The sequence below is a fragment of the Pipistrellus kuhlii genome, unplaced genomic scaffold, assembly GCF_014108245.1.
Source record: "Pipistrellus kuhlii isolate mPipKuh1 unplaced genomic scaffold, mPipKuh1.p scaffold_m20_p_38, whole genome shotgun sequence".
NCBI classification, from domain to species: domain Eukaryota; kingdom Metazoa; phylum Chordata; class Mammalia; order Chiroptera; family Vespertilionidae; genus Pipistrellus; species Pipistrellus kuhlii.
In genome coordinates, this window is record NW_023425538.1 from 2620852 (window position 1) to 2762964 (window position 142113).

At 49.1% G+C, this 142113-nt stretch overlaps 4 protein-coding genes and 1 pseudogene across 12 annotated transcripts; 1 reads left to right on the top strand and 4 right to left on the bottom strand.

Moving 5' to 3' along the window:
- The first annotated feature begins 8985 nt into the window (after positions 1-8985).
- LOC118702374 (syncollin) lies at positions 8986-9735 on the top strand. The gene is made up of 2 exons (XM_036408229.2): positions 8986-9380; positions 9567-9735. Exons 1-2 carry the CDS (start codon positions 8986-8988, stop codon positions 9574-9576), a joined length of 405 nt encoding a protein of 134 aa, XP_036264122.1. The 3' UTR covers positions 9577-9735.
- A 620-nt stretch (positions 9736-10355) lies between these two features.
- On the bottom strand, positions 10356-13613 carry NCCRP1 (NCCRP1, F-box associated domain containing). Its single transcript, XM_036408228.2, has 6 exons — positions 13259-13613; positions 12472-12534; positions 12342-12393; positions 11420-11515; positions 10799-10937; positions 10356-10682 (listed from the first exon to the last, which is right to left on the bottom strand). Exons 1-6 carry the CDS (start codon positions 13584-13586, stop codon positions 10533-10535), a joined length of 828 nt encoding a protein of 275 aa, XP_036264121.1. The 5' UTR covers positions 13587-13613; the 3' UTR covers positions 10356-10532.
- A 13304-nt stretch (positions 13614-26917) lies between these two features.
- PAK4 (p21 (RAC1) activated kinase 4) lies at positions 26918-78102 on the bottom strand. Of its 8 annotated transcripts, none has more exons than XM_036408207.2 (10): positions 77919-78102; positions 38786-38859; positions 35905-36148; positions 32556-33017; positions 31916-32353; positions 31159-31292; positions 30815-30941; positions 30225-30350; positions 28345-28479; positions 26918-27915 (listed from the first exon to the last, which is right to left on the bottom strand). In XM_036408207.2, the coding sequence occupies exons 3-10, from the start codon at positions 36106-36108 to the stop codon at positions 27760-27762; spliced, it is 1782 nt and encodes a 593-aa protein (XP_036264100.1). In that variant the 5' UTR covers positions 36109-36148; positions 38786-38859; positions 77919-78102; the 3' UTR covers positions 26918-27759. The 8 variants fall into 8 exon arrangements, with proteins under 8 accessions (XP_036264100.1, XP_036264098.1, XP_036264102.1 ...); XM_036408205.2 differs by having other exon boundaries at positions 35905-36159; XM_036408209.2 differs by lacking the exon at positions 77919-78102 and adding an exon at positions 47907-48097.
- Positions 78103-89501: 11399 nt separating this feature from the next.
- Positions 89502-102389, bottom strand: ACP7 (acid phosphatase 7, tartrate resistant (putative)). Of its 2 annotated transcripts, XM_045570900.1 has the most exons (13): positions 102185-102389; positions 101167-101458; positions 95615-95815; positions 95135-95317; positions 94184-94307; positions 93902-93964; positions 93661-93775; positions 93467-93574; positions 93324-93381; positions 93162-93229; positions 92988-93059; positions 91367-91504; positions 89502-89877 (listed from the first exon to the last, which is right to left on the bottom strand). In XM_045570900.1, the coding sequence occupies exons 2-13, from the start codon at positions 101285-101287 to the stop codon at positions 89812-89814; spliced, it is 1317 nt and encodes a 438-aa protein (XP_045426856.1). In that variant the 5' UTR covers positions 101288-101458; positions 102185-102389; the 3' UTR covers positions 89502-89811. The 2 variants fall into 2 exon arrangements, with proteins under 2 accessions (XP_045426856.1, XP_036264213.2); XM_036408320.2 differs by lacking the exon at positions 102185-102389 and having other exon boundaries at positions 101167-101591.
- Positions 102390-129773: 27384 nt separating this feature from the next.
- On the bottom strand, positions 129774-130347 carry LOC118702260 (annotated as a pseudogene).
- Positions 130348-142113: the final 11766 nt, after the last annotated feature.

Genomic DNA, 142113 nt, shown 5'->3' on the forward strand with positions numbered 1-142113 from the left:
TCCCAACTGCTCGCCTGCCTGCCTTCCTGATTGCCCCTAACTGCTTCTGCCTGCCAGCCTGATAACCCCCTAACCACTCCCATGCCAGCCTGATTGTTGTCTAACTGCTCCCTCGCCAGCCTGTTTGCCCCCAACTTTCCTCCTCTGCCGGCCTGGTCACCCCTAACTGCCCTCCCCCGCAGGGTTTATCACCTCCATCTGTCCTTCCTTGTAGGCCTGGTGCCTCTCAACTTCCCTCCCTTGCAGGCCTGGTGACTCCCAACTGCCTTCCCCTGCTGACCATCTTGTGGTGGCCATCTTGTATTCACATGGAGGCAGGATCTTTGACCACATGGGGCAGCTATTGTGTGTTGGAGTGATAGTCAATCTGCATATTACTCTTTTATTAGATAGGATAGAGGCCTGGTGCACTGGTGGAAGCCAGCTGGTTTGCCCTGAAGGGTGTCCTGGATCAGGGTGGGGGTTCCCTTGGGGCATGGGGTGGCCTGAGCGAGGGGCCTGTGGTGGTTTGCAGGCCAGCCACGCCCCCTTTCGATCCAAACTGAGGCCCTTGTATCTGGAATTTATTTACTTTCTACAATTGAAACAGGAGCTGGAGCAGAGTCAACCCTCCTGCTTGCTCCATGGCTGCAGCCATTTCTGTTTGAATTTGTTTACCTTCTATAATTGAAACTTTGTAGCCTTGAGTGGAGGCTTAGGCTGGCAAGGGCAGGTGGAAAGCTTGGCATCCTCTGTTGCCTGGGTAATCCAAGCCTCCCTTCTGCTCTCTGTGGCTGTAGCCATCTTGGTTGGGTTTATTTGCATACTCGCTCTGATTGGCTGGTAGGAGTGGGTTGTGGGCATGGTTTGTGGATGTAGTGGAGAGATGGTTAATTTGCACATTACTCTTTTTTTAAACTAAAAATATATTTTATTGCTTTTTTTACAGAGAGGAAGAGAGAGGGATAGAGAGTTAGAAAAATTGATGAGAGAGAATCATCGATCAGCTGCCTTTTGCACACCCCCTACTGGGGATGTGCCCGCAACCAAGGTACATGCCCTTGACCAGAATCGAACCTGGGACCTTTCAGTCCGAAAGCAGACGCTCTATCCACTGAGCCAAACCAGCTTCAGCTGCACATTACTCTTTTATTAGGTAGGATACTAGAGGCCTAGTGCACAAAATTCATGCACTAGGCGGGAGAGTCCCTCAGCTTGGATTGAGAGGGTGCATGCCAGGCTGAGTGACTCCACCAATGCATGATCGGGGCCAGGGAGGGATGTGGGAAGTTGGCCAGCCAGGGAGGACTATGGGAGGGCTCCAGGGCATGTCCAGCCCTCTTGCTCAGTCCCAATTGGCTGTAATTCAGGAGCAAGCTAACCTACAGATCAGAGCGTCTGTCCCCTTGTGGTCAGTGCATCTCATAGTGATTTGTTGACCCCCTAGAGGTCAGTGCATATTTTAGTGAGTGGTTGAGTGGCCTTGGCATATCATTAGCATATAATATTACATTTTGGTTGAATGGCTGATGGGACAACTGGACACTTTAGCATATTAGACTTATATAGGATTTATTACATATTAAGTACTTTTTTATGTTACATTTATATAATAAATATCAATTATGCAGATTATTAATGTTTATGAATATTTTACTATATTAGTTATAAATTACTTTAATAGGAAGTGATTTTATATGATCATATTCTATTTCTATTATCTCCCATCCAAGTACTAACCAGGCCCGACCCTGCTTAGCTTCCGAGATCAGACTAGATCGGGCGCGTTCAGGGTGGTATCTATTTCTATTATCATTTTCTTTTATCCTATTGAAGGTAGGAGGAAACTGAAGCTCAGAGAGGTGAGTTCACAATGTCACTAAGAAGCAATGCTACTCAGCAAGGTGACAGAGTCAAAACTTGAACCCACTTCTGTGTTCCAGCCTTTGCCTTTAGTCACTGCACTGCCCTGGCCAAGGTGCAGACAGCATCTGAGGCGGCCAGTACGGAGGGAGTCCAGGCTGAGTGGCTGGACAATAGCTAGTCACGTAGGGTTGTGTTGTGCTGGTTTACATTTGTTGTGATCTTTTTGTGCACCAGGCTTTCATGACAATGATGATGCCACTTGCTCCTCTGGCACTTAGTGGGCCCGATGTAAATGCTGGTATGTGGACAGGTCCACTTACTGCTCACACCAGCGCTCTGAGGTGGATCCACCATTGTCTGCATGGGGCCCAAGGTGGAAGCTTGTGAAAGAGCTGGGATTTGGTGCCAGGCTGCTCCTTTCACTCTTTTATTTTAATAATAAATTTTTATTGTTCAAATTATTACAGGTGTTTCTCTTTCCTCCCTCTTCCCCCATATCTCCCCTCCACCTGATTCCCAACTCCACCCCATGCCCTTACCCCCGCCCCTGTCTTCATCCATAGTGTAAGATTTTTGTCCAGTCTCTTCCCTCACCACTCAGACTCCCTTCCCCCTGAGAATTGTTAGTCCAATCCCTCTCTATGTCCCTGATTCTATTATGTTCACCAGTCCATTTTGTTCTTCAGATTTTTTATTCACTTGATTTTTAGATTCACTTGTTGGTAGGTATGTATTTGATGTCTTTTTGTTGTTCATAATTTTTACCTTTACTTTTCTTCTTCTACCTCTCCTTAAAGAATACCCTTCAGCATTTCATGTAATCCTGGTTTGGTGTTGATGAACTCCTTTAACTTTTTCTTGTCTGTGAAGCTCTTTATCTGACCTTCAATTCTGAATGATAGCTTTGCTGGGTAGAGTAATCTTGGTTGTAGGTTCTTGTTGTTCATCATTTTGAATATTTTTTGCCACTCTCTTCTGGCCTGCATAGTTTCTGTTGAGAAATCAGCTGACAGTCGTATGGGTACTCCCTTGTAGGTAACTAGCTGTTTTCGCTTGCTGCTTGTAAGAGTCTCTCTTTGTCTTTGCCCTTGGCATTTTAATTATGATGTGTCTTGGTGTGTTCCTCTTTGGATTCCTCTTGTTTGGGGTTCTGTATGCTTCCTAAACTTGTAATTCTATTTCTTTTACCAGGTAGGGAAAGTTTTCTATCATTATTTCTTTCAATAGTCCTTCAATATCTTGCTCGCTCCCCTCTAGCACCCCAAAAATTCGGATGTTGGTATGTTTTAAGCAGTCCCAGAGGCTCCTTACACTATCCTTACACTTTTGGATTCTTCTTTCTTTCTGCCTCTCTGGTTGGGTGATTTTTTCTTCCTTATATTCCAGGTCTTTGGTTTGATTCTTGGGGTATGCTGATCTATAGTTGAGTTTCTTTATATTCTTTATTTCAGAGATTGTATGCTTAATTTATGACTGGTCCTTTTCCATTTTTTTGGTATTTTCTTTAAGGTCCTTGAAGATCTCACCAAGCTTCTTGGAGGTCTCATCAAGTTTCTCAAAGGTTTTTAGAAGATTCTTGAGTAATCTTATAAATGTGATTCTTAACTCTGTGTCATCCAGTAGTTTACTTTCCTCCATCTCTCCTATTCGTGACATGTTTCTGTGTCTCCTTCATGTGTTGATGGTTTGTGTGGTAGGTGACCTATCAGCTTCCCCAATCACCTGGGGTGGTCGCTTTTGGTATATCCCTTTGTGGGCTGTGTGCAAAGTCTTGGTGTAATTAAGCCTTGATTGCTGTTGGTACACTGGGAGGAATTGATCTCCAGGCCAATTGTCTGTGAGGTCCCGCCCTATCTATTGTATAAACGAAGAACTGCTGCACTGGAGACACGGTTTGTTTTAGCGGGACTTTGGTGCTCACTGAGTCCGTCTCCCAAATGTGTCACTTATGGGTGTGAGTGGTTGAAACTGACCACCAGGAACACTGGCTCTCCAATGGGATTCAGTTCAGTTACTGTCTGAAGCCACCCTGCAGGAGCTACAGCAAGAACTACCGGTAATTTTCCCCTGTTTGCTTGGGACTTGGCGATTTTGTTGCTGGAGCTGCAGCTTATATATGGTTAAGCTGCCACAATACAGGCCATTCATATGTAAGCAGCTCTGCGGTGCCTGGGCAGGTCTGTAGAATCTGCGGGCGAGGCCTCAGAGCAGGGTCTCAGGGTTGGGTGGGGCCTCAGGGTGCGGTGGGTCTCAAGACGTCACTAGGTTGGGGCATGGCTAACAGGGATGGCTGCCCTGTTTCCAACTCCCCACTTCCCTGCAATCCAGCACAGTAAACAATGATTGCTGCGTGCACCACCGCAAGAGTTGCCCTCACTTTGGGCTGATGGCAACAGACCAGTTTCCCTGTAAGCATCTGGGTCCCCCACGTGACCCAAGAAACTGGATTTCAAAGTGATAGGGAACTTGTTTCCTTTCAGGTTGGAAAGAAAAGCTGCGCCGGGCTCCCAGTCACCCACCACCAGCCCGATTCGCCACCAGCCAGATTCGAGTGCCTCCGTACCTAGGCTTTTCAGCTTTTCAGCACTTGCACTCCCCTTTCTTTCAGCCAGCCTTCCCGTGGTTTTGGATGATAAGTGTCCTTTGTATTAGTTTTAATTTTTTTAAATTGTTGTGCTAGTGGCAGACCAGCTGTTCACCTACACTGCCATGTTGGTTTTCCTCTCCTTTCACTCTTGAACTTCCTATTATCCCTTAAAGTCTTCACAACAGTCCTATAGCATAGGAAGAATTATTACCATTTTGCAGATGAGGAAACTGAGGCCCAGACTTGCACTCACCCACAGAACCACAGACTTGAACTATTGTTTGAGCAGCTCACCCATCCGTGAACCTGCTCTCCTCTGGCAGGAGACCAGGAATGTCAAAGAGCCTCTGAAGGGCCTGGGCTGGATCCCAGGGCCCAGGCCCATCCCATCCTGAGATCCCAGGCTCCTTCCTCTTCCTGTCTTGTTCCCTACCTTTTCCTTTGGCTTAGAAGGTGCTGGGTAGGCTAGGTTTCAGCATCACAGGCAAGAAAAAAGAAGAGGCTACACTGGGGCCAAACACAAGCCAGCCAAGAGGAGGCCATGCTGGTTTCAGAAGCATGATGGGATCATCCTTCCTGGCAAAAACTCCCTGTCTACACAAAAGGCGAATGAACTATTTTCAGCAAAATGTGCTGACTGGTAAGCACTCATTGTGTATTACAAGAATCTTCTCTTCTCTTGCATCACACTATTGTTTTTGTTTATTTGTTGTTATACAAGTTTAAGATTTTTATACAATTGGATAGATCCTATTTATTTTATAGATCAAGATCTCCAACCTCGTGGGAAATCGAACTCCCTGCCCTCCCATTCCCTCCTAGGCTTGTCCTTCTTGGGTTAAGGGGGCTGTTTGATATCTTGTCAATTTGTAAGCTCTCTTTACCTTTTTACAATAAAAAAATATTTTTTTATTGATTTCAGAGAGAAAGGGAGAGGGAGAGAGATAGAAACATCACTGGTGAGAGAGAATCATTGGTTGGCTACCCTCTGCACACCCTCTACTGGGGATTGAGCCCACAACCCAGGCATGTGCCCTTGACCAGAATGGAACCTGGGACCCTTCAGTCCGCAGGCCGACACTCTATTCATGGAGCCAAACCAGCTAGGGCTCTTTACCTTCCTAGCTATTTTCCCCAAGCCTTTGCACATTGCCTTGCAATGTGTGTGTGGTGTGTTTTTAAAATTGATTTTCTAGAGAGAGAAAAAGGGAAAGGGAGAGAGAAAGAGAAACATAGATGTGAGAGCAAACATAGACTGGCTGCCTCCTGCATGCCCCTACAGGGGATTGAACCAACAACCCCACAGTTTCCTGCCCCCTCTCCCACAGGTGTCCTGTCAGAGAATGGAACCAGCACTTTCCCTGCACTGGACCAGCCCCAACCAACTGAGCCACACCCGCCAGGCGGCCTTGCAATAGTTTCCATTTTTCTGCTTTTAAATATAGATATCTCCATTGATTTCAGACAGGAAGGGAGAGAGAAGGTAGAAACATCAATGTGAGAGTGAATCACTCATTGGTCGGTTGCCTTTTGCAGGCCCTCCAGCCTGCACCTGGGCATGCGCCCTGACCTGGAATCCAACCGTAACCTCCTGGTTCAAAGGCCCATACTCAGCCACTGAGTCACACTGGCAAGGCTGTGATGACTTTTAAGTGTTCACAATAGGCCTGTGGAGAGAGATCCAAGATGGCTGTGCCCAGGTAAACACCTAGCCGTAGCCGCACACAACAATTTCAATAAAATACAACTAAAATATAAAATGGACATTACCCAGAACTACAGAAAGTCGACTGACTGGAAATTCTACAACGAGAAGCAAGGAGAAAACCAGAAGGAAGCGCGGAGGAGCTGGAAAAGCCCAAGATACGCAACGCGTGGAGAGGATGGAGTCGGAGAGGAGGGAGGCTGAGTGCCTGGCTGGCGTTCCCTAGCGGGAAGGAGATAAACGCTCCGACTGTGCTTGACCTCAGTTCTGACTGCTCTGAACCACAGTTCTAGGCCAGACCCCGGGGACCCAGGCTCATCCATAGGGAGCTGGGCTGTAAGGCGGAACCCCGGGGAAGCGGTGAAAGGAGGTCCCGGAGGCATGCACATTGAGCGCAGAGAAGGGACGGTCGCCTGTGCTGCGGGATTGCCCTGGGGGGAAGGAAACAGGGGCTCCAGACTGCTCTGAACGCCACCTCCAACTCCACTTCCAACTGAACTGAACCCCAATACCGGGTTCATTGGGGGAGAGCATAGACTGTTTGGCAGCAGGCGAAAATCGAGGGCACCTTTCTCTCAGAGGCGCTTTGCAGCAAGTACTGAAGGACCCTGAGACACAGGAGCCACATAGGGCGGGGCTGACAGAAGTCAAGGCTATAGGCTCCACCCTGAAATCCCGTCCCATCTGTAACTGCGAAATGCGACAACGAAATAGATCACAAACGAAAGAAATGGAGGACAAAAAGCGATTGGATATAGAGTTCAAATCTATGCTTATAAGGTTTTTCAAGAATTTCCTAGAAAAGATGGATAAGACCTATGAGGATATGAAAAGAGATCAACTAGAATTAATAAGGAGTCATCAAGAAATGATAAGGGATCAACAAGAAATGATAAGAGATCAACAAGAAATAAAGAATACATTGTCTGAAATAAAAAATATTATACAGAGTCCTAAAAACAGAATGGATGATAGCAAGAATCAAGTCAAAGATTTGGAACATAAAGAGCCAGAAGACACTCCTCCACAGAAGCTAGAAGGCAAGAGAATCCAGAAAATTGAAGATAACGTAAGAAACCTCTGGGACAACTTTAAGCAAACCAACATCAGAATTATGGGGGTCCCAGAAGATGAGAGAGAGCAAGATATCGAAAACATAATGAAAGAAATAGTGACGGAAAACTTCCCCCACCTGGTGAAAGAGTTAGACTTACAAGTCCAGGAAGCGCACAGAACTCCAAACAAAAGGAATCCAAAGAGGACCACACCAAGACACATCATAATTAAAATTCTAAGAGCAAAAGACAAAGAGAGAATATTAAAAGCAGCAAGAGCAAAGAAGGTAGTTACCTATAAAGGAGCACCTATACGATTGTCAGCTGACTTCTCAACAGAAACCATGCAGGCCAGACGGGAATGGCAAGAAATATTCAAGGTGATGAATAGTAAGAACCTACAGCCAAAGATAATTTATCCAGCAAAGCTATCACTCAGAATCGAAGGTCAGATAAAGAGCTTCACTAATAAAAAAAAAGCTAAAGGAGTTCATCAACACCAAACCAGAATTACCGTATTTTTCGGACCATAAGACGCTCCGGACCATAAGACGCACCAGTTTTTAGAGAAGGGAAATGAAGAAAAAAAGATTCTGAAACAAATAGTGTCCTAAAATATTTTATGTGCATTAAAACCCAACAGCAGAGTCATAAACACATGTAATCAACCCTGTAAAGTAAACAGCAGCATTTAGAACCATTTTAGAGCCGGGCAAGCACACAGAGACCACACAGAGCCGGGCAAGTAAAAAAACTTTTTTTTTAAAGTATATGTGTAGGCTATATTTGGACCATAAGACGCAGGGACTTTTCCCCCCCACTTCTGGGGGGGAAAAAGTGCGTCTTATGGTCCGAAAAATACGGTATATGAATTGCTGAAGGGGGTTCTTTCAGAAGAGAAAGTAAATAAAGATAAAAATTATGAACAACAAATACGTAACTATCAACAAGTGAATCTAAAAACCAAGGAAATTAAAAAAATCTGATGAACAATATTAACTGTTGAATTTAATAGAATCAGAGGTATGGAAGGGGAGTGAACTGACGATTCTTGGGGAAAAGGGGAGAGGGGGATGTGGGAAGAGACAACATAAACTGTGCACCTATGGATGAGGACAATGGGGAATGGGGAAAGGGCAGAGGGTGGCGTGGGAACCTGGTGGAGGAGAGCAATGGTGGTAGTGGGGGGGGAAGGAACATTTGTAATAATATGAACAATAAAAACCTATTAAAAAAATAAAAGTAAAAAAAAAAAATAAAAAAATAAAAACGTAAAAAAAAAAATAGGCCTGTCTTATACTCCACAGGTTCTGTTTCTGAACTTGTCAGGGAGATCTCCCACTCCTGAGTGAAGGGGCTCTTCCCTGTCCCTCCTCCTTACCCCCTCCACCCCCCTCCCAATCTCCAGCTTCTACTTTCCCAAGGTCTTGGGACCTGCCCCGCCTGAAGGCCAAGCCTTTTGAAGGAGGTGGGGTGGGTGCTTCATTCCTGGTCAGTGTTTCCTAGCTCCTCCTGCCTAACCTAGTAACCCTGCCCCTCTCTGTGCTGCAAGTGATCAGCCCGCAAGTCCTGTGCATTGACTTCCTGTGTAACTGCTTCCACACAGACTCCTAAGCTGCTGCGTTTCATATGAATATGTCCATCTTTATTTGTCCTTGTGGGTTTGCGACGTGGACAAGGAAGGTCTCCCTGCTCCCCCTCCCCCTCCCTTGCAGAGCCCTAATCTCGCAGCTTGTCCCTTCCCACGGTCAGGGGCATAAAAGCGTGCAGGGGCGCAGCCCCACAGCCTCACCATGTCCCTGCTGTGCCCACTGCTGCTGGCCCTGGCCCTGGTGGCCATACCAGGTGTCCGAGGCGCCTGCCCGGCAGCCGCTGACCTCAAGAACCCCGAGGGGCCTCGGATATGCGCCAAGGTCTATGACAAGAGCGACCCATATTATGAGAACTGCTGCCAAGGCGCCGAGCTAACTATAGAGTCTGACACAGACCTGCCCTTCCTGCCCTCTGACTGGAGGAACATCATCTCCTCCGTCGTGGTGGCCCCGCGCTGTGAGCTCACCGTGTGGTCCCGCAAAGGCAAGGGCGGCAAAACTCGCAAGTTCAAGTCAGGCACCTACCCGCGCCTGGAGGAGTACCGCCGGGGCATCTTTGGCCACTGGTCCAACGCCATCGCCTCCATCTACTGCAGGTGCCCCCCTGCCCCTCCCTTCCCCTTCACCAGTGCACGTCTGCTTCCAGAGCACAGAACCCTCAGCCCCCTAAGTCTCTGACCCAAAGTGGGAATCCCTAGACCTGGAGGGTCCTGGAGGTGCCCCTTCTCACCCACATCCCCTCCCCTGGCACTTCCTGGTGATAAGTTTTTATTCTGTTGCAGGTGCAACTGATGCCTCAGAGGTCCCTCATCTCCAGCCCCTGCAGAAGGAGGAGCCCCTCACCCGGCCTTGTCCCTGGGGCCTGCTGAAGGTCCCAGTCCCAAGCGGAGAGAGCTTTCTGCCTGCTCCCTTCCCACCCTGCCTTCCCTGCAATACAGTCCTTGTGAAGTCGCCCCTGGCTGCCATCTGGTTGTGCTTGGGACCCAAGTCCACACAGGACGGGGGTGGCATGGGGAGATGGCAGGGGGTCATGCCAGGATCAGCCTACCTGGGGCAGCGCTGACTGGGGACACACCATGGATTCCGACACGAATTGAGGTGTGCACAGAAACACACTCCCACGGGAAGCGTGTGTGGCATGCAATGGTACCGCTGCTGATGCTGCCCAGACCTTTGGGGACATAGCCCTTCCCTAAGTGACCCCGGCTGCTCTGGCTGCCAGGGCCCCAGAGTCAGATTCATGCAGGAGACAGCAGAGGCCTTCCAGGGCCAGCCCAGCGAGGCCGGGTCTGATGTGAGGCCTGGCCAGAGCCTAGGACTCACGGGGTGTTCAATACTCAGCCCTCCTCTCCCTACAGGTGGGAGACACTTTAGTGCAAATTTGCATATTTCTGCAAATGTGAATTTGCAACCTATCCCCACCCCCACCCCCAGGGAAGGGGCCCTTGATGGACACCTGGGTTTGGGGGCTCTCAGGAGAAGCTGAAGAAGAGAATGGAGGGTCTTGTGGGAAGGAAAGGTATGAGGCAGCTCATCAGAAAGGATAACTTTGGTTGGGAAACATACCAGAGTCCTTGGGCACAGGTGCTGATTGGTTTAGTCAACAAGGATTTATTGAGCACCTACTATGTGCCAAGCACTGCCTTGGGAGGAGTGGCCCCTGGCCTCTGGAGCCCCGAGCGTGCAGGGGAACTCCAAGGAGGCAGGCGTTGGGGCGTGTGAGGTCCCACATTGGGGAGGAGACGAGGTCACACAGCCCCCTCCCTGAACTGCACGGACACGGAGGAGTCGGTCACCCTTGTGCGCCGCAGCCCCCCAGGCTCCGCGCGGTCCTTGGTCTTGTGCAGGAAGTGGACGAAGCGCACGCCGGGGCCGTACTGGCGGAACACGTGGGACACCTGTGGCGGCGGCGGGGCAGAAAGACGTCCTCATCAGGGCCCCTGAGCCTGCTCTCCCCTCCTCCCCTGGAGGCCTTGGGCTGGGTCTGGGCTGGCAGCGGGGCGAGGAGTCTCACCTGGACCCAGCGGCCAGGAGGGCCCCTCTCAGAGGTGCGGGGTGCCACGTGGTGCTGAGCGATGACGCTGTGGCGGTCAGCTGCCAGCAGCCAGACGTGCAGCTCATACACACACACGTCCAGCCGGCTGTCCTCAAACCTGAGGGTGGGGGCACGCCTTCAGCTGCCACCTCAGCCCCAACATCCTGACCCCAACTTCTTGCCGCAATCACCATTTAGCACCCCTCACTGCCCCCTCCCTTCCCACCGTGCACCTGGAGCACAGCAGACCCAGACAGCCCCGTGCCTGCCCTGTGGGGTACCCAGTCCAGAGGGGAGACAGTGACCAGCAGGGATAGTCGGGACCAGGACGGGGCTGGTCGGGAAGGCTTCCCGGTGGAGCCACGTGCCCCTGACCCCCTGAAGGACAACGACGATCGTCCTGAGAAAGACAAGCATCTGAGAGGCAAGGATGGCCCTGGACTTGGCACATTTCACAGCTGGAAAGTGTCAGAGAGAAGGGCCGCAGATGAGAGCAGGGCTGAGGAGGGTCCTGATGGGGGGCTCAGACAAAGGGGAGGGGGGTGGGGCTTGAGCTTTGGGGGAGCCCCTGTGTGCACCTGGCGGGGTGCAGGCACGTACCAGTCCATGACAGTGATGTCCGGCTGCTCGTCATCAAGAAGCTCCTCCCACAGGCCCTCAGCCAGCAGGTCCACACACTGATGCTTCACCGTCCAGCTGGGGGGCACAGGGGGCGGCTCTGGGATGCTGGAATTTCTGGGCATCTCCCAGGCCCGGGGGCAGGAAGCCTGACCACAATCCCGCCTCTCCAGGGTACACAGACATGGGCCTGGGCTCTCACTAGGCACCTTATAGTCTTGCTCCCCATCACCCTCTCAGCAGGTGATGCATTCTTTCTTTTTAAAAAACATATTTCTATTGATTTCAGAGAGGGAGAGCGAAATAGACACATCAATGATGAGAATCATTGATCAGCTGCCTCTTGCACCTCTTCTCCCCCCTGGGGATCAAGCCTGTAACCCCATGTGCCCTTGACTGGAACTGAACCTGGGACCCTTCAGTCAGCAGGCCTATGCTCTATCCACTGAACCAAACCAGCCAGGGCAGGTGATGCGTTCTGAACCCTGAGTTGCAGTGGGGAAACCGAGGCCCAAGAAGGGAAGTGTCTTGCTCAACCTCAAATAGCAACGAGGCTGCAGAGCTGGGTCCCAACCCAGAGCATCTGTGACTCTGAGCCCCTGACTTACACCATCTCACCCACTGCCCAGAAGGGGGCTCAGATTCTCGGGCTGGGGACTCACCTCCTCCCAGGGGAAGAGGCTCAGCAGAGGAACAATAATAGCTGCTACTTGTGAATACCTGCTATGTGTAAGCCAGACCTGGCCAAAGCCTGTGCTGTGCGTGGTAGGAGCATTCTCTGGGCAGGCAACTGGCTGTGTTTACAGAGCAGGAAACCGAGGCCGAGAGGCCAAGCCCTTTCTCCAGGCCCCACACAAGGAAGGCGGGAGGCGGAACCCATCGCAGGCGGGTCCTGGCCACTCACCTGCAGTTGTGCTGCAGCTGCTCGGTCCTAATGTACCACCCGCGGAAGTTGCCTGCCAGGAGGAGAAGCAGAGGGTTAGAAGTGCAGTGTGTGGGGCGCCCTCCCCGGGGCCCAGCCCCCAAGCACTCACCCAGCTTCTCCAGGGGCTGCCGCGTGGGGCCGGTAGGGGGCGCTGGCTCATAAATGTTGATGCCTGAAATGGCAGGTGATGCACACCCTCAGGTGTGCTGGAGCTGCCCCTGCCACCCTCTCCTGAACCTGCCCCAGAGCCCTCTGGAAGGGCCGGAAGCTGTGCCACCCACCAGGCCAGACCAGCCTGGCAGGGGCGAGTGAGCCAGGGCCCAGGGAGAGCCCTGAGCATGTCTTGGGGGGGAGGGACCAGGTGCGTTCTGGTGAGGCAGAGGCCGGGGGACAGGGAGGCACCAAGAGGGAGAGGGGAGGGGAGCGGAGGGGAGCGGAGGGGAGAGGAGGGGAGCAGAGGGGAGAGGAGGGGGGCGAAGGGGGCGGAGGGGGGGGGGATGGGAGAGGAGGGGAGCGGAGGGGAGAGGAGGGGCGGAGGGGGGGATGGGAGCGGAGGGGGAGCGGAGAGGGGGCGGAGGGGGGCGGAGGGGGGCGAAGGGGAGCGGAGGGGAGCGGAGGGGGAGAAAAGGGGGAGTGGAGGGGGGAAGGGGAAGCGGAGGGGGCGGAGGGGGAGAAGGGGAAGCGGAGGGGGGCGGAGGGGGAAGGAGCCGGGGTGACAGAGACACACGGAGAGATGGAGAGATGGAGACATGGGGCAGAAGGAGACAGGCGGGGACACGGGCGGACAGAGCCTGGAGGAGACAGACGGCGGGCGGTTAACAGAGACGCGGAGGGAGGGACAGAGGCGGCCGGCTGGGGGAGGACGGAGGGAGAAGCGGAGGGAGAGCGGAGGGCACCTTCGGGGTTGGGCGAGCGCAGCAGGTTGCGGTAGAGCGGCCGGCGCAGCAGCAGCAGCTGCCAGGAGAGGCCGGGCGGCAGGGCCAGGTCCCGGCCCGGCGGCCCCCACTCCTCCAGCAGCAGCCGCCGCGCCCGCGCCTCCGACGGCGGCTCCGCGGGGCTCCCCTCGGGGCTCCCCTCGGGGCTCCCGGGGGCCGCGGGCGGCGGCGGCGACTCCGGCGGCGGCGGGGACAACGGCGAGGGCGGCGCGCGGGGGCTCGGGGGGCTCGCGGGCTCCTCGGACTCCATCCCGCCGCAGCGCAAGCGTCCCTCCCGCGCCTCCTCCATCGGCGACTGTGGGGCTCCCCGCGGGGCGGGTAAGTGGGTCAGGAGGGGCGGTGCTCTGCGGCTGAGACTCAGAGAGGGGTGTGTAGGGCCAGGACCTGCTCCCCCAGTCCCTCCTGCCTCAGACCCGAGGCCAGGCCTCAGCCCTTCAGATCCCCAAGCCCCCACCTCTCCGGAGCGCTGGCCCTGGGACGGGGTGTGGCAAGGAAGCCAATGCTCTGTACCGAGGCTCATCCGCCTCATTGGGATCCAGAATGGCCCCGGCTGGTGTGGCTCTGTGGCTAGAGCGACGACGGCTTGCGGATTGAAAGGTTCTGGATTCGATTCCAGTCAAGGGCACATGCCTGGGCTGCGGGCTCGATCCCCAGCAGGGAGGTGTAGGAGGGGCCAATCAATGATTCTCATCATCGGTGTTTCTATCTCTCTCTCCCTCTCCCTTCCTCTCTGAAATCAATAAAAATATCTTTTATAAAAATATCCAGCTTGGCAGGAGGTAATTAAGGGAGACCCTTCTTTTTTTTCTTTTTTCTTTTTTAAAAATATATTTTATTGATTTTTCACAGAGAGGAAGAGAGAGATAGAAACATCGATGAGAGAGAATCATCGATCAGCTGCCTCTTGCACACCCCTTACTGGGGATGTGCCCACACCTCCTTCCGGGGATGTGCCCGCAACCAAGGCACATGCCCTTGCCCGGAATCGAACCCGGGACCTTTCAGTCCGCAGGCCGACGCTCTATCCACTGAGCCAAACCGGTCCCGGCGAGACCCCTTCTTTTGGCCTCCCCTCTCAACAGAGGGGTCCTGCAGAGGGGGGTCCTGCTCTGTCCCCACCTGGGAAGCGCCCTCGGGACCCTGGCATTTCCTGCTCTGGAAACCGAGGTGTGGGTGCAGGGCGGAAAGAGACCTAGAACCAGAGATAGGCAGTCACCCAGAGGGGGGTCCCTGGTGAGACACTGAGACAGCAGCGGAGAGGGAAACAGCAACACTATCTGGTTTTGGGGGTGCCTGCACCCCTTCCTGGGGCTCGGGCAGGCAACACACACTGTCAAAGCATCCTCCCTCAGAGGAGGAGTTTGGGGTGAGGGATGGAAGATGGTGGGGCGGGAGGTGGGGTGTGGAGGAAGTGGGGTGGCGGAGGTGGGGTTAGGGTTAGTGGGGTGGCGGAGAAACCTGTAGGGCCAGATGCCCACGGCCACATCCTGCCTGTCACAGCCCACACAGGTGAGCACACAGGTTACAGCACCAGCCGTGCTTGCTGCTTGCCGGGGGCCGGTCTGGAGCGTCCACGCTCACTTCACCTCTGAGGCCGTAGGAGGAGGTGCTGCTGATGTGAGGAAAGGAACAGCAGATGTGTTGTGGGCTGTGTGAGCCCCACTGCTCAGTGCCAGCCTCTGTGGGTGCTGTTGCCACCCGTTTCACAGATGAGGAAGCAGAGGCCTGGGAGCTTCCTGCCCGATTGGAGGGGACACAGGCTGCAGACACGGGAGCTGAGTTCTCACCCCAATGATGACGCTCCTGCACCTGAGGGCTGACTGTGCCGGGTTGTTCCGCGCTCCTCAAGTGGGGTGGTGAATTCAATCGCCACATCCTCCCTAGGAACAGATACTAGGGCTAACCTCCTTTCGCAGATGAGGAACTGAGACACGGTAAGGTCTGGTGACTCACCCAAGATTGCACAGCTGCTGTGTGGCGTGTTGGAAACACAGAACTTTAGATAAGATACACAGGGACACAGACTCAAATCGCACCCAAGGAGAAGCACTGGTCCACACAGAGCAGACAGGAGATAATAATGGCCATATTTAGTTCTGTCTTGAACTCACTGAACTTCTCAACAACCGCAGGAGGCAGAGACTGATAATAGCTCCTCCGTTCACAGCTCAGAGGCAGGGCGGTGAAGAACCTGTCCTGGGAAAGCTGGGAATTAGCCAATTTAGGGTCCTGGAAGGCAGCAAGGACCCGTGAGAGGGGACAAACCAGCTATGCACACAGCGCCTAGCCCCACTGCACTGGGAGGTACCAGACAAGCATGCAGAGGCCAGGACAACCCACAGCCAGAGACGCTCCCCGGGCATCAAACCACACCCTGTCTGGTGGCTTGCCCACCTGTCCTCATTGGAGGAGGAGGAGGAGGGAGAATGGTGTGGCCAGTAGAGTCAGAGCTGTTACCAGGTTAGACTCCGAGGCAGGGCAGGGAGTGGCTGGGAGCCAGACACCGAAAAATAAGGGCAAGGGAGAGCCTGCAAAGTGGAAGTCAATGCCCCTCCTTTGCCTGCCCCCTGTCTGCCACGGTTTCCACATCATCCCTTCCCTGAGAGCAGACACACACACACACACATACACACACACACACCGTGGCAGCCAAGGGGCCCTATGAAAGCCCAAAGCCAACCACTCACTCCCCCACTTACGCCTGCCATGGGTCCCCAGTGTCCTCAGCAAGCCCCAGGTTTCTGGCAGGCACCCGAGACCCGGATCCTGGGCCCCGCCTCTGTGATCTGTTCTCTCATCTCAGGGATTTTGATGGTGAAGTTCTTCCCGCCTGGAATGCCCCACCTCCTCCCACATCCCCACACTTGGAGGTTCTCCAGCATTAAGGCACCTCAGATTCACTCAGGGAGCTTTTTTAAAATGTGAATTTTCAGGCCCTCCTCCCAGGAGTCCCACTCAGTCCCTCCGACCCCAGGATCTAAAAGTTAAGAAGTTCACATCCCACATTCCTACTATGAGGAACATTTTTACCTAATTCTGGGGGATCCAGGAGCACAGCCAGAGCCCTGCAAAGCCCAGGGGCTTCCGGCATTACATCTCAGAGGTTTCCTTCCCACACAGGCCAGCTGGCCAATGGCACCCTTCCCCAAAGCCACCCTGCATGTGTCAGGAAACACTAAAAAACGTGAGTGATGGTGCCACCACTTGGGAAACAATGTTACAATTTCTTTTAAAATTGATTATCCTCCCACCCTATAACCAGGCAATCCCACTCCCAGGATTTAGCCTCAAATGAAAAGCCATGTCCCCACAAAGACCTGCACCCAACACTTTCTAAAAATACAGTTGACCCTTGAACATGGGTTTGAATTATGCGGGTCCACTGATAGGCAGTTATTTTTCAATCAATCCTGGAAATTATTTGTTCTTCCTTATAATTTTCTTAATAACATTGTTTTTTCTCTAGCTCACTTCATTGTAAGAATATAGTACACTAGAGGCCTGGTGCACTATTTCATGCACAGGTGGGGTCCCTCAGCCTGGCCAGTGATCGGGGCTGATCAGCAGCCATCTCACCCAGTCCCGATGGGGCTGATGGGGGCCGGCAGGCTGGGGAGGGACTGCGGGAGGGCTCCAGGATGTGGTCCGGCCCTCTCACCTAGTCCCTATTGGCCAGAAGCCAGTAGCAAGCTAACCTACTGGTCGGAGCATCTGCCCCTTGGTGGTCAGTGCATGTCATAGCAAATGGTTGACCAATTGGTCACTTAGCATATTATGCTTTTATTATATAGGATAATACATGTTACATACAAAATATGTGTTAATTGACTACTTATGCTATCAGTAATACCGTAGGTTATCTGGTCAACAGTAGGTTATAAGGAGTTCAGTTTTGGGGAATATGTGGAGCCCTAGCTCAGTGGTTAGAGTGTTGGCCCAAGGACTGAAGGGTGGCAAGTTTGATTCTGGTCAAGGGCACCTACCTCAGTTGCAGGCTTGATTCCCTGCTCCATTTGGGGCACATGCAGGAGGCAACCAATCAATGTGTTTCTCTCACATCAATGACTTTCTTTATGTCTCTCTCCCCCTCCCTCCCGCTGTCTTTATTTTACTTATTTTTAAAAATATATATTTTATTGATTTTTTACAGGGAGGAAGGGAGAGGGATAGAGAGATAGAAACATCGATGAGAAAGAAACATCAACCAACTGCCTCCTGCACACTCCCTACTGGGGATGTGCTCGCAACCAATGCACATGCCCTTGACTGGAATCGAACCTGGGACCCTTCAGTCTTCAGACCGACGCTCTATCCACTGAGCCAAACCGGCCTTAGTGCTTCCACTGTCTTTAAAAATCAATGGAAAAAATATCCTTGGGTGAGGATTAACAACAACAAAAGGTTATGTGTAGGTCTTTACTGTGCAGGGGGAGGGCACACCCCTCACTCCCATGTTATTCAAGAGTCAACTATAGCTTCCAATCAGAACAATGTGTGCCATCAACAGGTGAATGGATAATGTAGGTGACCTCCATCCACACCATGGACTATCTAAGTGGGGGAAAAGCCAGAGCTGTCAAAACATGCAACCACATGGGCAAAACTAAAATCATCACGAAGAGTGACCAAGGCCAGGCAAAAAAAAAAAAAAAAAAAAATGAGCATGGCCAGAGTAATTCCATTTATATCTAATTCTGGAAAAGACAACAGTAATCTACTATATAAAAGCCTAATATGCAAATTGTTCCCTCAGGAGTTCAACTATGAGACCGGGAGTTTGATGGCTCGCTATGACGTATGCTGACCACCAGGGGCTGGTGTGGAACGAAGGAAGACCATGGCCAGCAGCCGGAAGGCCCTGCCGTACCCATGCATACATGTTGTGCCCTAGACCTGTAGCTGGAATAAAAAAGAGCAGTTCGAGGGTAGCCTGAGCTGGGGATGAACTGCAAAGACATATGCGAGTGGACTTCCTGGGGTGATGAAATGCTCAGTCTTCTGTTGTTGTTAATCCTCACCCGAGCGTTTCTCTAAGGGTAATAATTTCTAGGGAACCATGGGGAAGGTGCAGTGGGAAATGAATAGATATAGTCTCTCTCTGGCTGAGTGAGGGAGGGAGACAGCAAGGAGGGAGAGGAGGGTAGGCAGGTCCATGGTGGGATCAGAGAGTGGCTGGCAGAGGACAGATTCAGGATCTTGTCTGAGGACAGAGGAAAGGCTCGATTGGCCTTGACAGTTTGAGCAATAGGCAAAAGGTGGCACCACTTGCAGAGGGGGGAAGACAGAGGCCAGAACAGATGCAGGAAATCAAGCATTCCGTTGCACATGTGTTAGGTCCGGGGCATCCAAAGGGTGGTACCAGGGGTGGCTGACGTTCGAGCTGGAGTTGAGACAGGGTCAGGGCTGAGACAAAATGTGGAGCTGAATGAGGCAATCAAAGCAATACAGGCATCCTCAGAGAGTTCCATTCCAAACCTGTGTGTCCTTGTGCAAAGGACTTCCTTCTCCAAGCCTTAGCTTCTCAGCCATAAGGCAGTGCCACTCTCCCCCTCACTCATGGCGTCCCATCATTTTGCTGGTCCTTGGCCTACAAATTCCTCCCACCTCAGGGCCTTTGCACATGCTGCCGCATCTGCCTCAACGGTGTCACGTGCCATGCTTCCATGGCTGCCTTCCTCTCCACTGAAATGTCACCTCTTCACAGCACACACATCCTCCTGGCTTTTTTCCTACCTAACAATATATCTTGGTAATTATTCCCAGTTGGTTTGTCAACAGCAATCTGGGCCTTCCCCTATTATTCCCTTTAGCCACACCCTGTTCTCTCTTTCAGGAACTTAGTATGATTTGTAAATATCTTAAGTATATGATTATGCTCACTTGGTCATGACTATCACCCCATGAGAATGTCAGACTCACCAGGGTAGGGCCGTGGGTGGGTTTGTTTATTATTTGTCCCCAGCTCAGAGAAGACGCGGACTGATTGCCCTCTTTGCTGACAGGGAGTGCACGAAGGCCCGGCTCCTGGCAGGAGTGCAAGGCTCTGTCCGGCCAAGGAACCACGTCCATTGCACCCACTTCTAGCTCTCACTACCCTGTTTCCCCAAAAATAAGACAGTGTCTTATATTAATTTTTGCTCCTAAAGATGCTCTAGATCTTATTTTCAGGGGATGTCTTATTTTTCCATGAAGAAGAATACGGTACACATTTATTGTTAAATGAAAATAAAGGAAATTTATTACCTGTATACGGTACGGTAGTACGGTAGTTGTCAACACAAACCAGACAAACTGAATCCTACAGTATCAAGAATTTACTCATTTATTCAATGACAATCATGTCATCATCTTCTGGAACATCATCATAACAATCCAATTCCTGAATTTCCTGGTGAATTTCTTGTGACTCCATTTCTTTCAGAATCAGTGGACCAAATCTCTCATATTTAGCCTAGGGGGGCCTTATTTTCGGGGAGATGCCTTATATTTCACTCAGAAGGAAACCTGTAAGTAGGTCTTATTTTCGGAGGATATCTTATTTTCAGGGAAACACGGTATTCCTGCTTCAAAGCCAGTGTCACCCCTAGCAGTGTCAGTTTGTCCCACGGCTAATCCCATAATAGAGAGAATGGGGGGAGGGTGTCCTGGAGATCAGGGGCTTAGAGAAGCCTGAAGGGTGGGGGATGGGAAAGCCCAGCCAGGTCCTGAGGGGGCTTGAGGGTTGGAGAAATGTGGGCTGGGTTGGGTGTTGCCTCCTTCAATGTAAACCACAGGGGTGGGGAGCAGGTGTGCTGGGAGCCAGCTTCACCCTGCAGGGGGCAGCAGAGAGGCAGGGATGAGTGGGGGGTAGAAGGAAGGAATAAGAAGGGACAGAGAGAAAGGGAGAGAGGAGGGTGGGAGGGAGAGAGACAAAGATAAAAAGAGAGAAGAGGTAGAGAGATCTAGAGAGGCAGAAGCATAGAGACAGAACGAGAAAGAGACTTACAGTCCTTGGGGTGAGGTTGACCAGAGCCAGGGAAGGATCCGGAGGTCAGAAATACCCAGGAAGCATCGCCAAGGACAGGCGCAGGTGGGAGTCCTGTGTGGCAGGGGAGGGGCAAGGCGTGGCCCACGGAGAAATAGCCCCTGTGTCACGTATGAAGTCCGTGCGGATCTCTGCAGAGGAATTGATGGGAACAGTGGAGACTGCCAGCTTCCTGAATGGCCATCAGTAGGAATGTCCAGTAAACGGGTTGCTTCTTATGTAACAGCCGGGACCAACCGCCAAGGTACAATGTTAGGAAGGAAAAAGCCAGGCACAGGAGGCGTCCTGCTGAGTTGTGTACAGTGGGAGGCACGCCTGTAGGTGCCTGTGGGTGTGTCCTGGTAGCGCTTGCTTTTCTGGAAGGAGATACCAGAGGCTTGTACGTGCCGCCGCCCTAGGGGAGGGGTGGAGAGGCTGCAATAGGGAAGGAGGTGGACTTTGTGACTTCCCTCTTGGAATTTTGTGCCACGTGCTAAGGTCAACTGTTCAAATACTAAATAAGAACAAGAGATAGAGGCAGAGGAAGTCAGAGATAAAGGAATTGTGAAGATTGGGAGGAGAAAGGGAGTTTAATTTTGTTTAATCCTGAAGGCCCCAAACTTCCATAGATGCCTCTTGTCTTCCAGGAAAAGGCTCTGAGCTGTCCCCACCTCCCCAAACTGGTGGCCAGGACTCTTCCCCAGCCCACACTGCTCTCAGCCTGGGCTTTCTCCTTGAGCAGCCATCTTTCTTCCAGACCTCTTTGGGATCTGGCCCTAGTTGAGTTGACTAATCACCCAGGAAGACAGGTTGACCTGTGGTCCCTCAGGCTAGAAGTGCAGGGGATCCCTGCCCCAGTCTTTGGGGGGCTGTGGCGTGATGATCTCATGGAGAGACTCCCAGGCTAGGTGCCTGGGTTCAAACTCAGCCTCTACCCCTTTCTTTTCTTTTCTTCTTTTTTTAAAATATATTTTATTGTTTTTTTACAGAGAGGAAGAGAGAGGGATAGAGAGTTAGAAACATCGATGAGAGAGAATCATCGATCAGCTGCCTCTTGCACACCCCCTACTGGGGATGTGCCCGCAAGCAAGGTACATGCCCTTGACCGGAATCGAACCCGGGACCCTTCACTCCACAGGCCAACGCTCTATCCACTGAGCCAAACCGGTCTCGGCTCTACCCCTTTGTTGCTGTGTGACCTGGTTTGTGGCTTCATGCCTCTGTGCTGAGTCTTGTAGCTGTAAAATGGGCCAGGGAGGTGCTTCTTCAGAGGGCTGCTAGGAGGGTTCTGTTAGTTTCCTGTGGCTGCATAAGAAATTACCACAAACTTGGATGCTGAAAACAGCAGAAAATGTATCCTGTCCCGGTTCTGGAGGCCAGAGCCTAAAATCAGCGTCAGCAGGCCATGCTCCCCCTGAAACCTGGTGGTGGTGTGTGTGGACCTCATCACTCCACTCTCTGCTCTTCACACGGCCCTCTCCTCTGAGTCAAATGTCACTGGATTTAGGTCCCACCCAGACAAACCAGAATGATAGAATCTTAAGGTCCTTAATCGCATCTACAAAGACCCTTTTCCCAAAATAAGGGCACATTAATAGGTTCTGTAGGGTCATGTCTTTCAGTGGTGGGATGGGGGTAGGGGTGGATGGAGGCAAGGGAGTGGCATTCAACTCATTACAGGTTAAGTAAGTAAGGCCAAACAATTAGGAGCTCAATAAGAAATTTTTTTCATTTTTAAAAATACGTTTTTATTAACTTTAGAGAGAGAAGATGGGAGAGGGAGAGTAAGAAACATCAATGAGAGAAACATCCATGGCTGTTTCCTGCACTTCCCCTACTGGGGCTGGAACCTATAACCTGGGAACGTGCCCTGACTGGGGCTGGAACCAGCAACCTTTTGGTGCATGGGTCGGCACTCAACCGAGCCACACCAGCAGGGCTTTAGTTATTGATTTTATATGAAGAGAAGCATTGATTTGTTGTTCCACTTATTTATGGATTCATTGGTTGTTTCTCGTATGTGTCCCAAGAGAAATAAAAACTTTGGGGTATGGGGACGACACTCTAACCAACTAAGCAACTTGGCCAGGGCCATACTAAGATGTTGATGAATATTCGCTATCATCTAGATTTTGCTTGGTCCATACAATATTGTGAAATGTTTTGAGTGAGTTGCCTATCTTTAAGATTCAAGAGTTTTTCCATGAACCTAAGGATTTCTGGAGAAAAATCAGAACATTTAGCATTGTGGGGCCAAATTTTCATAAGGCCACAGTGGCCTGAATAGTGACAACCCTTTCAGAAAGGCAAGTGTGGCCCTTGCCAATTTGGGTCAGTGGATAGAGTGTTGGTCCTGGAGACTGATAGTCGCAGGTTCGATTCCAGTCAAGGCCACATGCCTGGGCTGCGGACTTAGTCCCCTGTGGGGCGTGCAGGAGGCAGCCGATTAATGATTCTCTCATCGCTGATGTTTCTCTCTCCCTTCCTCTCTGAAATCAATAAAAATATAAAACAACTAAAAGGCATGTGTGCAGCTACCCTCCTGTCTGGCCCTCGGAGCATCAGAGCTCTAGCCTCCTGGACCATATCTATCCTGTTTGCGACTGCAGCCTCACCACCCAGCACAAGGCCTGGCACAGAAAGTCAATGAGGGACGCAAGAGTTCAGGCCTGGTCTGGCCAGTGTGGCTCAATGGTGAGCATTGACCTATAACCAGAAAGTCTCAGTTTGATTCCCAGTCAGGGTATATGCCTGGGTTGTGGGTTTGATCCCCAGTGCGGGGCATGCAGGAGACAGTCAATCAATCAATGATTCTATCTCATCATTAATGTTTCTATTTCTCTCTCCCTCTCCTTTCCTCTCTGAAATATATATATATATATATATATATATATATATATATATAGAGAGAGAGAGAGAGAGAGAGAGAGAGAGAGAGAGAGAGAGAGAGACAGAGAGAGAGAGAGACAGAGAGACAGAGAGAGAGAGTGTGTGTGTGTGTGTGTGTGTTCAGGTGTGGCCCTCCTAAGCACTGTAACCTGGCAGGCCCTTCCCCTCTGGGGACCTCAGTCTCCGTATCTGTGAAAGGGAGGAAGGTGTGAAATGCTCCCTGGGCCCTTCTCAATCAGTTGTGAGGTGTTGGCAAGAAGCAGGCATGAGGTTTGAGATCAATAGTAACAAACTGCCTCTTCTCATTCTGCATCCTAGCTGCATGTTAGAATCACCTGGGTAATTTCCATTTTAAATACCAGTCCCCAGGTCCCTGTCCCCAGTCATGGGGTTGCCCTTGCTTATAGAGGAGATCTTCAGATGGCCTTTGAGGCCTTATTCTTTACCTTTATCTTCCTCCTTTGCTTCCCATTGGGAGCCATTATAATATGTAAATGAGTCTCTTTTTTGGTCTTGCAAAATGACTGCTTTATGTCCATAATTTGTAATTCATACATCTGGCCTGGTAATATAGCTTTTTAAAATTTATTTAAAATCTCCTTATTGATTAAGGTATTACGTATGTGTCCTTATTTTCCCATTACTCCCCAACCCCCCCCGCCCCCCCCACCTCATGCCCTTACCCCACTGTTGTATGTGTCCATTGGTTAGGCTTATATGCATGTATACCAGTCCTTTGGTTGATCTCTCCCCATTATCCCCACTGTCACCTACCTTCCCTGATGCTTGATGTTCTGACCAATTCCAGAACCCCCAGAAAATACCAAGATCTACAGATGCTCATGTTCCCTATGTAAAAAGACTTACCTCTCCATATCCTCAGACTCTCAACGGGGATTCGAAAGCAGTACACCTTTCTTTTTTTCTTTATGAGAAAAAGTCCACAGGTGAGGGACTCCATGCAGTTCAAACCCATGTTGTTCAAGGGCCAGCTCTGTGATGGAAGTTGCCTGTTTATGTGTGAGCACCTGTGCACTCTTGTTGGCCTTTTGGGGTTTTTCTTCCGTAAGTAACCTGCTTATATATATCCTTTGACCATTTTTCTAAGGTTTTTCTTTTCCTGTTAAAAAAATCTTATCAGGTGTTACACTTTGCAAATATTTCCCCCCATTCTGAACCTATTATATTTGCTCATGTCCTTCCTTGAACAAATTTTTTGATATAACTAAATTCATTTTCTTTATAATTTGTTCCTTTTCCGTTCTATTGAAGAAGTCCTGGCTAGTGTGAATCAGTTGCTTGGATGCCATCCTGTGCACTTCCTGGTCATGGCACATGCCCAGGTTGTGGGTTCGATCCCTGGTTGGGGTACCAACAGTGGCAGACAACTGATTGATGTCTCCCTCTCACATCAATGTTTTTCTCTCTCCCTCTACCTTCTCTAAAAAATATATTAAATTAAATCCTTCTCTGCCACTAGGCCATTGAATATTTTCCTCTATCAACTTTATAGTCTACCAGCAGGAGTAAAGGAGCACAATTTTATAGTAATAGAATTTTTAGCCAGACACAATAGACTACATTTCTCAACCTCATTGCTCTGAGTGCGGGCCCCTGACTGAGCTCTGGCCACTGAGGCCCTGGTGCAACCACAAGGCCCTTCCTTCAAGGCAAGTGGTCTGGCTCCTGGTGGTGCAGTGCGCTTGGACCAGGGGCAGAGGCCGCCGTCCAGTGTGGAGGAGCGTGAGGTAGGAGGTGAGGATCCTGCTGAATGGGCAGGGCTGTCTCACACTCCCTGGCCAACCACAGGTCTCAGTGGCTCTCAAACTTGCGGCGGCCTCGGAACTCCCTGGCAGGTTTGTTACGTGGAGTACAGAGAGCCGGGTCCCACATGCTGTGACCAGCCTGGGGCGGTGGGCCCAGAAACTTGCATTCCCATTAAGTTCCCAGGGATGCTGCCGGTCCAGAACCATGCTGACTTGGTTAAGTCCAACCTTCACATGTCCTTGACTCCCTCTCCTAGACCTGTGCTGTGGCTAAGTTAACACGCCTGTGGAGTGCCATGTCTGCACAGAACATCTGGACAGACGACTGCTCCGCCACACGGGCCTCCGAGCGCCTCCTTGTCCACGGAGGCCGGAGGCCGAGCTGCCCTGCACGACCCCCTTCCAGCTGGAATCACTCAGGTCCTGCCAATAGGAGGCTTCCGTGGGAGCAGAGGGTGGGAAGCTGGACAGCCCCACAGTGGAGACTCCTCCTTCAGTGACTACGGTTCCTAGCTCCTCCAACTTCCCCAGTGCCTTGGTAACCGACCCCCGTATTAAATCCTGTTTGAAACTAGAGGAACTCCTCCAGCACGGGCATCAGCAGCTGGGGAGGGGGAAGGGGCTCCCAAAGCCATTCCTAAAACTGCAGTTATGTGACTGAAGACACAGTGGGAGCAGAGTGGCTGTGGGCTCCTCCCCCACAGCCTAAGGAGCAAATGTCACCTTAGCTTAGCCACAGCACAGGTCCAGGAGAGGGAGTCAAGGACCTGTGAAGGTTGTGACTGAAGACACAGTGGGAGCAGTCTCAGCAGGCATCTCCGCCTACAGTGGCACCTCCAGGCACTCAGTGCGGCTGCATCGCTTGTTCTTCGCCACCCTTATGTGTTGGGGATTATGGGAATTCCAGGCTCCTACAAGATGGCCTCAGACAGCTATCCTCTTTTCCTCTTTTTTGGAACAATGTGTACAAGGTAGGAATTACCTGATCCTTCAAATTCTGGCACAGCTCATTTGTTCAGGTATTCAAGCTCAAAGCATTATAAAAAAGTTTGTCAGAGGTTATTTTGGTCTTTTTGGTTATTTCTCCTTATTTGGCGTATTTTTTCCAGACACATTCACACACAGCAATTACTGCTCATACTGGGCTGTTTAAATGTGATTATTTACCTAGACCGTGCATGGACTCGGCCAGGCTGTCACAGAACCAGCACCCCCATTCTTGGGGGAGGCCAGGACCAGTGGAGAAGGGTGCTGTGGAGTTAGTCACGTGGCGGTGGAGGAGCGTGGTAGTGGACCAAGCTGGAGTCTCTCCGTCCTCACCACACACTTCCACCCACAAGTCAGGCTGGTGACACCGGAGGGCTATGGAGAGGGGCTCTCCCCGTGCTCCCCGCTGCCCAGGGAAGCTGCTCCTGCCCAGCCCCTCTCAGCATGCTGGGGAGGATACACCGAGGCCCTGGAGGGCTGCACTGTCACTCAATAACAGCTGGACTCCTCCCTCATTGGGACTTAGGCTCAGGCACAGTCAGCCTGCAGGGAAGAGCTTGACTGATGAAGTTTCTGGGAAGCTGGCAGCCCTGATCCATCCACCTTAGCCAAGCCCCTAAGCCCGTCTGACCATTGAAATGTACTAGCATCCACTCAGGATTAATCCCTACCCACTGAACATGCTCAAGACCTTTAAATAAGTTGCCAGAAACCGCAGGTTTGGTGCACTGGTCATCCCGGCATTCAGACTTGTAAACTGACGCTTCCAGGCTTGGAGGAAGGGGTGGGCGGGGTCAATTTGCCGGCTGCTCTTTGACCTGGACCTCCCGACTCGCCCCCAGACATAGCCCTTGCCCGAAGTTGGGCTGGAATCCTGGGTTAGCCAGGCCCGCCCTCTCCTGACCCTAGAGTCCCTCCGCCTGGACAGTGTGGGCAGACAGGGGCCTCTACACACTCCACAAACACACACACCAATCAAGAAAATGCTTTAATTGTAAAACTAACTTGAGGGAGGGAAGGTGGGGCTGCGCTGAGGGGACAGGAACCTGATTCTTCAAGCAGTGGTTCTGTCCCCGGTGCCCCCACAGGGCAGGGACCATCTGTCCCCGCTGGGAGCAGGGGCTAGAGTGTTATAAAATGACAATATAAATAGACTTCTAGAAAAGAAGAGGCTGTCCAGGTGCAGTAGTCATTTTCTGCAGAGGCTGGGGGTGGGGGAAGCCCTGACCTGTCTCCCCATCCAACCACGGAAAGGAGATGCAGGGCTCAGGGAGAAGGCCACTCTTCAGACATTCATGATCGACCCCCGCATGGCTCAGGGGGAGAGGGGGGTGTCTGTGAGGCCAGGTCAGAGACACCCACGCGCAGTCTGGAGGACAGAGGAGCTGAACTTTCTGCCGTGTGCACACCCATGTGCACGCGCACGCACACACGCGCGCGCACACACGCGCGCGCACACACACACACACACACACACACGTGCGCGCGCCTCCCTCGTAGTGTTTTTTCCATCGCCAGCAGCCCCTGCTGCAGAGTTCCAGTGATGGGAAGCTGCCTGTCCTTCCTGGGGACGGGGAAGTGCAGGGAGGGCCTGTCCTGGAGGATCTGGGAGCCTCACCTGCTCCCACAAATCCCATATTTTGAGTCACAAACCAAACTGGAGTTCAGTAGTAGGGTCCCACACACCGCCCGGAACGAAGGCAGTGCCACACGGAGTGTCTCCCAGGCCAGGAGGAGCAGGGGCCGGCCCCCTACCGGCTTCGGCAAGGCAGGGGTAACCCCAGGGGCTCTTTGGTTCAGGGACAGGGCACCGAGCCTCATCTGGTGCGGTTGTGGCGCATGAGGGGCACGATGCTGGCGGGCGGGCCCGCTTTGGCCAGGAACGGGTGCTTCAGCAGCTCAGCTGCCGTGGCCCGCTGGGCTGGGTCACGCACCAGCAGGCGGTCCAGGAAGCCCTTCAGGGACGGTGACACCTGTGGAGGCAGGGCAGGGTCTGAGTGCCAGCTCCACTGCTCACTCGCTGTGGGCCTCAGTCGCCTCTTCTCTGTCACTGGCTGACATCTACTGCCCAGGTCGGGAGGAAAGAGGTGCCCTGTGTCTACAGCTTGGCCCCACAGACTCCTTTCCTCCCTATTTTCAGTTTGGTGAGGAGCTGTCAGCAGCGGGGCCCTGGAGGCACCCCCTCCCCCAGACAGCTCTACCTGGAAGGCCCCTCTCGGGGGCCTGACCATGCCGTGTGCCTCCAGTCAGGGCAGTGTGAGCACTTGTGCGACGAGGAGGGCACTGAGCCCAGCTACAGTAAATGCCACCCCCGGAGATAGCAATGCCCAGTCCTGGCCACACCAGCCACCCTACAGGCTTGCATATCTTCCTCACACTACCTGCCTGCCCGCAGGGCCCACCTTGTGCAGGTTCTTCAGTCGGGGTGGCAGGTTGTCCCGAATCATCTTCATGGCTTTGAGGGGTGGCTCATTGAAGTAGGGCGGTTCCCCGTCCACCATCTCAATCACCATCACCCCCAGCGACCAGATATCCACCTGCAGTGGAGGAAGAGATGGCAGGGCTTGTGCCAGGTGGGCCAGGGCTTGGGGGAAGCCCAGGGAGGGCGGCACCAGTTCTGCCTTTGCCTCTCTGAGCCCCGGACCTGGAGCCCTGCTCTGACCGCAGCCTGCCAAGCGCACGCACCTTCACGTGGAACCCCTGAGGAATTCTGCCCACCAAGCCTGTCCCTTCCTTCTGCTAAGCACAGCTGGTGCCAGGGGCAGGTAGGGGGAAGGGGAGGCAAGCGTATGACCAGGTTGGTTGGGACATAGTAACTGTGTCAGGAATGGGCACATGACACAAGCTAAACGAATCAGAGTCGACTCTGAGACTATAAGCCAAATATCCTATGGTGTTCACAGGAGGGAGACATGCCCAGTTATTGGGGTCATCTCTGCTGTCACAAGGGGAGCACCTGACTGAGTGAACCCTGCAGAGAAAATCAGGGCCTGAAGGGAGGGAGCATGTGATGGCTAGGCCTGAATCCTGTCACAATTTTGGGGACCCTCAGCTTCCAGGTTTTGCGAAATCCATTTGGGCAGGGTTTGTCACTCACAGGCTGTCCTGATTGAGATGTCCCCTCAGAATTTCACACCAGTCTCCCCTCCCAGTGTGACCCACTCCAGCCTGAGGCCCCCAAGATGTGCTTCCCAGGATGTCTGTCCCAGGGCCAGGCACTGGGTGAGGCCTTGCTGTCTGACGGTGGAGGACCCTCAGGGGCAGCTCACAGCCTTAGGGCGGCAGGGGACGCAGGGACGCAGGTCCGTGTACTAATAGGAATGGTGGGGGCTACGACCAAGACGAAGGTGCCGCCCTTCGTACAGCAGAGCAGCCTACTGTTGCTCTGTGGGAATTTGGCCTCCATGTGACCAAACATCTCTGATGTCTTCTGATGGAGAATGGAAATTTGGACTTCTCTGAGAGACTTCTCTTTTTTTTTTTTTAAATATATATTTTATTGATTTTGTACAGAGAGGAAGGGAGAGAGATAGAGAGTTAGAAACATCGATGAGAGAGAGTCATCGATTGGCTGCCTCTTGCACACTCCCTACTGGGGATATGCCCGCAACCAAGGTACATGCCCTTGACCGGAATCGAACCCGGGACCTTTCAGTCCCCAAGCCGACGCTCTATCCATTGAGCCAAACCGGTCTCGGCGAGACTTCTCTTTTTTAAATGCTTGCAAAAGCATCTTCAGGCCAACCAGCCAGGAGCCAGCCAGCCACTTTGTGGCCTCTGCACCAACTGTCAATCAAAACCGTGACCACTTCTGCTCAGCATTCTGTTCTCACTGCCAAGCGCTAGGTCTGACTCAGAACAAATACCCAATCAAGAATGAATGAATGATGCCCTGACTGGTTTGGCTCAGCAGATAGAGCGTCGGCCCGTGGACTCAAGGGTCCCAGGTTCGATTCCGGTCAAAGGCATGTACCTTGGTTGCGGGCACATCCCCGGTAGGAGGTGTGCAGGAGGCAGCTGATCGATGTTTCTAACTGTCTATCCCTCTCCCCTCCTCTCTGTAAAAAATCAAGAAAATATATTTTTTTTAAATAATAAAAATAAATAATTTTTTTTTTAAAAAAAGAATGAATGAATGAATGCTTACCTCTTCTAAAATCATCCCTGGAGACCCATTCCCCAGACTGAGACCCACTTCACTCCCTCCCTCTGGCTGTTCTGAACCCCACCATTCATGTTCACAGCATGAACTGGTGTGACAGCCGAACAACTAGTGGCTTACCTCTGGCCCGTAGGGAAGGCGGGAGATGAGCTCTGGGGCCATCCAGTAGGGCGTGCCAACCAATGACTTCCTCCGTGGCACCTCCTTGCTCACCTGGGCGCAGAACCCGAAGTCTGACAGCTTTACCTGGGGCAGGGCGCAGGCAGCGAGGTCAGAGGTGCTGGCGGGGAGGGTGGGCGGAGGCATCCCCATTTAATTCCTTGGCCTCTGACATGCTGGATCTCCGCCTCTCGCAGGAAGCCCTTAGGTGTGCCCCTGCCTCCACATCACACCTCTGACTTCCACTCAGGGTCTGCCTTGGGGAAGTGGCCTGAGTCCTACGGGTACCCGGGCTGATGCCAGGGCTGAGACCAGAGCTGGATCCAAAGCTCACGCCCTGGGCCTCTGCTTCCCTGGAGTGTGAGGGCATCGGCCTGCCTCTGCGACAACCGGGTCCGCAGAACCAAGGATGCACACCTCTTCTGGAGCCACAGGCCCCTTCCAGACTCCTGACTGCTCCCCAAGACGCTGCCCCGGGGGCCAGAGCCGCCCCTGAAGGCAGGGGGGAGCGGGGGAGGGGCAGCGGAAGCCCAAGCCACCCGAATGCTCACCCTGCCGTCGTGGGTCAGCAGGATGGAGTCACTCTTGATGTCCCGGTGGATGACGCCTTGAGCGTGGAGCACAGACAAGGCCTGCAGCACGGCGAGGCACACTGAGGCAATCTGCTCCTCGTTCATCCTGTGTGGGAGGGGTAAGCAACTGGGGTAAACAGGGTCTGAGGGGGGTCCAGTCCAGCCAGGGTGTCTGAGGGGGATACAGCCCTGCTGGCTCCGCCACCCCAAAGGGTCTGGAGGGGACTTGGTCCTGTCAGGGGAGAGGTCTAGGGAGATCTAGCGCCCCTGAGGGAGCTGGGGAGACAGAGCCGGTGCGGCCAGGGTTGTGCTGCTGGCAGTACCTGGTGTGGGTGACGATGTCAGTGAGGGCACCGCCCTCCAGGAACTCCATCACCACCCAGAGCTCATCGCCCACCAGGTAGCTGTTGTACATCTCCACCACATTCTCGTGCTGGTAGTCGCGCATGATCACCACCTGGCGAGGGAGGCCGGGTCAGCGTGGTAGGGGGAGGGCCACCAGCCGTCCTCCTACCTCACTCCTGGGCCAGGGTTTGGGTTCCTCCACACGGCAGCCCAGTTCCACCTGCCATTCTTGCTAATCGGGATCGCCCTGGACTGCCTTCCCCACTGCCAAAGCCAACAGACCACAAAGGCAGCTTAGTCTGAAGCCTGTATTCTGAGGGTGCTCTCTTCTCCACGCAAACGCACTTTTCTGCTGGTCTGAGTGGCCCTGAAGACGAGGCTGGTGTGGGGAGAGGAGTTCCGAGAAGGGCCGAGCTCAGGGCTGAGATCAGGACAAGTAGGTAGGAGCCGAGGTGGGATGAAAGGTGGGATGGGGATGGGGGAGGTGGGAACACACTGCTTACAGGGCTCCATTCAACCGAAGCTCACAGTGACGGGGGCTGAGGGCCGGGCTACGGGCAGTGCTGAATGACCCTGCACCAGAGTCCAGAGGCTGCTTCCACAGGGCCCCTCTGCAAGGAGCGGGTGCCTGCTTTTGTAACAAGCTTGCCGGCAAGGGGCCACCTCAGAGCTCCACACCATCGGGTGGAGGAGCATGGGAGGAAGGCGAGGGCAGGCCCGGGGACCAGAGCCCACCTCATTGAAGAGCAGCTCCCGCCGCTGCTGCTTGCGCAGGTCCATCTTCTTGACGGCCACCAGGCGCCCGGAGCTGCGCACGGTGGCGATGCACACGACGCCCGTGGAGCCCTCGCCGATCTTGATGAAGTTGTCCAGGTAGGAGCGGGGGTCGCCCGGGTCCACCACCAGCTGCAGAGCAGCCCGGAACTGCTCATGGGACACACGCTGGGGTTCCCGCTGTGGAGAGCGGGGGCCAGGAGGCCCAGAGGCAGGGGTGCCAGTAGGGGCAGTGAGGGTTCGGGCTGGCGGGGCCAGCTGGGGCTCGGAGGCATGGGGGCCCAGCACTCCAGGGCTGGGGGGGCCCCGAGCTCGGGCTGGAGGCCGGGAGGAAGAGGACTGTGGGACAGCCAGGGCCCCCACTGATGGCCCATTGGGGGCCATGTTGTGAGGCTCCCCCTGAAACAGAAAGGAGAGGAGGCTGTCAGTGGAGGGGCCAGGGGCCAGCTCTGCTCTCCTGAGTAGGACGGCGGTGGCACAGACACATGGTGGTCAGGTGGAGATGCACAGTGGGCAGGGCACAGGTTGGAGTAGGTGGGTGGGGATAGGAAAAGCTTTGGGGAGGGAGACATGCGGGATCCTGGGGTGGGGGATTAGTTACCTGGGCGCCCCGGGATGGATGATCCGTGTCAGCCCGCGGGTACGTGTTAAAGGGCCGGCCAGCAGCCACCTTCGCCCCACTGGCCACACCAACAGGTTGGGGGGTGCTGACGTCAGGCCCAGAAAGGGGTCGCTTGTCCCGGGAGGGTTCCTGGGGCCCCCCTGAGCCCTCCCTGGAAGACTTGGGCTTCTTCTCCGGCCCCACCCGCCGCTTGTCACCACCACTGCCACTCCCCTCACGGTGGCCAGCAACCCGGCTTTGGCTGCCTGCCTTCTCTGGGCCCTCTCTGGGTATGGCGGCCTGCTCCGAGGGCATCCCATTTTCCTGGCGGGCACGAGTGGGTGGTGGAGGCGGGCTGTCTCTCCTCAGGGAATTGGAGCGCGTCACTGACATGTTCTCAAACTCATCCAGTAGCAGCGTGAGGGCCCCATCCTTGGCACCTTTGCTGCCCCGCACGATGGTCTGGGGTCCAGCATCCAGGTCAGTGGTGGGAGAAGGGCGGGGCAAGTAGGAGGGGGACAAAGGATGTGTAACCAACACACAAGGACAGGACAATACAACACACACAGAGACAAGACAGAGACAAATGAAGAAATGCCATGGGGCGATAATGGGGGCAGCACCCCCTCCCACACCCCCGCCCTCACACAGAGAAGTCAGTTGCAGGAGGGGGGCTGAAGGAGTAACCTCCCCTCAGGCAGGCTGCCCCGCCCCATGCCCCAGCCAGAAGCTGGCTGAAGCACCTCCTGTCTCTCCCGCTCTCCGCTCTCCGGGCTGGGGGAGGCTCCGCCCTGTGGGTGAAGGGGGAGGGCAGAGGCCATGCTGCTCCATAATCAACCTTGGCGAGCTGGAAATTACAGGATGCTGGGACCAGGGCACAGCTTGGCGCTCCCTCCCCTGCAGCCTGCCAGTGTTGTTAACCCCAAAAACCCATTCTCTGTTCCCCTGGAAGCCAAGGGTTGGGTACAGGGAGAGTCACACAGGACTAGGCCCAACATAGAGGGCAAGAGTACCCCAGGAGTGGGGAAGGCAATGAGAATGCCCTTGGGGGCTGGGTGGAGTGTGTGTTCCAAATCCACCCAGTGCCCACCCTCTCCATGCCCACCACCCTCAGCCAGGTCTTGGCTTCCTCTTTGAGAAACAGCCGCCAGGGTTCGCTGTCCCCCACTGAGCTCCAGGCACTGGGCCTCACTGCTCTTCAGGGACAAAGGAAGCTCCTACTTCAGGGCCTCTGCACTGGCTGTTCATTCTGCCTGGAACATCTTCCTCCAAGTATGCCGTGGCTCCCTCCTCTCCTCAGGTCTTTGCTGGAAACTCAGCTTCTCAGAGGGAGGCTTTTGCTAACCATCTAAAATGCCAGCCCCTAACACTCCCTGTCCCTCTTTCCTGCCTTTTCTTTAAAGCACTTAAAACCAGTGGAGCCCTAGCTGTTTGGCTCAGGGGATAGAGCATCTGCCTGCGGACTGAAGGGTCCAGGTTCGATTCCAGTTAAAGGCGCATGCCCAGGTTGCAGGGCTGGTCTCCAGCAGGGGGCATGCAGGAGGCAGCAGCTTAATGATTCTCTCATTGATGTTTCTATCTCTCTCTCCCTCTCCCTTTCTCTCTGAAATCAATAAAATATATTTATAAAATTAAATAAATAAATAAAATCAGGGATGTAAAGACACCTACAGCTCCCCAGGTGCAATGTGTGTGCGAGCAGCAATTGGGTTTCTGCTCTTGCTAAATCTGAACACCTAGAGCAGCATCGGTCTGCAGAAGGCACTCAATAAACATTTGCTGAACTGTGAGGGAGTGAGGGGAGCTGAGTGGAGGCGGTGGGAAGCAGAGAATATGGCCCCCTCTTCTGTGCTGTCAACCACTGACACACAGAGACATGGGCCCAGGGCTTCCAGACAGCCTGAAGTCAGAATTGCCTCTACTGTGTAGCAACACTGATCCCACAAAACCCACCTACTGGCCACTGTGCCCCTATGGGGCCTGCCCCTGCCTCTGCTGGGCCTTGGCTGCCAGCCCGGAAGCCTGGCAGACAGTTGGTCAGGCCTTAGGGTCAGAAGTGCCTGGGGGAGGGAGGAAGGGCCTGGGAGGACTGGGCAGCAAAAACACAGGGGCCCCAGGACAGTGCTGGCCTGTGTGGCACCTTTGTGTGAATTAAGACAAGGTGCCTCTTCTTCCTGGTGGCCCAGGTGGGGTGTGGGGCTCAGAGTCAGTGCCTGCCACTCAGCCTCAGCTGATGAGTCAGGAGAAGCCAGAAACAAAAGTTTGGACATGAAATCTCTCACTTTATAAGAGGTAACAAACAATTTGAAATACCCAGAAGCATCCTGCATGGGACACAGGGACACTGCAGTGGGCCCCAGACTAAGACCAGGTGGGAGAGTGTCTGCACTGTGTCTACACCCACCTCACTGACCCGGGGCCTCCGCCTGCCAGGCTGGGCCTGGAGAGGATGAGTCATCTGCAAGCCTGCTCCACCCACCTCCACCCCTGGAGCAATCCTGATTCGTTCCCCTGGCCCGAGGCCCTTCCTGTTCCCACTGCCCTGGGGATAAAGTCCAGCCACCAGGCGGCCTCACTGCGGGCCAGGCCAGAGCACCTGAACCTTGGAGGCAGGAAAGGGATTAAGAGCAAAGCCTTTAAACAGACCTTGGTTCAAATCCCAGCTATGCTAGTTTGCTGGCAGAAAACAAACAATCCCAAACCCAAATCCCAAGGTTCACATGGGCCTCTTCCTCCACTAAGCCCTGCTGCTCACCATCTGCCTCAGGACTCCTCCTCTTCCTCACTCCTTAGCTGAGGTGTCTCTCTCTAAAAAGTGGGTCTGAATCCTGGGCCTGGATCAGGCCTCTTCCTTGGGCTTCCTCAGCTAAGCCTTGACCACTTAAGGGGGGTCACCATCTGCGAATAGGTCTGCCCCCTCTCCCCCCCTGCCCCTGCCCCTGCCCTGCCCTGCCCTGCCACACACACACACACACACACACACACTCTGCCATGGAGATCTGTGAAGACCCAAGGACAAGTTAGGGCACTGGGGTCAGGAACACAGAGCTCTAGGCGTGAGGCCCTTGGGAGAGCACAACTTCGGAGCTGGTGTGGACGGACTGTTGGAGGGATCAAGGAAAGTGTGGGGTTCTCGGGGCTGGAGGCTAGTAAGGTGTCAGTGGGTAAAGGGGTGGATGAAAGGGAAGCACTGGTGAGGATGAGTGTGGAGGGTTGGGGCATGTATTTGGAGGTCATAAGGAATGGGGGTCAGCGAGGAGATGTTGGCCACAAGGTCAAGTATGTGGTTAAGGATTGGGGTCCCTCGTGGGGACTGGTGAGGGTCAGGAAAGGCGGGGTGCTGGCATACCTTGGGGGCCTCATGCTGGATGGAAGTGATGCAGGCGGGGTCGATGAGGGGCTTGGGCCGACGAGCTGACTCTTCGATCAGGCTCTGCCACTGTCGGGGCAGCCCCGTGAACTTCTGCTCATGCTGGTCGAAGCCCGTGTGCACGCGGTGCTCGAAGTTGGATGGTGCTGAGATCTCTACCCGCTTCTTCTTCTTCCCAAACATGGTGCCAAGCTTAGTACCAGGAGGGCGCAGACGTGGGCTCCTGTGGCAGGCCTGCAGGAGGGGGCCACTCACCAGAACCTGCCCATTTCTCCCGGCTTCTCTGGCCTGCCCTGGTCCTGTCCATTCTTGTCCCCTAACTGGTCTCTCACTCCTCCCACCGCCTCCAGTCAACTGTCCTTCATGGCCCGAGGGATCCCATGGGCACCTGAGTCAAATCCCATCTCTCTTCTGCTGAGCGCCCCCATGGCTCCATCTCATTCAGGGGAGAAGCCGAGTCGTCCCTGTGACCCACCCACATGACCTGCCCCATTACCTCTCGACTTGTATCTTGCCCTCGCTCACACTGGCTTTCTAACCCCAGGGCCTCACACTGCTGTCCCCTTCATGGAATACTTTTCCCCAGTGTCCACAATGGCTGCCTCCCTCCCCTCCTTCAGGCCTCAGAGTCCTTGTGAATCCTTTCCTGACTCCCCCAATAAAAGAGCCCACGCCCCACTTCATGGCACATTTAACTTCTGGAAATCCTGCTCTTTATTCCTGTGTTTACTAGCTTAGCGTCTACAGCCGCATCACTAGAATATCAGTGCTGCAGGCCAGGTCTCATCTGCCCAGTCCCAGCCCCATGCCTAGCACAGTGTCTAGCACACAGTATGCTCAGTGACCTGTTCCTAACGGCCTGGCCATGACCATCATGCTTTCCTAGCCCGGATTCTGGGCCAGGAATACTACACCCCTTTGGTTTCTTGTTTAACGAAAGGCCACTGAGCCTCACCGCGCCCCCTGACTGCTCCACTCCCACTGCACAGAGGGGAGACTGCGGCCCAGAGGAGGGAAGTTCCTCCCCAAGATCACACATTTGGGAAGACCACATCACAACAGACACTAACAGACAACACAGGCCGTGTTTTTAGGGTCTGGGGCAGGCGTCTTCAAACTACAGCCCGCGGGCCACATGCGGCCCGCAGAGGAGTCTGATCCGGCCCGCCAGGTTTTTTGGGCAGTGAGCACAGCCGAGGTGTTACAGTAGGAATTAGTAGTTCATATAGTCCGGCCCTCCAGCTCTCTGAGGGACCGTGATCTGGCCCCCACTTTAAAAAGTTTGAGGACCCCTGGTCTGGGGTCTCCAGTCAGGTATTTAGAATAGTACCAAGCACAGTGTAAATGAAAGCTGATTTTAAAAACCTGGTTGGTTTGGCTCATTGGCTAGAGCACATGTGTCAAACACAAGGCCTGCGGGACGGATTGAAATTCCTGGTCCACCCCTGGGCAGAAGGACCCACTCTCTGGCCTTGGTTTGCCCACCTGTAAAATGGGGGGACTCTTGCCACCCTTCTTACAGGGAAGAACCTGACACACAGTAGGGGCGTGATGATCTAATTTCTTCCTTTCCCTCTGAGCCTGGCAGTCAGGGCCTGCTCCGACTTGCCCCAGACCCTCCTTCCTGCTCATCGCCCACCTTGCCATGGCCAGAACCTGCAGCCTCGTTTTTTTTCAAGCTATCCCAGCTCATGCTCCACAACTGAGAATGTCTACCTTTCTCAGTTGGGGAGTGCTTTCCTCCACTGGCCTCATTCCCACACACACCCTCCAAAGCCCAACTCAAGCGCCACTTCCCCTAAGGAGCCTTCCAGGATGCTTCCGGCCTGCCCCGCGTTGAGCTTCCAGAGCACATGTGTCAAACACAAGGCCCGCGGGCCAAATCCGTCCCGCCAGGCCTTGCAATGTGGCCCGCACCGCGCTGTCATCACTGCACTCCGCTGTGTTTCCATCACAATGACAGTTTATGACTGTTCAGTAAACCATTCGGCCCGCGATTTAGGCTGGATTTTAGATTTTGGCCCCTTCTCTGATTGAGTTCGACACCCCTAGGCTAGAGTGTCAGCCTGCAGATTGAAGGATCCCGGGTTCGATTCCAGTCAACGGCACATGCCCAGGTTGTGGGCTCCATCCCCAGTAGGGAACATGCAGGAGCAGCCGATCAATGATTCTCTCTCATCATTGATGTTTCTATCTCCCTCCTCCTCTCCTTCCTCTCTGAAATCAATAAATATATATAGATTTAAAAACAAACAAACAAAGGGGACAGCCCTCGCCAGTTGGCTCAGCAGAGGGAAGGCCTCTGGACTGAAGGGTCCCAGGTTTGATTTCCGTCAAGGGTACAACCTCGGTTGCAGGCTCGATCCCCAGCCCTGGTTGGGGTGTGTGCAGGAGGCAACCAATCAATGTGTCTCCCTGCCTCTCTCACATGATATTTCTCTCTCTCTCTCTCTCTTTCGTCTCTTCCCCTCCTTTCTAATCTCTAATAATCAATGAAAAAAATAGTGAGGATTAACAAACAAATAAAAAACCCAAAGGGGCCAAAGGGGAGACACCTGAGATGGAGTTCCCAGGGAGACCAAAGAAATAACGGGAAGGAGCCAGATGACCAGAGAGTAAATCTCTTTGCCACTTACTCTGTGTGACCCTGAATAAGTGATTTCACTTCTCTGTGCCTGGACCAACCTCAACAGGACTGCTGTGCGAATTAAATGAGTTAATGCAAACAGAGCTGGGCACAGAAGGAGGGCCTCTCCTTATTTATTATTCTGATGGTTAGGATTACTTCTAGCAGTGTCTGAGGGAGGAGGGGACTCAGGTCTGGCTCCTCTGTCCCCCATGAGCCCTGGAGTCCACAGACCTGGTTTGGCACTGGCTGTGCTAGAAGTGTCCTTGGGCAGGTGCCATCTCCTCTTGGGGCTTCGGGTTACTCATCTGTAAAATGGGAACAAAACGTCTCATTTACTCATCCATTCATTTATTCTCCCACTCATTCAGTAATAACTCATTCCTTTGTGCCCAGCCTGTGCCGGTTGGTACTAGGGACACAGCGGTGATAAAGACAGCTTCTGATAGCCCAGAGTGGCCGGGGCTGGGGTCAGGGAGTACCAGACCCAGACTGGAGGGATGGGAGGGTGAAAATAAGGGAGGCTTCCCAGAGGAGGTGCTTGTGAGCTGCTATCTAAGGACGAGAGGAAACACCCAGGGGGGATTTTGTCTGGCTCATGGCTAGCTTCCCAGTGCCTGGCACAGGGTCAGCCACCAGCTCAGGGAGTCTTATGACCCATGAGGACGTTCAGAAGCATGTCTGGGATGTGGCCTCTTCAGCCCGACTCTCCTCCCATGAGAGAGCGACTCCTTTCCTGTGGGAGCAGCTCTGTGAGGCCAAATAGGCTGCCACCCTTTGCTCAGAGGAAGGACCTTCAATGGACAGCCTCCAGGAGAACCGGTTTGGCAGTGGAGGGCGGTGGGCAGGAACCCAGCAGCTAACCTGTCTCAACTGGTCTGGGCCTCTTGGCCAGCAGGTGGCCAGAATCAGATCTGGGCCGAGCTCTCCCAGCCATGGCACTGTCCTCCATACTCCAGGGACCCCAGCTGTCTAGATATGGGGTGGGACAGCCCTGGTCAGGGAGGGGGCCTCTTTGCTTCTGCCTCTGCCTCAACCTCTTCTATAGCCCCAACCAAACCAGGAGTCCCTGCAGTGTCTCCCCCGATTCCAGGCCTCTGAACACTGTACAGCCCTCCCTCCCAGACTTCCTTTGGTGGCCCTGACCCACCCTACACCCTTCACCAGACCCTCTCCCATCTTCCCCGCGCTGTCACCCAGATCTTTGCCCCATATCCTATCACCTTTGCACTGTCTTCCGCGCCGCGCCTCCCAGACCTAGCCTCACTTTTCCCCTTGGCCTTTCTTACTCTTTGCTCTGCCCATCCTCCACCTCCCGGCCAGGCCTCGCAGGGGAGGGTTTGCCACGTGACCCCTTACTAACCGAGGAGAGGGAGGAGCTCAGGATCCAGATGCGTGGGCAGGAAGCAGCCTGGCAGATGGGGCAGCCAACCCAGAACACCCACCCATAAACTGTGCCCCTCTGCGCAGTGCAGGCGGTGACCCCACAGGGGGAAGGGGTAGAGGGGCACACCTCCGGATATTTGCCTGGGGCCACCCCTTCCCTCTGGCACCACTCGGAGGGCAGGACAAACAGAGGAACTGACCGTGTTTATAATGATCAGGCAGGAGCCCCACCCTGGGGCAGCTCCAAGCACAGCTGGCTCCTTCACCACACTCCTCTTCCCACCCAGTCCCCAAACTCCTGACCTTATGGGGGCCTCCAAGAAAGAGGAGAGGAGCTGCTACTTAAAGGTAGGGGCCTGCACCAGGAATGGGGGATGCTGGGATTCCCAGACAAGCTTGGAACTTAGGAGTCAGACAGCCCAGGGCTCAAACCTGGGCTCTATTGCTACACACTGTGCCACCTCATTTTCTGTGCCATGAAGTAGCATGAGCCAACCCACCTTGGGAGCTCACTGTGTGGCCCTGCACTGGCAGCTCAGCCTCTCTGCCTCAGTTCCGCCTGTAAAAGTGGGTTATGACAGCTCCTGGAGTTGTATAAGGAGTCGCAGAGAGCATAGGCACTGATAGTCAGGCCCCTAGGAACTGCGCATAGGAAGGAAGTGTGTCCCCTTAGAGAGCAACCCACACACTTACTGCACACCTGCTGGGTTCTAGCCCCTCTTCTAAGCACTCAGCCCAGAGTCCTTCATTTATCTGCACACCTGACCAGGCTACAGACCTGACCCCAGTTACAGGGGAAAAAACCCAAAGAACGATAAAACACAAGGCAGAGAGAGGACGAGGACTTTCCCCTTGGCCAGGTTACACAGCTTGGCAGCAGCATGGATATTAGATCCCAGGCCTGTCCAACCCAATTCTCGGAATCAGCAGCAGCTGCCTCTTGGGAGACTTTCATGTGCTGGGCCCTGCTTGATGCTCTCTGTGCCCAAACCCACTCCCTCCTCATGATAACCTCTGAGAGAGGTACTCTCATCATCCCCAATTCACAGATGGGCACCCAAGATTCAGAGATGAGTCCCCTGTCCAGGGCACCCAGGCTCTGAACCTAGAGTTGGACACCAAAGCTCTTAGCTGCCTATTCTGCCCAAGGATCACAGCTGCCCAAGGATCATTTATTTTATAAATTAGTTTTTACCTTTTTTTATTTTTTTATTTTTAGAGAGAGCGAGCAAGAGAGAGGGATAGAGAGAGAGCAACATCAATGAGAAAGAAATATCGTCCAGCTGCCTCCTGTACACCCCCTACTGAGGATTGAGCCTGCAACCTGGGCGTGCCCTGACCGGAATCAAATCAGTGAACTCTTTTTTTTATTTATTTTTTTAAAAATATTTTATTGATTTTCCACAGACAGGAAGGGAGAGGGATAGAGATCAAAAGAGGGATAGAGAAACATCGATGAGAGATACATCGACCAGCTGCCTCCTGCACCCCCCCCCCCCCAATGGGGGATGTGCCCGCAACCAATGTACATGCCCTTGACCGGAATTGAATCTGGGACTTTTCAGTCCACAGACCGACGCTCTATCCACTGAGCCAAACTGGTTTCGACCAAATCAGTGAACTCTTGGTTCATGGGTCAACCTTCAACCACTGAGGTATACCGGCCAGGCTGTAGCCATGCTATTGTCATCATCATCATCATCATCTCCAAGGCAGGTCCTGGCCTTCTCCCCTCTCCCCACCCAGATCTTGTTCTTTCCTCTCCTGCCCTGAACCTTTCTGGGGGGAGGGTCCCTACTTCCTGTCTGACCTGTCTGGCCCTGGCCCCCAGGGATAACAAGAGGCAGCGCAAAGTGGGGCAGCTTCCTCCCCTTCCCTGTGATTCCTTATCCACCTTTCCCGCAGGCCTCTGGCATGACAGGCTACAGCGGAAAAGGCGTCGAAAGCCAGTCCCTACCACCAAATGTGGCTCGCTGAGCTCAGCCCCAGTACTGATACTGCCATCAACACCAGAGGACCTCCCAACCCTGCACAGATGCTGATGCTGAGCTCACCGACTCTACAATCTCCGTGAAGTGGTTATTCTCATGTCCACTTTGAAGATGTGGAAACTGAGGCTCACAAAGTGATATCCTGCACTAAGGGCATCCAGCAGAACTGAGCTTGGAAGACAGTCCTACTCACTCCAGGGTCAGCATCCTTAAATGCTATTTTGACTCACAAAGACTCCTCCCTGTAACTCACAAGGCCCATCACTTTTCCCCTCTCTCCTTCCTCACGCCCCTCGCTCACTCTACCCCAGCCTCATGGGCTTCCTCACTATTCTCCAAACCCTAGAAATGCCCCCACCTCAGGGCCTTTGCCCTGGTGGTTGCTACCTGCTGGAACTTACTTCTCACTGGTCTGCACATGGCTCTCTCCTCTCCACCTGCATCTTGCTCAAATGTCCCTATGGCTGTCCTGTCACTCTCTATGCCCCCTTTCTCTGCTTTATTTTCCCTCATTGCATTTCCATACATTGTGTGTGTGTGTGTGTGTGTGTGTGTGTGTGTAATTCTTCAGTGTCTGTCAGCTCCACGAGAGCCCTAGAGCCAATTGCTCCCCACTATACCCCAATGCCTGCAACATAGATGGGCCCACAGATTCATCTGTACCCACTACACCACTTTCCTGCTCTCATGCTTCAGCTTCTGGCAGAGAACCAGAGGCAGAGCGTGCACCAGTGCTCACACAGAATGGAAGAGGACATGAAGCCCGCAGCCACCAGCCAGGACACAGACACCTCCGAAGTCCAGTGTTTGATCCCAAGAAGGCAGACACATTTTTGCATCCTACTCTAAAATGTTGTTTCAATTAAAAAAAAAAAATCTTTTCAATTAAATCATTTCTCATGTGGAACAGGCAATTTTCAACCTGTCTTAGCAAAAGCTTCAGATTTTCCAGTCACACTGGCTTGTTCTACCCTCTGACCTTTCATGAGAGGAAACAGGCAGAAGAGCAAGAGCCACTGTGTGATAAAGCTGCCTGGTGTGTGTGCATGTGTAAAACTTACCTCCTACTCCCTCCCGCCGCAGGCGCTGTGTAAAGCTGCTCCCCTGGTAGGGAAGGGAGCTGACCCAGCGGGAACCCACAGGCCCAGGGGCAGAGAGGGGATGTGACCGGGATCACAACTATCCTTTCATCTTCACCAAACTGAAGGGGACTATGAAGCGCTCACTGTCCCCAGTTGCACTCAGGGCTTCCACCACTGGCGTCTGCTCACCCTTCTACGGTGATCATTACCTACCAGCTCCAGGAAACCTCTCCCTGCCTCAGTTTACTGCCTACCTCTCTGGGCTGTGCTCTGACAATGGAGGGAAAATCCAGTTTACCTTCTCAGCAGACAGCAAGCTCCTCTCTGCCCCTCTTAAAAAACCATGCCATTCCCACCTCCCACCCTTCCTCAGCTCTTGCTGTCCATCCAAATCACTCTTCAAGCTTCTCCCCATAGCCAAGTTCCTCCAAGAAATTTTCACATACCTGGGACTGACACATGCCCCCCTCCTTGTCAAACACCTACTCTACCCACAATGACCCCATGACACGCAGGAACCCACTATCCAAACATGACTGTCTACTGACAGCTGATATCTACCAGGCAAGGCAGGGCCGACAGCAGTAGCCTGAACAGCTAGAAACATCCCTGCCCTGACAGAATTCACGTTTCAGGGGTAAGGAGACTGTCAACAGATAAAATAAATCCGAAAAACAGTAAGTCAGATAAGTGATAGAAGAAAATGAATCGGGGATCAGGAGGATAAGAGGAGGTCAGAGTTTCCAATGAGGTCTGGGAGGGCCTTGCTGAGAAGGTGACATTTGAGGAGGGACCTGAATAGGGAGGGAAGGGGAGCCATGTGGGTACCTGGAGGAAGAGCACTGGGCAGCAAGAACAGCCAGGGCAAATGACCTGAGGTAGGAACATGCCTGTTACGGTCAAAGAGAAGTCAGACTAAGTGTTCAAGGCCTGGGCACCGAGGGAGTAAGTGATGAAAGAGGAGGGCAGGCAGGCGGTGGGGACAGATCCAGTAGGAACTTTTGAACCATGGGGAGGACACTGGCTTTTTTCTGAGTGAGATGGAGCCATAGAAAGATCTGGCAGGGGAGAGACAGGGCCTGACACTGTGTGAGGAGCTCAGAACATGCAGTTGGGACAGGACAGAAACAGAGGTCCAGGAAAGAGGAGGTTGTGCGAATCCAGCGGGAGACCACATGGGTGGAAGGGGAAGCAGTGGGCAGGTTCCGGGCTCACTATAAAGGCCGAGTTGGTAGGACTTGCCAAGGACAGATACTACTTTAGTAATAGCTGGAGTGTGAGCTCACTGGGGGCAGGGACATGGTCTGGTCTTGCCCATCAACACATCCCCCAAACACCTGGCACACTGCTGGCCCTTAGTATCTATCACCCAACCTGTTATACCGTGATGAGTGTGTCTATTGTTACCTCCTGTGGCTCCACACATGTGGGGGCCACATTTTGGTTGGTCATGACCGGATCTCAGCACCTAGAACAGGTCATCCATTAAAGGTGGATGGAGGGGACGCTGACTCTGGCCTGAGCCTATGCCAGGCATGCAGACCGGGCCATGCTGAACCTTCCAAATAGTTCTTGGGTGGGTGGGTATAGAGTCCTCTTCCTTCCTGTTTCCCAAACCAGGAAACAGGCCCAGAGAGGGGAAGTCACTGCCCAGGGCTGCCCAACACCAGGTCACAGACGCACCCACCCTGACCCAGAGAGGCCTTGTTGACGCCTCTTCAGCCTCCTGCTTCCCAGCGGCCCTGGTTCCAGCCAAGGCCTCCATTCCAGACAACAGACCCCAGAGGTTTATGGGACAAGAACCAGGACAGAGACAACGCCACACTAGTGATAACCAGAATCAGGATCAGAAAGGCTGCTAGGAAGGAATCTGAAAAAATATTAAACGAACAAAACTCGACAAGGGCTTCACCTTTGCTCAAACTGTGACTTAACATGGCACTGCCCAGCGGGACCTTGTCTCCTCACTTCACTCCAACCACACGGGTGGTCTCTTTCGTTTTAGACATAGGAATCTTGTTCCCACCTTAGGGCCTTTGCACCTACTATTTTCTCTGCCCAGAGCTGCATGGCTCACCCTTTCTTGACACCTCTGCTTTATATTTCTCCATGGCAGTTATTATTACCTGGCATCACCCCTCCCCGCAGTACAACGTCGGCTCTCTCTTGCTGTGTCCCTGTATCCAGAGTAGGGCCTGAGCACACAGTAGGCACTCAGTAAATATCAGTGGAACAAAGGAGTGTTGCCTTTGCCAGTGTGATGAGTCTAGACCCTGAAGAGAGGCAGGGAAGGGTGTAGAGGACTGGGGGCAGACAGGAGCCCCAAGGCCCATCCCACACTGTCTGAAAGTCTGATCTGATGCCTGAGAAGGAACTTCGAGAGTGAAGCTGGCTATTTAGTAAATAATCAGGTGTGTGTCCCAAACACAAGAAGCACCCATTGGGAGTCCATCCCAGGTCCTCCCCACCACAGGGAGGCCGCCCCAGCCATGTGGCCTAGGCTGTAAGTCTGAGGAAGGGCAGCAGATCTGGAGTACAGACAAGAGGCCAGTCACAGAGCGGAGGATGCTGCGAGAAATCCACGAGTCTCCCCCAGTGAGTGAAAGCCCACAGAAGCACGTGGATCTATCTGGCTTCACCCTGGTCTTGGGAAGGAGAGCCTGCAGTCAGCATTCTAGGAGTGAGAAGCAGCCCTGCTCTCTGAATTCTGGCCAGACACAATGCCATTCTCCCCGACCAGGCCTTCACGCAGATTGTGCCAGTACAGGGCTCAGCAGGCAGTTGGTAGCTAAGAGCAGACTGTCCAGGCTCAGATACCAGCTCCAACACTGCCAAGCTGTGTGCTCTGAGAAAATAACTCAACCTCTCTGGGACTCAATGTCCTCATCTGCAAACGCAGGGGGACAAGTCTCTTAACTCCCGGGAATGTCTAGACCACATGTGTCAAACACAAGGCCCTCGGGCCAAATCCGTCCCGCCAGGCCTTGCAATGTGGCCCGCACCGCGCTGTCATCACTGCACTCCGCTGCGTTTCCATCACAATGACAGTTTATGACTGTTCAGTAAACCATTCGGCCCGCGATTTAGGCTGGATTTTAGATTTTGGCCCCTTCTCTGATTGAGTTCGACACCACTAGTCTAGACAATAGAATGAGATGGCATTTAGAAGAATGATGGTCCTCACTACATGTTAGCTGCTGTTATTACTATTGCCATTGTTGTTGCTGCTGCTGCTGAATGAATCAAGGAACAAATAAAAGAGGATGCTGGGCAAGTTCCTCTCCTGGCCAGAGCCAATGTGCCAGTCTTACTATCTGTTAAGTCTTACTTTCTCTAGGGCTGGAGTGGGGGAGTGTAATGGGCTGCCACTGTCTGAGGACACATCTGCCTCTCCCACTGGACTGGAGCCAAGAGGACAGGGCCTGGGGCCATCAGCCACCCTGTGGGCCCAGCCCTGCCCAGCAAAAGGGGGTGGTGGTGAGGAGATAGCTCTGAGTGTGGCTGGATGAAAAGATGCCACTTCCTTTACCCAGCTGGGCCCAGGCTGGTGCTCAGAGGTTCAAGGGAGGCCAGTAGGCTCTGACAACCCCAGCCCCGAATACCCCTGCCCTCCTGGCCAGGCACAACAGGGCACAGACACAAGGGCTCTGTTGGTATCCCTCACCCCCCAGAGGTGCCCAGGCTGGGAATGAATGGCACAGCAAACCTGAGTGTGGGTGAGTCCACAGGGACGGGGGAAATCAGATTAGACTTCATTCATTCTTCCCTAAGGCAGGGCAGGAAGAAGGGAGAGGGTATAGGCAGAAAAGAGGCTCTGGAGCCCTCCCAGGCCCCCGGAACTCAAGCCCTCCCCTGCCCTGCGCACACACGCGCGCACACACACACACACACACACACACACACACACACACACACCCTAGACACAGAAGCACAGTCATCCACAGAGACTGTGACACGGACTCAGCATAAACATCCAGCTATACAATCACAGACGCACAGGAACACACAACGTGGTCGTACAAGAAACTCCCTGAGCAGCCGGAGCCAGCAGCAGCCATGCCAACACAACAGAGGCAGCGATTGTAGAGCCTGAACATGGGAAGGGACATCACCCCTGAGCCTCAGCTCCTGCCTCTCGGATATGGGTCCCATAGAGAAAGTGCAAGAGTAATGTGCGGTGTCAGTGGGAGAAGGTGAGGGAAGCAGTGTTAAAGTGGGGCTGGCTCAGAGGAAGCTCTCAGCATGGAAGGCTCAGACACTAGGACAGTCACAGCCAGGTCCCTGAAGCACCCAGGACCCCTCCAAAACCACTCACATCCCAGAGGTGCAGGCATTCCTGAAAGAGACCCACAGACACATGCCAATGGCATGCATGATACAGACCTGGTCCACCAGCCAGAAACACAGACACATGCATACACACACAATTCCACAGATGCATCATAACTGCTGGACTTCCCTAGAAAGGCAGACTCAGGACCCCATACACACACCAGGAACATTCCCCAAGACAGAGTTAGACCACAGACCCATGCAAGCCTAGATCCACACACTCTGGGCAATAAGTCCCCATGGCAGACCCAGGCACAACCATGGCCAACTCCAGGGCCAATCACCTAGAGAGGCCCAGCCCCTCAGAACCACCACCTCCAAACCAGACCCCAGGAAGGCGCTCCCACCGAGATGCTCAGGGACTGAACTGAGACATGTGGTAAGCCTCAGCAGAGACAACTGCCACCACCAACACGGAGCCCTGCTCCTGGGCCCAGGAAAGGTGTGGCCCCTTGGTCACATGCTCACACTGGCTCAGGTGACCAGGCAGCAGGACTACCCTCCTCACACCCAGTGCAGCCCTCCCCTCTCTGCCCCTCCTGCCTGAGGCCAGGGCCAGCTCACCTCCACCATCTTCTTCCCTGAGTCCTGGGCCACCTCAGTGGGGTGAGCCACACAGAGGCTTTCAGCTGGGAGAGCAGGGAGCAGGTATCAAGGGGGCTCCCCTGGCTCTCCGGCACACACACCCACAAAGAGAGCAGGTTGGGCTCTGTGCCCCAGCCTTTCTGGCAGTGGGTGGTGACGCTGCCCTGCCCTGGCAGAGAAGTTGAGCTCCCGGTGGCTCCAGCCCACGGGAGGAGGGAAGGGGGAATGGGAGGGAGAGACAGAGGGAGGCGGGGCTGAGTCTGAAGAGCGTGGGCCACATCACCATCACCACAATGCCCAGCAGAGGGAAGGGCGAGGCAGGGACACAGGCAGAGGAGACTCCAACCACAGTCCTTGCTTCAGAGGGCCAGAACCCCACTAGCACCCCTCCTCAACTCGTTCCCCCGGTAGGCTAGATGCCAGGGGTTAGGGAAGCAAGCGGTGTTGCATAGTGGCGGGCAGTGAGGTTTGAAACAATGATCCAGTTAAGGCAGGACAGAGGGATGGGGCTCTGCTATGGAGGGGTGGCTGGAGATCTGGGGCTTCATGTATTCTCTGGTCCCCCACTTCCAGGCTATGAGTCCAGCAAGAGCTTCGAGAAAACACAACAAAGGTAGCCTCTCTAGCTCTGCCCCACTCATGCATGAGGACGAGCCCGAGACTTGCAGCCTAACCAGAAGGGGAAGATCCAGTTCTTGGTGATGCCCCCACATCGCCATCTCTAGGTGTAGGGCTGGGAGACATGGATGGTGGGAACGGGGAGAGAGAAAGGGCTGTGCCATGCTGGCTCTGCCTTCCAGGATGTGACTAACCCTTCTGAAAATAAGTGGCTCTACTCTACACACACTAAGACATTTGAACTCACTGCTGCCCTCAATGACAAGTACTTTATCTGGCCCATTTACATCAGAGGAAACTGAGTCAGGGAAGCTGGTCACCTACCACCTGTCCCAGTGCCAGTGCCCAAAACCAGCTTTTCTGAGCAGCAGGCTAGCTTGTTCGAACCCCCATTCCAGAACAGGAGAAAAAAGACACTCAGAGAGGGGGATTAAAAAGGGGCCATGTTGGCCTTAGATCTCACTTCCCCTGCGAAGCCTTCGCTGGCCCAGGTCAGAGTTCCTGGTGTGAAGTTTGTTTCTTTCTGTCTGTCTCACCCATGATAGAGGACTTGGGGGACAGGGGTCAGCTGCTTGGTTCATCCCTATTCACCCTTTGGAGCCGCTACAAGCTGCTCCCACAGGATGCCTTCCCTGACACATTAGGCTGAGTCAGGTGCCCCTTCTGGGCCTTATCCCAGTGCTACCTCCCGGCTGTCACTGTCTCTGAATGTCTGTCTCCTCCACTGGTCCACACATCTGCTGAGCTCCTAGCACATGCTAGGCAGGCCTGTTGGAGGTCCTGAGAACTCCGTAATGAACAAAGTAGACAAAACTTCCTGCCTGGGGCTTCCTCACTGGAGGGTCCTGTGAGTGACAGGGACTGGGTTTGAGAAGGTGACTGGGTCCAGGACAGATGCCCAGTTGCTGGTGAGCCCAGTGAGAACAGTGAGCAGTCCAGGCAGATGGGGACAGAAACCTGAGTCATTCCCATCCCCCCACAGTGGCCACCTCCCGCAGGACTCCCATCACTCAGACCAGGAGGCCTGGAAATCCCTCAAGCCCCCTCCTGTCCATCACCTGTTCAGTAAGCCAGAGGCTCCCAGGGCCACAGCAGGGTAGTTTGGGGACCCCAGAAGTCCCAGATCCCAGGCCACTCCCTCCCCCACCAGGGTGGAGCACCTGTCAGGCAGCCACCCAGACATGAGCCAAGTGAAGCGGCTCCTCTAACCTCCCCAAACTGGATAGGCTGGTTTGGGCTCTGGTGTGGAAAGCGAGTAGTGGCCAGCAAAGGGGAAGGGGCGGGACAGAGAGGGGAAGGGGAGGGACAGAGGGGGGAAGGGGAGGGACAGAAGAGAGAAGGGGAAAGGAGGAGGGAGGGCGCACCAAGCCTCTCATTGGAAATAGGAGGTTCTCCTGGTGATAGGCCTCAGGAGCCAGGAGAGTCGTCCAAGATCCTCTCACACTGGAACAGATTTTATTACAAACTAAATAAACATACCTCAAAATAGAGACTAAAACAGTGAACCCCCATAAAGTCTACTACTCAGAGTTCCAACTATTAACATTCTGCCACATTTGGGCTTCATCTCTGCCCTTTCTTTCCATCTCGGTGTCTGTCTCTGAATAATGCAGACACGTGGTTCAAAAGCCAATGGCACCAGAGGGTAAGCAATGACAGGACGGGCCCCCTTCCCTGACCTAGCTTGGCCCCAGAAACAACCTGTACCAGTTTTTTTGTCCTTTCTGAGAGAGCCTACAAATGCACATGTGTATGCAGGTGCATACATACACTGACACACTCTTTAGATGGCAGCATACCAACAGACTATTCTGCACCTGCTTTTTTCAAGAACATCGCTTGGCTCTCCTGTGCTGCTGGCACCAGGAGTTTGGCAGCATCTAGTAAAGGTAAAGACACACACTTGGGACCTGGCCAGCATTTTCCTGGGAGCCTACCAAGCAAAATTCGGCCCTTGGGCTTCAGGGACACGTATGGGAAAGTTCAAGAAGCACAATCTGAATCTGCCAGAGACTGGAAACAATGCAAATGCTCATCCACAGGAAATGGGTAATAAAGTGTGGTCGACTGGCTCCATGGAATAGTACACAACAGTGACAATGAATGACCACAGTTGCATGTGCACGAATAGCAAAACGATGTTAACAAAAGAAGCGAAACATAAAACACATCCTAGGATTTTGTCCAGAAAAGGTCTGAAACCAGACAAAATGAAATACACTGTTTAGGGAGGTATACAGAGGGGGTAAAACCAAAGAGAAAAGCTAGGCAGTGACTGCCTCGAAAGTCAGGGAAGGGGCTGCCCTGGGCGGGAGGGCCTGGGGAGGCAGGGCTATGTAGGTCTTCGCTTTATAATAATTGGTTATTATCGCTTCTCGGCCTTTTGGCTAAGATCAAGTATAATAATTGGTTATGCTATATCTTTACGCTTTATTCACTTTCCAGCATGTATACTAACAATTTTTATTATTTTAAAATGTTATTATATTTACTTATTTATTCATAGTTTATTATTTGTTTTATTAATTTTATTTAAAAAATCTTATTATAACTTAATAGAAAAATATGTAATATATCTTAGTAGTCTTTCCATACCTTGATCTCCACAAAGCACAGTTCTGCGTGGAAGGGCCAAGGTGCCTTGAACCAATCACCATGAGGCCACACTGGTGGTTTCCAGCCTTGAGCTCTTACAAACAGTGCAGCAATGACAACCATGTACAGATGGTGTGCCTGTGGGTCAAATGTCTAGAAGTGGAACTGCAGGCAAAGCTCAGCACTGCCAAGTTGTCCAGTGTGAGGGCCTCACAGCCCAGGAGATTGTCAAACTCCTTGCCAGTCAGATAGGTGAAGTTGTCCCCTCGGCCTAGTTGTTATCTGCTTTTTTCTGCTTAGCAGGATGCACATCCTTTCACAAAAGAGTCAGAATTCCTTTTCTGCTGAGTATCTCTTCTAAGTCATTGCCCTTTTCTCTGCATGGTCAGAGAGAGCTTTGTAAACCTGATGTCCCTCACCTTCCTTACTGGGGCCAGTACAGTTAAAGCTACCTCCTTCCCAGGTTCCCAGGCTCTTGCCACCTCTCGGTCTCATTTCCCAACACACTCCTCCTCCAGTCATCAGCTCCAGCAGCATGCAGCTTCCTTCCCACATTCATGGGTTCCACTAATAGAAGTCCAATGCGTGTCCACCCTGTGCTGCCCAGGCCGGGAGGCGGGTGCAGCATGGTCCTTGCCCTGTGGGGCTTAGAGTAAAAAAATCACACAAATTAAATGTGAAATTCAGCGAGACTCACAGGCTGGAGGGACAGGGAAGTGGTGGAGCCAGGCTATCGGTGAGCCAGAGGGCCTGCATTTGGAAGACGTAACTCTGGGCTGCCTTGTCTGCGGAGGACGGAACTAAGAGGGCCTGAGCAGGCATGAGGACAAGTGACAAGAGCGCCTCACTGCTCCAAGCAATGATGAAGGTAGCCAGGACGGTTGGACATGAAGAGAGGAGGACAGACAGAGCTATGTCTGCCAAGAAAAAGCAAGGGTCGTTAATGAGGGGACTAAGGACAAGGCAGGTGCCAAGGGTGACTCTGAAGCTGGGTAAACCATGGTGCCATCTCCCACACAGGGAGCTGGAGAAGAGCTCCAAAACTGTCAGGGCCAGGCCCCAGAACAGCTCCATTCTGAAAAAGATGCACAAAATGGGAGGACTCACTGCCTAAAAGACAGCTAAGTAATCAGGAGTGTGGATAAACACGTAGATCAGTAACCTGAGAGAGTACTCAGAAACAGATCCACACAAATATACCAACATTTTAAAACACTGATATTTTTCACTTTGTTAAAATATACCTAATACTTATCACTTTAGCTGTTTGTAACACGGATAATTCCATGGCATTAAATACATTCACAATGTCGTGTAATCATCATCACTGTCTTTACCCAAAACTTTTTCATCATTCCCAATGCAAATCCTGTATACATTAAACAACAGCTCCCTATCCTCTCCTCCTTGGCCCCTGGTAAATTCTATTCCATTTTCAGTCTCTATAAATTAGCTTATTCTGGGCAAATTATATAAATAGAATCTTACAATATTTCTCCTCTGGTTGGCTCATTTCTCCCCCCCCCGCCCCTCATATGTTTTTATTGGCTACAGAGAGAGGGAGGGAGAAGGAGAGAGAGAAATGTCAACGATGAAAGATTGGCTGCCTCCTTCCTGCACATCCTCTACAGGGGACTGAGCTCGCAACCCAGGCATATGCCCTGACCTGGAATCTAACCATGACTTCCTGGTTCATGGGTTGACACTCAACCAATGAGCCACATGTTTGGCTCATTTCACTTAGTATAATGTTTTCATTTTTTAAAATATATTTTACTGATTTTTTACAGAGAGGAAGGGAGAGAGATAGAGAGCTAGAAATATCGATGATGAGAGAGAAACATTGACCAGCTGCCTCCTGCACACCCCCCACCTGGGATGTGCCCACAACCAATGTACATGCCCCTGACCAGAATTGAACCTGGGACCTTTCAGTCCGCAGACCGATGTTCTACCGCTGAGCCAAACCAGTTTCAGCTCACTTAGTATAATGTTTTCAAAGTCCATTCATATTGGTAGCATATATCAAAATTGCCTTCCCCCCAATTTTTTTTTTAAAGAATAGTTTTGTTTAGTTGTTTGTTTTTGTATTACTTTTCATCTGGGGATATTTTTCCATTGCCTTTACTTAGAGTTGAAAAGAAGGAGGTAGGGGGAGAGAAACACTGAAATGAGAGACACACATTGATTGGTTGCATCCAGCATGTGCTCCAACCCAGACAGAGAACAAACTGCAACTCAGGTTCATGCCCTTGACCAGGAATTGAACCTGCAACCCTGCAGTGCCCAGGTTGGTGTTCTAACCACTGAACATACCAGCCAAGGCTAAAGAATAATTTTTATTGGTTTCTGGAAAGAAATATCAATGTGAGGCCGAAACATTGATAGGATGCCTCCTGTACACCCCCTACTTGGGATTGAAAACCCAGCCCAACCATGTGCTCTGACCATAAATGGAACTAACCTCCTGGTGCACAGGATGTTGCCCAATTAACTGAGCAAGACTGGCCAGGGCTTCTTCCTTTTATGACTGAATAATATTCCACTATGTTTATATACGACAAATTATTTATGTATCCACTTATTTTATTTCTTTAAAATCTTTATTGTTGAGAGTATTACAGATGTCCTCTTATTTTCCCCCCTTTGCCTCCCTTCACACAATTCCTGCCCCACCCTTTTACCACCCTATCTGTGTCTATAGTTAAGATATTTGGTTAATCTCCTACCACTCTCCCCCTCCCCTTAATGCTTCCTCTGACTCTATTTTGCTTACCAGTTTATTTTGTTCATTAGATTTGTTCATTTATTTTGATTTTTAGATTCTATTGTTGATAAATATATATTTATTGCCATTTTATTATTCATATTTTGTACCTCTTCCTCTTCTCCTTTTTCCTCTTCTTAAAGAATACCTTTCAGCATTTCATATAATTCTGATTTGGTGGTGATGAACTCCTGTAGCTTTTTCTTGTCTGTAGGTCCTTGCTATTCATCACTTCAAATATTTTTTGCCACTCCCTTTTGGCCTGCAAAGTTTCTACTGAGAAATCAGCTGACAAGTCATAGGGGTGCTCCTTTGTAGGTAACTAACTACTTTTCTCTTGCTGCTTTTAAAATTGTCTTTAGCCCTTGACATTTTAATTATGTGTCTTGGTATAGGCCTCTTTGGATTCCTCTTTTTGGGGGATTCTCTGTGCTTCCTGGACTTGTAAATCTATCTCTTTCACCAGGTAGGCAAAGTTTTCTGTCATTATTTCTTCAAATTGGTTTTCAGTATCTTGCTCTCTCTCTTCTCCTTCTGGTATCTCCATAATGCAAATGTTGGTTACATTTGATGTTGTTCCAGGGGGCTCCTTAATCTATCGTCATATTTTTGGATTCTTTTTGTTGTTGTTCTGATTGGGTGTTTTTTGCTTCCTTATATTCCAAATCCTTGATTTGATTATCGGAATCCTCTACTGTGGAAACCCAGTAAGTTGTTCCTTATTTCAGTTAGTGTATGCTTAATTTCTAACTGGTCCTTTTTCATGTCTTTGACATTCTCACTAAAATCCTTGAAAATCTCATTAAGATTCTTAAGCAATCTTATAATCATCGTTTTGAATTCTACATTCAGTAGTTTGCTTTCTTTCATTTGTGACATGTTTCTTTGTTTCCACATTTTGGTTGCTTCCCTGTGTTTGTTTCTATGTATTAGGTAGAGTTGCTATGTCTCCTGGAATTGGTAGAGTGACCTTGTGTAATAGGTATCTTATTGGGCCCATTGGCTCAGGCCTCCAAGTCTTTTGTGCTGGGCACTCTAGGTGCATCCCTGTGTGAACTGTGTGCACAGTCTTGTACTTAAGCCTTGACTGCTTTTGGCATCACTGGAAGGCCAATTAGCGGCGAGGACCAGCTGTGGCTACAGTGGGAGAGCTGCTGTTCAGGAAACACCCTAATGGAGTAGGGTTTGCTTCAGTGGGCCTTTGGTGCTCACTGAGTTTGCCCCTTGAGAGTGCTGCTTGTGGATGTGTAGAGTTGTAATCAGCTATGGCCTGAAGGTGCCCACCAGGTGCACTGGCTGTAAGGCTTCCAGGGAGATACCAAGTCAGCCACTGCCTGGGGCCACCTGACAGGACCTATAGAGGGATTTTCAGATGGCTGCTATTTTCTATTTGTATTGGGATTGGATATGCACAGGCAAGGCCCAGCTGGGAAGCAAGGCAGGCTGGTCCTAGTGCTGGGGTTGGGCCGTTTATTGATAGGTTTGGGGCATGCTGTCACCTGCTGCAGCTTGTTTGAGAGATTTTAGCAAAGGCTAAAAGGCCATTCGTATGGAAAAGCTGCTGCAAACAACTTGGGTGGGGCTGCAAATTGGATGGGGCAGGGTCTCAGGGAATACCCATGATACAACAAACAGTGTGCTCCAGGCTGATAGACACTCATATATGGCTGCCAGTCAGCCCTGCAAAAGAGGAGGTTCCAGCACAGGAACAATGACCCCTGTGAGCATCTTCATCTGGGAGAAAGCCACCCCAAGTTCCTGCCCCAATGCCAGACAACCCAGTTCCTCCCCATGTGTTTGTGTTCCCCAAAGCCACCCATGCTGGGAGTCTGAGTATGTTTGTGTATCAACCCTTTAAATGGAACACTTGGGTCTCCAGCAACCGTGGGGTCACTCAGCCACAAACTACTGTTTTTATAGCCCATAGTTACAGGTACTTCCCTTCCCAGCTCTGGAACCCTGTGCTGGAGGTCTGGTGTGGGGCTGGGACTCCTTGTTCCTCATGGGTTGTCTCCACAGAGATAATCTCCCTCCTGTTAAAAAAAAGCGGCACACATGGGTGCTGGTCCTGCCTGATCTGTGCCTCCACCTCTCCTACCAGACTCAAAAAGCTTTCTTCTTCACTTCTCTAGTTGTAGGACTTCCATTCAGCCAGCTTCCAGGTGGTTCTGAACGATGGTTGTTCTGTATTTTAGTTGTAATTTTCATGTGGTTGTGAGAGGCGACGAGTACAGACATTTACCTATGCCACTATCTTGGTTCTTCTGTGTATTCATTTATCTGTTAATAGACACTTAAACCTTTTACTTTTTAGCTACTCTGAATAATGCAACTATGAACGTTGGTATACAAATACCTGTCCAAGTCTTTGCCTCCAATTTTTTTGTACATATACCTAGGTTTGGAATTGCTATGGTAGTTCTGTATTTAACCTTTTGAGAAATGATTGAACTGTCTTCCACAGTGGCTGCTCCATTTAATATTCCTACCAGCAATGCATGAGGGTTCCAATCTCCCTACATCTTCACCAATATTTGTTATTTTCCTATTTTTTAAATAATAGCCATCCTGGTGGGTATAAAGTAGTATCTTACTGTGGTAACTTATTTTCTTTACAAAGAAGTATAAGCAATTCAATGGAGAAAAGACAGCATTTTCAACAAATGGTGTTAGAATAACTGGATATCCATATGCAAAATAATAATAATAATAATAATAATAATAATAATAAAAGAAAGAATCTTGATCTAAACCTTACAATTTGCACAAATAGTATTAACTTATTATGGAGCAGAGAGCTAAATGTAAAATTTTAAAACAATAAAACTTTAGACAACAAATAGGCAAATCTTCAGAATCTAGGGCTAGGTGCAGAGTTCTTAAACATGATACCGAAAGCAAGATCCATAAAAGGAATTTACCTCATCAAAATTAAAAATGTCTGTTTTGCAAAAGCTCACATGAAGAGGATAAAAAGCTAAAGACTGGGAGAAAACATTTACAAACTCCTTGTCTGGCAAAGGAGTAGTATCTAGAAGAGACAAAGAACTCTCAAAACTTAGTTTAAAAAACCCACAAAAAACAAACAAACAATCCAATTAGCAAATGGACAGAAGACAGGAAGAGACATTTCACCAAAGATAAATGGCAGATAAACACCTGAAAGGGTGTTCAACATCATTAGCCATTAGAGAAATACCAATTAAAGCTACAGTGAGTTATCATTACACACCTATTATGCCAGCTAAAGTGAAAAATAGTGACAACAACAAATGCTGGTGAGGATGCAGAGAAACTAGATTACCCATGCATTGCTGGTGGGATGTAAGATGGTGCAGCCATGCTGGAAAACAGTGAGGCAGTTTCTTTAAACATGCAGCTACCATATTACCCAGCAGGTGCACTTCTGGGTATTTGTCTCAGAGAAATGAAAATTTACATTCACACATAATTGTGTATGTGGCTGTTTATAGCAGCTTTAAACTATAAACAACCAGATGTCCTTCAATGGGTGAATGGTTAAACAAACTGTGGTACATTCATATCATGGAAATGAATACTGAAAAAGTCAACCCCAAAAGGTTACATATAGCATGATTCCATTTATATAACACTAGGGGCCCAGTGCATAAATTTGTGCACCTTGCAAGGAACTGTGGGCTGTGAGGCTGCAGTGGGCACTGGGCAGGTCTAGGCCCATCCTCCACGCCCCAGTCCCTTATTTGCTGGTAGCCCCACTCCCACCTTTGTCACTCCCATGCACTGACGGTGGGAGTGATTGGGCTGGCACCAGTAGTGGGTGAGTGAGATGTTGATGGTGCTGAGCAATCAGGGTCGGTGCCAGGAACCAACAGCGGGTACAAATGGGGCCAGTACTAGCAAAAGGTGTGAGTGCCAGATGGGACCATGACACATGGGAGCAAAGGATTTCCAGTAACCACCAAAGGCTCGCCTGGATGACAGCAATCGGCACCCTGCCTTGTTCTGGCATCCCCGTTCACCTGCTCCACCATCCTGCCAAAGCCGACGCCTGCCATGTTCTGTGCGCGCCCCCTGGTGGTCACTATATGTCATAGCGGCTGTTTGTTCCGCTGTTCAGTCTATTTGCATATTAGGGTTTTATACACACACACACACACACACACACACTAGAGGCCTGGTGCATGAAATTCGTGCACAGGGGTGTGTGTCCCTCAGTCCAGCCTGCACCCTCTCCAATCTGGGACCCCTCGAGGGCAACTGCCCCCTAACCACTCCCCTGCAAGCCTGATTGATACCTAACTGCTCCCCTGCCAGCCTGATTGCCCCTAACTGCCCCCCTCTGCAGGCCTGGTCACCCCTAACTGCCCTTTCCTGCAAGTCTGGGTCCCCAACTGCCCTTCCCTGCAGGCCCGATTGCCCCCAACTTCCTTCCTCTGCTGGCCTGATCAACCCTAACTGCCCTCCCCTGCAGGCTTGATTGCCCACAACTGCCCTCCCTTGCAGGCCTGGTCCCTCCCAACTGCTCCCCCCTGCTGGCCATCTTGTGGTGGCCATCGTGTGTCCACATGGGGGCAGCCATCTTGTGTGGTGGAGTGACGGTCAATTTGCATATTACTCTTTTATTAGCTAGGATAGAGGCCTGGTGCATGGGTGGGGGCCAGCTGGTTTGCCCTGAAAAGTGTCCTGGATCAGGGTGGGGGTTCCCTTAGGGCGTGGTGCAGCCTGTGTGGTTTCAGGCTAGCCACGTCCCCCAGTAACCCAAGAAGAACCCCTGGTGTCTGGGATTTATTTATCTTCTATAATTGAAACTTTGTAGCCTTGAGTGGAGGCCTGGGCTGGCCAGGGTGTGTGGAAAGCTTGGTTTCCTCCATCACCAGGGGCAACCCAAGCCTCCTGTTTGCAACCATTTTGGTTGTGTTAATTTGCATACCCACTCCTGATTGGCTGGGGGCCATGGCTTGTAAGAGTAGCAGAATGATGGTTAATTTGCATTAGGTAGGATTCTTAAAATGACAGAATTTTTATTAGGTAGGATTCTTGAAATGACAGAATTATAAAAATGGGGAATAGACAGATAAGTGTTGCCAGGAGTTAGGGATGGGCCAGGGAGGGGATGTAGCTATAAAAAGGCATCAGGAGGAATCCTTGTGATAAAATGTTTTGTATTTTTACCTTATCCACATCAATATCCAGGTTGTGATCTTGTACTAACTCTAGACTTGCCACTGGGGAAACTGGGTAAAGGGTAAAAGGGCTCTCTCTGAATTATTTCTTACAATTGCATGTGAATCAAAAATTATCTCAACATTTTTTATTTAAAATAACTTTATTTAAAATGCCAGCTCCTTTCCCATCTTTTAGCCTTTGAATATGCTGTTCATGCTCCTTAAAACAGCCTTCCACACATTAACTTCTGTTCCTCTCCCAGCCAGTAGCTCAGATGTCTCCTACTCCAGGTAGCATTCCCTGATTTCCTAGGCTGGAGCTGGGACACTCTGGACTGTGCTTTCCCCAAAGTGACTCTAGAATGTCACTGCCTCAAGTTCCATGAGGGTAGGACTTTGGGCTATCAGGCCACCAGCCTGTCACAGGCATCAGACAGCCCAGGGATGAACTCAGTGAGTATCTACAATACAAAATGAATGAGTGAATGGTAATAATGACAATAATACTGAGAACTAGGATCATTAAGAGGTTTCTATGTGCTAGCTTTCTTCTGAGTGCTTTACATAGATGAAATCACCTTTATACAATCTGGTTTTATAAATGGGGAACAGGCCAAAGGGTTAAGAGTGCCACATGCCCAAGGTCACCGAGCTAGTAGATGGCAGAGCCAGGTGGCAAACTCAGGCTTCCAGATCCAGTGCCTTTGATAATAATCTCCAACCCAGAGGGTCTCTCCATGAACTGCTAGATGAGATCACTAAACAGGGCCCTCAGGGGAAGACAAAGAGAAGAGACCCTCCCACTTCAACCCCCAATCTATTCCCAGCTTTCTCTGTATAGATCCCAGGTGATAACCCATTCTTACCTTACAGGTGCTCAGGGGAAGCCCCTTACACATCAAGGACCTGTAACTGAATTCCATTTGGTGACCTGCAAAGCTAGCAGCGCTCCCCACCCTCTAAAATGCCCACTTTCACTTGGAAGCAATGCCAGGCTGGGGTGGGGGCTGCGGGCCTAGGGCAGAGGAGCCCCAAGTGCCCTCCTGAGCTCCAGCAGGGCAGGCTGCTTTTATCTGGCTGGGGTGGGGGAACTCTGATCCATACTGGATGCATCCCTATTGGCACAGAACTTCATTTATCCACCCAGAGAACCCTCTAGAGCAAAATATTGAGAGCAAGCTGCAGCCAAGTACTGGCAGCCTGGGATCATTTATACCATTTTAAAGCCTGGAGAACCATCCAGTATACTATTTAGGGAAGCCCAGGGAGGGACCACAGTGAGGCTCTGGGTACCTGGGGGAAGGCATCTGGAGAACTTTAATCATAGCCAGAGTGTTTTCTCTCCTCGCTGTGCATCAGACCCGAGGAGGTCCATCAGGTGATTCTCTATTTTCCTGGGACATCTAAAATCTTTCATAATTCACAAAAAGAGGTAATAATTAAAAGAAGAAAAGATGATTGCATTTATTCGATGATGCTAGAAAGAGCACATGAAGGAGGGGGCTTTTAGGGCACTGGCAATGCTTGTCTTCATTAGATTGTCAATAGATGGTGTTTGCTTTATAATTACTTGTTAAACTGAACAGGGAGGTTCTGTGCACTTTTATGTACACGTCATATTTTACACGCCATGCAGAAAATACCAGCGATAGCAATTCTGACAGCTGGCAACTGCATCTGCACATGCAAGTGTGCGCTGGCTCTCTTATTTTTTTATAATATACTAGAGGCCTGGTGCATGAAATTTGTGCGCTCAGGGGGAGACGGTCCCTCAGCCTGGCCTGCACCCTCTTACAGTCGGACATCCTTAGCACTGCCATGAAGGTGGGAGAGGTGTCCCCCCCACCACCACCACTGTGCTTGCCAGCTGTGAATCCAGCTCAGTGCTTCTGGCTGAGCAGCGCTCCTCCCTGTGGGAGCGCTCTGACCACCAGGAGGCAGCTCCTGCATTGAGCATCTGCCCCCTCATGGTCAGTGCACATCACAGTGACCTACTGTTCTGCCATTTGGTCGATTTGCATATTAGCCTTTTATTATATAGGACTAGAGGCCTGATGCACGAAATTCATGCATGGGTACGGATCCTGCAGCTTGCTCTCAAGGATGTTGCTAAGGATGTCCGACTGTGAGAGGGTGCAGGCCAGGCTGAGGGACTTCTCCCCTGAGGGCACAAATTTTGTGCACCGGGTCTCTAGGGTTCCTAGGTCTGGCTGGCGATCAGGGCCAATCTGTAGGGTGATTGGCAGGGTGATTAGGGGGGCCCCCCCGCTGGCACCCGCCTTGGCTGGCCTGGGGCCTGCAGGCTAGGGGCAGCTCCTGCATTGAACCTCTGCCCCCTGGTGGTTAGTGTGCATCATAGCAACCCAACATTCCAAATGGTCATTCTACCATTTGGTCACTTTGCATATTAGGCTTTTATTATATAGGATTATTATATAGGATTTTTATTTAATTCAGAGAGGAAAGGAGAGATATAGAAACAAATGATGAAAGAGAATCATTGATTGGCTGCCTCCTGCATGCCCCACACTGGGGATCAAGCCTGCAACCCAGGTATATGTCCTGAATGGAAATCATACCATGACTTCCTGGTTCATAGGTCAATACTCAACCACTGAGCTATGTTTACCAGACGAGCGCTCTCTCCCTCTCCCTCTGTCTCTCTCTCTCTCTTTCACGTGTGTGCGCATGCCCGTGCACGCGCGCGCGCGCGCACACACACACACACATTCCTGGAACTGCTACTGTAATCAGAGCAGCAGTCCTCCTTGGCCCCTTGCAGCTCTTTGCTTGCTTTCTGCAAGGAAGACATCAGCCTGGAAGTATCCCCAAAGCCCTCAGACTTGGCCACAACACATAGGTCTCTCCACATCCTGGCACTCTAATGTCCTTTGTGAGTTACATTCCCCATGGAGCCTTCCTGGCCCCGGGGACTCACCTATCCATATTCATATCCTTGGACTGTTCTGGGGCATCACAGCTGGTCACACAGACTAGAAGACCTTATTTAAGATTTGATCAAGTGCGACCATGACAGGGACAGACCTGGCTGGCTCATGTGTGTCGTGTGTTGGAGACACAGGACAGCCGTGAGACCAGCTATAAAGCATATATGTGGGTAGCGCATGCTGGTGCAAAACAAGGGAGTAAGGTGCTGCAAACATCCCCAGGTTGCAGAAGAGGAAAAAGGCTCAGGGAGGAGAGGTGCCGGCTGAAGGTCACACGGTGTATATCAGAGTCAGGTCCAACCTGTGCCGAAGTTCATTCACTTAACCATGTTCATTCTCTCATTAGTTCACACACTAAGCAATCCTTTATTATGTACTCAATTGTCAAGTACTGTTTTAGGCTCAGGGGACACAGCAGTGAATTAGACAGTCCCTCTTTTTTGGAGCAGAAATTCTAGTGTTGGATATAAGACAATACATAAGTAAATAAAAATGTATATAACAAGTGAGAGAGGGGCCAGAGAATACAGTCAGGGAGGTCTGGGGGGTGGCATGTGAGCAAAACCTGAAGTGAGGGAGCCATGTGGGGAGCTGGGAACGGCCACTGCCAAGGCCCAAGGATCAGAGCCCGCCTGACACATCTCAAGATGTGCGCGTGGAGGCCGTGTGGCAGGGAGGGAGAGTTGGAGGGGAGGGTGACGCGGTTGAGGTCGAGGAGATCTACACTAAATGCATAACAGCAGCTCCGAAGCACACGCCAGGCTCCATGCCCTTTTCTGCATGGTCACTGAGTCCTGACCACAGCCCTCCCCATCAAGTTATGCAGGAGGAAGCAGGCAAGGGATGAGAAAGGTTCCCAGTGTGGCCAAGAGCAGAGTCTAGCTCTGTCTCTGAGGCTTAACCACCAGGCCAGGCTGAAGGGGAAAGGGGTCAGGGACAGTTCTCATCTCGGGGCTTAGCAAAGCAGGAGCCAAAGCTGTGCGTTTATGACAGCAGTTCACTGCAGGCTGGAAGCGAATACTGAGCCCTCTGTTCTCAGGAATTCCCAAATCCCAGTCCTTCAGTTCCCCATCTCACTCTGCTGTCTCTGGGTACCAGCCCTACTAGGAGCAACTGAAGATTTTTTTTTTTTTCAATCCACTCACTTTTTATAAAACTTAACCAAATTTATTTTTAAAATCACCCAGGCACATACTGTTCATGAAAGAAACACAACTTAATTATGTATAACCAAGTCTCTAACCTAAGTCCCAATTTACAAAAAGCACAGGAGACAGAGGAACATGTAAGATGACACCACAAAAAGCATCAGCCAGATGTAGACAAAAGGCCAGGGTCTTTGAAAGATAAATGACCCAACATCAAGGACACAAAAGAACTGAAGGAGTAAATCTTATGGACTACAGAACACATTCCAACCAAATCCAAAAGCACTGACTTTTGTCTGCACTCCAACTCAAACACACAAACTGAAAAAAAGGTGATAGGCAATTGGGGAAATCTGAGAAGGAATTATTTTGTTTCTTTTTTTTCCCTGTGACAATGGTATTGTGGCTATTTTTTTTTTTTTTTAAGATTCCTTATATCTTATTGGAGGAAAGTCTGAAATACTTATAGCTAAAGTATATGATATTTTATGAGACTTTTAACATTATACAACAGGAAATGTGACCTAGTCATAATAGCAAAGAATTATGGAACACTCACCCTGTGAATCTTAACTATTAATCCAAACATGTACCTGCCTCTAATAACTAACAGTAATCGAGGCAACAGCAAGCATAATGACATAATGATGGCAGCCCTCTGGTGAGCGTCACACACACACTCACACTGACTCACTCAATGTGTCCAGCTAAACTGGGAGGCAGCAAGAATCCTTCTCCTGCGCCAGATGTGGGAATTAAGGAAGAGACATCTGGGGCTCAGGGCCTGACCCAAGGTCACAGAGGTAGCTGGGGCCCCAGTCCTTGGGAGCACTGGGCTCTCATTCCCCCTCATTCCCATCAAATGATAAAGGCTCCAGATACAGAGCCTTTGCATCTTAGCATAAACCTTTGCTGAAATTAAACCATCAGCCACTCCATAGGATCCTGAAATGTTAATGGTAACAGATGACACCAGATTTGGGGCCCATGGAAGGGTAAGGGTCACAGGATCTGTCAGGGTTCACCAGCCTAGATGGTCCTCCCGACAAGGTTGCAGAGCCAATCCCAGTAGCCCCAACTCCAGAAGCAGTGAGGGAGGCTGGGCAACATGACATCTGCATCCTTCCCATCCTTGCCCTGGGCCTGCAGAAACCAGCTCCCTTCTGGGGCATCAGGGGGATCCTGGCTCTAAAAGGGGAGCCCGGGAAAGCCTCTGCTGGGGGTTAAGGGTGGGGGTGAGGGTGGGGAGAGTGAAAACTGAGGGTGGGAAGCGGGGAGAGAGACAGAGAGAAAGACAGAAGGTGGGGAGATAGAGAGATGCAGTCCAGGGATGGGGGTCGGGGGAGACAGAACAGTGGCAGAGGCTGCACTGCCAGGGACAGAAGGAAGCTTCCTCTGGGCCTACATGGCCTCATCCATAACATGGGAGTAATGTCTTCTTATAGGGTGCCTGTGAGGGGGACATGACCTAATCACGCCATGTGAGACGCCTAGAGAAGTGTCCTGAGCATCACAAAAGCGAATACATATTTGCTGTAGACCAGTGGCTCTCATCCCAGCTCAGTATAACACTAGAGTCACCCGGAGCTTTAAGGAAAAAAACCAACACTTAGGACCCACAGCCAGAGACTTGGATTCAAACGTGGGCTTGGGTCCCTGTACTGAGGCCTCACATAGGTGACTCTAATGTGTAGCCAAGGTTGAGTGTGGGATGAGGGGGCTTGAGGGGGGACTGGACACACTGATGAGGCAGGCAGGAGGGGGGACAAGGAGGGGAGAGAAGGGGCGGAACAGGGTCAATTGCCCAGGAGGCCCCTCTCTGCCTGTTCACCCTCCCCCACCTTAGGACACCAAGAGTCTGGGGCCTGCTAAGGAATGCAAGGAATGAAGCCAGGCCTGGTACAGCCATCTCCAGGTCCCCGCCCCCTTCAACAAACTCCCAGGAGCCCATCCTCAGTCCAGTCCCATCCAGCCAGGAGTCTCCCTGAAGAAGACGTCAGCCAGCACACAGTCCTCCAGGCCTGAGCACCCACTCCGGCCCTCACGTAGGAGCAATAGTCCTGAACCGCTTCTCCTCTCGGGTCCCCTGCAACTCAAGTGCTAAACCACAGGGCCCAGCCCAGGCACCCCCTTTGAGAAGCACTTATCAGTGGTGTAATGAGTAACCCTGACAGCAGGTAAGGGGAGGTGGAGCTTATCACCTGTTCTGGACCTGCTCTGACTGGTGGGGCAGCCTGACATGACTTCCCAGAGGTAGTGACCTTCAGGCCAAGACCCAAAGAATAAATGAAGTGAGAGCACTAAACAAAGGCCAGCCAGTGTGAATGCATCCAGCAAGGGAAGGGAGCAGGCCTTACGGACCAGCAGAGGGACTGGGTCCTGGCCTCCTCCCTGGGCAACAGAGCTGTGGAGGGATTCTAAGAAGAAAGGGACCCATTCTAATCTCAACAGCACCTGCTGCCCTCCACATCTTCTCTCACAGGCATGGAGAAGCCCAACTGGCCCACTGAAGGGTGTTGGGGTATACCAGTCTTGCCACCCCTGCCACCCCCCTATTCCTGAGCCTGTTCCAGATAATTAAACCATAAACTGATTAGTCAAGCAAGAGCTTTCATTAGGCTTAAAGTCATTCAGGAAAATTACCACCTCTTCTGCAGGCACCCTGCCTGCCCTCTGCCGGGACCCAGGATGGTGCCAGGGAGGAAGCAGGGAATGGGGGAGGTGGGCCCTGCCGCTGTTATGAGAGCCTCACCCAACAAGGCCCAACCTAGTGAGCACGGCGCCTCATTGGAGAAGGCCCAGGCTCCCCCTGCCACAGGATGAAGCACCTGGGAGTAAATCCAACAAGAGGGGCCCTAACTGGTTTGGCTCAGTGGATAGAGTGTCAGCCTGAGGACTGACAGACCCCAGGTTCGATGCTGGTCAAGGGTGCATGCCTGGGTTGTGGGCTTGATCCCCAGTAGAGGACGTGCAGCAGGCAGCTAATCAATGATCCTCTCTCATCATTAATATTTCTATGTCTCGTCCCTCTCCCTTCCTCTCTGAAATCAATAAAAATATATATTTAAAATAATCCAACAAGAGGTGAGCAAGGACTGTGATGGAAAACTATGACACTTCTCTGAGAGATGTCAGAAAAGACAAATAAATATAGACCACATTCATGGAATGAAAGAACTGATGCCATATCTGTGTATGTGACAGATGTTTATCTAATATTTAAACAAAATTACAAAAAGCCAAGAATGGCCAACACAAGTGGAAGAGCTTGTTTTCCCATGATCTAGACGTATTATAACTGTAGAAATTAGGACAGTGTGGTATTGCTACGGGAATGGGAAAACACAGTGAGAAAGGAAGAGAGCTCCCAGAAACAGGCCCACGTACACAGACATGATTTATGATCAGGGCCGCAGTGGAGAAAAGTTGGTCTGCTTTTAATAAATGGGGATCTAGGTGGGAAATATAAAACTGGATGCCTACCACACACACACACATACACACACTAATTCCAGAACAAATTGAAAAGCAGAACCATAAAACTACAAAGGAAATGAGTGATATATTTGACATTAAAATTAAGCATTTTTGTTCATCAAAAGACAATTTAAAAAAGTGAAAACGCAAGCTGCAGACTGGGAGAAGACAGTATAATATCTTAGAAACAAAGGCTCTCCTCCAGAACCTCGGATTTAACTCAGAGATAAACAAACACGCAGACAGCCCAAGGAAAAGCAGGCACGCGACATGAAGGGTACTTCACAGGACGGGCTCTGTGTTCGACAGCAGGTGGAGAGCTCCTTCACCTGACCTGCCATCAGGGGAACGCAAGTTAGCACCACAAGGAGATCCGCCACATCTGCTCAGCACCAGGCTGCAGGGTGGGCCAAGCGCACAGCACTGGTGTCACTCTCACTCTCATTGGTGAAACAGGTCCGATGGTCGTAGCCACCTTCTGGGATTCCAGGAAAGATTAGGCAAAAGTGCTGTGCGGGTCACTGGGGCTGGCACATGCAAACCCTCAATTTGTTTTCCTTATAATCAATCAGCCTAAGGAATAAAGACTCCCAGGCCCAAGATTACTTCAGGCCTTCTCCTGCCTCCAGACAGGGGTGCCTCAGAAGGCTGAGGGTCCAAGAGACAGGCCCCAAATTGGGTAGTAACTGCGTCTGTTTATCTACCACTGTGTCCCTGGAAGCCTCTAAGGGCCAGGCACTCCAGAGAATTGTGGGAAGAAAAAGAAAACAATCATATTCATATTTCATGCCAGGCCCTGGGGAAGTATACTAGGAGCAGAACTTCAGAGATGCCCAGACACCCAGAGTAGCCTCAGGTCTGGAGAGAGAAAGAAACTGAGACACAGAGAGGCTTGAGTAGCAGTCAACATTCGAATCCAGACCACCTGGAGAACTGGCACTGCTGTTAGTCTTTCTTCAGGTCCTCAAGTGCCCCTGCATGCTCCCGCCTAGACCCTGCCCAGGCAGCTCCGTCAGCCACCAGTGCCTCTATCTTCCGCCTCTCTACGGTAACTGCAAGTGCCTTTTCCTCCTCAGGAAGCCTCCTCTGCACTCCTCACCCAGGGCGGGTCCGCCATCCTACATTCTGGCAATGACACTCACGACTTACTATAGTTCATTCATTCATTCATTCATTCACATTCATCCACCAGTGTTTACTGAGCGACTATTACACATCATGCTCTGAGAATATAGCAAAGGGACATAGTAAGCTAAGTTATGGACAGTGGGGACAATAAACCAACAAAACCACAAATTACAATGCAATATAAGTAGTGATGATGAGTGCTACAGAGAAAATCAAGCAGGGGAAGGTGGAGGGCAAGAGAGAGATAAGTTACTGAAAGAGCAGCATGAACAAAGGCCCTGAGACAGGACCTAGCCTAGATTGCTCTAGAAATGGTATAGCAATGGTGAGCAGAAAAGCCGGGCCAGCCCTGGTGGGTTTGGCTCAGTGGTTAAAGGGTTGGCCTGGGGTCCAAAGGGTCATGGGTTCCATTCCTGGTCAAGGGCATGTACCTGGGTTGCAGATTCAACCCCTGGCCCCAGTCAGGTGTGTGCGAGAGGCAATTAATCAATGTGTCTCTCTCATATCAATGTTTCTCTCCCCTCTCCTCCCCTCCCCTCCCCTCCCCTCCCCTCCCCTCCCCTCCCCTCCCCTCCCCTCCCCTCCTCTCCTCCCTCCCTCCCTCTCTCTCTCTCTCTCTTTCCCGACCCTTCCACTCTCTCTAAAAACCAATGGGAAAAAAGTATCTTTGGGTGAGGATTATCAAAAAGAAAAAGAAAAACTGGACAAGAATCTTGTGGGGCTTTGGAGGCGTTTCCTAAGAGAAATAAAGACACGGGAGGGACCCCAGCAGGAAAGGGTCATGATCTGACTCAGGCTCCCTCTGGCTTCTGTGAGGGCAGACTTACAGAGCCAGCGAGGAAGGGAGGAGGGAAGATACTGCTGAATGGCCCAGGCGGGAAATGAGGGTGTGTTGAATTGGGGGTAATGATAAAGAAGAGTGAAAGGCACCAGGTTCTATTCTGAAAGGACAGCAACAGGCTTTCTTGATCTTGTGGATATGGAGGAAAAGGGCAAGATGAGTCAGGATGATAACCAGATTCTTGGCCCAATTAAGAGGATGGATGGGGTGCCTGTTACCCAAACGAGGCCACTGAGGGAAGATGGGGCTTTTTACCTGTCTCTGTGTCCCCTACTGGGACTGAGATCAGTGAGAGAGTCTGTTGTGTTCGACTCTGGGTCTCGTGGCCCAGCACAGGGCTTATCCAGGAATAAGCACTTGACTCCTGTTGGTAGGACAGGTAAGAGCCGGCAGGGACAGGAACACAGGGAGGAGAAAATGACACAAGGGACTCATCCAATGATAGCATGCACACGTTACTTTTGCAGATGAACAGAATATAACGATAAAATGTTTCAAGATTAATTCAAAAGTCTGAAAACCAAGTGTTGGTGAGGATTGGCCGTGTACACTAGGGGTGTCGAACTCAATCAGAGAAGGGGCCAAAATCTAAAATCCAGCCTAAATCGCGGGCCGAATGGTTTACTGAACAGTCATAAACTGTCATTGTGATGGAAACGCAGCGGAGTGCAGTGATGACAGCGCGGTGCGGGCCACATTGCAAGGCCTGGCGGGACGGATTTGGCCCGCGGGCCTTGTGTTTGACACATGTGGTGTACACAGATGCCAGCACTCTGGAACCTGCATCCATTAAAGGTGATGCCTACCCTCTGCCCAGAGCAACACACCCTGCACCCATTCCCTGGAGATACGTGCACACACGCACCAGTGGGCACTTTCAAAGAGGATGTTCACACCTGTACAACAGGAGACAGAGAACTAAGTTATGGTTTGTTCACAATGTAGAATACCACACAGCAAGGAGGGTGAATGAACTGACAATACATGCAATCATGGGGACAGAGGATGACAGAAGGCAGACACAAGCAAGAACATGCAAAGGATCCCATTTATGTGAAGTTCAAAAGCAGGCAAGGTGGCACTCCAGAATTCAGGATGTACAGCTGGTGAAAGCTACCCGGAAAAAAGGACCCGGTGACTCCTAAGATAAGGGGAGTGCTTACTACTGGAGTTGTGATCAAGAGGGTGATGGGGGCTTCTAGGATGCTGAGCTCTCTGTCTTCACCTTGCTGTGGTGGGTGAAGTGTCTGTTCACCTTGCCATTATCTATCAAACTGTGTGCACTAGGCACTTTTTTATGTGTATATATACACGGCATTTCAGAGTCAGGATTCTGTGGAAGTGAGGGGGAAGGGGAAGAGGGCTGTGGAGGCCCTCAAAGGCAGCAGAGGAGGGGTTCTTAGTGAGACAGAAGGCAGAACTCCCTGGGGGAATCCTCACTGGGGGCTGATATACAGAAGAGCCCTGCCCTCCTGCAATGTCCTACTTTCTCCCCATTCCCAGCACTGAGGAGGGAAGGACAGAGAGAGAAGGAGAGGTGGGGGGAGGCCCAGGACAGCAGGCCACTTCTCTGGTGTGGGAGTGGCTGAAACCAGACTGAGAAAGCCAGCCGAAACCACAGCACAATGCTGCTTTATCAGGAGTTTCCAGGCTGGGACACCTGGAGAGGAAGTAGGGAGGGCCCAAGAGGGAGGCCCTATGTGGGGACCGTGCCTGATGACCCCACCTGCAGCCTGCCTGGACTGAGGACACAACAGAGGGGGCAGGAGGGAGGCTCAGTTGAGGGGGAGGCACAGGTGGTGTGCCATAGTGGTTGGAGCCAAACCGAACAGCCAACAGCCTGGGGCCAAATCCCAGCCCTGCTGGCTCTGTGACTCTAGGCAAGTCTCCCAGGTTCTCAATTTCCTACCCTATGAAAGGGGAATAGTAACATCTACAACTTGAGGGTGCTGGGAAGATCCAATATGCTAGTTCACAGAAAGAACAGTACTTTCTGTGAACACTACAATATAGACTAATACTGAGTAATAATGCTAGCACTTGTTATGCATTCTGCCTGATGATTATGCATTTATAACCTCAAGACAACCCTATGAGGTTATGGTATAAAAAGATACAATTAACATCCCATTTTATAGAGGCACAGAGAGGTGAAGTAATTTGTCTGGGGTCACACAGCAAGTAGCGGCAAAGCCGGCTCTAGAGTCCATGACCTCCACTGTGTCAGACAGGTTAAGAACTACAAATAGGAAAGGGGGGAAAAAAGAGCTACAAATTGGAGCCAGGTAAGCCTGGGTTCAAGCTGGAGTCAGGCTTACTTGCTGTGGGATTTCCAGTCTATGCCTTAGTTTCCACTTCTCAGGGAAAGCAAAAATATCATGAATAGACAGCTCCCAGAAAAGGAAGCTCACATGGCTTTCAATAAACACAGACTTTACTCATGTGAAAATCAGAGCCACCACAAGAGTCATTTGGTACCTATCTGACAGGCAAAGTTTGAAGCATCAGATAACACCCTGTCCACATGACCAGCATGTGCCACCAGCCACTGGGCACATGCTCTCAGGAAGGCCAGAACACCGCCGGCAAGCTACTGGACCCCAGCTCAATTCCAGAATCCACAGCTGTTTCACAGGCACGTGCAGTCCCGGTCAGAGGAGGGAAAGCCCACAAGGGCCTGAACGGCCATCTGCCCCGGGACATGACAGCCACCGCGAGCACAAGGAAGCACTCTGTCCTGACACAGAACCTAAGAGTGAAAAATGCTGCCCCAGCTGGGATGGCTCAGTGGATAGAGCGTCAGCCTGTAGACGGAAAGCTCCCAGGTTCAATTCTGGTAACGGCCGCATGTCTGGGTTGCAGGCTCCATCCCCTGTAGCCAATCAATGATTCTCTCCCATCACTGATGTTTCTATCTTTCTCTCTCTCTCTCCCTTCCTCTCTGAAATCCATAAAAATATACTTAACAACAACAAAAGTGAAAAATGCATGGGGGCAGGATAGAATACAAACATGGGAAGTTGGCTCCACTGGAGTGAAAACAAAGAGGGGAGAACATATGTAGGAACAAATACCACAAAAAAGAGAACTGGGAACAATGGCTGCCTCTGGGAAGGGCCAGCCAGCCGGAACGGAAGAGATGTCCTTGTCACCGTACGCCCTTCTGTGCTGGGCTCAGTGTTTCAGTGATTACTTAGGAGAATAGATAATACATGCACATGGAGCAAAAATGTGTCTTCTTAAAATTAAAGTGCAGGAAAAGAGAAATGAGGTTAATAACACCTCCCCGTCAGAGTCTGCGGGTGGTGCGGCTGTGCTGATGGCCATGAAGCACGATCCAGCGGCTGGTAAGCAGGGAGCCAGGGTTAGTGCGGTGTCATAGAGGCTGGGGGCAGGCGAGGAGGAGGCTGCAGCAGAGGACACCTACCCCAGCTAACCATGTGCCAGGCAATGTGCTAAGCACTCCAATCCTCCCAAGGGGTTACGAATGTCTCTTCCTCAGGGGCCCCAGCTGGGGAGAGTGAGGTCAGGCTGAGGGGTGTGTGAGGCTGTGTGGCCCTGGCAGAGAAGTTGCTATTGCCCCTGAGGGCAGCAGCAGATCACCTGCATCCTGGGAAGGTCAGGGTGGGACCAGAGGGCCCCATGGGACAGGCTCAGTGAAAAGTGGCTTCTGCCAAATCTGCCATGGTTGGCTCCTGGGACTTAGGAAAGCTCCCCTTCTGACCCTCTTGTCCCCTCCCCTTTTCTCCCCCTCCACCCCCCCTTCCTGTGGGCCAAGGCAGCTGGCAGACAATGAGCCGCAGCCCCGGATGGGTGGTTGGGGCGGGAAGGGTCCCATTTCCCTCACTGTGCCTTGGAAGGAGACTGCTTCCTGCTGGCTGCATCTGTGGCCACCCGCTCAGCTGATGGGAGAAACAGCTGCTGGGGACACCCTAAGCGGCGTCTGGCCAGGAAGTCTGGCTCACTGTGAGCCAGCAGGACAAGGAGGGGTGAGGTGAGAGACAAAAAAGGGAAGGGGGTTGTGGGGGTCCCTGAGGGAGGCAGGGACCCAGAGTCCAGAAACTATGCAAGTTGAACAGGCTCCCAATGAGCTTCCATATAAAGAGCAGCCTGGGCCCAGCCGGTGTGGCTCAGCGCTTGAGTGTCAACCTTTGAACCATGAAATCACTGATTCTGAGTCAGGACACATGCCTGGGTAGCGGGCTCAATCCCCAGTAGGTGTTATACATGCGGCAGCTGATTGAGATATTTCTCACTGATGTTTCTATCTCCCTTCCTCTCTCTCTCTCTCAAATCAATAAAAACATATTTAAAAACAAAAACAAAAAACACTTCCAAATCATTGCAAGTAACCACAACAAACAGTGACTCTGGAGCCCAAAGGTGTGGAGTTTAAGTCCTGCCTCTGCCACTTGCCTGTTTTGTGACCTTAGACAAGTCACATTCCTCTCTGGATTTCAGTTTACTCATCTCTAAAATGGAGATGATAACAGTATTTACCGGTACCTTGTAGGTTGTTGTGAAGATCAAATGAGTTAATGTGTATAAATCTTGGCCAGCACATAGAATTCTCCTCCATCACTGCCACTCTCGTCCTATGCCCCCTCTTCTATTCCACTATGGACCTCCCCTTGGGCCTCCCTGCCACTGCCCTCCATGATCTGTTCCCCACAGGGTAGCCTGAGAAATCTTTATGAAAGGAAACCAGACATTGCTTCAAGCCCTCCAATGACTCCCCATTACACACAAAATGAAATCCATCCTTCCCTCAATCTGAAAGCACCTGCTCTATCTTCCACATCCTCCCCGCCTCCCTAATCTCATTGCCTATACTGCCACCTTGATGATACTTGACCATCCCAAACTAATTTGGACCTGAGGGCCTTTGACTTTCCATACCCACTAACTGTTGTATTTTTTGTAGGTCTGTCTGACTCTTGCTGATCAGATGTTTCCTCCAGAAAGTTCTCAATGACTCCCCAGGCTGTGACAGGCACCTCCTCTGGATTCCTACAGTCCATGTGCCTCCCCTATCCCAGCCCCGACCACTCTGGGCTGTCACTACCTGAGGACAAGTCTTTCTCTTTCATCTATATATATAAAAGCCTAAGTGACAGTTACAATTGAATGACCAGCAAGTTAAGTCTACCATCGCTATGATGTGTACTGACCACCAGGGGGCAGACGCTCAATGCAGGAGCTGCCCCCCTCCCCCGCCCCCCCATGGTCAATGCGCTCTCACAGACAACCTCCCCCCGTCCCTCCCCCTCGCCATCTGGCAGGCCCCTCTGGCAGCCGGCAGGACCCAGCTGGCCTGGCCCTCATCAGTATTGGGCGAGACAGCCCTGATAGGCTCTGATCACCGGCCAGGCCTGGGACCCCACCCGTGCAAGTATTCCGTGCACTGGGCCTCTAGTTGTACTCGAATACAATGGGCCAGGGAAAGAGGGATGGGCTAATGGCTGTGTTGGTCACCACTGGGACCAATGGTCAGACACATGAGTGTGGTAAGGTTTGCCCTTCCCTTCCAAGCTTTACCTTCTTCTTCCCTGCCTCCTTCCTGAGGAGGTTCAAGGCAGTATAGTTTCCTTCCCCAACTGTCAGCCCCGGGAGAAGCCCCCAAGGAGAGCTGGGTCAAAGTTGCAGTCACTGTCCTGGATGCCCTAGAAGGCAAAGGTCGAAGCCCTCTGGGTTCAGTGGTGCTTGTCAGGCCCCACCTAAGCCCATCACATGAACCATCTCCCCAACTGTGCCCCACCAGCCTGGGAGGCCATACAACCTACCATCTCATGACTGAATAAATCTTCTCAGCAAGAGCCACAAAAGTGACCAAAGCAGGACGCAGAGGAAAGGGAACCTGCAAGTCCTATTGAGAAGCACACTGGTACAAACATTTAGGAAAGCAATTTGGAAGCAAGCAAGACATGTGCCAAGACAGACTCTGGCCATTGATAGAATAAAAGGAAACCCTTTCTAGAAGGTTCACTGCAGTGCTCTTTGTTACAGTCCCAAAGGGAAATCACTTAATGGCCACAGAAAAGTGAGCCCCTGTGTGGCAGAAATCACAAAAAGAAACACTCGACAGCAAGGAAAACGAATGACTGCCCTCGACCTACACACATCCACACAAAGAATTACCCACCCCTAATGCTGCATGGGAGAAGCAGACTGCTCCTCGTGGCCCATTTACATGACCTGTAAGATGGTGGTGGTCAGCCCCGGCGGGCCCCGCCCCAGACCAGGAACCCACGCCAGAATATCTTTGTGGGCCTGGACAACAGGGTTTTGAAAGCTCTCCAGGTGACTACAATACGCAGCAATGTGCAGCCGGGGTTGAAAGCTATTGCTCTAGAATTTGTGAACATAATTAAGGACAGCAAAGTGTGACAGCCTGCAGAGAAACGCTATACACCAAATTCCAGGGCAGGAGCAGCCACTGGCAGGGAGGACTGGGAGGGTGGGCAGAGGAGTGGGTCTTTTAACTGCATCCACTGCATATTCTGTCCCAGGCCGGATGCTGGAGATGTCGGTGTTCTGGTATACTGAAAACTCTATTTTTGTTGATAGTCTAAAATGTATCATAAGGAACAAAACTGGCACATAAGAAATCTCTTGCCCAAGGTCCCACGGCTGGTAAGTGACAGGGCAGGGACCAGAACGTAGGTCCTCAATGCCAAACCCCACCGCTCCTTGCCTGTGCTGAGCCCTGAGATGCTGAGTGAGCTTGTACCTCAAGGGAAGGGCTGGCCTCACAAAGCTGCCTGGAGAGTCCACCCACACAGTGACACCGCGAGAGCCAGGGATGTGGTGGCTGCCAGAGAAAGCCTGGAGGCATGTAGAGAGAGGCCCCTCCATCATCTCTAAGGGAGCAGGAGCAGGAGCAACATCAAGATTAGTGCATACACAGCACCTACTGTGTGCAGGCCTTGGGCACACTGTACACTGTACATCCTCACAACAATTCTGTGAGGTAGCCACTATCATTAAGCCCATTTTTCAGAAGAGGAAACTGAGGCCCAGAAAGGATAAGCTGCCCAGGGTCACACAGTCTGTGAGTGATAGAGCGGGGTGAGAAGTGGCATCCCTACTCCAGTGTCTGCTTTCTGAACTACTCCCCAGTATTGCCTCACAGCTCCACAGACACAGGAAGCTATTCATCCCCCTCCGCTCCACCCCCCTCCCAGACTGGGCAGCCTAGTGGTCTCACACAGCCTGCAGGTGTAAGCCTACAGGCTGCTTGTGACCTACAAGCCCCATATCCATTCCTGACCTCTGCTCACAAACAGAACTTTCCTTCTGCCTGGTTTGCCGTTTCCCATGCATCCTACTCATCCTTCAAACTTACCCAGGGGATGTTCCCAGGACACAGTTCCCAGCCCAGGTTGGGGCACAGGGCACTCTTCTGGCTCCTCCCAGATTACGTCTTCTCAGACCAAGGGACACAGAGCCCCAGAGGCTCCATGTGTCTGGTCCATTGCTGCAGTTCCTGCCCCCAGCACAGTACCCAACATTCAACCCCACCAACAGAGCATCCTCTGCCAGCCAGGCAGCTTCAGGTGGGGATTCAGGGAAAGAGCAACATGAGCAATTTCTGCCAATGAGGCGCTCACATTTTAGTGGCGGGGCTGACAACCAAGGTAAGAACAGGGTGAGGGCTGGGGAGAAAAAAAAAAGTGTCTGAGGGCAGGGAGAGCTGGGTGGTCCTGGTAGGGCTGTGAGTGAGTGACAAACTGAGAGGGGCAGGGTGGGTAAGGATTCCAGGCTCAGAGAACAAGAAGGTCAAAGACCTGCAGGTGTAAGTCTACGGAGTTGAAGAACAGCAGAGGCCAATGTGGTTGGACTGAGGCGAGGAATGGGGAGAGCAGTAGGAAATGAGGTGGGAGCAACTGAAGACCATGATGAGAGCTAAGGGATTTAAGTGCAGAAAACACCAATTTTGTACAGGGTACCACCCAAGGACACCCTCCCAGCCAGAAACCATTAGACATACTTGGACTCCAGGCCACCCACAAACACCCCATCCCATAAACCCAGGGGAACTCTCTTCCCAGATCACACCCTTCCATGGAGGCTAAACAGACAATTCTTTCCTGCTCAGGGAGTGGCCCAGCCTTGCCCAGTCTCTGCTTCCAAAAACAGACCTTCAGCCCTAGCCAGTTTGGCTCAGTGGATCGAGCGTCAGCCTATGGACTGAACGGTCCCCGGTTTGATTCTGATCAAGGGCACATGCCCGGGTTGTGGGCTCGCTCTCCAACAGAAGGGGGAAGAAGGCAACCAACCAATCAATGATTCTCTCTCATCACTGATGGTTCTCTCTCTCCCTCTCCCTTCCTTTCTGAAATACACACACACACACACAGACCTTCAGCAATTTGCAATGTAGGGATCAGTGGTAGGAGCTCTGGGATTCAGACCAGCCTGGACTCTGAACCTCACTTTTCTGTCTGTAAACTGGGCCTATTTAGTACCCACACCACAAGATTGTGGTATAAGACGACCAGGCACACAGGGCACTGAGCACTGTGTTGACCCAAATTAAATATTAACCAATATTGTGATTACTTAAGAGGCAGTAGGGCATAGAACTCAGCCCAGAACTTCAGAGGTCGAATCCCAGCTGCACAACTTCCTCATTTTGTGACCCTGGGTAAGTCGGCCTTTAGTAAGGGCACCAAAGCCTCAGGGTGTAGTCAGGATTCAATGCAGAAAGCATTTAGAACAGGGTCTCTCACACACAGTGCTTTATGACTGCTATTATTGTCATTATTTGTGGAAGGGGGCTCCCCTCTCCCCCACCAAAAATCACCTTTGATCTCTCTTAGATGTCCTGTCCCCCACTCCAACCGGGCAATATGTCCCACTTGGGTTTTAACTTTTGACCCTTGGAAACATGATTTCTCCCCTTTGTCCATGCCTCACCTGTGATCCCAAAAAAGATGCCCCCCAACCTAAATCTCATTCATCTGCTCCACTGGTTGCTGCCTTAACCTTCCACCTACCCCCTATCCCCCTAAGATTGTGACCTCTGACCATCGGAGGCGCACCCTCTCCTCAAATTATTTCGACCCCCTTTTTGACACTTGTCCCATTCCCCTCTAGCACGCCCCCACGTCAAATTTCGAACTTTGCGCTACTCCTGGCCACACCCCCTTCGTAAGTTTGACCTTTCACCTCCTCTACCTTCGACCCTCCACACTTGGCGCGACCCTACCCTCCACGAGTGAACTTTGACCCCAGCGGCCCCGCCCCCTCTTTACGTTAACCTTCTCCCACCGCCATCGCCCAAACCACCCCATTACCCTGGCCAGACTGCTTATCCTACCGGCTCGACGCCGCAGACGCTCGCGGCCTAGCTGCTCGGCTCGGAACTCCGTGCCTTCGGGTCGCCCTCAGGTCTCTTGCGCCGCCGCCACCGCGGCCACTGCCGCCGCCATGTTCACTCCCCAACGAACATCCGGGGCTTTCCCCCTTCGCCGCCCACCAGTCCCTATAGCAACAGGACTGACCGAGTAGGGGGCAGGGCCCGCTTCGGGGCGGAGCGGAGCGCCTGGCAGCGCCCGCTCCAGCCTCTGATTGGTGCAGGTTGTCCAATCGGAGACCTTCGGGCGGAAAATGCCAAGCTGGGATTGGGAAATTTGGAAAAGGTGCTCGGAGGTTGGACCCCAGCCCACGCTAGTTCTTAAAGGGGAAATGAGTCTTCCCGTGTAATAGTCATTTCCCACCTTCCCGGAAAGAAGTTTAGGGGTTGGAAGGCAGCAATGGACAATAACGACCAGAAATAGTTCTTAAGCATTACTGTCTGCCAGGTACCCAGCAAGGCATTGTCTTGCTGAATACTCACTACAACCCGGCTGTATTATTGATAACCGTTTTACAGATAAAGAAACTGAGGCTCAGAGGGGTTTGGGATTACAAGAAGTAAATAATGAGTTTTGGACGACGGTCTGTCTGAGTCCGGGAACTTTACCAAGACTCTATTTGATCTTAACCTTTTAAATAAACTTTTAATCGTAATTAATTTGATATATGCACATATAAAAATACAAAACACCACACCAGAAATCACAAACTAAACTCGGACAACGTGTTCTATGATTTCACTCACTGGTCTCCAGGCCGTTGCTCTTCCAGAAAAATATCAGGTGCTCTTTCACTTCAAGGTCTTTGCATTGGCTGTTCCCTCTATCTGGAATACTCTTTTCCCCAGGCATTCTTTCGGCTCCTTCGCTCTGCTCCTTCAGGGTTTTACTCAAATGACACCTCATCAATGGGACTGTTCCTCCCACCCTAACAACAGCAGCAAATATTCCTCTTTCATGCTAGTAAATCCCTTACCTTGTCTGTTTCTTCTTATTTTCTGTTACTCAAAACACCTTTTAACATACTGGATAATTAGCTATTCATAGTTGTTGATTTTTAGTTGTCTCCCCTGCTGGAATATCAGCTCCATGAGAGCATGGATTTTTGTGTTTTGTTCATTGTGCATGCCCAGCGCCTGGCATTATTGGCATGTAGATTAGATGCTCAATAAACATTTGTTGAATGGATGGTTGGATGAATTGTAATTCCATCTCCTCAGAGATACTCTTAAATGTTTAATGCATCTCCCCTGCCCCAGCACAGTGTCTAGCACATAATAGGCATTTAATTAATGTCTTTGAAAGCAATGAATGAATAAATGCATGATGAGTCATTTTTTCTGTATTTTTTCACTACATTTTAAAATAGAACCATAAACACACATTTACAAAGAATTTTGTATCTTTTTACAGAGAACAAACTGATGGTTGCCAGATGGGTGTGGGGTTGGGGGACTGGGTTAAAAAAGTGAGGGATTAGAAGCATATATTGGTAGGTAGAAAATAGTCATGGAGATGTAAAGTACAGCATAAGGAATATAGTCAATAATATTGTAATAACTATGTATGAAAGGAATTGTTTGGTGAGTTATATAAATGTCTAACCACTATGATGTACATCTGGACTAATATAATAATGGATGTCAACTATAATTGAAAATTTTTAAATATGTAAAAAATAGTAAAGAATTTTGCATCTTTTTAAACAAGACTATAAATATCACCAATATCTTCCCATGCCATTAAGTATTCTTCAAGATCATTAGTTTTAGCTTTTTGGGTTGTTTTTTGTGTGTGTGTGTGTGTGTGTGTGTGTGTGTGTGTGTGTGTTTTAAATCCTCACCCAGAGAGAAACATTGATGTGAAATGTGAGAAACACCCATTGGCTGCCTCCTGTGTGCATGCCCAGCCAGGATCTAACCATAACCTAGATATGTGCCCTGACTAGGAACTGCACACCAACCTTTTGGTGTTTGGGTGGATGCTTCAACCAACTCAGCAATGGGGCCAAGGTGATCATTAGTCTTTTTCTTGTTGACCTTCTAAGCTGTGATGAATATTTTGCTACTATAAATAATCTCTCTCCACAAATAAATCAAAGCAGCCAAATATTTGTGCACATCAGTAATTATTGCCAGGGGGCCAGGTAGCTCAGTAGGTTAGAGTGTCATCTTGATATGCCAAGATTGTGGCTTCAATCCCCCATCAGGGCACATATATAATATGAGTGGAACAAGTCTCTTTCTCTCTCTCTCCCTTCCTCAAATAGATGAATAAAAATTAAAATAGTAATAATTATTACCATTATTTCCTTTGAATAGATTGTCACAAATGGAACTGCTGGGTCAGAAGTGCACATTTTTAAGATTTAATAATAGTAACCAGTTTCCATATTTTAGCATTTCTGTGCATGGTGCTAGGCCATGTACTTTTAACAACAGTAGCTATGACTACCCCTGTTTCGCAGAGGAGGAAACTGAGGCTTACAGAAGTAATTTTGTTTTCTCAAAGCCTCACAAGCTAAGGGGCAGAGCTAGGATTCATCCCCAGCTTTGACTCCCAGGCACTCGCTAACTGCCCTCTGCTGCCTCCACACGGCCTGGGACACACATTGCCAAATTGTGTAACGGATCCAACTCACACTCCCACTGGCATTCAGAGGAAATATGCCTTTTAAAGTATCCTCGCCAGCATTAAACATTCTTGGTTTTGCACACTTTTGAACTCTTTATCCTTATAGAGTTTCCATTAAAAACATACACACACACACACACACATACACACACACACACACACACACACACACACACACACAGACACACACACAAGCACTAGCCATTTGGCTCAGTGGATAGAGCGTCAGCCTGCGGACAGAAGAGTCCCAGGTTTGATTCTAGTCAAGGGCACATGCCCAGTTTGCAGGCTTGATCTCCAGTGGGGGGAATGCAGGAGGCTGCCGATCAATGATTCTTTCTCATCATTGATGTTTCTATATCTCTCTCCCTTTTGCTTCCTCTCTGAAATCAATAAAAACATATTTAAATAAACAAATGAACAAAACCCCACACATACAAAGCTAGTAACTGAAATGTCTGCACTTTATTTGGGTCACAGTGATAGGAGGAGAGACAGGTACAGCCTTTGCCTCTTCAATGCCCTGCACAAATTGCAAGGCATTAGACTCTAAAACTCATTTTTAAGGAAGCATCCTTGTAACTTAGCTGGGTATCTGTCAGACCCCTGGGACAAGCCTGGTGACAGACCTGCTCCAGGGGCTTCCTCAGGATGGGCTCTCAGGGCCTCTAATTGTGGGATTCTGGGAGAAAAAAGATCAGCTCTAAAGAGCCTTCTGCAGAGAAGACTTCCTGGAGGTGGTGGTGAAGAGGTGACCCTCAAGGATAGAAATAGGAAAGGTGAGGTACATTCAGGTTAATAAAAAGATCCATCTCAAATCATCAAGGAAAAAGAGAAGTGACAACGTATGAATGGCAAGCAAAACTTTCTTTCATCATTTGTAATGAGCATTTAAAAATCAATATGAAAGCTGAACATACAATAGAAAAATAGGTAAAGGACATGAACAAAAGTTAAAAATATAAACAACAGATAAGAAAAAATGGAGTTGGCGAATAAGAAATTAATGAAATGGCTAGCTATTGTTAAAAAAAAAAAAAAGAAAAAAGAAAGAAAGAAAGAAACAAACAAACAAACAGCCAAAATGGAGGGGGATTTTTGTTTGTTTGTTTGTTAATTCTCACTCCGGGACACTCTTTCCATTGACCTTTACAGAGAGTGGATGGGAGGGGAGAGACTGAAAGAGGAAACATCGATGTGAAGTGATAGAGACACAAGGATTGCTGCCTCCCACACATTTTGTGGGATCCAGTCTGCACCTGAGGTATGTGCCTTTGATCAGAATCAAACCCTCAACTCTTCAGTCTTAGGGCCAATGCTCTAATCACGGAGTCAAAGTGACTAATGCAAAATGGAGTTGCTTTTGCTAAACCAGTCACCAAACAAAACGTAATAATTAACCTAATTGCAGTTCTAGCCTCTCCCACGCGTGGAGTTTTAAACCAATCAGTTGGGAATTTATTGATCAACACTAGTGATATAATCTGCCTGATAAGACACCCATGCCTTCCCCTAAGGGAAGGTTGTCTTGCTTGAAAAAATCTACTCTTGCCCTGGCTGGTTAGTTCAGTGGTTGGAATATTGGTGCCAAAGGGTCGTGGGTTCAATTTCTGGCTCCAGTCAGGCACATGCCGGAGGTATGATCTCTCCATCTCTCTCTCTCTCTCTCTCTCTCTCTCTCTCTCTCTCTCTCTCTCTCTCTCTCTCTCTCTCTCTCTCTCTCTCTCTCCTCTCTCTGTTTCTTAATTTGGTGTATTATACTGTACTTAACAATTCTCCTTGCACATTTAGGTTGCTTCCATTTTTTTTCACAGTTCTCTATGCCAGGCCCTCTCTAAACACTACATGATTTTAGCTGTCTCCTCACTTATCTAGAAGATGGGATCCTTAGCCCCATTTAACAGACCAGGAAACTGAGGCATGGGAAGAGGGTGGGAAGTGGAGCAAAGTCCCACCACCTCTAAGCAGGTTTGCTGGAATTTTAACCAGGAAGTCTGACTTCAAAGCTGATGTTCTTAGAATGGCTCAAAATCATTCAACAAATGTACTCATTGAATGCCATCTGTCTGCCAAGCCATATTAACTAATGATGACTACATTTATTGGGCATTTTCTGTATAGCAGGCCCTTTACTATTTCACTTAATCTCTGCAACAGCCCTATGCCATTCAACAAATGTGCACCCTGAAGCAAAGAGAGGTTAGATAACTTCTCTGAAGTCACTCAGCAGCCTAGCTTCAGGGTTTTGGCTCCTATTTCTCTTCTTTTTCAGAGAACAAATGCTCAAGAAATATATAATAAACACATGAATAAATAAATAATATAACAAAATAAGGTGATAGCAGAACTCAAAATATGTCATGAAATATATCCATGCAGCCACAGAATGGGGAAGACACAGGACCCCGTGAGCTCACTCCTAAGTATTTACTCAGGAGAAATGAAAGCATACACAGGGGTGGGCAAATGGAGGTATACAGTTGTGAGTACGCAAAACAGGGAGTTTAAGAAGTAGACTACAGGAATATATAAATAATGAAAGCCAGCAATTTGAGCACTTATGAGACTGTACCATTGTAATATTGTTTTGGTTAATAAAGCTATTGTAATAATCACAATCTGCATGTCTTTTTTCATTTAAACAACTATAAACCCTCTTTTTGCCCACCCCTATATACCCATGACTAGTATAGGAATGTTCAAAGCAGTTGTTTTCATAATTGCCTCAAACTGGAAACAACCCCAAATGTCCTTGAAATGGTTAACAGATAAATACATTGCAGTAGATCCATTCCATGGGACACTACTCAGTAATAAAAAGGAACTGTTGGTAAGCAGGACACCTTGGGTGAATTACAAATGTGTTAGGCGAGGTGGAAGCAGCCAATCTCAAAGGTTACATAGTACCTCTCCTATTGCTAGCATTCTAGGAAAGGTGATTCTGTGGAGACAGAGAGCAGATTAGTTATTGCCTGAGGCTGGGGGGTAGGGGAAAGGATTAATTCAAAGGGACAGAAGGGAAAGTGGGGAGATGGAAGTATTCTGATTCTTGATTGTGGTTACATGGGAATGCACATGTCAAAACTGAGATTGTACACTTTCAAAGGGTGAAGCTAATTGCACTAAATTACATCTCTTCCCCCCCCCCTAAATTACATCTCAATAAAGTTATATTTAAACTAAAATGCAATAGAATAAAGTATGGACTTCGGTTAATAATAATATATCAATAGTGGTTCCTTAATTGTAACAAATGTATTCCACTAAGGAGAAGATTTTAATAACAGGGGAGACTGGGTATAGGGTTTATGGGAACTCTACTATCTTTGAAAAATTTCTGTAAATCTAAAACTGTTTCAAAAATAAAGTATACTTTTTAAACTAAAAAAAAAAAATCAACAACAGAATGGAGATGATATTCTGCCCATGTTATCTTATGTGGGAAAGAAAAGCAGGGTACAAACTCACCCATATCATATATTAGTATTTTCTTTATTTTTTTAAAATATATTTTTTATTGATTTCAGAGAGGAAGGGAGAGGGAGAGAGAAAGAAACAACACGATGAGAGAGAATCATTGATCAGCTGCCTCCTGCACTCACCCCACTGGAGATCGAGTCTGCAAACCGGCACGTGCCCCTGACCGGAAGCAAACCTGGGACCTCTCAGTCTGCAGGCCAACGCTCTATCTACCGAGCCATACTGGCCATGGCTTTTCCTTTTTTAAAATTGAGACATAATTGACATGTAATATTGTGTTAGTTTTGGTGTACAACATAATATTTGTTTATACTGTATTGTCAAATGAGACATATGGAACGCTTCACGACTGTGTGTGTCATCCTCACATGGGGCCATGCTAATCTCTGTATCACTAGACTTTTAGCACACGTGCTGCCAAACCGAGTTCGATCGAATCTACATTTTAATATATATATATATATATTTAAAATATATTTTATTGATTTATTACAGAGAGGAAGAGAGATAGAGAGTTAGAAACATTGATGAGAGAGTCGTCAACAGGCTGCCTCTTGCACACCCCCTACTGGAGGTGTGCCTGCAACCAAGGTACATGCCCTTGACCGGAATCGAACCCGGAACCCTTGAGTCCACTGAGCCAAACTGGTTTCGGTTAAAATATATTTTTAATTGATTTCAGAGAGGAAGGGAAAGAGGGAGAGAGATAGAAACATCAATGATGAGAGAGAATCATTGATTGGCTGCCTCCTGCACGCCCCACACTGGGGATCGAGGCCACAACCTGGGCATGTGCCCTTGACCAGGAATTGAACGTGACCTCCTGGCTCATAGGTCAACACTCAGCACAGAGCCACACAGGCCGGGCTCTACTTTTTTTTTTTTTTTTTTTTCTTTTTTTTTTTTTTAATCCAGGGTTATAATGAAAACAAAGTTAAATGTTTAAAGTTAGAAGCTGTTAGGAATGGGACAGGCAGAATTTTTTTGGTTCTATTTTATTTATTTACTAACTTTGGTGTACAGATTCATGCACATTGAAAGGATATTAATTAGGAGGTGGCCGGTGGGGCAGAACTGAGCAAGATGGCGGGGGGATGGGGCCAGACATACATTGGAGCCAACCTCCTGTGGTCCCTCCCCCCTCCCTGGCCAGGTGCTGTGGCTTGAAGGACATCTGCAGAGTGATTGTGGCCCCTTCAGCAGGTGGGGTCCCTTGGACTGGCCTGCAGGGATAGGTCTGAAGGTGACTCTCTGCCATCCCCCAAGTGATCCCAGATTGGGAGAGGGTGGTTCTTGGGTGACAGACCCTGGAATTGGGCTCCCTTCTCTCTGGTTCTGGGTTACCCAAGAACTGCTGCTGCCTAATCACTTCAGCTCAGCAGCTCCTGCATTGAGTGTCTGCCCCCTGCTGGTCAGTGTGGATCATATCTACCTGCTGATTGATGATCACTTAGCCTTTTATATACCTAGATTTTTGCATGATTGAATTTGAGTGTGTTATTTTTCTCTCCTGAAGAAAAATAAGGATATTATCATCTTTTAAATTTGCTGAAATTAAGCAGCAAAGATCTGGAAGGAGGTAATTGAAGGGAGGAGGGGGGTTGGGAGGTGTAGCCACTGCCTGGGGAGTGGGACCCCTATAGACCTCAGAGAGGCTGTCTCCTCAGGCGTGCACGTAGGAGCCAGACGAGAACTTTTGCCCTCTCCATGTCCTCTGTCCTCAGCTCTTCAGCTTTCTTTCTTGTTCACGCCTCAGATTGCAATAAAAACTTAGCCAATAAAAATATAGGATTTCAATTAGAAATGAATTTCAAGAAACCCCAAGTCATGTTTTTAGGATACACATATCCTATGCAATAATCAGAACATACTTATACTAAAAATGTATTTATTGCTTATCTGAAGTTCAAATTTAACTGGGCATCCCTATGTTACCTGGCAATCCACAGCAGCCACCCTGGCCTCATGGTTGATTCTTAAACACACACACTCAGTCCTGCCTCAGGGCCTTACACCTGCTGGCCCCTCTGCTTGGGTCACTCTTCTGGTCTTTGCTTTGGCCAACTCCCTACCTTTTGGTTCAAATGTCACCTCCTCTCCTAAAGCAATTTACTATCCCACACTGGACTTACACTTGAGGGTATGCTTTCAGGGTTCCTTTTCCTCCCTGGGTAGAACGTAAGTTTCACAATGAGGAAAAGGGAATCTGGGCCAGCACAGTACTTCCAGCACTTGCATCATAGCAAGTGCACAGATCTTTCACGGTGTTTGGTTACAATCAACAGAAACCATTTCTGGCTGATGTGAGCGATGAAGGACTTTAGTAAATAAAATTCGTTAATGAATGAATCCAAACACCCACAGCTTCCCACTCCCTATCTCTGCACAGACCCCCCAGCCACCCCTGGCCCTGCTGCTGCTTCTGGGAGCACTCACCCCAGTCCTCCCTCAGCCTTGCTCAGCTCTGTCTCCCAGAAGCCGGAGTCTCTGGCCCTGCAACCTGTCACTTCCTGTGCGTGTCACATATCACAGGTGTTGCAACCAGCGATACGTGCCTGTCTCCTGTGCACCTCGCAGCGGGTGCTCTGAGGGCTGGGCTTTAATCTGATTCACCTAAATCATTGTCATCCCTGGTATTAGTTACCTGCTCCCTCAGCGCCAGCTCTGTGTTAAGCATTTTACCTTTATTTCTCCTTCCTTCCTTCCTTCCACCAATTAAAATGTGCAACTAATGTGTATTGAGTACTGGGGCTGCAGAAACTCCTACGCCCTGGCTCACATTCTGGTGGAGGAAATAGAGAATACATAACCAAACATGTGTTTGTCACAAAGTCTAAATGGCAAAGGAAAATAAAGCAGGGAAGGGGATGGGAGGTGGGGGTAGAATATTGTTTCAAACAGGTGGTCAGGAAAGGGTCACTGAGGTAGTGAGATTTGACCAGAGGCTTGAAGGAGAGGAAGCCATGTGAGTAGGGGGCGGGGCGAGGGGGGTGGCAGAGTCCCAGGCCCAGGGAACAGCCAGTGAAAACCGCGGAGGGTAGCCTGATAGATGTACAGCAGAGTGGGCAGGAGAGCCATGGGAGGTGAGGCAGGGAGGTGCTGGGGGCAGTTCATGTGGCACGGTCCACAGGGAGGACACTGGCTTTTGCCCCAAGTGTGATGGAGCCACAAGGGGGCTCAGGCAAGGGAGAGACACAGTCTGAGGCGGAGTCCCCAGGTGCCTTTGCTGCGAGAGAAACAGATGGTGGTGGCAGGAACAGGAGCAGCGAGACCAATCAGGAGGCGAGAGATAAGGTGGGTAGGAGTAGGGTGTGGCCTTACAAATGGGAGGAGACACATTCTAGATAAATTTTTAAAAACAAACCAACAGAATTTATTAGGTAATGAAATATGGGCATGAAAAAAAAGAGGAGTCCAGGACAACACCATCAAAGCTTTAACTCATTGAATCCCAAGGCACCCCACCAGGCATGGCTGTTCTTTGCTAGAGATGAAGAAGCAGAGGCTTAGCAAGGGGGGACTCTATGTCGCACAGGAAGTGGCAGAGCTGAGATTTGCAGGGTCTCTGTCTGGCTCCGCGCCAGGCCCTCGCTCTTTGAGGGCCCCATCGCCTGGGCGTGCTCACAGCCTCACTCAGCACACAGATCATGCCAGGCCCGACCGGCTGATTCATTGCTGTCCCGTCCCAGCATTGCCTGGCATCTGGTACGTGGCAGCCTTCGTTAAGGCAACAAATATTTATTAAGCATCTGTCTTGTGCTGGGCGGGCTGGGCTGGTTTGAGCCTGGACACCACCCTCCTGGCTGATAGTCCACCCCCAGACAGTGTCAGCCCAGAAAGGGCAGGGTTGAAGTGGGGGTGTCAGGGGTCTGGGAGAGGCTGATGGAGTGAAAGACCCAGGAATGAACAAGATGTCTTGGTCTTGCCCTCACAGACCCCCAGCCCAGCAGGGCGGATTGACAATGATCTGGTAACAAATCAATGGGAGAACCGTAGAATGCTGGAGCTGGGAATGAAGTACACAGGGCGGGGCAGAGTGGGCGTGGGCATGCTAACTGGTTGTCAGGGAAGGCTGTGACTGGAGGCCTCAGAGGTGCCAGCCTGGATGAGCTGGGGGGAGGGCACTCGGAGAGCAGAGATCCCGTGCCCCGGCCCCATGGGGAAGCAGCGCTGTGTGCGCTCAAGGTGAAGTGGGAGGAAATAGAAACAGAGGCGGGGACATGGAGCAGACCCTCCGCTGTCAGAGGGCGGGGTGGGGGATGGGAGGGACTGGATGAAAAAGGTGAAGGGATTAGCTAAAGAACATAATTATCGCCACAGACACAGACAGCAGTGAGGTCATGGCTAGAGGAAAGGGGGGCTGGGGCTGGGTGGAGGTGGGCAAAGTGGGGCGGGGGTGGGGACAGATTAATAGTGTCAACAGTAAGAACAAAGTTTTTAAAGAAGAAAGACACTGCCAGGAGCCAGTGTGCTCTGGGCTGGATGCGGGGGAAGGGATAGGATGTGAGGAGGCTGACGTGTGAGCGCAGTGGAAGGACAGATGTGAGGTTAGACTGCAGAACTGGGAGTCACCAGACACCCTCCGGAGAGCCTCAGCCTTTGCCAAGGACTGCGGGAGTCAGAGCACTTCACCAGCGGCTCAGAGCCCGCCCATGACTCCATCTCATTCAGGGTAAAGGAGGAAGTCCTCCCTGTGGCCCACAGGCCCCGCCCCGTCCGCCCCATCACTCACTACCTCGTCCCCCCTCATCCTCTCTGCTCCAGACACACTGGCTTCCCCACTGGTCCTCTGACAGGGCAGGCACGTTTGTGTCTCAGGGCCTTGTGGCTGCTTCTCTGCCTGGAACACGGCCCAGGTGGCTCCTGCCTCACTCCCTCCCCTACTCTCCATCCCTCTTCCCTGCTGTTTCTGAGCACTTGTCACTGAATAGCGACACCATTACATATTTTACTTATTTATTGGGTTTGCTGTCTTTCACGGGATAGAATGTCACGAGGGCAGAGACCCCTTGTCCTCAGGATGGAGAACAGAGTCTGGCACATGGTAAGTGCTCAATAAATAATGGTCGAATAAATGACAGGAAGAAGGGAAACAAAATGGGAAGGAGGAAAAGGGGAGGGAAGCAGCAGGTCAGTGAGCACCTAAGGCTGTCAGCCACCCCAGCTGGAAGGCTTCCAGGATAAGCCATTACCAGACTGGGGGACTGTGACACAAAAAGACAGTCATTAGCCCTTTCTGGCTATGGGTGCACTGAGGGCAGGCCTGGGGGGCAGGGGGAGTCACCGTCGCCACCTGCTGGAGAGTGGTATCCTGATGGCTGGGCCCACCTTTCAGACTTGGGGCTGGCCACGCCTCTCGCCCCCCAACCCCTGCAGGCAGGAGAGGTGTGCCCTGGAGGGCATCCCCAGCAGAAGTGCAGAGTCCAAGGAGACACAGCCATGAGCTTCTTTATTCCTGAGGCCCTGCGGGCACCCGCCCGTCGGTGCTGGGCGGCAGTGGCAGGGCTGTGCCACCCTCCTGTGCGTCTGAGTCTGTCTGTGTCCACAACTGCCCTTCGAACACAGCCGCTGGGGACTCCCCACCTCTCCAGGAGGGGAGAGCTGCCCAGCCCCTCGGCGCTGCATTCATCCACATGGGCTCTCAGGAAGGCAGAGGAGTCGGGCCTGCCCTGACTCCCCAGCCGGGCGTGCGTAGCGTCCGGTTACATAAGCCAAGGCCTCAAGGCTCGGAGTGGCCCATCCCTAGAGGTACATCATCCGGTGGAGCAGGGGCCTCACCACCCACACATCATCCACAATCTTTCCATCCTGCAAGTAACAAAAACAGAGGACATAAGGACTGAAGGCCTAGACTCTGGAGCCAGGTCGCTGGGTTCAAATGCCAGCTTTGCATCCGATGTGCTGTGTGACCTTGGGCAATTTGCTAGATCTCTCTGAGCCTCCACTTCCTTATCTGCAAAAATGATCGTAATAGTACCTGCCTTGCTGATGGGGTGGGAATGAAGGGAGACTTGGAAAGGGCTGTGTAAATGCAGGCTATTGCTGTTAGAGAGCAAGCCCGGGAGTCAGACAAACCTCACTTCAGTCCCAGCGCAGCCACTCTGCGTGTGGCCTGACTCTGAGCCGAATCTCCATGTTCTATAAACCAGGGCAGTGGTTGGCAAACTCATTAGTCAACAGAGCCAAATATCAGCAGTACGGCGATTGAAATTCTTTTGAGAGCCACATTTTTAAAGTTAAACTTCTTCTAATGCCACTTCTTCAAAATAGACCCTCCCAGGCTGTGGTATTTTGTGGAAGAGCCACACTCAAGGGGCCAAAGAACCACATGTGGCTCAAGAGCTGAGTTTGCTGACCACGGAACTAGGGAGGACAGAAAAAAGTAGCCGAAACCGGTTTGGCTCAGTGGATAGAGCGTCGGCCTGTGGACTGAAAGGTCCCGGGTTCAATTCCGGTCAAGGGCATGTACCTTGGTTGCAGGCACATCCCCAGTGGGGGGAGTGCAAGAGGCAGCTGATCAATGATTCTCTCTCATCGATGTTTCTAACTCTCTATCCCTCTCTCTTCCTCTCTGTAAAAAATTAATAAAATATATATTAAAAAAAAAAAGTAATACGCACAACAGCCTGCCCTGGTGTGTGTGCCACTCATGAAATGGTAGTTACGTGTCATAAAAAGAGCACGGCCTTTAGGGTCAGACCCCAGTTCTGCCACCCTCCGGCTGGGTGAAAATTACTTCTCTCTCTGAGCCTCAGTTCTCTCATCTGTAAAATGGAAAAAAGTCCTCCCCATGGGATTGTTGAGACTAAAGTGCTACAGTGTGGAGCATCTGGTACACAATAGGTACTCAACAAATCACAGTGATTATCATTATTTTACAATTATAGTAACAAAAATAAAGAAACGTGGGCATGCTTACTTGGGTAATCTAACCTTAAGCCATTTGGACCACACACACATGGTACTGGCTCCCCTTACCCTCCTCCCAGCACCTGTCTTTTTCTTTCCCTGCTTCATGTTGATAAATAGCTGTAGAATTTACCATGTTTTAAAAGCTGTTTTAAGTACTTTATATATAATAAGTCACTAACCCCATATCATCCCGTGAGGCAGAAACTCTTAAACATCCCCATCTGGTAGATGTGAAACCTGTGCCTCAAAGTTAAATTCCTGGAGGTCAGCTGGCTGGAAGCAGCAGAGGTAAGATCTGAACCCAAGCTTCCTGGCTCGAGAGTTCTCAGCTCCGAGCACGCTGCGCCGGCTGCTCAGGATGGTGGCTCAGGCACCCCTCACTGACCTGGTCATCGGACACCTGCTGGACGTGGACGTGGGTCCCATTGAGGATGTGTAGCCGCGTGTACCCGTACTCCTTCACTCGCACGGCGCTCCAAGGCCGCGGGAAGAGGGTGAAGCGGGTCAGCCGCTCCTCACAGCCCTGCAAGGACAGCTGTTCAGACCGGGGCCGGCCGGGCGCAGAGGACCGCAGAGGAGAGGAAACAACCTGCCAGGCCAGGACCCTGCTGCCCCCAGTGGAGAGAAAGTCAGTCAGAACTTGACATCAACAATGCTCACAAGTGAGTGTTGCGACCCAGCCAGGCACCCTGTGCCAGGTCTTCTAGAAAGTGCACAGCTATGACTCTTCCAACGCAGCATTTTCTGCCACGGCCCCGAGCTGGAAGCCACCAAGTGCTCAGTGAAGTACATTGCAGCCCAACCGTTACAAAGCAGGGTGATACAGAGAGGGGCCAGGATGTGTCATTAAAGGGAAAATGCAATGGCAAAGCAGAAGAAATTGAAGGCTCTCAATCCTCACTGAGCAACAGACACTCCAAGAAAGCTTTTTAAACTTGCCAAAAGGGATGCTCGTTCTTACAGTAGAATATGCCAAGTGAGTGAGGGAGCTCAAAAAAATGACCATTTGCAGCCATCATTATAATAACTGACTGAAGCAAGAATTACCAGGAGATGGTAAAACTAGTGGTGAAAGTTTGAGGTATAACATGATATTTGCTTGGCCTCAACACCTTAACAAAATGATCAGAGTGAACATCCTCAGTAATGAGACAGTTCCCTACCACATCTACAAGATGGGAAACTAAGGCTTAAAGAGTTAAAGAGATACCACGAGCTCCTAGGAGGATGCCCTGAGAGCAAGGTATCACTTTTGTGTATTCTTATCAAAAAGGCATTAACCTCCATCTACCAGAGCAAACATCAAACAAACCCAGGCTGAGGTATATTCTACAAAATGATTTTGCTATACTCTTTAAGTTTTTCAAGGTCACAAAAAATGAAGACAGTGTAGGGAAATGTTTCCAATGAAAGGAAGCTAAAAAGGCAAGACACCGAAATAGAACATGTGATTTTGAACTAGATCCTGGGCCAGAAAAATTCTCTGCTTTGATTTAAAGGATAGGAATGGGGCAAATGGCTAAATCTGAGTAAGATCTGTGGATCAGATAGTAATAGTATATTATCAAGGTTAACTACTTGAGTTTGATTATTACACGGTAATGATAAGAGATAAGATAATGTTCTTGTTTTCTAGGAAAGACAGACAGAGAGGGACAGAGGCATAATTTCTGAAACTTATTCTTCACTGGATCTTAAAATAATAAAATGTATATATGTGCATATATACACATGTATACATACAGAGAGACTAAAACAAATATGTGTGGATCTATCCAGTCAACCTGGGCAAGCGCCTAGCCCCTGCCACCTATTGAACTTGTGACTGTCAATGAGTATTTTACTGTCTGAGCCTCTGTTTGCACATCTGTACGGTGAGCATGTTGCTAGGTTGAGTTAGTGATAGTGACTGTATGAAGCACGCAGCACCCTGGCTGGTACAAGTTCGACCCTCCACAAAGAGCAAGAGGAGAGAAGCCAGAGGCACCCTTTGCCGCCCTGCTCACAGCTGATCCTGTGATGATGTGGACAGGGCCTCGAGGGTTGGTGTAGGGCATCTCTTGGCTGCCGTTAAATACCTGGAGAAGGGGACAAGGGAGAGGGGTGAGTCAGACCAGGCCAGGCCAGAGGGTCTGAGTAGGGTCCGTTGACAGCAGCCCTCAGCCCTCCCTGGACCTCACCTGGTAGTTGTAAATTGGCCACAGCCGTTCGTACGAGTGCTCATGAGCCCACAGCTGCAGGTCGACCCCTGAGACAGAGTGAGGGTGGGACTGGGGAGTCAGGCCCCTGCATCCAAGTGACTGGGGCCAGAGCATTTCCACCCCAACCCCCCAGTCACTTACCGTACTTGTAGAAAAGATCCTCCAATCCAAACAACTTGCCGAAGAGGCCTTTTCGAACCTGGGCAGGAGGAGCAGAGTGGGGGGTGGGTGATCAGGGCGGACCCCCTCCCGGCTCTCACACCCTGCCCGGGAGGGGTCCTCACCTTGCTTTCATGCCACGTGCAGTCATCCACATCCGCGTTGGAGCAGTACATGGGCCGATGGCCCATGGTGATGATCCACGGCCGGGCGGCCCGGTTCTTGTTGGCTTTCTAGGAAGAAGGGCCAGGGTGAGAGGTGGCAGTAGGAGGGGAGGGGAGGCAGGTCCAAGAGGTGACAGGGACCTCCACCCCATTACCTGGAGGTCGCTCTCCAGCCAGTGAAACTGCCTCTCTACCAGGTGGCGGCCGTAGTGGAGGTAGAAATAAACTTCGGTAGAGAAGGAGATGATGTGCGCAGGGCCCAGATCCCAGCTGAGGGGTCAACAGGCAGAGATCAGAGATAGGGTCTGGGCTACATCTCCCATCCTTCAGGGCAGTGAGGTCAGTCCCCAGTGCCCTCCCCTTCGCCCCTTCTCTCCCCCCCACCCCCCAGGTTACCTGTACCACAGGCCCTCGTTGTTCCCGGGCATGCTGAAGCGAGCCTTGTAGTTAGAGAAGTTGCTGAAAAAAGGAAGTAAAAGGATGGGGGGAGGGTCTGGGTGCCATGCCCACCCGTCCCCTGAGGACCCTGAGATCAAGTCTGGCTCCCAGACCCTCCCGCCTCTCCTCTCAGGACCACAAAGGAGCTGCTGCAGCGTGAGGGACTCAGGTGAGACGCTAACCGGGACCTGTCTGTTCCCATTGGCCAGGCCCACGCCCACCCGGAGCCCCGGCCCTCACTAGCGCTCCTCGTGATTCCCCGGGCAGGTCATGTACGGGAGGCTGGCGGCCACCGGCTCGATGAGACGCATGAACTCGTCACCCACACGAGCGTTGTCCTGGTCCATGTTGTAGGCAAAGTCTCCTGGGGAGGGGGCCGGGGGGAGGGGCAGTGAGGACCAGAACTAGCTCTGCTTCCTCCGAACTGAGAGCCTGGTTGCTCAGGTGTGGGCTGGGCAACCTCTGGCCCCTGAGCCCGCCCGGTTCTCTGGCCCCGCCTCACACCACCCACGTGTGCACTTGAAGTGTTTCCGAACCTCCGGCCCCTGAGACCCCACGGGACCGGGCCAGTCTCCCGCGCTGATCACAGCAGCCCTGGCCATCCTGTGCCTCCAGAACACCGCCGCGGATGTAGTCCGTACTGGTTTTACGCCAGGCACCGTCCCAAAGGCTCCATGCTTGGTCATCAGAGTCTTTAAAACACCCTCTGAATCGGGTGTTATTATCCCATTTCAGGTGGGGAAGCCAGGCCGGAGAGGTTAAGCACTCACCAAGGTCACAGAGCGGGCTAGTGAAGACCCAGGAGGCCACTGAGTCTGGCTTCGAGCCACACCAGCCCCAGGCGTCACCTCCCACCTGGCTCTGTCCCTCACGTCACACAGCATGACAATAACTAGCACTTATGTGCCGGGCAATGCCACCTTATTTAGCCACCACAACAGTCCCATGAATTCTGAGCGTCTTAGTCCGGTAATAACAGAGGAGAAAACCGTGCAGGTAGCTCTAAGGTGGGAGTTGGACTTTAGCCTGGTAAGTCCGGCAGTCAGACACCATCTCCAGGGCCAGCCTCATCCCCGTCCCCTCAGGACCACGCAGGCCCTTGCCCCAGCCCCTCCGCAGTCCTGGCGTCGCCTCCCCCCACGTTTCCCACCCCTCCCCACTCCTCCAGGCGCACCCTTGCCAATGCCTCACCCACATGGAGAACAGCGTCGTACATGCCCTGCTGGGTGTCCCTGCGCAGCCGGGGGAGGGCCCTCGGGTTGTCAGCACCCAGGTCTCCAAATACCGCCAGCAGGGGGCTCCAGTGGGGCCCGTTCCTGAGGGCCCTGAAGCGGAACCGGCGGCTCCAGCCCTGGGCGCTGCCGCAGCGGTACACTGGGGAGGGGAGGTCACCGTCAGCTGGGGCTCCGTGTGTCTCCTCCGCCCCCGCCATCCTCAGCTGCCTCCACCCCGCCATCCTCAGCTGCCTCCTCCACCCCGCCATCCTCAGCTGGCAGAGGGAGGAGGCAGTGGGGTTGAGTGAGTCTGACCCATGCCCCTCTGTCCAATTCACCCCAGGACCTCAGCGCCTTCATTTTCATTCAGTGTCTCTGAGCACCTGCCAGCGGCAGCTTCTAATCCATGTCCCACTCCCTTCCGGTTCCCTCCTCCACACCGGCCGGCCCCGCTCACCGTACTGGACCCCCGGCAGCAGCCCCCGCAGCGTGACGCGGTGTATGTAGAGCTTGCGCCGGAGGAAGCCCCCGTCCACAAAGGGGCTGACGCTGCCCTGGGCCCGGAAGGGCAGGGGCCCGGATAGCTGCAGCCCGAACTGCACTTCAGAGCGGGTGGGAACCCACGTGGTCCAGGTGACAGTCATGGAGCCCGGCTCCCCTGGGCAGGAAGGAACAGAGAGGGGCGGGCAGTGAGGCCGGGCAGGGCAGGGAGAGAGAGCAGCGGACAAGGATTAACAGCTCCTGAAGACTCCATGGTTAAGGACAGAGGTCGTGGCACTTTCTAAATTCAATCCCAACTCTGCCATTTCCAAGCTGTGCTTTCCTTGGGCAAGTCTCTGCCTCTCTGAGCCCGTTTCCTTATCTGTCAAATGGAATAATAATAGTACCTATTCCACAGGGTTGTTATGAGGCGTAAATTAATAAACATAAGTAAAGCATTTGAAACAGTGCCTAGCATGCTTAGGGTTATATGAGTGAATGGATATTACTATTACTATTACTATTATTATTATTATTATTATTTACTCTGTGCAGGCCTTGTGCCAAACATCTTACATACATAATATCACTTAGGGGTTAAAAACTCAGATGGCCAGAGGCCAGCTAGGTAAAATAAGTGGGGAAAAGGCCAGCTGTCACGTGCAAGACAGTACGGAGTTGGGGGAGGGGTGGCAAACTGCAGACCCTGCCCATCTAAGAAGGACAGCCATCGCTCAGCTCTGGGGATGCAGCCGTCGATCAGTTCTGGGGACACCTGCCATGCAACAAGCAGGCCCAGAGCCACCAGACCTGTCAGTTTTTAGAGTAAATTTTTGTACTGTGGTTTTTATGTCCCGAGTATATATAGATAGATATACAAATCCAGACTTTTAAGTGATTGTTCCAAATTCTTAAACATGAGCAACCAAATCAAGGTTTTAAAAATATCCTGAGGTACAGCGTAATGTGAAGTGTTCACCTCCCATCTGGTTCCCTGTCCCCTCATGTCACAACAGCAATGGTAAAGCTTCACCAGCACCATGAAAATGCACTCGCACAAGGTGACTGATTGCCACACTGTGTGCAAGCACAGTGCACCAGAAACAACTGAAAGGCCCACACGTAGGAGAGTGACTGAATAAACCCTACCGCATGGGCACGTGGAGCACTGTGCAGCTGTCAAAAGGAAGAGGACAAGCTCTGGGAACTCTAGGGTATGGAATGATGGCAGGACATACAGTTAAATTAAAAAGCAAAGTATACAAGAGTATAGTCAGCTACTCTTCATGGAAGAAGATATAAGACAATACACAATGATATGCTCTTTTGTACAAAGAAAATACAAGGAGGATATACTAGAAACTAAAGCGATGGATTACTTACCTGGGGTGGATGAGAAAGAAAGGGGTAGGAGAAAGGAGAACTGGGGAAGCTGGAATGAAGAGGGAGGATGCCTCTCTGATCTATCTTTTTTGCATAAAAATTCTGAATTCTTAGAAGCTATAGCATGTTTCATCTCTCCTTCATATACCCTAAAAGTAAACTAACAAAATTACCCAGGATGTAGGGAGAAGCTAGTGTGTAATATAAACACTAACAAATGGATGTAACTATATTTAAAAATGAATAAAGTAACCACTCTGAAGGGCGGGGGAAGAAAGGTGACTGTAGGAAATAGGTCTTGACTGGGCAGTAAGATGACAGAGAAAAAGGACTGCATAAGTGCCGCCATCCAGTAAGAGTTCTCACAGGCATTTGGGCAAACAATTTTGACTTCATGTCTATACTAGCACTGAACCAGCAAGTGTACGCAGATAGTGGGAGCTATGGTTCTCAGGGTTGGAGGAAGAAGTTACAATCAAGGAAAGAAGGAAAAATAAACCTTTGGTGTTGGACTCAGATCAGAAGTATCAGTATATCCCACGGCATAATAAATACACAGATAGATACAGAAATAGAGACATGGCATGTGCTAATAAGCACACCCACATGTATGGCCGAGCTTCATTTGTGAGGAACTAGAGACAATCACGGAGGAACTCAGTGGCAATGAGCACAGCTAGTGCTCAGAACTTGATTTCTAATTACCCATCCTTCAAAGGAAGGAATCAGGGCTCTTTGGAGACATTGTTGATTATAGCGATGGGCAGGAAATATACAGAAGAGGTGCCAGAGAGGGAAGAAGTGCTCAAAAAATGAAGGAGTCTTGTGAAAAGAAAACAGAAGCTGCCCTGGCCAGCGTTGCTCAGTCGTCAGAGCATCGGTCTGAGCACCAAAGGATTACAGGTTTGATTCCCGGTCTAGGGCACATACCTGGGCTGCAGGTTCGATCCCTAGCCCACTCGGGACACGTTCAGGAAGCAACCAATCGATCGATGTGCCTCTCTCACACCAATTTCTCCCTCTCTCTCTCTCTCTCTCTCTCTCTCTCTCTCTCTCTCTTTCTCTCTCTCTCTCTCTTCCCCCATCCTCCCTTCCACTCTCTCTAAAATTCAATGGGAAAAAAAAGCCTTGAGTGACGACGATTAACAAAAATAAAAATAAAATGAAAATAAAAGAACACAGAGGCCAATCTGAAGGAATTGCAAAAGACCAAATCAGGGACAATTTGATTTGTCCAACTGCAAAGACCAAATTGGTGTGTGTGGTTTTTTTTGGTTTTTTTTGTCCAATTGCAAAAGATCAAATCAGGGATAATCCACAAAATAAATAGCGATAGTACAGAATTTTAAGCCATGGAATAAAATAAGTATTCATGAGTCTATACTGATATAAAGAAATGATTGAATAAATAAATAAATGGAGGAGGGAAGGACAGCCTTTCCTTAGAATAGAATTTCAATTAGATGAAAAGAGAGAATTAGAAGATTACAAAATCACAATTAGGTGAATATCATGCTAATAATTGTTTCAGACAAGATTCATGATAAATACTAATATTAGTGGACAGGTTTGAAAAGAAATATGACTTTGTAGTTTTAAGGAATCTTCCCCAAGATTTTTATTAACAACAAAGGAAAGAATAAAAACTTTACAACAGAGAAACCCAAGGACTAAGCAGTGACAGTCAGCATCACCAGGAACAGCAATAAGCCATCATGCATTAAGGACACAACATTACACCTTGGTCATTTGCCACAAAAACACATAACTTAGCTCCAATCATGAGAACATATCAGACAAACACAAAGTGAACGATGTCCTACAAAATAACTGCTCAGTATTCAAAAATGTCAAAAAATAATGGAAGGTAAGGAAAGACTGAGAAACGGGAGATTGGGGGATAGTAAGGAGACACAACAACTAAATGTCAAATAACGAAATCAGTGGAAAGAACTGCTGAATTCCAAACAAGATCTGTAGTTTAATTAATAGCATTGCACCAAAGTAATTGGTATTAATAATAATGCCAGCCCGGCCAGCATGACTCAGTGGTTGAGCGTTGACCTATGAACCAGGAAGTCACGGTTCGATTCCCAGTCAGGGCACATGCCCAGGTTGTGGGCCTGATCCCTAGTGCAGGGTGTGCAGGAGGCAGCCTATCAATGATTCTCTCTCATCATTGATGTTTCTATCTCTTTCTCTCTCTCTCCCTTCATCTCTGAAATCAATAAAAATGTAGTTTGAAAAAATAGTGCCATGGTTACGTAAAATGTTAACATTAGGAGAGATTGGGTGAAGGAGGATATAGAAACTCTGTCATATTTGTGCAAATTTCCTGTTAAATCTAAAATAAGTACAAAATATAAAGTCTTAAAACAAATACCATGGCTCTTGAGTTGCTTAGGTTCAAATCCCAGACTGTGTGACTTAGGGTCAGACTCTTCATCTCCATGAGCCTCAGTTTACTCTTTTGTATAATGGGAATAACAATAGTACCTATAGCTTACGGCCCAAATGAGGTCAATTGAGTTATCCTTCTGATGCACTTAGTCAAAGAGTATGTTGACTACTGTCATTTTGTGGGCAAAAGGACAGCTGTGATCTCTGGGTTTTCATAGCAGCTCCGTGAGATGGATTTTACTGTTGTTCCTTTTATCTCAGAGGTCTCCAGGCAAAGTGTCTTGTCCAAGGTCACTGGATCAACAAATGCCAAAGCCAGTTCATTCATGCAGTTTCAGATTCCACATTGCAACTAATCTTTAAGAAACTATTTTCCTTAAAAGTGTCATGGTCACAGAAAACAAGGAAAAATTGAGGAAGTGTCCCAGAGAGGAGGGGACTAGAGACATGGCAGCTAGATGCAACGTGGGATCCTGCAATGGACCCTGGATTAGAATTAAGGCATTAGTGGAAAAGCTGGTGAAATATTAAAAAAAATAAAATCCATGGTTTAGTTAGTAATGTGATACCAATGTTAAGTTCTTAGCTTGATACAGGTACCATGGACACAGAAGAAATTAACATTTTAGGGAAGGGAAGCTGGGTGAAAGATGTATGAAAAGTGTGCCATCTTTGCGACTCTCTGTAAGTCTAGAAATATTTCAAAATAAAAAGCTACCATAATTAGGAAGGAAGGGAGGAAAATAGGAAAGGAAGGAACAAAGGAAGGGTGAGTTGAGTTTTGGTGCAAAAAAAGGAATAGCCCCAATTATTTGAAACTCCTTTTAAGGAGTTTAAATTCTCTTCTCTGTTTCAACCACATGTCTGCGTGAGACCAAATTTTCTTCATAGATATCTTCCAAAGCAGCATGTTATCAAAACAGTCTGAACCAGAAGCAGATGTGAGGAGGATCAAACTTCTCCAGGCATTAAAGTGACTTAAACAGATGTAACTCAATGGCACTCTTTTCACTAGATTTCCTTCCTTTGTAAAGTGTAGTCATTTTTCATGAAAAATGTCATTACCTTAATGCAGATGGGTTTATTACTATTCACTTAAATGACAATAAGTATTACTAAATGCCTCAGCTTGGGTTTCTAATACGGCAAATGCTATAGATATAACTCACATAAACTAAAGCTCTTTGAGGTTCTCAAGAATTGTAGCTGTGCTGAGATAAACACATGTGAGAACCTCTGCTACACACCAAGCTTTGTTTTTGTTTGTTTCTTCTTTTTGCCATGTCACAGGTAACATCTCACCTATTCCTCACTCTGAGGTCACACTACTGCTATTCTATTGTCCAGAGAAATTAAGTCGCTTGCCCAGGGTCACACAGCAGCTAGGTAGCAAAACTGGGATTCAAGCCCAGGGAATCTGTATGCAAAGGGTCCATGGCCCAAGACCTTACTACCAGTGCACCACCACCTGGTGATCAAGGAGCAGGAGACAGCCTTGTGGGGACACAATGAACAAGAGCAATAGCAACCCCTCTTGGGGGCACTTACTATAGCTGGGCACCAGAATCATCTCCCACCAGCCCGATGAGCCACTGCTGGTAATCCCCACTAACAGAGGCAGACAGCTGAGGCTCAGGAAGGCCAGCCACCAGGCTCCGGTCTCACGGCCATCAGTGTGTGATTCCTGAGCCCCCCTCCCAATGGGCCTCACTGGGCAGTGTCCTGGGAGGGGTCACAGACACTTACCTGGGTACGACAGGTGGACTTGCTCCGGGGCAGCACTGGGGTCCTTTGGGGCCCCCTGGACTCCCAGGGAGAACAACAGGAGCAGACAACAGCAGGACCAGCAGCGGAGAGAGGGGCGCATGGTGGTGGCGGAGGGGGCCGAGACGGGGAAGGGATGGCGGCCGTAGCAGATCAGACTCCGTTGGGGACAGTAGGAGGGGCTGGGAGGATGAAGAATGGAGGGGGTCAGGCAGTGTCCCTGGAAGTGAGGCAGGCCGGAAGGGAGGTCTTCAGGGGGACGGTCATCCAGATGCTGGAGAGCAAACAGAAAGATGATCACTACCCAGCAGCCAACGCAATCAGAGCTTCCTCGCCCGGTGCCTAGCACTTTGCATAGATTAACTAACTCCTGGGAGCCTCGCAGCATTCCTCCGTGTGCTGGCCTCTGTGATCAACAGCCATATCACAGCTGAGGAAAATGAGCAGCCCGGTGATTCAGCTGCACAGCTAGGAGGTGATGGAGCCCGGATCGGAACCCAGGAGCCCTGGCCCTGAACCACAGCTCACTCTCAGCACAAGAGCTTTGGAGTGGGGGGTGGGGGTGGGGAGAAGGGGAGCTCAAGTAGGAGTTCCCTTTGGCAACCCCACCCGCAGGATTCCATTCCGCTTTTAGTAACCCCAGGTTCTTCTACCTGATTCCCCACATCCCTAGCATTCCGCCCTGCCCTCGGGGACCTCATCACTTGACTCCATCCTCCAGCCTTCTGTTTTGGTCTTAGTGACCTGAATTCTCCATTCCATCCCCAGATCCCTCAGAAGTCCATCCTACCTGGAGCGGCCCCGGCCCTTCTGCCATCCCCCCCACAGCACCCCATCCTGCCTTTGGGACCCCCGGCCCCGCCCTCCCACTCCACCTTATACCCACCCCCCTCTCCGCAGCCCTCCCGGGGGCTCCAGTTGGGTCCCAGCTCCCCCGGGACCTGCCGGGGCAGAGCCGGGCGGGGGGCTGGGGCGGGGCGCCCTCCGGGACCCGGCTCACCCTCGAGGGCGCCGTCGGCCGCACGCGCGTCTCGGCCCCGGCGCGCCCGGTATTTATGGGTTCGCAGAGGCCTCCCGCCGCCCACACCGCCGCCGTCCGGCCCCGGAAGAGCCTGCCGGCCCCGGTGACGGGCTCCGCAGACAGCTAGGGCCCCGGGTCCCACAGGTCCGGCCGGTCCGGGAGTCCCACGCCCACCACCCCCCTCCCCTGGGGCGGGGCGTGAGAAGGAGACCCAGAAAGGTTGGGGCCGCCGCCGCCGCCTCCGAGCGGCCTCGGGGAGCGCCCGGACGGGGAAGGCTGCGCGGGTCCCCGCCCCGCCCGCGGCCGCGGAGCCCGGGATGCGGACCCGACTCCCCCGCGCCGCGGACGGACCCCTCGGCGCCCAGGTATGCCGGCACCTGCGCCCGCGCCCGGGGCCGTAGGATCCCCTTCCCGTCCGCACCTTCATCTTCCTCTTCCCCCTCCGCCGACTAAGCCCCCGGATTCCGCACCAGCCCGGGCTGCTTCTGAGCCTGGGGCTGGTTACTCGACGTCCATGGGCCTCGAATTCTTTTTTTTAAATATATTGATTTTTATTGACTTAGGAGAGATAGAAACATCAATGATGAGAGGGAATCATTTATGGGCTGCCTCCTGCACGCCCCCTACTGGGGATCCAGCCCGCAGCCCAGGCATGTGCCCTGAGCGGGAATCAAACCTCTGAACCACACTGGTGGGGGGGGTTGGGGGGGGGGTACGGGGACGGGGGTGTCTCCGTACCCTATTGGCTGTTGTGAGGATTAAACTAGTTGCCACATGAAATTTCATGCTAAGAATGCAGCCTGGCCCAGAGTGAGGGCTGGATAAGAATCAGCGGTTATTTCTGTATGAATGCATGAACTCCAGACATTGCCCTGCGGTCTCAGAGGAAGCAAGTGAGACTTTGTAAACCTCTGTGCTCTGTTGGAAGGCTGTGGGTGGCTTGCCACAAAGGATGCTTGAGGGTTCCTCGAGCAGCAGCGAAAGTACAAATGTACAAATACTGTTTATAGATGTACAAGTATTTTTTAAACAAATATGTGATACAGTAGTACATGTGATTCCTTCTCTTTTGAGATTTTATATTTGAACTTATTCCTCATTGAACTATAGTTGAATTATATGCTTCTTTTTTATTTTACTTTCAATTACTGTTTTCAATTAATATTATTTTGTATTCGTTTCAGGTGTACAGCAGCATAGTATATGCTTTTTTTTTCATGCATTAAACCTCAAGTCCTAGTGGCAGGTCCCAAACCATGCTAATTTAGAAGTTTTGATGAGTGTGTAGATGTTTGAGAGTCCTGCAGGGACTGTATGGGATTTGAAAACAAGTGCTCTCTTTTCAAGACAAAGCTAGAGATTGCTAATAATCCTGTGGTCTGTTCACACACACCTCCATCCCCTTCCCCTCCCCCCACACTTCCCCACCACATGGCAGAAAGGCATGCTAAATTGCAATTACATCAGCAGTTCTTATTATGAAATAGTTTAATTTCATTAACCCCCGAAAAGGGACGTGGGGACTCACAGGGTTTCCAAACTACATTTTGAAAACCTCCAAGTTAAAGGGTAGTGAAAGCAAAGAGGTCATTGTTTTTCCCATCCAAGTTCACATAACTGAATTCTATGCACCTCTCAGGTTAAAAGGCCCCACTGGAATCATGGTGGGTGAGGGCTCCTCGCTCACTTATAGCCCCTCCCCTACTCTCAGAATAACCATCAACTGATTTCTAGTTTCTCTTTTTAGATACCTTTGTGTTTTGAGAAACATACTTCCACTTCCCTATTTCTTATTTCACTCTTTTTTTAAAATATATTTTTATTGATTTCAGAGAGGGATAGATAGAAACATCAATGATGAAAGAGAACCAATAATTGGCTGCTTCCTGCACACCCCACACCAGGGATGGAGCCCACAACACAAGCATGTGCCCTGACCAGGAATTGAACTGTGACCTCCTGGTTTATAGGTCAATGCTCAACCACTGAACTATGCCGCAGGACTCTTATGTCACTCTTCACGGTGAAGACTCTTGTGGTGAGCAGAGCATATACTGTAGGACTAGATGGCCTGTGTTTAGATCTCGCTTGAGCATACCTTACTACGCCTCAGTGTCCCCATCTGTTAAATGCACATAATAATAGTAACTACCTCAAAGGTTGTTATGAGGATTAAATAAGATAGGAGCTGTAGATCTCTTAGAACAGTGCTAAACAGAGCAAATACCACAAACAGTCCTTCCAATTATTTAGTGTACCTAAGACAGTAGTTTTGTCCAGTTTCTAAGATAAGGCTATGGTGAAACTACTTTTAAAGTCATTTTTAAAGTATTTTTAAAATATATTTTTATTGATTTCAGAGAAGAAGGGGAAGAGAGAAACATCAATGATGAGAGAGAATCACTGATTGGTTGCAGCCCACACGCCCCATTTGGGTCCCGCTGCGAATGAAGCCTGCAACCCAGGCATGTGCCCTTGACTGGAATCAAACCCAGACCCTTCAGTCTTCAGGCTGATGCTCTATCCACTGAGCCAAACTGGCTAGTAAGTCATTTTTACATTATTTGAATCTTTTTTTCTGTTACATGACACACATACAGAAATGTATCTGAAACATACATGTTCCACTTAATGAATTTTGACAAAGGGAACACACTTATGTCACCAGCACCCAGATGAAGAAGCAAATGTTACCAGCTTCCCGTGGGCCCCTTCTGCCTCCTGCCAGGCACTACTTTCTCTCTCCCTATGAAGGTGCCCATTTTACTGACTTAGGTAACAGTGTGCCTTCCTGAATACAGGGGCTTCCTTTTCTTACTTTCCACATGATGTAAACAGAATTATACAGTATGAACTCTTGTGTTTGGCTTTTTTCACTCAACATTATGATTGTGAAACTCATCTGGGTTGAGTATGGAAATGCGATTCATTCCTTCTCTTTGCTGAGTAGTGGTCTATTGTGGAGTACACTGCAATTTCTGTCATCTGCCAGAAACCCATTGATGGGAATTTGAATTGTTTCTACTTGTTGGCTTTTTGCTCTTAACATTCTAGTACATATTTTGTTCTAGTACATTCACAACATAATGTGAATATATATATATACATTTCTCTTGGGTATGAAATCCAGACTGGCTAGATCATAGAATATGTGTATGTGGCCAAAACCGGTTTGGCTCAGTGGATAGAGCGTCAGCCTGTGGAATGAAAGGTCCGAGGTTCGATTCCGGTCAAGGGCATGTACATTGGTTGCGGGCACATCCCCAGTAGGGGGTGTGCAGGAGGCAGCTGATCGATGTCTCTCTCTCACTGATGTTTCTAGCTCTCTATCCCTCTCCTCTCCTCTCTGTAAAAAATCAATAAAATATATATTTTTTAAAAAGAATATGTATATGTGTGTGTATGTATGTGTGTTTGTGTTTAGTAGATACAACCAAAAGCTTTCCAAGGCAGTTGTGATAATTTCTTCTCCCTCCAGGGCATTTCCATTGCTCCACAGCACTTGGCCATTTTAGACATTTAATTTTAACCGTTTTGTTGGATGTAGCTCATTGTAGTTTTAATTTGCATTTTCCTGATGAGTAATAGAATTGAACACTTTTCATTGAACACTTTTCATAGCCTTTTGGACATCCTTTTTCAAGATGTGCTTGTTCAAGTGTCTTTCCCAATTTTCTATTGGGTTGTCCATTTTTTAAATGGACTTGTTCTTTATATATTCTGGGCACCAGCCATTTGTTAGTTGTACATACCATACACATCGACTCTAAGGCTTGCGACTCTCTTAATAGCATTTTTTAAAATATATTTTTCCCTAGCAGGTTTGGCTCAGTGGATAGAGCATCAGCCTGTGGACTGAAGGGTACTAGGTTCAATTCTGGTCAAGGGCATGTACCTTAGTTGCAGACTCTTCCCTGGCCTGGGCCCTAGTCCAGGCTCATGCAGGAGACAACTGATTTGGCTCAGTGGATAGAGCATTGGCCTACAGACTAAAGGGTCCTGGGTTCAATTCTGGTCAAAGGCATGTACCCTGGTCCAGGCTCAATGCAGGAGGCAACCAATCAATGTGTTTTTCTCTCATGATAGTTCTTTCTGAATTACCCTCTTTCTAAAAATCAATGGAAAATTATCCTCGGGTGAGGACTGCAAAAAAAATTTTAATTAAAAGTATATATTTTTTGTTGATTTCAGAGAGGAATGAAGAGGGAGAGAGAGAAAAATCAAGAACTGGCCAAAGAACCAAGATGGTAGTACAGGTAAACGCCTGTACTCCCACCTCCCACAATCACATCAAAATTACAACTAAAATACAGAACAACCATTAGTCAAAACCTTCTGAAAGCTGGCTGAGTGGAAGTTCTACAACTAGAAAAATGAAGAAAAAAGCACACTGAGACTGGTAGGAGGGGCAGAAGTTTGGAATGTGTTGGATCAACACCCACATGGGCCATTTTTTCAATTGGAAGGAAGATTGTCTCTGTGGAGGCTGCCCATGAGGAACAAGGGGTCCCAGATCGACACCAGATCCCAAGCCCAGGGTTCCAGAGCTGGGAAAAGAAGCCCCCATAACTTCAGGCTGTAGAAACTAGCAGGGACTAGGGCTCAGTGACACGGAGGCTTCTGGAGATGCAGGGTTTTCTTTTAAAGGGCCAGTGCATAAACTGAACTTACAAGGTCCCACTTCCTCTGAGGGACTGAGGGACCCAGACACATATGAGGAGGAACTGGATAGTCTGGCATTGGGGCAGGAATTGGGGTGGTTTTCTTCCAGAGGTGTTCACAGGGGGCATTGTTCTTGTGCTTAGACCTCCCTGGTCAAAGGGATAACTGGCAGCCAAGGCTGTTTGCTCCACCCTAGTGATTCTCTGAGAGTCCACTCCATCCAATTCACAGCCCCACCCAACCTATTTGCAGCTGATTTTTTATATGAATGGCCTGTCCTTGCTCAGGCTTTAGACTTTGCTAAAATCTCTAAAACAAGCTGCGGCTGAGTCAAGTAGCCCCAAACCTATCAATAAAAGGCCCAAGACCTGGCACTAGCATAAGCCTGCCTTGCTTTACAGTTGAGCCTCGCCTGGGCACCTCCAAGTGTAATACAAATAGTTCATGTGGGAGGCCCCAGGCAGTGGCTGACTTTGCACCTCCCTGGAGGGCCTAGAGCCAGTTACCTGGTGGACAGCTTCAGATCATAGCAGATTACAACTCTACACACCCATAAATGACACACTCAAGACTCAGTGAACATCAAAACCCCACTAAAGCAAATCCTGTTCCCTGAGGGTATCTTCTGCACAGCAGCTCTCCCACTGTAGCCAAAGCGGGCCCTCACAGTCAATTGACCTGGAGGTCAATTTCTCCCAGTGATGCCAATAGCAATCAAGGCTCAACTACAAGACTGTGCACACAGCCTACAAAGGGATGCACAGAGTGCCCAGCTCAGAAGACTGGGGAAGCTGAGCCATTGGGCCCTACAAGATACTTACTACACAAGGCCACACTACCAATTCCAGGACACATAGCAGCTCTTTCTAATACAGAGAAACAAACACAGGGAAGCAGCCAAAATGGGAGACAAATGAAAGAAATGGAAGCAGCAAACTTTTGGATATAGAGTTAAAAACCATGGTTATAATATTATTCAAGGATCCTCATAAAACTTTCAAGGATCTTAGTGAGAATGTCAAAGACACAAGAAAGGACCACTTAGAAATTAAGCATACAGTATTTGAAATAAGAACAATTTATAGGGATTCAACAGTAGAGTAGAGGAGCTCGAGAATCAAATCAACTATGTGGGATATGAGGAAGCGAAAAACATCCAATTAGGAGAGCAAAATGAAAAAAGAACCCAAAAATATAAAGATAATGTAAGGAGCTTCTGGGACAACTTCCTGCATCTCAACATTCACATTATGGAGATACCAGAAGGAGAAGAGAGAGAAAAAGATATTGAAAACCTATTTGAAGAAACAATGACAGAAAACTTCCCCAATCTGGTGAAAGAAATAGATTTACATGTTGAGGAAGCACGGAGAGTCCCAACAAGAGGAACCCAGAGAGGCCCACACCAAGACACATCATAATTAAAGTGCCAAAGGCAAAAGACAAAGAATCTTAAAAGCAGCAAGAGAAAAGCAGTTAGTTACCTACAAAGGAGCACCCATAAGACTATCAACAGAATCTTTGCAGGCCAGAAGGGAGTGGCAAGAAATATTCAAAGTGACAAATAGCAAGGACTTGCAACCAATATTACTCTAACAAGCAAAGCTCTCTTTTAGAATTGAGGATCTGCTAAAGAGCTTCACAAACAAGTAAAAGCTAAAGGAGTTCACCACCTCCAAGCCAATATTACATGAAATGTTAAAGACTATTCTTTAAGAAGAGTAAAAAAAAGAAGAAGAATAGGAAGAAGGAGAGAAAAAATATGAGTAACAAAATGGCAACAAACACATATATATCAACAATTGAATGTAAAAATCAAAATAAACAAGAAATCTAATGAACAAACTAAACTGGTGAATAAAATAGAATCAGAGACATGGAACAGACTGATGAATCTGGGGAATAGGGGGTGGGAAGGAATGGTAAGAGATCAACCAAAGATCTTACCTATGGACACAGACAGTAGGGTGATGAAGGCCTGATGTAGGTTGGGAACCATGTGGAGAGGTATAATGGGGAGGTTGGGGGATGGGGAAGGGAAACATCTGTAATACTCTCAACAATAAAGGTTTTTTTAAAGTCAGTGATGAGAGAGAATCATTGATAGGCTGCCTCTTGCATGGCCCCTATGGGGATCAAGCTCACAACCCAGGCATGTGCCCTGACTGGGAATTGAACTATGACCTCCTGGTTCATAGGTCAACGCTCAACCACTGAGTCACACCAGCTGGGCTTAATGGCATTTTTTAATGCAGAAAAGGTCTTAACTTTATCATAGTCCAATTTTTCCTAAAGGATAGTTACTTTTACATAATATTTAAGAAATATTAATAGTTTTTTAAAATTTGATTTTTAAAGAGAGAGAGAGAGAAGGAGAGAGAAAAACATCAAGGAAAGTGAGACATCCATTGGCTGCCTCCTGCATGCGCCCTACTGGGGATAGAGCCCCCAACCCAGGCATCTGCCCTAACCAGGAATGAAACTGGCAACCTTTCTATGCATGGGACAACACCCAACCAACTGAGCCACACAAGCCAGGGCACAAGAAATATATCCATACCTCCAAAATATGCTGATATTCTCTTACATTATTTTCCAAAAGCATTATCATTTTGCATTACATTTAAATTGGCAATCTATCTAGAATTGTGTATGCTGTGAGGTAAGGCTTTAAATTTCATCAAATGAACATACATGGCTAATAAAATAAGGATAAATAAGTCTACTTTCTAAAGGAAATTTCTTTTTTAAAAGTATTTTTTCATGATGAAAGTAATTTTTTCTTATTACTGAAAAATAGGAAAGTAGGAAAAGTCAAAGAGATTAATGGTTCAGGGAACTGACAAGCCTGGATTAAAATGCTGGTGTTGCCACTTCTTGGTTGGGGAACCTGGGCTGGGCCCTGCACTGCACTTAGCCTCAATGTCTTAATACCTAAAATGGGTATAGCAGTGCCTACCTCACAAGCGTGGAAAGATACAGCATGTAAAACCTGTAAAACAGGGTGGGGCCCAAAAAGAGCTCAATTAGTAGTAGCTACCATTATTATTAACAAAGGATTTCATTTAATCACTCAGTGTCCATTTACCCCCAAGCTACCTCTAGTAACAGTGAGTGCCCCTCCTGGGAGCATTGTGGTTTTTTTTAGACATAGGATCTGGGTTGAATCATGATCATACCATAGCCCAGTGTTATTTCTTACTGGACTCTTATAAACATTCTCCTATACTGGCTGCATGACAATCCACTGTGGGCATACTTCAGCAATCCTGAGAAGAGAATGGCATTAGGGACAAAAGTAAAGGTTTTGAAGCCAGATGGCCCACGTGCAAACCCAGCTCCAGTCTTTAGTAGCTATAAGTCCTTTGCTTCTCTGTGCCTCAATTTCCTCGTCTACAAAATGGGGATAAAATATCACACGCATACTTGATATGTTTCAGAGAGCCACTATGAGAATTAGATGAATAAAGAAATGCTAAAAACAGTGGTTAGTGTAAACTGAATCTTCAAAATCTTAATAAAAATATTTCAGGATGAAATTCATCATAAAAAAATAAAATGGACTGATGGATAAATAGAGGAATGAACAGATGAGTGGAGAAAGCAGAAGTAGTAAAATGTTAATGGTAGGATCCAGGAAGTAGGTATATGTGTGTGCTCCTTGTAAAATCTTTCAGTTTTCCTGTGTGTTTGAAAATTTTCATAAAACGTTGAAGAAATGTTTAAGGAGATTTGTGTAGCTGTTGTTGATGGTCATGGTGAAAACAGAGCAGCTACTGATTTCTGAGAACTTGGTGTTCGTCAGGAGCTCTGGGTGTGAAATGGTTCTTCTAATGGCCCTGATTATCTGTACTACAGATTTTACAAACCCATTTCACAGATGGGGAACTGAGGCTCAGCAAGGCTTAGCACCTCATTGTGCCACCATGAGACCCTTGACTTAGCAAGGGGCAGAGGAGGAGTGTGGGAGCCTGATGAGATGAGTGGGGGAGTGACAGCTCCCTTCCAAAAGGGACATACACCTCAGGGACGGTGACCTGGATCAACCCGGGGAATGATCCTCATTATCATAGCAGCCTTGTGGGGAGCACTCCCCCTGAGCCAGGTCTCATACTAAGTGCTGTGCATGAATGATCCCACTGATAATACACCCCAGTTGTTTACCCCATTTTATAGATGAGGAAATTGAGCGACTTACCCAAGATTACACAGCTGGAATGTAGCCAAGCTGGGATGAGAACCCTGGTGTGACTGATTTGAAAGCCTGGAATGTGAGCACTTTTAGGAAGGACTTTTCCCCGGTTTGGATTACTGTCAGCTCCACCTTCAAATATAATAGAACCTGCCCACTTCCCTCCTTGCCCCAGCCTCTGCTCATCATCTCCCTCTGGCCAATTTCAGCAGCCCCTTCACAGTCACCCTGATCTAGTCCTGCCCCCACAGTCTGTCCCTAACATGCAACCAATGAGGCTTGCTAACACGGAGTCAGATCATGGCCCTCCCCTGCCCTGAGCCCTCAATGACTCCATCTTACTCAGGAAAAGCCTAAGTCCTCCCCACAGCCCACCCCACATGCTCTGTCCCTGTCACCGCCTGTCCTTATCTCCCACTACTCACCCCTGCTCATATGCTCCAGGCATAGAAGCTTCTGCACTGTTTCTTTTTCTTTTTAAAAAAATATAGTTTATTGATTTTTTTACAGAGAGGAAGGGAAAAGGATAGAGAGCTAGAAACATTGATGAGAGAGAAACATCTACCAACTGCCTCTTGCACACCCCCTATTGGAGATGTGCCTGCAACAAATGCACATGCTCTTGACCGGAATCGAATCTGGGACCTTTCAGTCCACACACCAACGCTCTATCCACTGAGCCAAACTGGTTTCGGCTGCACTGTTTTTTGAACAGAGAGGATACATACTACCTCAGGGACTTGCACTGGCTGTTCCCTCTACCTGGAATATTCTTCCCCTGATGCCTTCATAGCTCTCTCCCTCCCTCCTTCAGGCTTTACCCAAACATCACTTTCTCAGTAAGGTTATTCTTGACATTCTAAACTACAACCCACCTCCACATACCATTCACAGTCCCCCAAGCCAGAGAGAGGTCTGCAAACTTTTTCTATGAAGGGCAAGATATTAAATAGTTTAAACTAGGTGAATTATATCTGGTCTCTGCCAAAACCACTGAACTCTGTGGTTATAACACAAAACCAGCCACAGACAATAAGTAACCCAATAAGCTTGGCTGTTTTCCAATAAAACTTTATTTATGAACACTGACATGTGAATTTTATGAACATTTTGTGTGTCATGAAATCTTTTTCTCTTGACTTCCCAAACATTAAAAAACATAAAAACCACTCTTAGCTTGGGAACTGTACAGAAACAATGATGGCCTGGGCTTGACCTGCAGGCCACAGGTTGCTGACCACTGCCCTGAGCTTATCCTGCCCAGTATTTCCTCATGTGATCATTACCTCCCAACTGACTATAATATTTACTTATGTGTTATGTTTATTGTCTTACTTCCCCCACTAGACTGTCAACATTAGGAAGTCAGGGAGCTAGTCTGTCTGGCACATATAGGTGCACAATAAAGATTTGTTAAACTATTGGATGAGTCCTACCGACTACTGAAAGCATGAATAATAATAACTAATCTTAACTTCCATACCACCTGCCTGAGGTTACACAGCAGTGCCCACCCCTGAGGGCCCCAGTGCTTCAGAAGGAACCCAGCTAAATGCTGGGTCGAAGCATTTCAGGTTGGGAGGAAGAGGCAAGCAGAGAACCATTTCCTCTCATCCCAACATTTGTGCTCCATTACTTCATTCTGACTGTGATGTCACATGTCAGGGGACCTGTGAGCCACCAAAGGTGAGGGTCATGCCCAGAGCACAGCTCACCTCCTGAGAGATTCCACCCTGCCTCAAATTGTAGCAGGAAGGAAAGGTGACTCACCATCTTGGATATGGAAGCTTCCTGTGGCCGACCCAGGGCAGCCCCCTGAACACTCATCCTGTAATCACGGTGACAGCTGGTTAGCCACTCACTGTGTCAGGTCCCATGAGTGTGACTGCATTCCATGCACCTCCTCTCATACTCTCACTTTCTAGAAGAGGAAATTGAGCTCACCTACCTGAGATCACACTTAATAAGACGAAGAGCTGAGATTCATCCCCAGGAGGCACAAGCCTTAACCACTGGGCTCCACCGTCTCCAGTCCATCCCTCTGCCTGAGACATTGGCTATCCTAGGTTTCAGGCCTTAAGTGCAGCAGCATCTCCTAACACTGTGCAACCATGGGGTGGAAGTGATGACTCCACAAGATCCAGGATTGAGACCTGGGACAGAATATATCCTCAACAAATGAGAGCTCATGTTGAGGGCTGTCATCACCAGCAAGCCAACCACCATTGTACTGTTCTGTTTTGATATTTAACCTGAAGAGATAATGGTTTAGGAAGGCAAACTACATTCTTTTCTCTACTTGCCTTGTCCTGACCATGATGGAGACACCATTCTCCCTACAGATCCACTGAGGATGCTGGAGTGCTCTCAGAAGTGGAAAACACGGAGCTGAATAGATCCCCTCCCATTCCTCCCCTCCCTCCTCAGAATGAGCTAGACCATATCCAGAAACTCCAAGGAGGATAGTCGTTAAGGAGAGGAAGCCAGGTATTGCTACGTGACGTCATTACCCGGAGCCCACAGCGATCATTTCCGGGCTTGGCTGTGCTGTGAGTCACATTTTGCGCCATGGGGTCTGGGTAGCTTTGGCTAAAATTTGGTGAGGTGTCACTCTGGAGTGATGGCAGAGCCTGTGTCCCACTTGGGGGAAGCTGAATGTTGGTTTGTCAGTACCATGCCCATGGTGCCGGCCAGTGCACAGCACAGCAGCTCCTGCATTGAGCACCTACCCCCTTATGGTCAGTGTGCATCATAGCGAACAGTCAGACAGTGGGAGGGACACTTAGCATGTTAACCTTTTATATATAAAGATGGTACATTTGGAAAAACTAACAAACTTATGTTTGTATATTATTATTAATCAGACTACATACTATCTAGATTTTACCTGATTTCCACCATATGGTTGAGTTTTGGGGCTGTCCACTCTTAAATAGAAGTCACTGGGAGAGGATGAGCTGGACCATATCCAGGTCAAAATCTGGTGTCAACTTACCTTGAGAGTCTAGCAAACCCTTTCTGGCGAATTGAGTGGGTAAGGACATGAGTGAATCCTAGAAAGCACATGGCTGACCACAAATGAGAGTAGCTGTCAGAGCTGAAATGTGGGCCATGTTCTGCATGGCCAGCAGGAATGTATTCAGCTCTGTGTCTTCCACTTCTGAGAACACTCCAGCCTCCCACAAGCTCTCACAAGTGGGAGCCAAGCAGCATATTTAGTGGTGGAGAAGTGAGCATCCTCAGTGGATCCAGAGAGAGAACAGTGTCTCCATCATGGTCAGGATAAGGCAAGTAGAGAAAAGAATGTAGTTTGCCTTCCCTAGCCATTATCTCTTCAGGTTAAAAATCAAAACAGGGCTTGCTGGTGATGACAGTCCTCAACATGACTGTCTGTTGAGTCATCTGGGTCTATTTGGACTGATTGACCTCTAACCTTGATACCCAGCTGGCACACTGGAATTTCCATCACCCTGGGGACTCCGCTCACTTCTGTCCTGTGGTGAGAACCCCAGTCCTTCCTTTTTCTAGGTGATACTGTCATTTTGGTGGAGCACATCCTTTAGCTTCTTTTTTTTCTTTCTTTTTTCTTTTTTTTAAGTTTTAAAGTTTGCAAGTATAAGCATTCTTTTTTAAAATATATATATATTTTATTGACTTTTTACAGAGAGGAAGAGAGAGGGATAGAGAGTTAGAAACATCGATGAGAATCATCGATCAGCTGCCTCTCGCACACCCCTTACTGGGGATGTGCCCGCAACCAAGGTACATGCCCTTGACCGGAATCAAACCCGGGACCTTTCAGTCCGCAGACCGATGCTCTATCCACTGAGCCAAACCGGTTTTGGCTCCTTTAGCTGCTGCTGCTTCTTCTTCTTCTTCTTCTTCTTCTTCTTCTTCTTCTTCTTCTTCTTCTTTTTTAATAGATGTGCTCAGTTTATTTTTATTTTTTTTAAATATTTTTATTGATTTTTCACAGAGAGGAAGGTAGAGGGATAGAGAGCTAGAAACATCGATGAGAGAGAAACATCGATCAGCTGCCTCTTGCATACCCCCCACCGGGGATGTGCCCGCAACCATGGTACATGCCCTTGACCGGAATCGAACCCGGGACCTTTCAGTCCGCAGGCTGACGCTCTATCCATTGAGCCAAACCGGTCTCAGCTCCTTTAGCTTCTTAAGGAAGGTTTCTCAGGAGGTCAATTTTTAAGAGTTTGCACATCAGAAAATGTCAACTTCCTTGATTGATGGTCTGGTTGGCTAAGAAATTCAGGAACTGAAAGAAATTTCCTTCAGAATTTTGAAGGCATTGCTTTCCTTGTCTTCTTCTTGAAAGCTCTAAATCCATTCTGTTTTTGATCATTTGTTGTTGTTGTTGTTGATGATGATGATCTGTCACCTTCCCCCCCCCCAACACACATACCAAAGCTTGTTAAATCTTTTTGTCTCCAGAATTCTGAATTTTTACTGTGATATATCATGGGAAGGGACTATTTTTTATCATGGGAAGGCGGACACAAGAAAGAGACAGACAGAAGCAGGGAGACCAGTGAGGAGGCTGCTGAGATGACAAGGGAGCAGGGAGCCAGCAGAAGTTACATTTCCATAATATAAGGGAACTGGGAGTAGCCAAAGGAGGAGAGCCTCACATGTCTCATGTGAGGTTTTACCTTGAAGCTCAGGAGTTATTATAGTGACCAAATCAAAGGGGAACAATGGCAAATCAGAGGGGATATTGAGGCACAAAAACTGCAGTCGTTATAAACCAGGGAAAAAGGAACTCGGTGGGACTTTTCCCCCTCCCATGTGGGAGTCTGTGTTGAGATTTTTTTCCCCCCTCCCTGTGTGAGAGTCTGTACTTGTTCTTCAATAAATTGCCACCTTTGCCATATCATTTTGTGTCCGTGGTTTCATTCTTTGACTCCAACAGACAAAGAATCCGGGGAAGCCCAGGGGAACACTGAGTGTTCCAATCCAAAAATCCCAAATCAAAGGAACATCCAACAGGCGTAGTATTCTGAAAGCCAAACAAAAAAAGAAGGATGGGTTGCTTAACCATGCCATATGCTGCTTTATTGCCCAGCCAGTGTGGCTTAGTGGTTGAGCACACAGTTTAATTCCCACTCAGGGCCTATGCTAGGGTTGCAGTCTTGATCCCAGTATGGGGCATGCAGGAGGCAGCCAATCAATGATTCTGTCATATTTTTTAAAATGCTGCTGATGGACTAAGAATTGAACTTTGGATTCAGCAACACAGAGGTCATTGGTGACAGTGAGGAACTATTGATAGATTTGTTTTTCATGACTTCACATCATGCTGTGTTGGGAGAACCATGACTTATGTAACCAATTCCCTACTGAGGGATATTTAGGTTGTTACCTATCTTTTGCTGTTTCAGAGTTTTGTGATGATGAACCCCATGCACGCGTCTTTTTGTGCTCTCTGCCTGTGCCATTCTCCTGCACATGAATTTCTGGGTCAGAGTAGGAGCATTTCGGATCCTGTCACAAGCTGTCTATCAGTTGAAACTCTCACCAACAATGTGTGCTCTTTTCCTCTCCATCCCCCAACCCCCACCCCAGGATCTTGCCAATACAGGTGTTGATAACCTTTATGTGCTTACCAATTTCTCAGTATTGTTTCCATCTATATTTATTTTACTTCAAGTCATGTCTTCTATCTTCTCATATAGTGAAGAGCCACATTTATTCATTTATTTCCTTTTCCAGGAACTATTTGTTCATATTCTCTGTGCATTCCCCCGCCCCCCCGCCATGGAATTGTGCCTTCTTGATTATGGGAAATTTATATACATATTAGGGAAATTGGCCCTTAGTATGTGATATGATTTGTATTTTCCCCATTTTGGTAGTATTCATTCTGAATTGACCAAATTTAGACTTTCTCTATAAAAGATGAAGATTTAGTCATGGCTTCTGTGACTCGGTTGGGTGTCACTCGGTTCACCAGGAGGTTGAACAGTCCAAATCCTGGTCAAGGGCACATGTCCAGGTTGCAGGCCCCATGTCCAGTAGCAGGAGCATAGGAGGCAGCTGATCAATATTTCTCTCTCACATTGATGTTTCTCCTGTTCCCTCTCCCATCCTCTCTCTAAAAATCAATAAAATATTCTTTAAAAAAAAGAAAAGAAAAAGATAAAGGTTTAAATTTTTTAGCCCACTACCCTTTCTCTCCCTCCCCTGTAATTCCTGTTATGAGAACTTAAGCTACTGCATTTAATTATCTTGGAAACACATTAAATTATCTTGCAAACACAAGCTCCTCATTGGCAGGCTTCTCAGGTAAAGCTGGGATAATGTGGTCACATTCATTAACGTTGTCATCGTTGTAGAAGAATCAGGAATTATCAGGAAGACTATGTGACAGACAGGCACCACCATTTGAAACCTTTGCCCTGAGTGGGTATGATGTAAAAAGACTGCTGATCATTTTGAACATGCAGTGACTCCTATTTTAGAGTGTGGTTTCCAAGCTTTCTTGCCTATGGTTCAGAATCAGAAAAGTATTTACATTACAACTCAGCACACACACATCTCTACATCTATTTCTTAGCTGAAACTTTTATATATCTTATGTAAGGTGCCCAAGCCAGCATTGTCCACAGCAGTGCTGGCTGAGGTAGGCTGTTCTGTTCTTCCTCATTTTGTGTTAAGTGCCTGTCAAATCCACTTCATTAATTTCAAGGCCTTAGCAGGCCCAAAGCCTCCTTTCTATAACAAATATGTATTTTTAAAATTTTCTATTCCTGTATTTTAAAAATGTATGTGTTGCATTCAATTTGAGTGAGGCATAATTTACATTACTATGACAATGAAATACACCCACTGTAAATATGCAGTTCGATGAGTTTTGATAATTGTATACCACTCAGTCAAGGTAGAGGACATTTCTATCACCCCAGAAAGTTCTTTTGTGCCCCTTTATTGTCAGTCCTCTCACCACCCACCCTCACACCCAGGGATAACAGCTGTTCTGATATTTATCACCATAGATTAGTGTTATAATAAATGTTTTTGTAGGCTCTTTTTACTACTCTGTAATGAAATTTATGGATAATATAATCTACCCATGTACAAAGAAATTTATTCAAGATAATGTTCTCATTGCAATACAAAGGAAGAATAAGAGTAAAGTTATTTGTAACACAATTATGAAAGGCTCAGCCTGATTAAACTGCAAAACATAATTATGGGGTTTAGGGTCTGTACTAGGGGCAGAATCTTCGAGAATGCTGTCTGGAGTGCCACAAATGAAAACAGACCCAGGCACACTGTATTGGCAATTCAAAGGAGAAAACGGCAAACAATGCACAAACATCCTTTGGCTTTCTTAATCCTCAGCTGAGGATATTTTTTTCCATTGATTTTTAGAGAGAATAGAAAGGAGTGAGGGAAGGGGGAGAGAGAGAAACATGGCTGTGACACACATTGATTGGTTGCCTCCTAGAGCCGGTGGGGAGTGGGGGTGGAGGTGGAGCTGGGATTGAACCTGCAACCAAGGTATTTGCCCTTGACTGTTAATCAAACCCAAGACCCTTTGGTCCCCAGGCCAACGCTCTAACCACTGAGAAACTGGCTAAAGATAAACACCCCTTGTTTTAACCAGTATTTGCATTCTAGAAAATTGTAAATTTTGTTTATGAGTAAAATGGAGCTCAGTACTGAGTCTGGGTAACTAGAGATAGTTTATTTACCTCCAATGTCTCATGGGATTGACTATCTGGGACACTATGGGCCACCTCATGGGACATTTGGCCTCCTCATGCTCTCCCTAATCCCTGTAACAAAAACCCAAGCAACCCTGGGGAGCAGCAGCCACTCCAGGAATGGGTCCTCTCTACCACAATTTCTAAAGCATTGCTGTAGAAAAGAGTCTCATTATTTTGGGGTCCTGGGTTCAAATTTTGGGCTGCCTGGGCTTGTGCTGTGGAGGAGCAGGAAGGTAGAGGGTATGAGCAGCCAGCTAGCCAGTGAAGCCCCTGATTTCCTGTCTCCCTTCCACTTCCCACCTGGCCTCATCTTGCTTGTCCTGCAGGCCCATCTGCAGGCCGTGGCCCAGGATCTCCTCTCACTGTTCCAGAGGCAATGGCCTCCCAAACAAGTCATTTCCTCGAGAAATTTGTTGACATGTCTATGCCTTTTCCTGGTCTTCCTCCTTTCCTTTCCCTTTGGGGATTTGTCCTCTTTGATTCCAAGGTATTTCAGTGGAATCTCCAGATGTTCTAAGCATGTAGGCTGCAGGTCCCTGAGCCTAGGCCAGCCCACAGTCATGTTACTCTGACCAGACAGTGGGCCCTGGTGGCATGGCCAACTTGAAAGGAGACATTTGAAGCAGAAACACAAGGACTTAAAAACTCCACCACTTATTAGCCAGGTGACTTGGGGCCCATCTCTTAACTCCTCTGGACCTCCATTTCCTCAAATTAAAAATGAGGATAATGGCCAGCCAGTGTGGCTTGATCACCAGTGCTCAAGTTGGGGGCAAGCAGGGCATGCAGGAGGCACCCGATCAATGATTTCCATCTCATCATTGATGTGTTTAGCTCTCCCTCTCCATCTCCCTCTCCACTTCTCTCTGAAATCAACAAAAAATATTTTTATATGAGGATCCTGATAATACTTATGCATAAAAGAACTCACTCAGCAGACCTGAGTTGCTCAAACCCTGCACATTCTCAAGAAGGGCCTGTTGTCATGACTGGCCCTTGGCCAGCACCTGGGAATTAGGCTCTCTAAATGTTTTGATAAGTGTCTTGCATGCTTGGGTCTTAAATCACACCAACCATCTGTCTAGATAGTTTGTGCAAACAAGGTCCTTTGTGGGTGAACACCTGCTTTCCTTCTGGGGACCTGGAGTTCCAGTCGCTGTGGCCAGGCATTCAAGCACTGCGTGCCTGAGTGGCAGACCACGCAGCAACTCTGGACTCCTGGGTCCCCAGGTGGACAGCACTTTGCGTGCGTTGCCACACGCCATTGCTGGGGGACTTGGGTACATCCAGTGTGACTGCATTGGGAAAGGGCTCTTGAAAGTCTGTGCCTGGTTCCTTTTGAATTTCTCCCCCTTTTCCCTTTACTGGTTTTGCTTTGGATCCTTTCACTGTAACAAACTGTGCACCTAACGAATGACCAAAACCAAAGGCAGTCTTGGAGAGCCCCAACATGATGCCCAAGATGATCTGGGATGAGGCAAAAGGAAATCCAATTCCAAAAGGCTCTGAGGATAAGGACACCAACCTCAGAACCAGGAGGGTAGAGGCAGGGCTACATCCGGTTAATGCAGTGCCTCAGCGATGGCAGCAAGGGACAACTTTGGCCGTTTTTCTCTTTCCTCCCCCTCAGCATGGTGGCATCCATCCTGGGACCAGCCTCCTCATTGTCCCAAGATGGCTCCAGTGCTACTTGTGTGACTGTATCTTCACTCAACTCTGCCACTTGCACATGGAAAAGTGCATAACTATACAGCATAAGTGAATTACTATCGTGCATACACACATTTAACCACCGAGAAATAGAGCCCTGCCTTACCCCAAAGTCCCCATCATCATGTCCCTCCCAATCTCAGAACCCCAACTCAAGGGGGTGTATATACCTCAGTTTTTATCAAGCAGGAGGAACTTACCAAAGCCCACCCCCATCATTCTTCCCACAGACCTGTACATCCTAACCTCAAATGAAAACAATTCCCTAAGAATATTGCTGACTGGTACCTGAAAAAAATCAGGCTCTGTAAGGCAGGGATAAAGGGCTTGGCTGTGGGGCGGGCAACATACCCATCAGTTTAGCAGGGAGATCTACCATCAATAGAAACTTTGAGCATCAAATGAAGTCCCATCTCTTCTGAGCACACCCTCACCCCAATGGGTTTCCAGCCCTGCCTTGGGTCAGGAGAATCTATTGTCACAATGGATGTTTTGACTGACAAAACCTTTTTTACTAAAAAGTTTCAAACATACAGAAAAATGAGAGAATAGTATTATAAACACCACCTATTACCTCCATCTAGATTTAATAATTATTAATAATTTGCCCTGTTGTGTTTTTTTTTTATGTTGTTGTTTTGTTTTGTTTTTTTGTGGGGTTGTGTTTTTTTTTGGACCATTTGAGAGTAAGTTGCAGACATGATGACTGTTCACCCTAAATACTTAAGTACACATCTAAGAATTGAGTCATTCTCTGACTCAAGTACTGCTATCATCCCACCTAAGTTCATATTACCTCTACTTGGTCCATCTCAAATTTCCCTAATGGCCTCAGGATTGTCTTTTATAGTAGGTTTTATTTCCCTCACCTCCCTCCCTCCCCCTTCCTAAGTTTTCCCAATCACGTTTCAATCAAGATTCAGACGTGGCGTTGGTTGTCATGTACCGGTATTCCCTTTGAGTTTAGAACAGTTTCCCACATAGACATACATTTATTTTCTATGATGGTGACTTCTTGAAGAAGTCTAGGATGGGTGCTCTTTACAGTGTCCCACATTCCAATTATTTCCTCCTGGAGTCACCTAACTTGTCTCTCTATCCTCACTTATTGATTACAAGCACTCAAAGCATTCTATATTCCTTATCTCATTGAGTGCTCACAGCACAAAAGTATGTTTCCTTATTAGTCATTTCCACTTTACAGATGAGGAAACTGAGGTCAGAGAGATTAGGTAGTTTGTTCATATCACATAAGTAGTCAGTGGTAAAGCTTGGACCTAAACTCTGATGTCTTGCATTCCACAGCTTAACCCAGTACTCCATAGCCACCACCCCCACCCCATGCTTCCATGGGCATTAAGAAACATGACTGCAGGTGTCACTTCACCAGAAGTTTTCTGAGTTGCAGCTGACTTTGAATCATCCTATATAATAAAGAGGTAATACGCAAATTAACCAACACACAAGATGACCACCCCATGTGGTCCAAGATGACCATCCCCATGTGGACACAAGATGGCTGGCACAAGGTGGCCGGCAGGGGAGGGCAGTTGTGGGCGATCAGGCCAGCAGGGGAAGACAGTTGGGAGCAATCAGGTCTGCAGGGGAGGGAAGTTAGGAGTGACAAGGCCTGCAAGGGAGGGCAGTTGGGGGAGACCAGGCCTGAGAGGAGAACAGTTAGGCATTGATCAGGCAGATAGGGGAGTGATTAGAGGGTGATCAGACAGGCAGGCAGGCAAGCAGTTGGGAGCCAGAAGTCCTGGATTGTCCTAAACGGGCAGTTGGACATCCCTTGAGGGATCCCAGATTGGAGAGGGTGCAGGCTAGGTTGAGGGACACCCCAACCCTCCATGCACAAATTTCATGCACCGGGCCTCTAGTCTATATATTAAATAGTCTATATACTATTACTACCAAAGGCTCAACCAGACCAGAACTCAGTGCTGCATTGCCCTGGGGACCCAGCACTAACTGGCCCAACCTAGCACTGGCTGCCTAGGGGGCTGTGGATCAGACCCAGAGAGAAGCCTGCAGAGAGAGAGAGAGGCAGGGTCTGATCCGTAGCCTCTGTGGCAGCTGTTGATCAGAACTTTCCTCTCTTTCTCTCCCCGCCTGGCCAACAGCCAAGCCTCCATTTCTCTCCAGGCCTCCATGGGGGCTGCTAAGCAGCCCTGCCTTTCTGATCAGGTCCCATTGATAGGCCCAGAGACACTGACTGGCAAGAAACTGAACAATCAGAACCAAATCCGGGTGAATATAAGTAGCCAATGGCTGCCTAGGAGGTAGAGCTTTTGTTGCTGACTGGCATAGAAATTGACCAATCAGAACCAAATTGGCCAACAGAGGAGGGCATTTGGGGCAAGATTAGGCCAGCCAGGGAGGGCAGTTAGGGGCGATCAGGCAGGCAGGTAGGCAGGTGAGTGGTTAGGAGCCAGCAGTTCCAGATTGTGAGAGGGGCCCCTAATTGGAGTGGGTGCAGGCTGGGCTGAGTCCCCACTCCCCCCATGCACAAATTTTGTGCACTGGGTCTCCAGTCTACAATAATAGAAGTGTAATATGCTACTGTGTTTCCCCAAAAATAAGACATCCTCCGAAAATAAGATGTAGTGCATGGAAAGATAAGACATCCCCTGAAAATAAGACCTAGCGCAACTTTGAGAGAAAAAATAAATATAAGACACTGTCTTATTTTCGGGGAAACAGGGTAATTAGACCAGATGTTGTTCCGGATGAAACTGGGGCTGTGAGAGAAGCCCAGGTTCCGGGTGCCAGAGGGAAGCTGGTGCTGGCAGCAGGGGGAAGGAAGGCCTACTCTTGCGCATCAGGCCTTCAGTGTAAATATAATCTCTTGGATGCTTCTCACAGTGACATCTGGCTGGTTGGTGACCATTATAAATCCTCATTTGGGCCAGCGAGGTGTTGGACACCCATGCATATGAAGAGAAGACCCAGGAAAGAAGGAGGGTAAATCTGCACTGTTTCCCCAGGTGATACCCCAGTTTGTGTCCAAAGCACACAAATCGAGGCTATCACCTGGGGAAACAATGCAGGGTTTCTCTAAGGCCAAGTGTCCCGAACCTCAGTGGATCAGGTACCATTTGGGGTTTTTAGCCATATTTGAGGGCTACTTCAACTATCATTTATTTAGTATTCTTCTTTAAATCAATTTTAGACTTAATTTAGTTATATCACTCCTTAACTTTTTTTCTTTGAAAAAAATAAATAAATGTCCCCTTTTTGTACCACCTAAGATCTCACTAGTGTGTTCCACTCTTTGGGAGATGCTGTCCTGGGAGGAAATAGGTGACAATTTCCAGAGAGATTGTTTTGTTGGAGGTGGGGAAACTGGCCTAGAGATATAGAAGAGAAGACAGGAATGATCGTCTGAGAGAAGTAATAAAGTCAGAGCCCTCCGGGATGGGAGACAGAAGAGTCTGCTGCTGTGTCAAAGGTACTGAGGAGATGGGGTACCAGGCGCTTCTGAGCACTTTTGAAGAACAACATTCTGGATACCCACCAATCAGACTGTTGGACTGGGCTTCCTAGACACCTTGTAGCATGGGGTGGTGAAAGAGGCCTGTCTGGGAGAATTCTCCCATAGGTGGCTTAGAGTGGGCCAGGGGCAAATAAAAACACTAGTAAAACAGCTCATGTTCTGAACTCTCAGAACCCACCAGTGTTTCAGGGAAAATGTTTACAAATACGCACACACTCATACTTGTACACCCACATACACACATAACTTCCATCAATGAATGCTTTGGGTTGCAAATAAACATACAGAGATTTGATGGTCTGTCCAGATGCTCAGTGATGTCATTGGCAGCCCAGGTTTGTGTTTTCCTACTCTGCGGTCCCTAGCTTCAGCTTCATCCTCATATTGTCGTTGGAAGGCTGCCAACACCAATACAACATGACTCCTTGTTTGAGTTCAGTAGGAGGAGACAGGGAGAAAGACAGACAAGACGAGAGAGAGAGAGAGAGAGAGAGAGAGAGAGAGAGAGAGAGAGAGAGAGAGCGCCTTGTCTTCCTGAGGGACCTTCCCCCAAGAGTGTGAAGGATGCTGCTCAGGTGTTCAGAAGAAGCAATTAGTAATGACACTGATTAACTCTTACCTGGCACTTTCTGTGCTATGGGCTCTGTCCTTAGCCTTTTTAAACACCCTATCTCATCAACTCTAAGATACTTTGCTTATAAGAGGCATCTTAGAAAAAAACACAGCTAATTAGCCTTGGCTGGGTAGTTCACTTGGTTAGAACATCATCCCGATACCCCAAGGTTGCATGTTCAATCCACAGTAAGGGCACATACAAGACTTAACCAATGAAGTCTCGAGCTCTAGCTGGTAGTGAAACGTTCATGCTCCAGTTCTTCAGTACCAGTGGCCATCATCGATGCCCTTTGATTCCTTTGGGCACACACTCCACCGCCATAAGCTGCCGTCACGGTGAAGCTCAAAAAGGCTGGTAAAAATCAAGTGACCCCAAGAAAATGGCTCCTCCTCCAAAGAAGGTAGAAGACAGTGAAGATGAGAAAACGTCAGATAAAGAAGATGAAAGCAGTAGAGAAGAGGTTACCTTCCTCAGAAGGCAAGAACTACCACAGGTACATCTACACAATGGAATTCTACACTGCTTTAAAAATGAAGGAATTCTTACAATTTGTAGCAGCATGGATGGAACTAAAGAACATTATGCTAAGAGAAATAAGCCAGCCAGAGAAAGATAAATATCACATGATCTCACTCATTTGTGGAATATAAGAAACAACATAAACTGATGAACAAAAATAGAACCAGAGACATAGAAGCATTGAACAAACTGTACAACTTCTGAGAGAAGGCGGGAGGTGAGGGATAAGAGATCAACCAAAGGACTTGTATGCATGCATATGAGCAAAACCAATGGACGCAGACAGTAGTGGGGTGAGGGCTTGTGTTTGGGGGTGGGGTGGCCAGGGAGAGGTCAATGGGAGGGAAAGGAGACTCACCTAATACTTCATTTATTTTTTTTAAATACTTTATTGATTTTTTTTTACAGAGAGGAAGGGAGAGGGATAGAAAGTTAGAAACATCAATGAGAAAGGAACATCAATCAGCTGCCTCCTGCACACCTCCCACTGGGGATGTGCCTGCAACCAAGGTACATGCCCTTGACCAGAATTGAACTAGGGACCCTTGAGTCCGCAGGCTGACCCTCTATCCATTGAGCTAAACCAGTTTAGGCTCACCTAATTCTTTAAACAATAAAGAATTTAAATTTAAGAGAAAAGAAAAGAAAAGAAGGCTACTACAACTCCAAGAATGAAAGTGATGGTTTCCCCAACAAAAGAGATTGCAGTTGCCACACCAGGCAAGAAAGCGGTTGTCACCCCTCGCAAAAGGCAGTGGCTATGCAAATCCCTCACAAAAAGGCAGTAATTACAGTCAAAGTGTTAGCCACACCTGGTAAGAAGGGAGGCACACCAAGCAAAGCACGGTAGCAACCCCTAGTAAGAAGGGAGCAGCCACCCAGCCAAGGGAGCAAAGAATGGCAAGAATGCCAAGAAGGAAGACAGTGATGAGGAAGATGATGATGACAGTGAAGAGGAAGAGGAGGAGGAGGAGGAGGAGGAGGAGGAGGAGGAGGAGGAGGAGGAGGGGGAGGGAGATGAATTTGAGCCAGCAGTGATGAAAGCTATTGCTGCTGCTCCTGATAATGCTGCATCCAGATAATGAGGATGATGAAGAAGATGGTGATGAAGATGAGGATGAAGAAGAAGATGACTCTGAAGAAGAACCTATGGAGATTGCACCAGCCAAAGGCAAGGAAGCTCCCGTAAAAGCTGTTCATGTGAAGGCTAAGAGTACAGCTGAGGGTGAAGCTGAAAAGGAGGACGATGAAGTTGATGAAGAGGATAATGATGAGGAAGAGGAGGAGGACGATGAAGAGGAGGAGGAAGAGCTTGTCAAAGAAGCACCTGGAAAATGAAAAAAGGAAATGGCCAAACAGAAAGCTGCTCCTACGGCCAAGAAACAGAAAGTGGAGGCCACAGAACCAACTATGGCTTTCAATCTCTGTTGGAAACCTGAACTTCAGGAAGACTGCTCCTGATTAAAAATGGGCATTAGTCATGTTTTTTGCTAAAAATGATCTTGCTGCTTTAGATGTCAGAATTGGTGTGTCCTGGAAATTTGGCTATGTGGATTTTGAATCCGTGAGGACCTGGAAAAAGCCTTAGAACTCACTGTTTTAAAAGTCTTTGGCAGTGAAATTAAACTAGAAAAACCAAGGGAAAAGACAGTAAAAAAGTTTGAGATGCCAGAACAATTTTGGCAAAAAAATTTTTTTTTTTTTTTAAATCTGTCTTATATGGTAGGATGAATTAAAAGAAGTGTTTGAAGATGCTATGGAGATCAGATTAGTCAACAAGGATGGGAAGAGTAAAGGGATTGCTTATATTGAATTTAAGACAGAAGCTGATGCAGGAAAACCTTGTAAGAAAAGCCGGGAACAGAAATAGATGGGCGATCCACTTCTCTGTACTATACTGAGAGAAGGGTCAAAATCAAGACCACGGCGGTGGAAAGAACAGCACTTGGAGTGGTGAATCAAAAACTCTGGTTTTAAGCAACCTTTCCTACAGTGCAACAGAAGAAACTCTTCAGGAAGTATTTGAGAAGGCAACTTTTATCAAAGTGCTCCAGAGCCAAAATGGCAAATCTAAAGCGTATGCATTTATAGGATTTGCTTCATTTGAAGCTTTAAATTCCTGAAATAAAAAGATAAATCGAGGCAGAGAAATCAGGCTGGAACCGCAATGACCCAGAGGATCACCTAATGCAAGCCAGCCAGCCAAAACTCTGTCAAACGTCTGTCTGAGGAGACTACAGAAGAGACATTGAAGGAGTCATTTGATGGCTCTATCTAGGCAAGGATAGTCATCGATAGGAAGATGGCCTCTTCCAAAGGGTTTGGTTTTGTAAACTTCAACAGTGAGGAAGATGCCAAAGCCACCAAAGAGGCATGGAAGATGGTGAAATTAATGGAAACAAAGTTGATTGGGACTGGGCCAAGCCTGAGGGTGAAGGTGGCTTTGGGAGTCTTGATGGAGGCAGAGGCGGCCGAGGTAGATTTGGTGGCAGAGGCTGGGGAGGTTCTGGCAATCGAGGAGATTTCAAGGAGGCAGAGGAGGAGGAGGAGACCATAAGCCACAAGGAAAGAAGACAAAGTTTGAATAGTTTCTTCTATTTCTGTCTTTCCTTCTTCCATTTGAAAGAAAGGACTCTGGTGTTTTCACTCTGTTAGCTGATCAGTGACAGAGCCTTCTAAGGATATTCCAAGATGGTACCCAGTCCTGTGGTCTATTTGGAAATCCATTTAGGTAATATTTCAAAAGAGATACCCTGTTGGTTTTGTCTGGATATTTGTATAAACTTTTTATTTTTTTATTTTATTTTTTTATTTTTTAAATATATTTTTATTGATTTTTTACAGAGAGGAAGGGAGAGAGCTAGAGAGCTAGAAACGTCGACGAGAGAGAGACATCGACCAGCTAGCTGCCTCTTGCACACCCCCTACCAGGGATGTGCCCACAACCAAGGTACATGCCCTTGACCGGAAAAGAACCTGGGACCTTTCAGTCTGCAGACCAACGCTCTACCACTGAGCCAAACCGATTTCGGCTGTATAAACTTTTTAGAGATGAATGGTAGAGCTAACCCTTATTGGTAAGTTTTGAATTTATATTATTTCTTCCCACGTACAACACTTTCCCCCCCTACAGATAGTTTTCTTGTGTCTGTGTTGGGGTAGAAAGGAAAGCAGAATGTTTTATCATAATTTTGCTTCAGCGGCTATGGGACAAATTAAAAGTTCTAAACTCTGGCGGGGGGGGGGGGGAGAAAAGGAAGAATTAGTTAATGAATGCTTAAATAAATGGGACAACAAATTGATGTTTCTCACTCTCTCTCTCCCTCCCTCCCTCTCTTTCTCCTTCTTCTTCTTCTTCTTCTTCTTCTTCTTCTTCTTCTTCTTCTTCTTCTTCTTCTTCTTCTTCTTCTAAACATATTTTTATTGATTTTTTTTTTTTTTTACAGAGAGGAAGGGGAAGAGATAAGAGAGAAACATCGATCAGCTGCCTCCTGCACACCCCCTACTGGGGATGTACCTGCAACGGAGGTACCTGGGACCCTTCAGTCTCCAGGACAATGCTCTATCCACTGAACCAAACCGGTTAGGGAGCCGGCTTCTTCTTCTTCTTCTTCTCTTCTTCGGCGGAGGCGCGGGCGGGGCGGAGGAGCGTATGAGCGATGCTGGCGGGGAGCGGCCGCGGCGGATTCAGGGCGGCTGCTGCGTCTAGCTGCCGAGTAATCGGAACTTAGCTCTGGGTTCGGCCTCTCCGCTCTTCGACTTCGCCTCCTTCTCCGTGGCGTCAGCTGCTAGCAGGCGTCATTAAGGAGCTGATCCGTCATGCCCGGCTGCCCTGTCGTCGGCGACTTCTCCTTCTCTCTTCTCTTCTTCTACTGTTTCACCGACCCCGCTGCTTTTCTCCTCCTCCTTCCTTCTCCTTCTCCTTCTTCCTTCTCCTTCTCCTTCCTCCTTCTCCTTTCTCTCTTCTCCTTCTCCTCTCATTCTCCTTTCCTTATCCTGCCCATTCCTTCTTCTTCTCCTTCTCCTTCTCCTTCTCCTTCTCCTTCTCCTTCTTCTTCTTCTTCTTCTTCTTCTTTTTAAATTTGTGATAATTCAAATTTATTTAGTGATACAGGAGACCTCCCCATATTTTTGGAAAATCAGAACTCCAGTCATCATTTTAAAAAGTAACCAAATTTCATCTATTACAAATATTCTAGGAAATGCTTTAAAATCTGAAGTGCCCAGGGAGCTATAATATAGTTATAGAAAAATAAATTAAATAGTGGTCTCTCCCACTCATCTAGGATTAAGGTCTGGTTTACTCTAAGAGAAAGAGGTAATTTCAAAGCATATCTTTCTATACTATTAGATAAAGCAAATGAAAAGTGTATATCAATCAAAAGAACAATAATAGTTATTGTAAACACTAGAGGCCCTATGCAAGAAACTCATGCAGGAGTAGGTCTTCATTGCCCCAGCCTGGTGACTGCCTTGGCCCTCGCAGCCCAGCTTCATCCGAAAGGTCGTCCAGAAGAATGTCCAGAGGGTTGTTCCACTGTTTGGCCATTGAGTCGATTTTCATATTGCTCTTTTATTATTATATAGATGTTTTTGTCATTGGTATTATAGCATTATTCTACTAACTTGGCAACTAGAAACAAAAATTACTTGTCTAAAAATACATCTGGGAGTGGTGTATAGGTCTGCATGTCAGGAACTATCTCTGGGCTATAACCATAATGAAAGATGTAAATCCGAATACTATAAAAACATATATACAACTCAATATAGTCTCCCAGTACTCTGGCTCCAATCTTCTAACAGAATGTTTGTATTTACCCTTCATGAACTGGTATTGATCAGAATTCAAATCAATGATGAGTCCATCACAGTCATGTGAAGGCTCCCCATTACAGAGCCACTCTGCACTCTGAGAAACGCTGATGAAAGGGGTGGTGGAACTCATGGGACTGTCACTGTTATATCCCATCTCTTCTAAAACATCCATATGTACTTTCTGCAATTTTCAGACAGAAAGCATTAACCTTTTAATGTCCCCTAAGACTTTGATTTCCAGAGGAGGCAATCGGTGATCATAAACAGGCAATGTTAGCAACATGATTCCATCAAGTCAGTGCTTATTGCATAATATGTCCACATGTTCAAGGAAGCCTTCAGCCAGACAGCTACATGCCTGGTTGTCCAGTAGCAAATACAGAGTTGATTAGGACCAGCCATTTCCTCTTCCACTGTCCTGGGTTCCAGGAAGAGATGGTGGCTTAGAGCAAACTGGAGCCACACAGAGAGAAACTGAGTAGGGTGGCTTCAGGAAGAGGGCTAGAGGGGGACACCCACCACTGTCCCTGTGCTGAACCCCTCTCCCACATTGCCCACTTTGCCAAATGCCATCTTTTCCCGGGTGGAGCACTCCATTCCATTAGGCATCACTCCAATAAAAATGTTTTTAAAGATTTTAAAGAAAACAGGGTTAATTAAACCAAAACAGAGCATCTATTTTAACACCTATCCTAACCCCTTAGATCAGTGCAATACCCTAAGTTAGATCATTTACTCCTCACCACAACCCTAACAGGCAGGTAGCATTAGCTCCCCCATTTTTCACATGGGAGAACTGAGGTCACTGAGACTGACTAGCATGAATAACCAACTGGCCCCCAGGAAGAAAGAGGTGGAGGCTGGCTTTGGACAGGTAGTCTGGCTGCAGAGGATTCGTTCTAAGTTACTCACATCTGCCTCTTGCTTCCAATGAAGCCACCTGAGAAGTCGACTCAGAAATCACAGACAGATTCAAAGTTCTGCTCTTGGTAAGGCTTAAGCAGGTGATCACAGTGGGCTTCCCAACCCCCCCAAAACTGAACTTACTCTCTGAAATGGAAGCTTCTCTCTGGCAGGATTAGAAGCACAGGGATGAGCTCCAATGAACCACCATCCTCCTCTTTGGGAAATCGTGAAGGGCAGAAACAAGCTGGAGCTGTTCTTGCTTCGCTTCTCCCTCCGGGTGAGAGGAATGGGAAACATCTCCCTTATTTGTTTGGTAGCGTGATGAGTGTTACCTTGCAAAATGTACGGGAGGGACAAATCTTTTCTTTTACCCATCTGAGGTTCTCCAGCGGGGGTCTTGTATCACACTGGCCAAATGCAGACTAACAAGAGTAAAATGAAAAGAAGTGCTAGGATTGTGGGCCAGTGATTCGGGCTGTGAAAGAATTACAACCGAGAGAAGAGACAGATGTAGGTACAGGGAGTTTATTTTACTTTCCCCAGCGGGAGAGGGCCGGTGCATTGCTAATCAGTAGGAAAGCAAAGAACAAAACACTGCTCCCCTTTTAAAATTTTGGCTGCTGTTAACAAGGAAAGTAGGAGGGTTTGGGGGCTGAAATTGAACAGACATCAGGGGGTTGTAGTTTGTTAGTTCTTCATGAGACAAATGTCCTAGGGAATTGTCTTATCAGAATTTTCCAAAGCCTGTAAAATATTCTTAGAGCAAAAGTTATGAAGAGTTCAAATGAGGTTTGTTTGAAGAGGAGCAAGGAAGGGAACTTTCTACTAATTATCTCTGGGTTGTAAACCAACAGGAAGGAGGTATATGCAAGAATTTAGCCTTGAGAGTAACTTACCTTGTCTTGCAGTTTGAACAGAGGAGCTGTTTGAATCTTGGGGTTTAATTTCCAGGTGCTTCTCATAAACTGTGGAAGGCTACAGCAAAGGGAAAGAAAGGCCCTTTTTCCATTCTAACAAGAAGTTTAGAGGGAGGGAGGAGGGAGGGAGGAAAAAAAAAAGTTTGGTAACACCCGCATATGGATGTACTTGTTGCTGACTAAGCCAAAGAAGTAGTTACAACTCAAGTTAATATATCATTCTAGGCTAAAACAAAACAACAACAAAAGTTTGGAGCTTTGGGGGAGATAGGAGGCAAGTTAACGGAAGTTGTCTGGGAAAAGTTTGGTAAAAAAGGTTGTTTAATAAGATCTGTTAAACAGCTTGAGGTCCTATATTCTTCATTGATGAGATCTGTTAAGAGTCCTCTTGTTCTTGGTAAGGATAGGGAAACCTACAAATGAAAATTTCCTTTATAAATGTAAATTTTCTTTTTTTGACCTAAGTAATAAAATAATCAGTTACTTTACCAACAAAAACTGATTTACTCAAGAACAATAAAGAATTACATTTTAAAACATACAAGCTGTGGCAAAACCATGGGCAAGTATGGAGAACAAAGGGACTAATGTTCTTCTAAGGAGGAAAGGAGGGAGATGGGAAGGTTGGTACAAACAATGAGTCCATTGGGGGAACTGGGAGTTTGAAGTATAGTGGCCTTTTGTTGGCTGCGAGTGACAGACTCTCATTGACTGAGCTGTTGCCTGACAAGGAGAAAATCTTCCTCCTGCCTTGGGTAGCAAAGCAGAAAACAGCTTCCTGTTAGATATGCAATGTTTGAAGAGGAGCAAGGAAGGGAACTTTCTACTAATTATCTCTGGGTTGTAAACCAACAGGAAGGAGGTATATGCAAGTACATCCATATGCGGGTGTTACCAAACATTCTTATTTGTGATAATTGATCATGAGTGGTAGTGTTGTGGGCGACGAGAATGACGACCACCAGTCAGCCAAATCGGAATTTAGGAAGCCTTTATTACGAACTCGAGTCCGGGCTCACGTCTCAACTGACACAGCAGCGAGCAACGAGAGCCCTGACCCACTCTAAGCATGCTACTTTTATCCCCGTCTTAGGGATGCCTGGCAGATTATGATTGGCTAAAGTTTTAACAAAGAAAGGTCAGTTATAAGCTATAGAAAATTCCACTAGTACAGTAACCTTTAAAGTTTATACAACACCTGGGGTGGGGGGTTATTTTCAGCTTAAGCAGTCTCTGTTTGACCTGGTTTGGTCTGTTTGTCCTGCCTTGCGGCTACTGGAAACAGGACGTGCCTGCCTGGGGGTTGAGCCTTGCAACAGAACTATTTTATGGCTCACAGTTATGCTAAAGCATATATCATGCTACATTCTTTGTTGTGGTTCTGGTTGCTCGTTCCTTTCCTGGCCTGGAGCCCTGCCTCGACAGGGTCTTGCTGGCCATCTGGAGCCCTGCCTCAACCGGGTCTTGCCGGCCACAACAGTAGGGCATGAGAGCTTCTCTTCTGGCCTCCCAACTCTATTTTAGCAAGGTTTTCCTTATTAAATTTTACACTTTACAAAAGGAAAACTTGTGCCCTGTTTTATTTTTATTTTTTAATGTATTTTCATTGATTTCAGAGAGGAAGGGAGAGATAGAAACATCAAGGACAAGAGAGAATCATCCATTGGCTGCTTCCTGGCTGTGCCCTGTTTTAGAGCTTTTCCTGTTGTCTGCTGGTTCTCAATGGCATATTTTGGGGTGGCATATTCTGGTGCCTGTCAAACGACAGGTCAAAGAAGAGATCAGCTGCCTTAGAAGATGGATCTACATGTTGTGTAGACTGTCATTTAGAGAAAATCTAAGATCTCAGTCCACATGATAGATTCCTATGTTTTCTTCATCATGGACCAATACTATGATCTCCTCAAGAGTATGTCATCAGAACCTTTGCAGACAGCTCTAAAAACAGTGGCAAAAATAAATAAATAAAAATAAGTAAATAAAAAATGAAAACAGTGGCTAATCTATGACTTGATTGCCAACTCAGCAGCCCACACTATTTCTCAACAGTGTAAGATTCTACCAGACCAGCTAGCCCCATGATTTATGTTCCTAAAAGAAATCCATTGTCTTTTACTTCCTTCTTTTATGGCTGTCAACCTACACCTCTCAAGGAATGGGAATGTGGTAGTCATCCAACTTGTAGGTGTCCCTTGTCATTCCTTCCATGTCATTCTAGTAAACCACAAAGCCTTTGAGATCTGTGATCCCTTTTTTCTATGTTTTCCCGGAACCCCCACCCAACAAATTTCCCTTTGCATCCCATTGGCCATAACTGGGCCTGGTGCCCATATCTGAACCAATAACTGCCACAGGATATGTGGTTCACTGATCAGCCTAATCAGAACTGGCCCCTAGAGGGGCTCCTCACCAGAGAAGAGGTTGGAGGAGTGCGGGGGGGGGGGGGGGGGGGGGGGGGGGGAACCTCCACAGTGTCTGACATCCACAGCAGCTTTCCCACATGCCAGTCTGTTACATCACGTACACACTGAGGTGGACCCACTGTACCATCTAGCCCATGAGAGACCAGGAGAGTTTGCTCTGTGCTTCAGAGGCCCTGGCATTTCAAAGGAGCTTCAGGGAGAAAATAGAAATAAGAACAAGAAAGCAGGCAGCCCTGATTGATAATGGCCTTTTTCCTTGGTCAACAAAAAGATCCGTGTGGACTGGAGCTAACCCTGTAAGTGATAGGTGACCACAGGTGACAATTTAAGTAACACATGTTGTGAACTACCCGTCACAAATATACATGCCTAAATATATCCAGATCCCAAACCTTGGAACCTATGAATGTTGTCTTATATGTGAAAGGTAGCAGAATACACCATTGTAAAATATGCCTCTTTGGTGTAGGGATTGTTTTGAGCTGATCATTTTGAAAAACTGCAAACACAAGAGAAACTCTAAAACCAGAGTAGAAGTTACCCTTTTGTAAAGGACATTTGTAAGGAAACCACCCGTGGCAAGGGTGTCTCCCTCTCTGTTCCAGAAAGAGATAGAAGACTGTAAATCATCAGAGAATCTTATCAATGGAGAAGGCAACCACTTAAATCTACAAACAACCTTACCCAATGTTTGCTTTGCTTTTCTTGGCAACTTCCCATAACTGCTCCCTACCCACCCATCGTGTTTCTTTAGCCAAAGATGTTATTTAAGATAGTGGCTTGGGCCACCTGGGGAATTACTGTTTCCCCAGATATTTCCCGTACATGTTAGTAAACTTCTACTTGTTTTTCTCTTGTTAATCCGTCTTTTATAACAGAAGGGTCTCAGCCAAGAACTCAGAAGGGTAAAGAGCAAAATATATATATATTTTTAATCCTCACCTGAATGTATGTTTACTGATTCAAGAGAGAGAAGAAAGGAAGAGAAGGTGAAGGAGAGAGAGAGAGACAGGGAGAGAGAGAGAGAGAGAGAGAGAGAGAGAGAGAGAGAGAGAGAGAGCGAGAGAGAGAAGAAGGAGAAGAAGAAGAAGAAGAAGAAGAAGAAGAAGAAGAAGAAGAAGAAGAAGAAGAGAAGAAGAAGAAGGAGAGAGGAGGAGAGGAGGAGGAGGAGGAGGAGGAGGAGAGGGAGGAGGAGGAGGAGGAGGAGGAGGAGGAGGAGGAGGAGGAGGAGAAAACAGATGTGAGAGAGAAACATTGATCCATTGCCTCCCATATATGCCCCAGCCAGGAATCAAACACATACAATCTAAGTATGTACCATGACCAGGAATCAAACCTATATCCTTTTGGTGTACAGGACAACGCTCCAACCAATTGAGCCACCTGGCCAGTGGGGAATGATCCCCCCCCACACACACACACACACACACACGCACACATATGGAAAAGGGGCCTTTGCAGATGTGATGAAGTTAAAAATCTTGAGATGCAGAAATTATTCTGGAAAATCCCCATGGGCCCCTAAATGGCATCATAGTGTCCTTATAAATGAGGAGCAGAGGGAGGTTAGACACAGAGGAGGAGAAGGCAATGTGGCTTTGGAAGTAGAGATTGAAGTGATGCGGCCACAAACCAAGGATTGCTGGCAGTCTCCAGAAGCTGGAAGAGCCAAGGAATGAATTTCCTTGGAACCTCTGGAAAGAATGTAGCTGGAGTGGTACTTGTCTCTAGCCCAGTGAAGCTGATTTTGGATTCTGTCCACAGAACAGTGACACAATAAGTTTCTGTTTTAAGCCACTAAGTTGACCAGCCGCCCTGGAGCATTGGCACCATGGGTAAGGAATGCACAGGGAAGTCTGGGAAGGTGGCCAAGCCCAGGAGCTGAATGAGGGAGACCATGAAGGGCGCTGGTGGAAAAGCCCATGGAAGGCTTCTGAGAGAAACAGAGCAGGTCAGGAACACAGAAAGGGTGGGTGGTAATATTAAACATGATTGTCAGGGAAGGTCTGGCTGAGAGGGTGGCAGTTGAGCAAAGACTTGAAGGAAGGTAGAAAGAGAGCAGTGGGGATTGTTCCACCAGGAGGAAATAACCAGTGCAAAGACCCTGAAGTGTGAAATATGCTTGAGGTGTTCTTGGAATAACAAAAAGGCCCAAGTGGCTGGAGCAGGGTAGGCAAGAGGGCAAGTGGGAGGCCATGGAGGCAAAGAAGTGATGGGGAAAGATCATGTGGACCTCAGGGCCGTGTTGAGGACTCTGGCCTTTGCCCAGTGTAGGATAGTACCGCCAGAGGGCTCTGAGTAGAAGAAACTGATGCAGGTGTTCACAGGGTCCCTCTGGGTGTAGGGACAGACTGAGGGCAAGGGAGAAGGAGAGGGGAAACTGTAGAGGAACTATTTCAATTGTCCAGACAGGGTTTGAGGGTGAACAGGACCAGGTGACGAGGAGAGGAGGGATGAGTTCTAGATAAATTTATGAAGTTGGAACCAGCAGGGCTTACTGAGAGTTGGATGTGGGTGTGAGAACAGAGTTGAATACTTGATTTGAGCACCTGGCAGGCCTGGGGCACAATCCACAATGAGGTCCCCCACATCAACAGTGCAGGGACCCTGCTTCTGGACACCCCTGGGTCCTGGAGATGGGGGCAGGCCCACAACAGCCCTTTCTCAGCTGGATTGGTGCCTTCCTTTGAGTGCCTTTCCATGGCCTGCCATGGCCTTCCTGGGGCCAGTTGGGTCTGAGCAAAGCAAATAAAATAGCAGGAGTGAGGCCTTGTGGCTCCCCAGGAGGCAAAGATGGGGCCCTTCAGCTCCCTGATTCCCAGTGGGAGGACAAGGAGGGAACCTGAGGAAAAACAGTCCTAGCTGAAACTGGTTTGGCTCAGTGGATAGAGCGTTGGTCTTCGGACTGAAGGGTCCCAGGTTCGATTCCGGTCAAGGGCATGTATATTGGTTGCGGGCACATCCCGGAAGGAGGTGTGCGGGAGGCAGCTGGTCTATGTTTCTCTCTCATCGATGTTTCTAGCTCTCTATCCCTCTCCCTTCCTCTCTGTAAAAAATCAATAAAAATATATTAAAAAAGAAAAGAAAAACAGTCCCAGGACAGAAGAGGAGAAATGGCTTTGGGAGTGCACACATGAGCTTAAGGCCCACTGGTCTCTGCTCCCTCCTTAGTCTGAGGCCTTACACAAGATTTTTTCTGAGCCTCTTTTGTTTCCCCTCAATTAGTGTGCCCATTGTTGGGAGCACTAATTGAGATCATTTGTGAAACATGCACAGCACTAGGCCTCATGTATCATAAATGCTTCATACAGGACACCATATAGGACACCTTAGCACACAAAGCCACCCTACCAACCCAGGGAAGCAGCGAAAATGCCCAGACAAGGAAACAGATCACAAACATAAGAAATGGAGGACAAAAAGAGACTGGATATAGAGTTCAAAACCACACTTATAAGGTTTTCAAGAATTTCCTAGAAAAGGCCGATAAAATAAACAAGACCTATGAGGATATGAAAAGGGATCAACTAGAAATACTAAGGGGTCAACTAGAAATAAAGAATACATTGTCTGAAATAAAAATATTATACAGAGTTCTAAAAACAGAATGGAAAATCGCAAGAATCAAATCAAAGATTTGGAACATAAAGAGCCAGAATACACTCCTCCACAGAAGCAAGAAGACAAGAGAATCCAGAAAGTTGAAGAAATTGTAAGAAACCTCTGGGACAACTTCAAGCGAACCAACATCAGAATTATGGGGGTCCAGAAAAAGAGAGAGCGCAAGATATCGAAAACATACTGGAAGAAATAGTGAAAGAAAAATTCTTCCACCTGGGGAAAGAATTAGACTTACAAGTCCAGGAAGCGCACAGAACCGCAAACAAAAGGAACCCAAATAGGATCACACCAAGACAAATCATAATTAAAATTCTAAGAGCAAAAGACAAAGAGAGAATATTAAAAGCAGCAAGAGCAAAGCAGGTAGTAACCTATAAAGGAGCACCTATACGATTGTCAGCTGATTTCTCAACAGGCCTGGGGCACAATCCACAATGAGGTCCCCCACGTCAACAGTGCAGGGACCCTGCAGGCCAGACGGGAATGGCAAGAAATATTCAAGGTGATGAATAGCAAGAACCTACAGCCAAAAATACTCTACCCAGCAAAGCTATCACTCAGAATTGAAGGCCAGATAAAGAGCTTCACAAATAGCCGAAACCAGTTTGGCTCAGCAGTAGAGCATTGGTCTGTGGACTGAAAGGTCCCAGGTTTGATTCCAGTCAAGGGCATGTACCTGGGTTGCGGGCACATCCCTGGTGGGGGGGGGTGCGGGAGGCAGCTGGTTGATGTTTCTCTCTCATCGACATCTCTAGCTCTCTAACCCTCTCTCTTCCTCTCTGAAAAAATCAATAAAATTTATATTAAAAAAAAAAGCAGCTTCACAAATAAAAAAAAGCTAAAGGAGTTTATCACTGCCAAACCAGAATTATATGAATTGCTGAGGGGGGTTCTCTAGGAAGAGGAAGAAAATAAAGATAAAAATTATGAACAACATACGTAACTATCAACAAGTGAATCTAAAAACCAAGGGAATTAAAAAATCTAATGAGCAATATTAACTGGTGAATATAATAGAATCAGAGGTATGGAAAGGGAGTGAACTGATGATTCTCAGGGAAAAGGGGAGTGGGGGTGTGGGGGAAGAGACTGAACATAAACTGTGCACCTATGGATGAGGACAATGGGGGGTGGGGAAAGGGCAGAGGGTGAGGTGGGTTACCTGGTGGAGGGGAGCATTGGGGGGGGGGGGGAATGAGGAACATTTGTAATAATATGAACAATAAAGATTTATTTAAAAAATAAAAAATAGAGCATCAGCCGAAACCGGTTTGGCTCAATGGATAGAGCAACGGCTTGGGGACTGAAAGGTTCCGGGTTCGATTCCGGTCAAGGGCATGTACCTTGGTTGCAGGCATATCCCCAGTAGGGGGTGTGCAAGAGGCAGCTGATAGATGACTCTCTCATCAATGTTTTCTAACTCTCTATCTCTCTTCCTCTCTGTACAAAGTCAATAAAATATATTTTTAAAAAAGATATTAGTTACTATTTTAAAAAAAAATAGAGCATCATCAGAATTCACCATCTGCTTCCTGATAAAAATCCTATATAATAAAGATGTAATATGCAAATTGACTGTCATGCTCTCACACAAGATGGCTGCCCCCATGTGGCCACAAGATGGCCACCCCCATGTGGTCACTGGATGGCTGTCACAAGATGGCCAGCAGGGAAGGACAGTTAGGGGATAACCAATCCCACAAGGAGGGCAGTTGGGGGCAACCAGATCTGCAGGGGAAGGCCATTGGTGGCAACCTGGCTGGCAGTGGAGTGCAGTTGGGGGGACCAGTCTAGCAGGAGAGGACAGTTAGGGGCAACCAGACTTGCAAGGGAGGACAGTTAAGGGTGACCAGGCCAAGAGGGGAGGGCAGTTGGGGGTGAAATCAGGCCAGCAGTGGAGGGCAGTTGGGGGCGATTGGTTGGCAGGAGAAGGCAGTTAGGGGTGATCAGGCTAGCAGAGGAGGTCAGTTGGGGGTGATTGGAATGGCAGGGGAGGGCAGTTGGGAGCTATCGGGCCTGCAGGGAAGCAGTTAGGCATCGATCAAGCTGGCAGGGGAGTGGTTAGGAGGTGATCAGGCTGGCAGGCAGAAGTGGTTAGGGGCAATCAGGCAGGCAGGCAGGTGAGCAATTGGGAGCCAGCAGTTCCGGATTGTAAGAGGAATGTCCAACTGTTGGGATCAGGCCTAAACCAGTAGTCATACATTTCCTGAGTGGTCCCAGATTGGAGAGGGTGCAGGCTATGATGAGGGACACCCCCCCCCCCCCCAACCCACCTGTAGTGCACAAATTTCATGCACTGGGCCTCTAGTACAGATTATAAATGCTCAGCATGTTCTTCTCATCTAAATGGACTATTATCTGAGAATTATGCTTTTCCCAATTTTCAATGTGGAGGCTAATTATTTATTAAACTTGAATTTACAATAAGGCCATGTCCCTTCGGAGAGCAGTTGCCAACTTCTTTCTCTGTTTGGGTGACAATCCCTGTATTTCTACTCCAGAAACTACTCTTATTCATGGCCTGTACCCCTGCTGCCGGGAAGAGACAGCAAGTTCTTAAAGGACTGGCCAGGGTCTTCTCCATACTTGGCAAACGGTAAGATTTTCCTCCAGGGCTCCCGAGACCATCACTCCGCAACCTCATGGTTCCCTCCAGGCGATGGGCAGCAGCATGCTTCCTCAGGTCAGTCTTAAGCTGTGCTAGATATATGCAGGAGGACCTGAGGCCACTGTTTTTGCTTCTTTTATCCTCGCTGGGGGTGGTGTGTGGAAGGAAAGGGCATGGTCAAGGTTGAAAGACTCAAGGACTGCAGGGATCATGCTCTAAAGAATGTAAGATAAGAAACACCTGATCAGGGGGTTGAGGACAAATATGTGATACCTTAATCAATAAAGAAAGTAATAAAAAAAAAAAAAGAAAAAAGAAAAAAGAAACACCTGATCAGAATATGCGTTCTGCATTTACACTAGGAAATTCTAAACATGACCATTTAACCTGGCCAGAAAAAAATCTCGCTCACATTTTCCTACATTCTCTGGTTAAACATTGCATTTGTCATGGACACAGACAATAGAGTGGTGAAGGCCTGGGGTGGGGGCGGGGCCAGCTAGAAGGGTCAATGGGGGGAAAACAGGATATATGTAATGCTTTCAAACAATAAAGATTTTTTTAAAAAGAATTGCATTTTTGTTCATCATCAACAAAGCCCATTGGCCTGGTCAGTGTTGCTCAGTGGTTGAGCATCGACCTATGAACGCGGAGGTCATGATTCAATTCCCGGTCAGGGCACATGCCTAGATTTTGGTCTCAATCCCAGTGTGGGGCATACAAGATTCTCTCTCATCTTTGATGTTTCTATCTCTCTCTCCCTCTCCCTTCCGCTCTGAAATCAATATTTATTTAAAGAAAAACAAGCTTGAGAATGTCACCAGAAGCTGGTGTTCATGGTGGTAGGATGGTGTTCCCGGTGTCATGAGTAATGATGTGTCCAGAGCTAAGTAAAGGACATGAGATCAGCAGAGGCAAGAAGAGCATGAGGAATAACAGTATTGCAGCCTCACTGTCGTGATGAACACTATTCAATTAGCCAAAAGTGACGCAACAGGCAACAAAGAACATAAAGAGATGCTTTGGGACACTCTGAATGATAAGCAAACACATAGTACTTCTTCTCTATCCATTATTCCAAATCTTCATTGGAAAATCACTGTCTCTCATTTGGGTCCATGAATTGGGTAACACATTTTTCATTCAAATAGTTTCCATAGACAGGGTCTCCACAAAAAATCTTTGCCTACCGCCCCATGCATCCCCAGTGTGGCTCTGTACCCAACACCCAGTTCTCCAGCAAATCCAGTAGGTTGCACTTGAAAATATAGGGTATCCCCCCAAAAATGTATACACACACTTTGAATAATTATAAAGGTGGACAGGGGCGGGTCTCGGCCCATCCTCTGCACCCCTGCACATCCCCTACCACCACGCTTGTTCTCCTGTCGGCCGCTACACTCATGCACTGACAGCATTGTCCCGGCTCGCACCCGCTGATGGAGCAGAGCAATTGGGACTAGTGCCAGCAGCAGGTGCAAACGGGGCAGGTGCCGTCAGTGGGTGCAAGAGGCAGCTGCTGCCCCAATCTCCCCTCAGGAGCAGGAGGAGGTGGAGAAGCGCTCAGGGGCTATAGGAACCGGCAGCCGCTGCTTGCAGGCACTGATGGCACTGAACCATGGGGGCCAGGACCAGGCACTGGCAGCAGGTACAAGCAGGGCCAGCGCCAGCAGCAGGTGCAAGTGCCCGGTGG

What these genes read in the sequence shown, in the direction of transcription:
- LOC118702374 (XM_036408229.2), top strand. Translation starts at nt 8,986, where the DNA reads ATGTCCCTGCTGTGCCCACTGCTGCTGGCCCTGGCCCTGGTGGCCATA.
- NCCRP1 (XM_036408228.2), bottom strand. Translation starts at nt 13,586, where the DNA reads ATGGAGGAGGCGCGGGAGGGACGCTTGCGCTGCGGCGGGATGGAGTCC. An exon ending in GCGCTCGCCCAACCCCGAAG is followed by an intron (nt 12,535 to 13,258) that starts GTGCCCTCCGCT and finishes CTGCCATTTCAG; the next exon opens with GCATCAACATTTATGAGCCA. An exon ending in CAGCTGCAGCACAACTGCAG is followed by an intron (nt 11,516 to 12,341) that starts GTGAGTGGCCAG and finishes TGTGCCCCCCAG; the next exon opens with CTGGACGGTGAAGCATCAGT.
- PAK4 (XM_036408204.2), bottom strand. An exon ending in TGCTGACCCACGACGGCAGG is followed by an intron (nt 30,351 to 30,814) that starts GTGAGCATTCGG and finishes GCCCTGCCCCAG; the next exon opens with GTAAAGCTGTCAGACTTCGG. An exon ending in GCCTTCCCTACGGGCCAGAG is followed by an intron (nt 28,480 to 30,224) that starts GTAAGCCACTAG and finishes CCTCCACTGCAG; the next exon opens with GTGGATATCTGGTCGCTGGG.
- ACP7 (XM_036408320.2), bottom strand. Translation starts at nt 101,572, where the DNA reads ATGCTGCGAGGCTCCCAGGAGTTAGTTAATCTATGCAAAGTGCTAGGC. An exon ending in GCACGTGGCATGAAAGCAAG is followed by an intron (nt 93,382 to 93,466) that starts GTGAGGACCCCT and finishes CCTCCTGCCCAG; the next exon opens with GTTCGAAAAGGCCTCTTCGG. An exon ending in GGCCAATTTACAACTACCAG is followed by an intron (nt 93,060 to 93,161) that starts GTGAGGTCCAGG and finishes CCCCTTCTCCAG; the next exon opens with GTATTTAACGGCAGCCAAGA.